This window comes from Cetorhinus maximus, chromosome 7 (assembly GCF_964194155.1).
Source record: "Cetorhinus maximus chromosome 7, sCetMax3.hap1.1, whole genome shotgun sequence".
Taxonomy (NCBI): domain Eukaryota; kingdom Metazoa; phylum Chordata; class Chondrichthyes; order Lamniformes; family Cetorhinidae; genus Cetorhinus; species Cetorhinus maximus.
The window spans coordinates 66,030,196-66,159,510 of record NC_135885.1 but is presented as its reverse complement, the minus strand read 5'-3'; the positions used below and the strand labels follow the sequence as shown (position 1 = coordinate 66,159,510).

At 43.3% G+C, this 129,315-nt stretch overlaps 1 protein-coding gene across 3 annotated transcripts; it reads right to left on the bottom strand.

The window, feature by feature from the left end:
- Nucleotides 1–33,263: 33,263 nt before the first annotated feature.
- chst10 (carbohydrate sulfotransferase 10) lies at nucleotides 33,264–120,995 on the bottom strand. Of its 3 annotated transcripts, XM_078545651.1 has the most exons (7): nucleotides 120,846–120,995; nucleotides 90,354–90,486; nucleotides 70,678–70,772; nucleotides 57,830–58,064; nucleotides 37,291–37,396; nucleotides 36,983–37,084; nucleotides 33,264–34,828 (listed from the first exon to the last, which is right to left on the bottom strand). In XM_078545651.1, exons 2-7 carry the CDS (start codon nucleotides 90,463–90,465, stop codon nucleotides 34,684–34,686), a joined length of 795 nt encoding a protein of 264 aa, XP_078401777.1. In that variant the 5' UTR covers nucleotides 90,466–90,486; nucleotides 120,846–120,995; the 3' UTR covers nucleotides 33,264–34,683. The 3 variants fall into 3 exon arrangements, with proteins under 3 accessions (XP_078401777.1, XP_078401774.1, XP_078401775.1); XM_078545648.1 differs by lacking the exon at nucleotides 33,264–34,828 and having other exon boundaries at nucleotides 35,434–37,084; XM_078545649.1 differs by lacking the exons at nucleotides 33,264–34,828; nucleotides 120,846–120,995 and adding an exon at nucleotides 66,228–66,261 and having other exon boundaries at nucleotides 35,434–37,084; nucleotides 90,354–90,374.
- Between the last annotated feature and the right edge of the window lie 8,320 nt (nucleotides 120,996–129,315).

Genomic DNA, 129,315 nt, shown 5'->3' with positions numbered 1-129,315 from the left:
CAAATGGCTAAACCCAATGAAATTAACAGAGTAACAACAATTGACTAGCAACAACAGACTTGATTCAAGATGAGGTAAGGTTAATTCAAGGGTTAAAAATGGGCGTTTTGAGAAACATCTTTACTGTCAGTCACGAGAGAGAGGGACTATAGTCATACTGGGGAAATTGCTGTCAATGAGGGAACCTGAGTTTGATTAATACTTCTACCTGGATTGTTAACCCAATCGAAGCATAAAAGTCTTTTGTGTATTTTGATAAGTATACCTTTTATAACTTTTCAAAATAAACTTTGATATTATTTGTTATTCCAAAGCGTTGTCTTTCCTTATGGTTGAGTCTTACCTGAGCTTAAGCAATTTAGGGTGTTGATTTGGAACTTAATAATGAGGTGCACACAACTAAATTAAACTAATTTACAGTTAATTTGAAATTCCCCTTTAAAACTTACAATCTCCAGCTATAATAGCCTTCTCAAGGCCCCTCCCTCTAACCAAACTTTCAGTCAACCTCTTTCTTCAACTCCCCCATCCCCATCTTCCTCTTCTGCGCCCCACATTGATTTTTCACATATGTATTGTGAAGTGCTGTTGTTTTAAAGAATATATTATTCTAGAGTTCTGATCTATTAAAATGCTAACTTCTACCTGATCCACACATATACATCTTACAAATCATTAAATTTCTGAAATTCTTCAATTTCTTAAATGAGTACAATCTTAGCTTCCTTAGTTTGATTTATGACCGTACACTAAAATCCAACAATCTAAGGCACCAACTGAGCAGCCACCTGCATTTATTAATGGAAACAGATTCTATTCATTTAACTTGTGACCACAAGAAATGAATCATGCACTTGCGAGCTCGCTATTTCATCAGCAGCCAAAATGCCTATGTGTTTTGACACTCGCAGGTGCTGTACTTGTTTGTGCCAGGGTCACAAATCAAGGGATGGATTCTAGGTGACAAGGGCTACCCTCTTCGCACATGGCTGATGATGTCCAACGGAAATCCTCGCAGTGAGGCAGAAGAGAGGTTCAATGCCAGTCACAGCACAACAAGGAACATCATAGAGCAAACCATCAGCCTGCTGAAGATTCGCTACCGCTGTCTCAATCGTTCTGCGGGTGCTCTCCAATAAAGGTGTCACAGATTGTCATTGTGTTCTGTGCACTGCATAACATTGCCAGGCAGAAAGATGGCAACATCAGCACAGAGGAAGAAGAGGAAGCGGAAGCCTCATCTGACAAGGAGGATGGGGAAGTAGAGGGTGACATGAAAGGGGTTCCAATCAGCAGGCTGCTGCTGATCTGTGAGCCATGCATGTTAATGCTTGGGAGGCAAGGGACCACCTCATACTGACCCTATTCGAACCAGCTGGTCACCATTAAGTGACATAAAATCAACAGCTTTACCTGCTTTCCATGGATGACACATATTGTTGCATATAAGACCTCACAATGTTCTTCCTTAGTCAACACACAGAGGCCCGCATCTCAATCTGTGAGTAAGCAGCCAGTGTCCCATAAACTCATGATATTAAACATCATATATCTCTGAAGGGGAAACATCATGAGGTCCTCATATGAAAGGGTACATGCTGAATAAAGTATAACAACATTTTAATGTGACACTAACGTTTCTTCCTTAACATAATAATATAAACACCAGTGCTATCCTACTGTGTGAAAATGAACTTTTTAAGACCCTCTTCAAAATCCACTTCTTTGATCGAGCATTTAGCAACCCCTCCTAATATCTGGTTCCTTGTGCCCTTTTTATTTTCCTTCTGCCTCCATGAAGCACCTTGGGATCTTTTCCGCATTAAAGGTGCTATATAAATGTATATTGCAATTGTGGTAATTGTAAAGCAATTGTAGGTAAGCCATGATAGAAAGAGCATTAAAGCCAGAGAGAAGGTATCGTGCATGTTCACCAGTATAATGCCAGGGACAGGAAACCATAGCTATGAGAAGAGAGTGCTAAAAGAAGATTTAACATAGGATTTTAAAACCACAGAGGTCTTTGATGAATTAAATGGGGAAACACATGATGTAGATTTTCACCTATATCACCTGGATGTAAAGTATCACCTGAATAGAGTGCTGGGTGAAAAAACAGGCAGCAAGGATTACATGCCCATAACAGACACAGTGACAGTTTCAAAAGCAAACATGGAAAGTAGGAGCAAGAGTAGGCCACTTGGCCCCTGAAACCTGCTCTGACATTCAATATGATTATGGCTGATCCTCTCTCTCAACGCTGTACTCCCGTGCTCTCCCCATACCACTTGATGCCTTTAAAGTCCAGAAATCTATCTATTTCCTTCTTAAATATATTCAGTGACTTGGTCTCTACAGTCTTCTGTGGTAGAGAATTCCATAGGTTCACCACCCTCTGAGTGAAGAAGTTTCTCCTCATCTTAGTCCTAAATGGCCTACCCTGTATCCTGAGACTGTGACCCCTTGTTCTAGACCCTCCTCATTGTTCACATTCCCAACAAATTTTGTGTCGTCAGCAAACTTGGAAATATTACATTTTGTTCCCTCACCCAAATCTTTGACATTTATCGTGAATAGCTAGGGCCCAAACACTGATCCCCATGGTACCCCACTAGTCACTGCCTGCCACACCGAAAAAGACCAGTTTATTCCTATCCTGTTTCCTGTCTGCTAACCAGTTCTCAATCCATGTCAATATATTATCCCCAATCCCATCTGCTTTAATTTTGCACACTAACCACTTCTGTGGGACTTTATTAACAGCTTTCTGAAAATCCAAATACACCACATTCACTGGTTCTCCCTTATCTATTCTGCCAGCTATGTCCTCAAAAAACTCTAGTAGGTTTGTCAAAAATGATGTTATGGTCACTGTTCCCTAAAGGACCCCGCACAACAAGATTATTAATTAAACCCTTCTCATTGCACAATACCAAATCTAGGATAACCTGTTCCCTAGTTGGTTCCTCAACATACTGGTCTAAAACACCATCTCTTACACACTCCAGGAGTATTATTGCTAATTTGGTTTGCCCAGTCTATATGTAGATTAAAGTCACCCATGATTATTGTAGCACCCTTGTTACATGCATCTCTAGTTTCCTGTTTAAATCCATCCCCTACCTTATCACTATTGTTTGGAGGCTTATAAACAACTCCCACTGATGTTCTCAGCCTCTTGTTGCTTCTTAGCTCCATCCGGACTGATTCTGAGCCAATATTCCCTCTCACTATCACACTGATTTCATCCTTAACTAACAACGCCTCACCACCTCCTTTTCCTTTTTGCCTGTCTGTCCTAAATATTGAGTACCCTTGGATATTCAGTTCCCAGCCTTGGTCATCCTGCAGCCATGTCTCCGTAATGGCAATCATATCGTACCCATTCACATTTATTTGGGCTGTTGATTCATCTACCTTACTGCAAATGCTTTGTGCATTCAGATACAATGCCTTTAGACTTGTCCTTTAAACATTTTTACACATTTTTTTATACTATGACCCTATTTGCTGCCAGCCCTTATTTCCTCTGCCTTCCACTTTTGCTTTCTACTTTTCAGCCTTTCATTCCTATCTTTGTTTCCCACTTGTGTCTCCCTGCTGAGGTTCCCATACCCCTGCCAACCTAGTTTAAACCTTCCCCCACAGTACTAGCAAATCACCCTGCGAGGATATTGGTCCTGGTCCTGCTGGGGTGCAACTCGTCCAGCTCGTACAGGCCCCACCTTCCCCAGAATCGGTCCCAATGCCTCAGGAACCTAAATCGCTCCCTCCTACACCATCTTTCCAGCTAAACATTCATCTGGTCTATTCTCCTATTCCTGATCTCGCTAGCACGAGGCACTGGGAGTAATCCTGAGATTACTACCTTTGAGGTCCTGCTTTTTAATTTATTCCCTAGCTCCTTATATTCTGCTTTCAGGACCTCAACCTCCCTATATTCTGCTTTCAGGACCTCTTCTTACCTATGTCATTATGGACCATGACCTCTGACTAGTCACCCTCCCCCTTCAAATGTCCTGCAGCCGCTCAGTGACATCTCTGACCCTGGCACCAGGGAGGCAACATACCAGCCTGGTCTTATGTCGGCGGCTGCCGAAATGTCTATCCATTCCTCTTATGATAGAATCCCCTTTCACTATTGCCTCCCAGTCTTTCTTTCCTCCCCTGTGCAGTTGAGCCACTTGTGGTGCCATGGACTTGGCTCTTGCTGCATTCCCCTGAGAAACCACCTCCCCCAGCAGTATCCAAAACGGAAAATCTGTTGGAGAGGAGAGGGACCTGCCTAGTGCTTTTACTCTGTCTGGCGGTCATCCATTCCCTTTCTGCCTGTGCACTCTTTACCTGCAGTGTGACCACCTCACTGTACATGCCATCCACAAAGATCTCATGCTGCAGATGCTGGAAATCTGAAATAAAAACAGAAAATGACGGAAATACTCAGTAGGTTAGGCAGTATCTGTGGAGAATGACAGAGTTAATGTTTCAGGTCAATGACCTTTCACCAGAGATCATCGACCTGAAATTTAACTCTTTTTTTCTCCACAGATGCTACTTGTCCCACCCAGTTTCAATCTAAGTTAATGGACCTTTAGGATCCGATCCTAATGGAGAGGCAGAGAGGGTACATAGAAGCCTGACCATGGGAAAATAACTCTGCAAGTCCGGAGGTATGTAGGCCTTCCCACAAGGAAAAAATAGTTTGGACCAGTACTCTTAATTCCCAGTGTTTACTGGTGTTCCATTTTAAGTTATACAAGACCAGCTCAGAGCAGTATTCTTGTTTCCATGTTTTACTGTTTTTTCCTTCTGGGTTGCCAATTTTAACAGCAGGACCTCATTTGAATAATTTTGGGCAGACGCTGCCTGACAGTCAACTAGAATGACTGCCTGGCTGCTGTGTGATAACAGAATCCAGTGGAAGGAGGCTGTAGCCTGGGCAGTCAGTAGTTAGGGATAGTTTCGTGATGCAATGGGAAACAGGGAACCAAAAGATCAGAGCCATGAACAGGACTGGGTAAGCGGCAACCAAATGATCAGGGCTATGATTGCATGATGAAGAGAAGTCAAAAGATCACGGCTGTAATAAGAGCTGAGGAGGCTGAAAGATTCCTTTTGAAGCCTGGGAGGAGGCACTTCTGCTGCTCCTAGCCCATGAGGAGTTCTGTAAGGAATTAATCTTAAATACTTACTCTAGGCAGTCGGCGCCTCTTACCTTGAATGGGCAGCTGGCAGTGCGGACCTCTCCTGATGTATAGTTAAGTTGAGTCATGGCTTAAGATGTGATCTTGTTGTGACTAATTGAATGTTAACCAGGACCCCTTCCTGCCTTTTGCAGGAGCCTAGTCAATGGCCTGATTAGGGTTCTATAAAAATTTAAATTGCTAGACAGTCAGTAGGTTAGACCTGAGACGTATAACAAGAATGGAGCATAGGTGGTGGGAAGGAGCATGCTGGTGGTTGAAGAACGCTGAAGGCTGAGGATGTGGAGACCTTGCCAATCTTAACAGCAGGGCCTCATTTAAATAAATTTGGACAGACACTGCTACCTCTATTTCCTCTGGTTGGGGAATCAGCAATGAAGGATTATCCATTTAAAATTACTAGGAGAAACTTATCAACACAGAGGAACACAGTAAGTTCTCCCATAGGAAATGTTGAGGCAGACAGCCTCCTTTTCAAGGAAAATTGGGTAAATATTTGAAGCTGAGAAAAGCCACAAAGAGAGTGATGAACAGTGGAATTTATAATATTAGCTTTTCAACCCATGTTTCAATTTTACAATGTTTTGCAAGAAAAGAAGGATTTTCACTGGCACTGGAGGTTGTCAAAATTGATCATTATGATCATTTGGAAGATGGGTTGGAACCTGACAGTACAGAACAAGAACCAACCAGATCTTAAATTCTTCCATCTCTTGTTGCTCAAAAACTTGAGGCATAAAAATTTAGAGCTGTTTGCTTCTGAGAAATCTCAGTTAAAGTTGTATTTACTTAGCGTTTGTACCGATATAAGTAATATATAACAAATAAGTTATTAGAGTGAAGCCTCTTATCAAAGTATGATACAACTCAGAAGGAAGCCATTTGACCCTTGCCGGGTTTATGTGAAGATTTTTTTTTAAACTAGATTGGCAGGGGGATGGGAACCTGAGGACAGATTCAGATAGGATAAATTCAGTGCAGGGAGCGGGAGACAGAAAATTAGCAACTGACTCTGAAAGACAGAAAGAGCAAAGGTTAAGAGGGTTACAGTACAGGAGCTTGGCAATGTTAAAAAGGTATTTATTTAAATGCAAGGAGTATAGCAAATAAAGCCAATGAGCTAGGGGCACTGATAGGCACATGGCAACAAAATATCATTGCTATAACAGAAACTTGACTTAAAGAGGGGCAAAAATGGTAGCTCAACATCCCTCGATATAGGGTTTTCAAGCAGGATAGAAAGGGGGCTAAAAAAGGTGGGGGTGTAGAATTATTGGTAAAAGAATCAATTACAGCAGTGAGAAGGGATCATATACTAAATGAATCAACAAATGAGGCTACATGGGTTGAGCTTAGAAATAAAAAGTGGGGGCAGCCACACTACTAGGAATGTACTATAGATACCCAAATAGTGAGAGGGAGATAGAAGAGCAAATATGTAGGCGCATTTATGGGTGCAAAGACAATAGGGCAATAATAGTTGGAGACTTTAATTACCCTAATATCAGCTGGAATACGCACAGTGTAATAGGCACAGAAGGCACAAGATTCTTGAACTGTATTCAAGAGAACTTTTTTAGTGTGTATGTAACAAGCCCAATAAGAGGGAGTGTGATTCTAGATTTAGTCTTAGAAAATGAAGCTGGGCAAGTGGATAAAGTAGCAGTAGGTGACCATTTTGGAGATGGTGACCGTAATGCAGTTAGATTTAACATAATTATGGAAAAGGAGAAAGATAGAAAAGGAATAAAGGTTCAAAATTGGGGAAAGACAAATTTTACGAACCTGAGAGGCTGAGAGCTGGCGAAAGTTACAGCTACTTGAAGGGAAATCAGTGACAGGCCAGTGGGAGACATTCAAAACCAAGATTCTATGGGCACAGTTTAGACATGTCTCCACAAAGAAAAAGAGCGGTGCTGCCAAATCTAGAGCCCCCTGGTTATGTAGAAGCATTCAAGGTAAGCTAAAGCAAAAAAAAAAGCTTATGACAGTTACAAAAAAATGAAAACTGTAGAAAGCCTAGAGGAGTATAGAAAGTACAGGGGTGAAGTAAAAAATGTAATTAGGAAAGCAAAGAGAGGACATGAAAAAATATTGGCAGGGAAAATCAAAGAAAACCCAACGGTGTTTTACCAATACATTAAGAGCAGGAGAATAACTAAGGAAAGGGTAGGGCCTACCAGAGATGTACATGGTAAATTGTGCACTGATGCTGAAAATGTGGGCAGGTTTCACAGTGAGTACTTGGTCTCTGTCTTCACTAAGGAGAGAGATGATGCAGACATTCTAGTTAAAGAGGAGGACTGTGAAATATTAGATACAATAATCATAGTGAGAGGGGATGTACTGGAGGGCCTGACATCTTGAAGGTGGATAAATCACCAGGGCCAGATGGATTGTATCCCAGGTTGTTAAAGGAAACCAGGGACATAATAGTGGATGCTCTGAGGATCATTTTCCAATCCTCACTAGATACAGATGAAGTGCCAGAGGATTGGAGGTCTGCAAATAGTGTACCATTATTTAAAAAGGGTGAGAGGGATAGGCCAAATAATTATAGGCCAGTCAGTCTGACTTCGGTAGTGGGCAAATTATTAGAATCAATTTTGAGGATAAACTGTCACTTAGAAAGGAATGGGTTGATCAGGGATAATCAGCATGGTTTTGTTAGGGGAAGGTTGTGTCTTACTAACTTAGTCAAATTTTTTGAGGAAGTAACAAGGGGGATTGATGAGGGTAGTGCAGTGGATGTTGTCTACATGGATTTTAGTAAGGCATTTGACAAGGTCCCACATGGCAGACTCGTCAGAAAAGTGAGATCCCGTGGGATACAGGGAAAGGTGGCAGGTTGAATCCAAAATTGGCTTAGCGACAGGAAACAAAGGGTAATGGTTGATGGGTGTTTTTGCAAATGGAAAACAGTTTCCAGTGGTGTTCCACAGGGCTCAGTGTTGGGTCCCTTGCAGTTCATTGTATAGATTAATGATTTAGACTTAAATATGGGTGGCATTTTTAGGAAATCTGCAGATGACACAGAAATTGGCCATAGAGAAAAGGATAGCTGTTGTCTCCAGGGTGATATCAATGGTTTGGTTGGGTGGGCAGAAAAGCAGCAGATGAAATTCAGTGCAGAGAAGCGTGAGGTAATGCATTTGGGGGGAGAGCAAAGAAACCTAGGGAATACACAATAAATGGGAGGTTATTGGGAGAGGTAGAGGAAGTGAGGGATCTTGGAGTGCATGTTCGCAGACCCCTGAAGATGGCAAGGTAGGTGGATAAGGTGGTAAAGAAAGCATATGGAATGCTTTCCTTTATTGACGAGGTATAGAATACAAAAACAGGGATGTAACGATGGAACTGTATAAAATGATGGGTAAGCAACAGCTGGAATTTTGTGTACAGTTCTGGTCACCACATTACAGAAAGGACATAATAGCTCTGGAGAGAGTGCAGAGAAGATTTACAAGAATGTTGCCTGGGCTTGAAAATTGCAACTATGAGGGAAGATTGGATAAGCTAGGGTTGTTTTCCTTAACACTGAGGAGGCTGAGGGGTGACTTGATTGAGGTGTACAAGATTGAGGGGCCTCGATAGAGTAGACAGGGATGCCCTGTTTCCCCTAGTGGAGAGGTCAATTACCCGGGGGCACAGATTTAAGATGATTGGTAGAAGGATAGAAGGATTAGAGGGGACATGAGGAAAAATCTCTTTACCCGGAGAGTGATGGGCATTTGGAATTCACTGTCTTGTTTGGTCGTGGAAGCCGCAGCTCATTTGAAAGGTACTTGGATCTGCACCTAAAGTGCTGTAATCGGCAAGGCTATGGACCAGGTGCTAGAAGGTGGGATTAGAATGGGCAGCTAATTTTTTATTTTTTATTTTCGGCCGGTGCAGACACAATGGGCTGAATGGCCTCTTTCTGTGTGTAACCTTTCTATGGTTCTAAGATGGATGGTCCCAGATGTGAAGCAATAACTTGTTTAACTTGATGATTCCTAATACTGTACTTGTGGAATTGCCACAGAAAACAAATAAGATAACATGTAAGGTTGGAATGATGATGTATTTTATTTAATTAAAATAATTATGCTGAGATCCACACTCAGAATTAAAAACAGCTTCAAAATCACAAATGAGATGTGAAAAATCAAAATGTTCTGGAGGGTGTATACTAGCAGACAAATGAAGCCTCATTCCATAAACATTCATACCTCCATTAAATAATTTCTAAATCACAACTGTGCTTTTGTATATTGTAATAAAAGTGGTGGACTGTCAAGTACATCTGCAGCCTAGTTTGTATATCCCATTACTCTTTCAGTGCAACTTGTCTTTTATATTTAGAATTATTTTAAGCCATCTGCTTTTAGGAGTTGGGCCAGCTTTTTTGAAGCTTACTTAGCTGTTGCGAACACATGAATTAGGAGCAGGAGTAGGCCATTCAGTCCCTTGAGCCTGCTCTGCAATTTGATGATCATGGCTGATCTGATCGTGGCCTCAACTCTACCTTCCTATCTGCCCCTATATGAACATACGAATTAGGAGCAGCAGTAGTTTTCTAGGTTGGCATGTAGATGTAAGATGTAGATGTAAGGGTTCTAGTTGGTAATTATGAGCAGTTTAAACCGAGTTCCCAATCAATTTGGGGCCTTGGGACCAAAGGAGAACACTGACACCAATTTGATACAAAAGCTGTAAATCACAAATGCCGAATGATGGACTGTGTCACACTAATAGAGAATGCTCCTCTGAAATTGGAGCAGAGCAGAAAGAGTATCACTCTGCAGCTGACAGCATTATGTTTGAGCAGGGAGTACCTGATATTGACACTAGGGGAGAGAAATGTGTTCACTTAGCACTGCTTCAAGCAGTGTTACACATTTATTCCAATTCCCTGGAGGCCAGCAGCGCTGCGGACCACATTGGTAGGGCCCGTGGTGCTGCCTGCCCCTGAGCAATCGACATAGGTCTGTGTAATGCAGCTGGAAGTGGCACTACGTGAATACATTTCTCCCCCAGATGCTTGAAATCGGAGAGCATTCACTCACCAGCATTAATATCCATTAAGCATGAACTTCATCAGAGACACTTTTTTTTCTAACTTCCAGAAGTGGAATTAAGAAAGAAAAGGTTGTATTTAAATAATGCCTTATCACATCATCAAGATATTTTGGAGTGCTTCATTCAGCCAAGTTATTTTCTATATAATTGTCATATTGGGACTAAGTTGGACTGCTGGAGCGCATATCGTGATTTCAGGCATGAAGGTCAGTGCACTCCATATGATTTTCCATTAATTTTAACAGATAGGAAATTATGTAGCGTGCACTGATGACTGCATCTGAATTCCCAATATCAGCTTCCATCACGCAAAACTCTGCTCCAGAAGCAATTATTCCCATTAAATGGATTTTAGACAAAGTTAAAACTTACCACTGTCAAATGAAATCAAACAAGACATGCTGTTATTGATCAGTGAACCACATTATAGTGATCTTTAGTTTCAGGACTAATCACACAGAGATACACTGCAAATTTCACTTTCAGAAGATTAAAACCCTTCTTTAAAATCCAACTAATTTCTTTTACTTCTACTAAAGCAAAATGCTACGGATGATTTAGACTTAAATATAAGGGTGTGGTTAAAACATTTGTAGATGATACAAAAATTGGCTGTGCAATTCGTAGTGAGGAAGAAAGCTGTAAACTGCAGGGAGATATCAATAGCCTGGGCAGGTGGGCAGAAAAGTGGGAAATGGAATTCAATATGAAGAAGTGTGAGGTGATGCATTTGGGGAAGGCAAACAAGGCAAGGGAATACACAACAAATGGTAGGATACTGAGAAGTGCCGAGGAACCAGGAGATCTTGAAGTGCTTGCCCACAGATCCCTTAATTAGCACGACAGGTAGTTAAGGTGGTTAAGAAGACATATGGGATACTTTCCTTCATTAGTCAAGCATAGAATATAAGAGCAAGGAGGTTATGCCGGAACTGTATAAAAATTAGTTAGGCCATAGCTGAGACTGCTGCATACAGTCCTGGTTTCCACATTATAGGAAGGGATATGATTGTTTTAGAGAGGGTAATGAGGAGCTTTACATAGATGTTGCCAGGAATGGAAAATTTTAGCTATGAGGGAAGATTGGATAGGTTGTGTTGTTTTCTTTGGAATAGAGGAGGCTGAGGGGTGTTTTAATTGAGGTGTATACAATTATGAGGGGTTTAGGTAGTGTGGATAGGAATGACCTATTTCACGAGCAGAGAGGTGAATAATCAGAGACATGGATTTAAAGCAATTGGTAGAAGGATTGTATGGGAGTGGAGGAGAATTTTTTTCATCAGAAGGTGTGGGTGTTGTAGTAAAAGGGTCTGGCACATAAAGGGTTAACATGGGACTGAATACAGTACTATCCACACAGTGATGTAAAATAACACATGACCCACATCTAGGGGTCAGTGTAGTGTTGGACACAGCTGTGTGTAGAAGCAAGCATGGAGACAGCTGTTAGCTTGGACCTTGACAGTACCCATGTTTATGGTTTCTTGTAGTTCATAAATACTTATTGTTGAACTACCTAAGACTACAAATACCTCAATAAGACCTATGGAACTTTGTCCAACACCTTGCAACAGGTGTCTAGAACTCACTGCCTGAAAGAGTGCTTGAGGCAGAAACCCTCATCACATTTATAAAATTTTAGCTATGCACTTGAAATGCATAATCTACAGGGCTACAGAACGAAAACTGGAAAGTGGGACTAGGCTGGATAGATATATTTTGGCTGGTTTGGCACAAGGACCGAATAACCTCCTTCTTTGCCATATATGTTCTATATGTTTCAATGGATTATGGAAATCAGAAATAAATATAGAAAATGCTAGAACTACTAGCAGGTCAGCCTTTGTTTAGAGAGAAGAGGAGTTAACATCAGGGGCAGAATTTTGCCGTTGGTGGGCGTGCGGGCCCCACTGGCTTGGCGGCGGGCGGACAGCTGATTCCCGCCGCCGAAACGGGCCCTCTGCCATTTTGAGTGGGCGGGCCAATTAAGGCCTGCCCAGCGGCCTGCCCGATGGGAAGCACTATGCGCTTCCTGTGCTGGGGGGGAGGGAATCTCCAGCTGTCAAAGTGCGCTCTTTCACATGCTGCTCTCTGAGACTAAGTGCTGTCTCAGGGAGATTAGTGATAGTGCACAAAAGTTAAAAAATAGAAAAATAAAAATATAATTAACATGTCCCCCTCATGTGACAATGTCACACGAGATGGGACATGTTAATAAAAACGACATAAACTTTATTAAACTTTTTAAAAACGGACATGAAACCTCATCCCGCTAGTGGATGAGGTTTCATGTATTATCAAGAGCCCACTGGGGCTCCTGGCCTGCCCACCAACCTTAAGGTTGGAAAGGCAGGTCTTTAATGATCTTAATTAGCCTGTCAATGGCCTTGATTGGCCATTGACAGGTCAGTGGGCGGACAGCTGATTTCGCTGTCCGCCCGCCTTCCTAAAAATTTAAAGGGACCCGGATGACATTGGGGGTTCCTCCCAATGTCATTCCACGTCATGTTCCCGTCGGCGAGCGGGCTCCACCCCCAAATTGCCAACGGGAAAATTCTGGCCCAGATCTTTTTCTGGCTTACTTTTAGTTTCTTGTGAACCTTTACTTACATAATACTTCTGTGAAGAAACAAGTTAAACAATTGTATTGATGTTTATAAGCTAGTTCAGTACTTAACATGTCCAACTTTTACAGCTCACTGCCACATGAAACCAATGAAATGCTATTAATAATAGAGAGAATAGCCAGGGCAACCACACAAATGTACGAATTAGGAGCAGGAGTAGGACACTCAGCCCCTCCAGCCCACTCTGCCGTTCAATAAGCTCATGGCTGGTCTGACTGTAACCTCAACTCTACAGTCCCATCTACCCCCAATAACCTTTCACGCCTTGCTTATCAAGAATCTATCTACCTCTGCCTTCAAAATATTCAAAAACTCTGCTTCCACCGCCTTTTGAGGAAGAGAGTTCCAAAGACCCATGACCCCAAGAGAAAAAAATTCTCCTCATCTGTCTTAAGTAGGCAATCCGTTATTTTTAAACAGTGACCTCTAGTTCAAGATTCTCCAACAAGAGGAAACTTACTCTCCATATCCACCCTGTAAAGTCACCTCTTACTCTTCTAAACTCCAGACATCTAAACCACACGTAATTTTCATCAAAATCACATCAACATAACACATTGGCATGTTTTTTTATTTCCTCAAAATGATTGGGAAACCCTTTCTGTCTTTACAAAACCTTTTTTCATTCAAAAAGTGACTTCCTGTGAATATCAAAGTAAGATTTCAAAAATGAAGAAATGGAGCCACATATATTCTTTTATATCCTATAACCCAACTTTTAAGTTACTAAAAATCATTAAAATTAGAAATTTAGTAGGAGGAATAAATGGAAATAGATAAAGTATAACCACATTTCATGAATATGGCCTATGAAAATTTGCCGCAGTATTCAATCCACCAAACAAAACATAGTGATGTGACTTGGTTGTCCAACTTGGAATTAGACTTGTAAAGCTGCAGGAAGATAGACTGATAGATTTGTATAATAGTGCAGTAATGCAAATATTTGACTACTTCTTACCTAATTCCCATGAACAGCATTTTAATCAGTAATGTAATGAGAAATCAGTTTGATAACTTAAAAAAAAAATTATACATGTATAAAGCCAAGGAACAAATAAGAAACATAAATGTCTTAGGATGATTTGGCACAACACAGTATATTATTCTGCTTTTCCTCTTAACTTCTCTGTTGTTTTCTTGTCATTACACTTCCTCTTTCAGTTATTAACTTCACCTGCAATGGAATAATGTTCACCTGTTCTGAACAAACCTTGACTACTGTGTCAGTTCACTGAGAAACAAGGAAACCACCTAAATGCTAGAAGCATTGTAGAGCAGAACCACAGGCTGATCATAAATATCAAGGGTCTACGTTTGAGAAAGACTAGCATTTAGATAGCATCTTTCATGACCACAGGACATCCCAAAGCCCTTTACAGCCAATTAAGTACTTCTGTAGTGTTGTCACTAGTAATGTAGGAAACATGGCAGCCAATTTACATATAGCAAGCTCCCACAAACAACAATATAATGATCAAATAAACTGTTTTTTGTGATGTTGATTGAGGGATAAATATTGGCTAGGACCCAGGGACAGCTCCCCTTCTGTTTTTGAAATAATGCCATGGGGTCCTTTATGTCCACCTGAGAAAACAGATGGGGATGAAAGGTCATCGACCTGAAACATTATCTTTGTAACTCTCTCCACAGATACTGCCTGACCTGATGAGTATTTCCAGCATTTTCTGTTCTTAGAATAGATGGTTCCTCAGTTTAATGTCTCAGCCAATGAATGGTGCAGCAATCCCTTGTTACTGCACTGAAGTTTCGACCTAGATTTTTGTGCACAAGTCTCTGGATTGGGGGCTGAATGGACCTTTTTGAGGGAGGTGCAGGGAGGTGTGGTGATGGCTGATCTCTCAGCGGAGTCCACAGAGTTAGCATTGGGAGGGGGGAATGAGTGCAAAAGGAAGGAGGTTGAAAAGATAAGCCCCCTGGGGGGTTGGTATAGGAGTAGGATGGGGCAGTTGTGATTGGTGGTAATAAGGAGACAGTGATGAGTGTCTCTATGGGCCATTCAGAGGATGCTAAGAAGGCATGGAGGGAACATGTTGGCTTATCTAGAGTCAAGCTTGGGATGGCAACAGGAGAATAGGAAGTGCAAGGAATGCTGAAGGGTAGGGTTAGGGATTTTGGATGGCTGAGTGCCTGAGAGGAGAGAAATTTAAAGAGACACGATGGCAGGCGAGGTGTCTAGGAGGATTAAAGAGAAAAAAAGAAAAAAAGAGGGAGTAAAAAGGGGAAATAGAAGTGATGGTCTTGAGGCCAGAATGGCAGCCAAAATCCACACACAAATTGACACAGGGAAGCTCAAGTTACATAAGCAGATACCAAGCTTTGGTTTTAAAAATTCCAATATTGTAAAAGAGAGAAAAGAGGGAGGTAAGGAGTTCCACAGATCTGAGGTTCTAGTAAACATTTTGCTCTGTCTTAAATTCAATGCAGTGGGAATGCCAGAAGAAATGAGTGCATGTTGGTCCAATCTAGACAGCCAGGCAGTGAAGGATAATAGAACTGGAGCTTAATCTTTTGCACCAGGTGAGAAGGAGTGAATCTATGGCCAGGTGAGGAACATTGAACTGGCTCCCCTCTATTCAGCCTCCTCAGTTGGTCACAACAGAAGTTTTATGTTTCTTTCTCATGAGGACATGCCTTCTCCGAATCCAAATGTATTTATGCAGTGAGAAATAGGGAGCCAATCAAACAAGGTTTTCTCGAAAAAGAGCAAATTTATTAACCACTAAACCCAAGAAAAAAATAAAAACACCACACACACACACACACACACACACACACGTACCAGAAACAAGGAAAGAAATATATAGTTAAGTGTCCTTTGGTTTTCCTTGAAGCGCAGATTTTAAACATTGTGGCCAATCTAGGTTAGTTGGTTTCTTGGCTGTGGTCAGATGTAGAGGATGTTGCGATTATTACGAAATCTAGGTTCGCTGGTAGATTGATTTTTTAATAGTTGACTTCTCGAACTGGATGACACACACACTTTTTTCCAAAAGAGAAAGAAGGGAAGGATGTAGCTTTTCAGTCTGTTTCCTCTGCTAAAAACTTTCTTGACACTACCTGTGTCACTTGCAATCTCTCTGCAGTGACAGGCAGCCTGGCCTGTTATACTCCACCCATTGTGTATTTCCAAGGGGTTTTGGGTGGGTTTGTCTGTGGCAACCTATGTTTCAATATCCAGCACTTTGCATTTTAATGTCTACTCATAGAGTCATAGAGGTCTACAGCACAGAAAAAGGCCCTACGGCCCATCAAGTCTGCTCAGTCAAACAAGTACCTTACTATTCTAATCCCATTTTCCAGCACTAGGCCCATAGCCTTGTATGCCATGGCATCGCAAGTGCACATCCAAATACTTCTTAAATGTCATGAGGGTTTCTGCCTCTACCACCCTTTCAGGCAGTGAGTTCCAGATTCTCACAACCCTCTGGGTAAAAACAAATCTTCCTCACATCCTGCCTAAACCTCCTGCCTCTTACCTTAAATCTATGCCCCCTGGTTATTGATCCCTCCACCAAGGGGAAAAGTTCCTTCTTGTCTACCCTATCTATGCCCCTCATAATTTTATACACCTCAGTCATGTCCCCCCTCAATCTCCTCTGCTCCAGGGAAAATAACCCCAGTCTATCCAACCTCTCCTCATAACTAAAACTCTCCAGCCCAGGTAACATCCTGGTAAATCTCCTCTGCACTCTCTCTAGTGCAATCACATTCTTCCTACAATGCGAATTCCAGAACTGCACGCAATACTCTAGCTGTGGCCTAACCAGCGTTTTATACAGTTCCAGCATAACTTCCCTGCTCTAATATTCTATGCCTCAGCTAATAAAGGCAAGTATCCCATATGCCTTCTTAACCACCTTATCTATCTGTCCCGCTACCTTAAGGGACCAGTGGACATGCACACCAAGGTCCCTCTGATCCTTGGTACTTCCCAGTGTCCTATCATTCATCGTGTATTCCCGTGCCTTGTTTGTCCTGCCCAAGTGCATCACACTTATCTGGATTAAATTCCACTTCCCACTGATCAGCCCATCTGACCAGCCCGTCTATATCCTCCTCACTATTTACCACCCCACCAATTTTCTTGTCAGCCACAAACTTACTGATCAACCCTGCTACATTCGAGTCTAAATCATTTATATATACCACAAACAGCAAGGGACCCAACACCGATCCCTGTGGAACCCCACTGGACACAGGCATCCAGTCACAAAAACACCCATCAACCATCACCCTCTGCTTCCTGCCACTCAGCCAATTCTGGATCCAATTTGCCAAATTGCCGTGGATCCCATGGGCTCTTACCTTTGTTAGCAGTCTCCCATGTGGGACCTTATCAAAAGCCTTGCTGGAGTCCAAGTAGACTACATCAAATGCATTGCCCTCATCTACATACTTGGTCACCTCTTCGAAAAATTCAATCAAATTGGTCAGACATGACCTCCCCTTAACAAAACTATGCTGACTGTTCTTGATTAATCCCTGCCTCTCCAAGTGTAGATTAATTCTGTCCCTCAGAATTGCTTCCAATAGTTTCCCCACCACTGAGGTTAGACTGACTGGCCTGTAGTTCCCTGGTTTATCCCTTCCTCCCTTCTTGAATAACGGTACCACATTGGCTGTCCTCCAGTCCTCTGGCACCTCTCCTGTGGCCAGAGAGGTATTGAAAATTATTGCCAGTGCCCCTGCTATCTCCTCCCTTGCCTCACTCAACATCAACAGCCTTGGATACATTTCCTCTGGGCCTGGAGATTTATTTCTTTTAAGCCTGCCAGACCACTTAGAACCGTCCCCCCAACCTTTCTATGCTAATTTCTTTAATTATATCACAGTCCTTCAGCCTGATTTCCATACCCACGTCGGCCCTCTCGCTTGTGAACATCGACACAAAGTATTCATTTAGAACCCTACCTATGTCTTCCGGCTCCACACACAAATTACCACTATGGTCCGTAATGAGCCCTACTCTTTACCTAGTTATCCTCTTACTCTTAATGTACTTGTAAAATAACTTTGGATTTTCCTTTATTTTACCTGCCAATGTTTTTTCATGCCCCCTTTTTCCTCTCCTAATTTCCTTTTTAAGATCCCCCCTACACTTTCTATACTCCTCTAGGGTTTCCGCTATTTTGAGCCCTCAGTATCTGCCATAAGCCTCCCTTTTTCTCTTTATCCAATCTTGTATATCCTTCGACATCCAGGGTTCCCTGGATTTGTTGGTTCCACCCTTTGTCTTTACTGGAATATGTTGGCCCTGTACTCTCCCTATTTCTTTCTTGCATGAGTCCCACTGCTCTGACACAGATTTACCTAAAAGTAGCTGCTCCCAGTCCACTCTGGCCAAATCATATCTGATCTTATTAAAATCGGCCTTCCCCCAATTTAGAACTCTGATTTCTAGCTCATCCTTGTCCTTTTCCATAACAACCTTGAATCTAACGGAGTTATGATCACTATCTGCAAAATGCTCCCCCACTGATACCTCTACCATTTGCCCAGCTTCATTCCCTAAAATTAAGTCCAGGACTGCCCCCTTTACTCATTAGACAGTGATGAGTTTAAATGGATCTTTGCATTATAGGAAATGTCTCTGTCTTCACATTCCCCCGAGGGTGTCTTGTTTGCTTTTACACCTTCACCTTGGAAAGTGGCCTTGCATTTGTAAGTAGTTCTGTCTCATTTCAAATTGCAAAGTTCCCAGTCAGTTGAAAAGCCATATTTCAAAAATAAAGGGGCATAACCTCGTGACACAACAAACACACACACACACAAACTACAAACATGCATCTGCTAACCCGACAACCACAGTTTCAGTCTGCTCCTATACATAGGAACACAAGAGACCCTCTGAATATGCCACCTGAATATAACTAAATACTCAATTACTGTAAAATTAACACGTGTACCTCTGGGCATTTAGAATGAACAAGAGAAAATGTTCAAAGGATTGTTGACTGTGGCAGTATAACAAGAGCAAAAAAGATCACCAATCAAACAACAAGAAGAAACTATTTAGCAAAGGGAGTGATTTTACTAGCTTTTGGATGGCACAGAACTGCATAGAACCGATTCCAAGCTGCAGAAAGACATCAGTTGGAATTTTAGTTGGATACCAACTGGAATCAATCCAATTCACTGGTAATTCATATTAACTTTCGGGTTTCGAACAAGACTTTAAACCCACTCTTCTGATAGTGAATTCAAAGAAGTGTTATTAAAAGAAAAATATAAATTAGTACATAGTTATAATGTAGAATTATGAAATTATGGAGTGAATCCTAACACCTAAAACATGCAGCTTATGTTCCAGTATGAAGGTAAAATTTTTTAAATTATGGAATTATTATACAGAATTAGTTAAAGCAAAATATATAAGAATCATACATCCATACAATTAAACCTTCTCATAAGTATCATTCTCTGTCTTCTTTCTACACTAAACTAATTTCAAGTACATCACCCAAAACATTGAGTATACTTATCTTATCCATAAGACGTCTACAACTTTGATGGGTGATCGATTCCACTAAAGTGTGCATCTTCTTCCTTCTTTTGGATAAGTAGCTTCAGTCAGAATACAGCTAGCTGACAGTGTCTCTGGAGATGGAGATAATCTTTAGAGAAGGTTTGAGACCCTCTCGCCTAATGTGTTAATGAGATCATGTCACTCATTGATTGGCTGACATATTCCTTAATTTAGTTTAATTGGTCTTGGCCATTGTGCTTAATTAATCTTGATCATAGAACAATGAACTTGTTCAATGTGCTCTTTTAATCCTATTTCAGACATGCGACTTTACATTTTGTATAACCTTTGGTCTCTAGACTTTCTTCTAATCTGATTTAAGTACATCATTTGTAGCGATTTTGTGTCTACATTTTAACTTAAAGCTTGTAAGAATACTTTATATCAAGCATACAATCTCTTTAGGAACATACTTAGGATTAACCCATGTAAGTTTAAATACCAAGTTTGTGATAAAACTGCTAACTATTTAAAGGCAGAATTTTACATCCCATGGGTGGGCGCATGTCTGACCCGATCGGGTGTAAAACAGCGCACGATGTCAGATGAGCATCCCGACATCATTGTGCACTCGTGCGATATTTCGGTCGGCGGGCGCGCTGCCGACTCTTGCGCACCCGCTGACAATTAAGAGGCCTATTAAGGCCATTAACGTAGTCATTGACATGGATTTTTCACTGCCCATTCAATGTTACAGTTGACGGTCGGGCGAATCAGCCAGGCGGCCTTTTGATTTTTGAGGAAACCTCATCCAAAGGTGGGATAAGGTTCTATATTAATTTAAAAAAGTAAAAATGTTTTGACAGGATTTTATCATTAATATGTTTAGGTAAGTGATTCTTATGGGTGGAATTTTTTTGGGGACTTCATAATGCTTATTTTTGGCTTTAAAATTCTTTGGCTTCCTGAGGCAGCTCTCTGCCTTCAGGAAGCTTTCACTGCGTGCTCCCCCGTGCCCGCGCTGACTTCAGCGCTCACCCTCTTCCTGCCCCCACCCCAGGAGCGCTAGGCCTTTCAGAACGTGTTTCACGCTGGCTGCCCATTAATTGGCCAGCCAGTGTGAAATCACAGTTGGACCCGATCATGGGCGGCGGCCCGTTTCCCAGCTGCTCCCGGCTGGGCCCGCCTGACGACCTGAAAATCCTGCCCAATAGTAATTTAGTTATAACTGATGCTCAATCTTGGTTAGTGGGTTGTGGTCCAACTATTTCATATGAGTTAATAAAGGCAAAGTACTGCAGATGCTGGAAATCTAAAACAGAAACAAAAAATGCTAGTAAAACTCAGCAGGTCTGACAGCATCTGTGGAGAGAGAGACAGAGATAACGTTTCAAGTCAGTATGTTTCTTCTTCAGAGCTAAAGGGAGGTAGAGATGTGGTGAAATATATACTGATTAAGTGGGGTGGAAACGGTGAAGCTGGATAGAAGGCCAGCGATAGGTGGAGGCAAAGGAGAGATGGCAAAAGGTGTCATAAACAAAAGGTAAAAGAGTTGTTAATGGCTGTAACTGGCTAAAGGAGGTGCTAATGGTGACGGTAAGAAAGCGAAATGTGATAATGGCCGGACCAGGGTAAGCACTCTGGAAAGTGACAGGTGGCCCTAGTGGGGGTGGGAGGGGACAGTGGTGGGAAGAAAGATTGAAAATAGGCTAAAAGCTAGGGATAAAACAATGAATGAAAATGGAAATAAATTTATTAAGAATAATAATAATGAAAATAAGTGGGGGGGGGAAATTAATAAAAATTAAAAAAATTAAAATGAATATGGAAAAAAGGGGATGAAAAAGGGGAGTGGGGATGGAGGAGATAGTTCATGGTCTGATGTTATTGAACACTGAGTAAGCACAGAGTGCTTACCCTGGTCCGGCCATTATCACATTTCACTTTCTTAATGTCATCATTAGCACCTCATTTAGCCAGTTACCACCATCATTAACAGCTCTTTGACCTTTTGTTTATGATATCTTTTACTTATGACATCTTTTGCCATCTCTCCTTTGCCTCCACCTATTGCTGGCCTTCTATCCAACTTCACCGGTTCCACTCCCCCTCAATCAGTATATATTTCACCACATCTCTACCTCCCTTTAGCTCTGAAGAAGAGCCATACTGACTCAAAACATTAACTCTTTCTCTCTCTCCACAGATGCTGTCAGACCTGCTGAGTTTTCCCAGCATTTTTTGTATTCATATGAGTTGGTAGACCAATCTCAACTGCCAGTGGTCCTCATCTGTTGTTTGCATAGATATATGCATTCTAATAATGCAGATTTATCTAGTTTGTTTTTAAAACTACAAAAGTAATTCCAGCAAGTTAATCTTAATTTAATTGTAAAGACCAAAAGTAATACAATACATCTAAGGTTACATACTTATAAAAGGTGAGCTAATAATACCAGTTCTCTTAATGATCCAGGGTTAAATCTTTGATTGTCATTAAAAGACATACTGCTTACAATTTTGATATTACTGGCATACGTTTCAATAAATAGTTATACATTATATCACTGCAAGGTACATGCAGTAATTATGTTGAACTTAACAGTTTTACAAAATTGCAGTGTCATGTATTTTGTTAAAAGACGGTTTTTCGAAAGAGTATTAATCTAGCCAAGCCTTTTAAAATATCTATTGATTCATCCAATGTCTTCAATTAAAATCAATTAAGATTCACCGCCTTAAAATCATCTGCTGTTGGCTTGCCTAATTCCTCCCCACCCCCATTCCAAGGTGTAAAAGTCATCAGGCCATTAATTGGTTTGAGGTGGGCCTATCGTTCACATCTGGGAGGAAGTCGCACTTCTGAAAGCTGTCGGCCAATCAAATGGCCGGTAGCTCTCTGGTCCCTGCTACACCATCACGAGTGGTGGCGATTGCTGGGGCTGCAGCTAGTCCCAGAGTGAAGCATGCTGTGATGGAGCTGGACCGACCAGCCCATCTGCTAAGTTCCACCTGGCGGACTGGACACTTGGTGCTCGCCTCTTCATGCTGCAGGTAAAATGCCAGCAGCGGCAAGAGAAGGGTCTTAAGTGGCCATTAATTGGCCACTTAAGGGCCTCAACTGGCCCACAGACAAGTGGGCCACCGACACCTCCCCTGCTGCTGGTAATATTCAAGTGGGGTTAGGTGGAAGCGGGTAAAGAACAAGCAAGGCACCATTGGCATGGTGTCCAACTTTACGGCTAGAACAGACTCCTCCAGTATATGTGATTCACTTTCTCTACCCTGTGAAGTGGCTTAGCAAACCATTCAGTAAAAACAATACAATAAAGGCCCATCAGCACCTTCTAAGAGCAACCAGGAATTGGTGATAAATGTAACCTGAGAGCAAATAAAAGAGTGGCTATTTCTATAATCCCTACCCTGGCCATCATAACAAGACCTGTTAGTGGAGTACCTGATGGGGAAAAATGTCATGAATAATAACTAGGCATGAAAAGATAACATTAAGCAGAACACATTATATTGATTCTCCAAATGTAGACATGGTAATGCACTTTGGGCTTGTATGACTATGACATCATAGAATCATAAAGTCATATAGTCATAGAATCATTACGGCACAGGAGGAGGCAGTTTGGTTCATTGAGTCTATGCTGTCTCTTTGTAGAGCTATCCAATCAGTCTCATTCCACGACTCCATCCCTGTAGCCCTGTAAGGTTATTTCCTTTATCTGCCCATCCAATTTGCTTTTAAAATCATTCATTATCTCCGCTTCCACCACCTTGATATCCAAGGAGTTCCAGTTAAAAATTCACCCTCACATCCCTCTGCATCTCTTGCCCAAAACCTTAAATCTGTCTCCCTTGGTCCTTGTACTATCAACTCATGGAAACAACTTTTTTTGTCTACCTTACCTAAACCTGTCAATCTTGTACACCTTTCTCAAATCTCCCATCAATCCCCTTTGCTCCAAGGGGAACAGCCCAACTTTTCCAACCTAAGCCTTGTAGTTAAAATTCTTAATCCCTGGAATCATTCTGGTTAATCCGCTCTACACCCTTCAAGGACACTCACATCCTCCCTGAAGTGTGATGATCAGAACTGATACAATACTCCAATTGTGGCCAAACCTGAGCTACATGCAGGTTCAGTATAACTTTCCTGCTTTTGTACTCAACGCCTCTACTTATGAAGCCCAAGATCCCATATGCTTTGCTAACGGCTCTCACAATATTTCCTGTCACTTTCAAAGATCTATCCACATGATCCCCAGATCCCTCTGTCCCTGTACACTCTTTAGAACTGGCCATTTAGTGTATGCTGCCTCTCCCTATCCCTTCTGCCACAATGCATCATCTCAGACTTTTCTGTATTAAATTTCACCTGCTACTTGAATGCCTATTCTGCCAGCCTATGTCCTGTTGCAGTCAGTTGGTGTCATCCTTACTGTCAAAAAAAGCAGTGGACCTAGCACTGAACCTTGGGGAACACCACTGTCCACCATCCTCCATTCTGAAAAATCAGCCATTTACTTCACTGTCCTACCATGTCCTGTACACAAAAAGCGGGACAAATCCAATCCGGTCTACTCTTAATCACCAGAAAAGTGCTGGATGGTGTCCTCAACAGTGCTATCAAGCAGCACCTACTCACCAATAACCTGCTCACTGATGCTGAGTCTGGGTTCTGCCAGGACCTCTTGGCTCCAGGCCTCATTACAGCCTTGGTTCGAACATGGACAAAAGAGCTGAAGATGAAGTAAGAGTGACTGCCCTTTATATCAAGGCACTCTAGTAAAATTGAAACCAATGGGGATCATAGAGAAATCTCCACCAGCTGGAGCCATACCTAGCACAAAGGAAGATGATTGTGGTTGCTGGAAGCCAATCCCAGCACATCGCTGCAGGAGTTGCTCAGAGCAATGTGCTGGATCAAATCATTTTCAGCTACCTCATCATTGACTTTCCTTCCATCATCAGGTCAGGAGTGAGGATATTTGCGGGTAACTGCAGTGTTCAGTTCGATTCACAATTCCTGTGATAATGAAGTAGTCCATGTCCACGTGCAGCAAGACGTGGACAATGTTCAGGCTTAGGCTGACACGTGGCAAGCAACATTAGTGCTACACAAATGACCATCTCCAGCAAAAGAGGGTTTAAGCACTTCCTCTTGAAATTCAATGACATTACCATTGCTGAATCCCACACCATCAACATCCTGAAGATCACCATTGATCAGAAACTTAACTGGCCTAGCTACATAAATACTATGGCTATAAAAGGCCAGAAGTTGCGGATTCTGTAGCTAGTGACTCCCCAAAATCTTTCAACCATCTACAAGGCACTAGTCAGTGTGATGTACTACTCTCTACTTGCCTAGTTAAGTGCTGCATTTATAACAACATTCAAAAACTTGACACCATCCAACACAAAGCAGCTGCTTGAATGGCACCCATGCAGCAACTTATGCATTTGATCCCTCCATCACCAAAGTATTGTAGCTTCAGTTTATACCATCTACTAGATGCACTGCAGCAATTCACCAAGGCTTCTTTAACAGCACCTCTCAAACCTATGACGTCTATTGTCTAGAAGGACAGGGACACCATCACCTGCAAGTTCCCCTTCAAGTCTCATACTATGCTGACTTGGTAATATATCATTATACCTTCATTGTTGCAAGGTGAAAATCCTGGAACTCACAGCACTTTGGGAGCACCTTCACAATCGAGATAAGCAGGTAAGTTGTCTCAGAGGTAGAGTCAGGTGATGTTACCAATGTGGAAATAGGCAGCCTTAGTGATGGCATAAATACATCCTCAGAAACTCATCTCAGGGTTAGATAGGACATGAAGATTGTAACCAACCTTGTTCAATCTCAAAGTTGCCAGAGGGATGGAGTCGCTGGCTAGGGAATGGAGTTTGTCATGGGACCCAAAGACAATGGCTTTGATCTTTTCAATATTTAGTTGAAGAGAACTTCTACTTTTCCAATGGATGTCAGACAAGCAGTCTGACAATTTAGAGATAGTGGAGGGGTCAAGAGAGGTGGAGGTGAGGTAGAGTTATGTGCCATCAGCATACATCTGGAAACTGATGCTGTGTTTTACAAACATATGAACATATGTGCTGGACCTAATGCTGGGGAATGAAGCTGGACAGGTGGCTGAGGTGGTGGTGGGGGAGCATTTTAGTGATAGCGACCACAACATGGTACAAATTAAGCTTGTTATGGACAAAGAAATAGACAAGTTGCAAAAAAATGTTTTGGACTGGGGTAAGAGTGGATTTTAGTAAAATAAGGCAGGATCTGGCCAATGTAGACTGGGAACAGCTACTTGTGGGGAAATCTACAGAGGAGCAGTGGGGGACGTTCAAAAAGGAAATGGGGAGTGTACAGGCTCAACATGTTCCCTCTATGGTGATAGGAAGGAGTAACACGCCCAAAGAACCATGGATGACCAGAGATATTCAGGTTACGATGAGAAGGAAAAGAGAGGCTTTTAGCAGTTACAAGGGATGCAAATCAGCGGAGGCATTAGTGGAGTACAGAAAGTGCAAGGTGGAGCTTAAGAAAGCAATTAGGAGAGCAAAGAGGGGACATGAGAAAGCTCTGGCTGGTAAAAGTAGGGTAAATCCCAAGATATTCTATAAGTATATCAATGGGGAGAGGGTAACCAGGGAAAGAGTAGGGGCCATAATGGACCAAGGGGGCAATCTATGGGTGGAGCCAGATGACATCGGTAGAGTGGTGAACAAATACTTCACATCCGTCTTCGCCCATGAGAATGAGGATGAAGGTATCAGACTTGGGGAGAGAGACTGCAAGGTTCTTGAGCAAATTGATATAGGGAGTGACAAGGTATTGGAGGTGTTGGAAGGCTTAAAAGTGGACAAATCTCCAGGTCCAGATGATTAGTGTCCCAGACTGCTGAGGGAGGCAAGGGAGGAGATCACAGGGGCTCTGACCCAAATTTTTAATTCCTCTCTGGCCACGGGGGAGGTGCCAGAGGACTGGAGAACAGCTAATGTGGTTTTGCTTTTTAAGAAGCTTTGTAGAGATAAGCCAGAGAACTACAGGCCAGTGAGTCTCACGTCAGTGGTAGGGAAACTATTGGAGAAAATTGTGAAGGTAAGAATCTATCTCCACTTGGAGAGGCAAGGTTTGACCAGGGATAGTCAGCATGGCTTTGTCAGAGGGAGGTCATGCCTAACAAATTTGGTTGAATTTTTTGAAGAGGTGACCAGGTGTGTAGATGAGGGTAGTGCAGTTGATGTAGTTTATATGGATTTCAGCAAAGCCTTTGACAAGTTCCCACATGGGAGACTTATAAAGAAGGCAAATGCACATGGGATACAGGGTAATTTGATAAGGTGGATTCAAAATTGGCTTAGTTGTAGGAGGCAGAGGGTGATGACAGAAGGATGCTTTAATGACTGGAAGCCAGTGTCCAGTGGCGTACCACAGGGATCTGTGCTGGGTACCCTATTATTCATCATTTATATAAACGACATAGATGACTATGTGGGGGGTAGGATTAGTAAGTTTGCAGATGACACAAAGATTGGCCGGGTGGTTAACAGTGAGGTTGAGTGTCTTGGGCTACAGGAAGATGGGGACGGGTTGGTCAAATGGGTAGATAAGTGGCAGATGGAATTTAACCCTGAAAAGTGTGAGGTGATACACTTTAAAAGGAGTAATTTGACAAGGAAGTATTCAATGAACAGCATGAAACTAGGAAGTTCTGAGGAACAAAGGGACCTTGGCGTGTGTGTCTGTAGATCTCTAAAGGCGGAGGGGCATGTTAGTGGGGTGGTGAAAAAGGCATTTGGGACACTTGCCTTTATCAATCGAGGGGTAGATTACAAAAGTAGGGAGATCATGTTGGAGTTGTATAGAACCTTGGTGAGGCCACAGCTGGAGTACTGTGTGCAGTTCTGGTCTCCACATTATAGGAAGGATGTGATTGCACTGGAGGAGGTGCAGAGGAGATTCACCAGGATGTTGCCTGGGATGAAACATTTAAGTTATGAAGAGAGGTTGAATAGACTTGGGTTGTTTTCGTTGGAGCAGAGAAGACTGAGGGGCGACCTGATGGAGGTGTACAAGATTATGAGGGGCATGGACAGGGTGGATAGGGAGCAGCAGTTCCCGTTAGTTGAAGGGTCAGTCACAAGGGGACATAAGTTGAAGGTGAGGGACAGGAGTTTTAGGGGGGATGTGAGGAAAAACATTTTTACCCAGAGGGTGGTGACAGTTTGGAATGTGCTGCCTGGGAGGGGGGTGGAGGCAGGTTGCCTCACATCCTTTAAAAAGTATCTGGATGAGCACTTGGTACATCATAACATTCAAGGCTATGGGCCAAGTGCTGGTAAATGGGATTAGGTAGATTGGTCAGGTGTTTCTCACAGGTCGGTGCAGACTCGATGGGCTGATGGGCCTCTTCTGCACTGTGTGATTCTGTGGAATGAAATAGGAGCAGAAGTAGGCCATAAGATCATGGCTGATCGGTTTGTGTTTCAAATTCCACATTCCACTTGATTGAAACATTCAAGGTCCTGAGAGGTCTTGACAGGGTGGATGTGGAGAGGATGCTTCCTCTTGTGAGAGAATCTAGAACTAAGGGTCATTGTTTAAAAATAAGGAGACACCCATTTTAAAACAGAGATGAGGTGAAACTTTTCACTCGGAGGATCGTGAGTCTTTGGAACTCTCTTCCTGAAAAAGTGGTGAAAGCAGAGTCTTTGAATATTTTTAAGGCAGAGGTGAATAGATCCTTGGGAAGCAAGGGGGTGATATGTTATCGGGGGCAGGTGGGATACAGATTTCAGGTTACTATCAGATCAGCCATGATCTTATTAAATGGCTGAGCAGGTTCGAGGGGCTGAATGGCCTACTCCTGTTCCTTGTTCATATTCCCATCTATCTCCAATAACCTTTGATTCCCCTGCCTAACAAGAATCTACTTGCCTAACAAGAATCTACCTCCGCCTTAAAAATATTCAAAGACCCTACTTCCACCACCTTCTGAGGCAGAGTTCCAAAGTTGTACAACCCTCTGAGAAAAAATTTCTCATCTCCGTCCTAAAGGGGCGATCCCTAATTTTATAACAGTGCCCCCTAGTTCTGGACTCACCCACAAGAGGAAATACCCTTTCCACATCCTCCTTGTCAAGACCATTCAGGATCTTATATACTTCAATCAAGTCATCCCTCATCCTTCTGAACTCCAGTGGAAACAAGCCCAGCCTGTCCAACCTATCCTAAGCAACCCGCTCAGTCCAGGTATCAATCTATAAACCTCCTCTGAACCGTCTCCAATGCATTTACATCTTTCCTTAAAAGAGACCAAAACTGCACACAGTATTTGAGATGTGGTTTTACCATTGCCCTGTGTAACTGAAGCATAAGATCCTTATTTTTATGTTCAATCCCCCTTGTAATAAAGGGTAGCATTCCATTAGCCTTCTTAATTACTTGTACCTGCATTCTAACTTTTTGTGACTCATGCACTAGAACACATAGGGTTGCTCTGCACGTCAGGATTCTGCAGTCATTCTCCATTTAAGTAATACTCTGCTTTTTTATTCTTCCTGCCAAAGTGAACAACTTCACATTTTTCCACATTATACTCCATCTGCCAGATTTTTGCCCACTCACCCAACCTATCTATATCCATCTGCAACCTCCTTATATTCTCTTTACAACCTACTTTCCTACTTATCTTTGTGTTATTTGCAAATTTAGCTACTGTGCATTTGCTCCCCTCACCTAAATCACTGATATAAATTGTAAAAAGCTGAGGACCCAGCACAGACCCCTGCGGGACTCCACTTGTCATATCCTGCCAATCAGACAAAGACCTATTTATGCCTACTCTCTGTTTTCTACCAGCCCGCCAATCTTCTATCCATGCTAATATGTTACCCCCTACACCATGAGCTTTTATTTTCCACCATTACCTTTGATATAGAACCTTGGAAATCCAAGTACAGTACATCTACAGGCGCCCCTTTATCCACAGCGCATGTTACTCCTTCAAAGAACTCCTATAAATTGGTTAAACATGATTTCCTTTTAACAAAGTTATACTGACTCTTCCCATTTACCTTGAAATTTTCTAAGAGCCCAGCTATAACCTCCTTAATGATTGACTCTAACACCTTCCCCACAACAGACATCAAGCTAACTGGCCTATAGTTTCCTGTTTTCTGCCTCCGTCTCTTCTTGAATAGAGGGGTTCTATATGCTACTTTCCAGTCTGATGGAACCTTTCCAGAATCTAGCAAATTTTGGAAAATTAACTCTAATACATCTACTACCTCACTCACCACCTCTTTTAAGACCCTAGGATGGGGTCCATCAGGACCCAGAGACTTGTCAGCCCACAGCTCCATCAAATGATGTTGCCAAGGGACACCATGGAGATCAGAGAAAGGAGTCAAGGAAAGATCCTTGGGGGACATCAGAGGTAATGGTGCAGGAGCAGAGAAATAAGCCATTGAGGTTATTCTCTATGAGTGAATAGATAAGAATGGAACCAGGCGAGTGCGGTGACCCTGTTCCAACTGGATGATGGTGGTGTGGCGTTGGAGGAGATTGTGTGGTTAGCTGTGTCAAAGGCTGCAGCTAGGACAAGAAGGATGAGGAGGGATAGTTTACCTTTGTTACTGACACATAGAATGTCGTTTTTGACCGTGGTAAGAGCCATTTTGGTACTGTGGCATGGTGGAAACAAGATTGGAGGAATTCAAACATGGAATTCCATGAAAGATAGACATTAATTTGGGAGGTGACAGCACATTCAATTACTTTGGTGAGGAAAGGAAAGTTGGAGATGAACTGGTAGTTTGCAAGGATGGAGTGATCTAGGGTCCATTTTTTTTTGAGGAGAGGGTAATAACAGAATTAAAGGATCTGATTGTAAGAAATCTCACTGCTTCTGCTGGTGTTATGTCAGGGAGAAAACAGGATGCTATTCCCCAGTTCTGTATCTATTGGCTTTCTTGTCTGTTTAAATGTGGTGAGCATTTTCTCTTTCTTCCAAACAGATTTAATCTATCAAAAGGCAAACTTTTGAAATGAGCTATGGTCAATTTTGATGTAAATAAATATGACCTCCTCAGCTAAGGAGTAATCTTAAGGGATTTCCTCCCATCGGAAATGCTGCCAGTGAGGGTCTCCTAAATCTGTCAAAAAAAATGCCTGGAAAACAGTCACTCCTGAAGAATCTAACTGGCTATGAGACACTGCTAGGAGTTAAGTAATCTAACCACCCCTAAATATACAGTATAATGTCAGATCCTTGTAAAACCAAGACTGAACCTAGAAGGCTAACTTTTTTGGTCAATTGCTAATTGTAGTTTTTGTAATACAAATGGAAGAAGATTGAATGCCATGGTGTCAGAGTTGGCTTGGTGGTAGCAATCTTGCTTCTGAGCCATAAGATCATGGATGCACATCTCATTCCAGAGAGTTGAAGCACATAATTAATACTGACATATCAGTATTGAGAGATTGCTCTACGTCAAAGGTGCAGACCTTCAGATGACACTAAACATTGAGGCCAGGCTGCCTTCTCGGGTAGGCGTAAAAGATTCCATGGCACTTTTTGCATTCAGCCAACACAACTAAAAATACAGCAGGTCTGGCAGCATCGGTGGAGAAGAGTCGACATTTCGGGTCCACACGACCCTTCAACAGAACAGTTCTGTTGAAGGGTCGTGTGGACCCGAAACGTCGACTCTTTTCTTCTCCACCGATGCTGCCAGACCTGCTGAGTTTTTCCAGGTAATTCGATTTTTGTTTTGGATTTCCAGCATCCGCAGTAGTTTTTTGTTTTTACAACTAAAAATACACTATTTGGTCATTTATCTCTGTTTTTGTGGGACTTGTTTGCAAATTGGCTGCTCTGTTTCCCTTCAGCACAACAGTGACCACACTCCAAACATACTTCATCAGATGTTGAATGCTTTGAGGTGTCCCAGGGATGGGAAACGTAATCTATAAACGCAAGTCTGTTCTTTTATGTTGAATACAAGCTGAGCAAGAACTTGAGACACAATGATTGGAACACTTTCAGGAAATAATAAATCAGATCTAACAGAATGAAAAGTACTCTAACATTATTTAAGAGAAGAAATAATTTGAAACATTACACCTCAATTATCAGACATTTTCTTTTCGGAATATGTATAACTTTACATTCTTTGCAGCACCATATAATTACATTATATTTAACAGGAGTGTTAGCAAAATAACTTTATCACACATAAATTAATGTTTAAACAACTTTCATTATTGAGCTTTATTTCAGTAGCTGTCAGCCAATTCAAGCCAACATACTAAGTAAATGAAACACAATACAGCCTATTATTTACGGTGGACTTGTGTGGTGGTGGCATTTGGACTTTGGAACAGAATTTCTAAGCAGTCTGGTTATCCAATGTAACTCCAAAGATATTTTTAATCCACACAAGGATCAATAGTAGTAGTCCCCGGGAACTTGTGCAATTTTCTTTCTTTAAATCATAATACTCTATTATGGTTGGACTAAATGGCCCATTTATGTGCTGTAAATTCATATAAATGTAACTGAATAAAAGTAGAAATTATAGCCTGCACCCACCTAAGTGAAAAAAAGGTTAAAGTTTTAGACATTCCACAGAGCTGGAAACTGGAAGATAAATGGAATGGAACAAAACAAAGGGAAGGAGTGTGGAAGGAAGAAAGATGCTGAATTGAATGTTCAAACAGGATTTTTTTGAAGACCTGAAAGGTGAAAGCTGGCAAAAGATATATGAAGGTCAAATGAAACAACAAAAGACCATTAAAAATAAAAAAGGCATGAGAATAGCTAAGTACGGCATTGAAAAGACATAGAAGGGAGAAATAAATGAATACAACTTCAAGTGCGAGAAATCTTAACCTAAAAACAGAATATGCTGCAGAGACACAATACCTGCTTACACATAAGAGAAACCAACCCCCAACCCACTACATTCCCAGCCTCTAAGAAAATCAGAGATATTGCAAGATCTGAAGTTGCTAAAGTCAATGCTCACAGGGCTGCAGGGCACCCAGGAGATGCATTTGTGTACTTGTGCATTGTGCTTGGTTTGAACAGTGTAGGAAGTCAAAGACAGAGACTTCAGTATAGGAAATGGAAATGAAATTAAAGTGGCATGCTATAGGGAACAAAAGCAAAATACTGTGGATGCTGAAAATCTGAAATAAAAACAGAAAATTCTGCAAATATTCTGGGAGTCTGGCAGCATCCGTGGAGGAGGAAACAGAATTAACAGGACAAGGACCTTTATTCTGCCATAGAGATCAAGCTTGTTTAAAGAAACACGATAAAGGGACTAAAGTCACAGTAAAAGAACAGGTGTTGATGAGACTTTTGAAGCTGGGAGAGATATAGCATGATGCAGGGGTTCAGGGCACAAGTGCAAGTATGTCATGGTTCAAAGGCTTAGTTGCTGATGATGAAATTGACAGAGAGGCAATACAAAGATCAGGAATATGAGATAGCATAATTTAGTTTAAAATTTATGGTAAGTTTTATAGGGCTTCTGAATTGCATAATCAAGGTTTATTAAATATTAAATCACAAATTCTTACCAGTCTTGTGTGGCTTGTTTCATATCTTCACACATTTTTGTCTCTTTGGGGAATAATGTGGAAGTGGTGGAAGGATTACCAGGCTGATCATCAACTTGTCATGAATGCTCCTTCTATGGTCAACAAATCCTGGAGTGGGATTTGAATCCAGACCCTCTGGCTCAAGGCAGGGTGCTACCCACTGAGGCACAAGATCTCAATTCTTATGTGGCGATGTCTATAAAACCATAAGTACTTCAGTACAAGTCACAGGACACGAGTTTCAACACCCATTTATTAGACAGGATTGCTTCCAAATCTCCAAATCCAGAATTACAAAACACAAACCAACAAAAAAAGAAAATTATTGCAAATATTCATGAAGTGAAAAATTATTGTTAATATAAGCCAACTAGGTGTCCCAAGATGTTAAATTCAGAGCCTATAAAAAATCTGCACCAGACTCAAGATAAAATGAACAAAGAATTTTACAGAAGAACAAAAATCAAATGAGAATTCTATTCTCTTAATCAGGTTTGTTTTAGAGATAGATGGATATATGAATATTGTAGCCAGACAATATTAGCTAACTCATTTCTAAAGTGGCTTTAGGCCTCTAACTGGAAATTGCATTTAAATTGTAACAAAGTTTTAATCCTTAGCTCTAATGCAATTTAAGTATTATTCATTTTTCAATTCTTCAAGAATTGTACCTGGAAATAAAACATTATTTATTGTAGAGAGTGTATTTCAAATATCATGTCTAGTGGTGGTTTACTACCTGCAATTATTTCAAGGTTAAGCACTGGAACTCCTGCAGCTTATTAACTGGGTCAGTTTATAGTTTCATAAAGCTCTTCAGTAACATGATCTATCAATATTTTCGAGAGTTAAAGTTGACTTGAGAGTCAAAAGTCAAGCTTGACTGAATATGAAGGAAAAAAATTCTACAGGCAATAAGTAGACTAAATGGGAACCACTTTATCATTGTGGGCGTGGAACTCATATCCTACTGTACGCTGTAAGCTATTTACTTTTTTAATATTTCAGAATTAGAGTTATAGTATCCATTTTCCTTTTTACAAGCTTACTCTTATTCTTATAACCTTGTGATGCTTCCATCTGTGTACAAGTAATATGCATGTTTGACTTAAAAACATTTGAGCATTTTTATGATTCGTTCTTGGGATGTGAAAGTCACTCGCTAGTATTTGTTGCTCATTCTTAAATGTGTTATCTTATTTGTCCTGCAGGTAATCATTAGATCCCTCAGAATACTTAAACAGTACAGTAATGACAGAAGTATTACAATTGGGCAACAGAGTTTTCAAAATGAAAGTTACTTTTAGCATATAATAAACTCCTGAAAAAGTAAAATTTAAAATATGTGGAAAATGCATTTCAAAGCATTGTGTAACAAAGTGTTAATAACATTGTGATGTCTCCATCTGTATACAAGTAATATGCATGTTTGGCTTAAAAACATTTCAGTATTTTTATGATTCGTTCACAGGATGTGAATGTTGCTGGCTAATATTTGTTGCTCATTCTTAATTGTCCTCGAGAGGGTGGTGTTGAGCTGCCTTCTTGAACTGCCGCAGTCCATGTGGTGTAGGTACATCCACAGTACCACCAGGAAGGGGTTTCCAGGATTTTGACCTAGCAACACTGAAGGAACAGCAATATAGTTCCAAGTCAAGTTGCCATGTGGCTTGGCGGGGAGCTTGCAGGTGGTGGTGTTCCCATGTTCCCAGGTCGGTTCTGTACACCCTTTTGAAGGTTAGTTCCTTGAAATGGAGTGCATCGATTTCTTTTAATAACACTTGCATTTATTTGGCACCTTTAACATAGAAAAAATGTCTAAGGCGCTTTATAAAGTCTTATTCAGACAAAGATCGACAAAGATATTAGGAGAGGTGAACAAAAGCTTAGTCAAATATATGGGTTTAAGGACAATCTTAAAGGACAAGAGGGAGGTGTAGAAATTTAGGGAGCGAATCCCAGAGCTTAGTGCCTAGATGGCTAAAGCCATGGTTGTTTATGGTGGGACAAAAGGAGTGAAGGATTCACAAAAAGCTGGAGTTGAAGAAATTTAGAGTTCTCAGAGCATTGCATGCGAGTTCATGGTTAAACTTGAGGGAGTGGAGCCTGGGAGCCAATGTAGGTCAGCAAGGACAGGGTGATGGGTGAATGAGACCTGATGTGGGGCAGGATATTGGCAGCAAAGATTTTGGTTGAAGTGAACTGTTTGGAGAATGGAGGGTGGAATGCCATCTGCAAGAGCATTGGAATAGTCAAGGATATGGGTTTCAGTTGCAGACAGGCTGAGGTATGATTGGAAGTTGCCAGTTTATGCCACAAGAATGATGCAGTCATGTATTACAACAATGTTTTTCCATAGATATAAGAATAATGCATTTGGGAAGAAAAGGTCCTGACACCCAAGAGGTTAAAACAGTTTCGTATGTATTTTGTGCACCAGTTTAAATATATTTACGAAGGACAGCTACTTACATGAACACGGTACACACATCAGCTAGCACAAAAATATCAGAATCATGACGCATGGAAGTTCAAATATTTATTTCTCAATGTGGTTTGTAAAATAAAACCTGTTTTTCTGTGAAATTAATTTTAATGTTATATTATCCATTTACCAGTAGATTAACCTTAAAGTTTAGAAATAACAATTGCTTGGTAGCTTAATTAGTTGGCCACTTGATATTTGAGTTCCAAGGTTTGCTACCTTTCCAACTTGTTTAGTGTATGGTTGAGCAATTTCCACCAATTCCTAGTCACCACAGGTGCTGGTTGCTGAATGAAAAAAATTACTAAATCAGATCATTTTCTTTTACTGATTTCTGAAAATCTAATTGTTTCCCACCCAACTCCCCAACCCAGCGAAAAAGGTTGTGAGAGAGATTGTGAGCAGGATAGTCGTGAGGGTGAGGAAGGGAGGGAATTGAAATCAAGTTCACCTAAAGTACCAATTGACAACCAGCTAATTAATAAAACTGACAAACAGACATCCCTGAAAATGGATACTGCAGCTTTAAATGTACAAATTTTAGTTTTATTATCTATTGTGTTAAAAGACTTTTCTAATGCTTACACCTAAATTCAACTAATTCGAATAAGTCATTTAAAAAATTTTGCCAATATCTGTGACTGTATGTGTGACAGTGACAACTCAACAAAGGGGTAAAAAGGCATATACAGAAACATATTCTAAATGATGTGTTGTTCGGCAATTAAATTGATTTTTACTGTCTTTGTTCTTGGAAATACTTTCACTACATTTTCATGGCCTGTAATGATGGTTCGATGTGCTCCATGCATGATACAACTGCTTATCTACCTTTAAAATGCATAAAATATTGTTACTCCTGGGTTCATTTATTACTGCATACATGCATGATGTTTCAAGTTTTCTTTCACTACCTGTGCCTTCACTGACCTCTGCTGGTGGTAGCATTAAAATACTCAGTGTTTAACAAAAAAACAATAAGAAATGTAAATACCCATTGTACTCCTATTAGACTTGGTACTTGGCTCAAGTCAGTTTAACAAAAACTCAGGCTCATCATAACCAAACAGTTTGAAATCTCCTTGGAAACGAGCATGAAGGCGTTTTATATCTCGTTTACCGATTCCGGAGAAATACTGCTCGACCTTGGTTCTGTTGTATGCTGTAATACCTGGTGGGATTGGGGGATAGGATACCAGATTATTTATTCCTGCTTTCCTTAAAATGTATGGAGCATCCTTTTCCAGTGTTTCATGATGTCCTATGACATTGTACTTGATTTCACAAGGTGCACAAAGCTCTACATATGTAGCCCAGTGAATAATGGGTTCTCCTATCTTAATATCAAGCCACTTATGGTTAGGATCGCCTAAATAGCGAATAAAGTCATCAAATTGGAGTCCTTTAGTCTCTGTGCGATTCCTTCTATACTTCTGAATAATTGCTGGAGCAATGTTATATCTGTACCATGGTTCAAATCGAGGATTCTTTAGAAACTTGTCTTTGAATGCAGATATAAGTCTTTCAAAGGGATCCCTAACAATGAAGAATTTGAAGTATGTATTCAATCTGAAAAAGAACAAAAATGAAAGTCATAACAATGCTAATAAGGTAATGATACTTATTTAAAAATGCTCTAAGAATAAAACAAGCCTTGCAACTGTGATCCAGTAGGCAGAGTATTAGCATTCATGTTCAATAAATAAAGCTCAAATAGATGATTTAATCAGGATATATTTTGTGTGGAAACATTGTCAAAATAAATTTATTCCAACCTTTCTGTTATTTCTGGTTCACTGTATGATGACAAGCGAGGGAGGCCATTCCTCTCATGATTATGGATCAAAGGCTCAGGAATGTCTTCAATAGATTTAAATTCTCCTGTTAAAAAAAAGATAAAACTGTTAAATACAACTGTTTCATATTCCAAAATCTAGTACTCCTAACTCCACATCACATGGTCACAAGAGATTGCATTGAGCGCTTAGAGCACAGAAATAGGCCATTTGGTCTAACAGGTCCATGCCAGTGTTTTTGCTCCCAAAAAGCCTCATGCACCATTCTTTATCTAACTGAATCAACATATCTTTCTATCCCTTTCTCCCGCAAGTGTTTATCTAACTATCTCTTAAATGTATCTTTGCTATTTGCCTCAGTGCTCCTACAGAAGTAAGTTGTAAAATAAGGCAAGGCCATGGGGGGATTCAGAAATGAATTTGGTGTAATGGTTTACAGTAAGCCAACGGAGGTAAACAAGAACAGTTGTGATGGATAAGCAGAAATTAGCATGAAGCAGGATGTGGGCATTTTAGTTTTGGGCAAGCTGGAGTTACTAAAGGGCACTGGAGAAATTGATTCTGGAGGTAATAAAATTACGAATGAGAGGTCTCAGCAGTTACGGGGAAGACGTAAATGTAGAAGTGAGTGATGATGTTAATTAATCCATGCTCACATGGTTTGAGACACATGATAATGGAAATTTGGATACCACCTTTTTTTGTTCCAGTCGTCAGAGCTATGCTTTAATTCTATGGATCTAGAAGGATGACATGAACTAGAAGAGTCCTAGTCAATTTCTTTCGTTGTGTACAATATGAGGCTATGATCCAAGTGTAAGTCTAAGCACCATTTGGTGCCCATTGTGAAAAACAGGGTGAGCCAGACCTTGACTGGTCACATATGCATCGTGAATCAGGATTCCTTAACTAATCTACACTTGTGTGAAGAAGGGTATATTAGTCTCTTGTTCTTTTTGGGGGAAGGAGGAAGCAGGGGTAGAGAATATGTAAGGGAAATGCCTTAAGAATCACCTTAGAAAGGTGCCCTTAAAATGGCATCCACCGTGAAACTAAATGCTAGGAAGGGACTAATATTAATTCAACCATGAAAGCTTAAACAAACAAATCTTTCCTTACTACGACAATGCGGCAAACCATTATGAACAGAGACACAGAAATAGCTCGTTATGGATGACATAAAGATGCCCTGCCTTATCTGAAGCTTTGTGCGACCCCTAGCTGTGGCTATGTTAACTTGCCATAACTAGTAGGTGCCAGTGCTCACTGATTTCGAGGTAATTAGGAGTACCAACATGGTAACTAGCCTCATAAGGGCTGAGAATGTGGAGCACAGAGCGATGGGAAAAAAGAGTGTTTCCTAAACGGTGTGTTAAAGTCAGGAAATTAGTGCAAGTTGGAAATGGGTGCAGAAGGGGAAGGAGGTGCTGCTTTTTTTTTCCTCCAATACACAACACACCTCCTGGTGTGTTTTTCTGTCTCTAAACTAGGAAACTAATTTGCTATTACTTTACTAAATTAGTAACTAATTATCCAAATAAATAATTAAGATTCAATGCACATGGCAGGGCAGGTGGTGTGCTGAAACTGCAACACATGGGAGAGCATTGTGATCCCCGACAATCATTTCTGCAATAAGTGTCTGCAGCTTGAGGAACTTTGAAGTTGAGGAAAAACTATCCCCAAGCTACAGACATTGCTAGGCATCAGGAGGGGGCAAGTTACCTGGACACTGTTCCATGGGGCAATCACATCCCTTAGTGGAGAACTTTAGAGTTGATTAATAGTCAGGGATAAGAGGGTGTGACTAGGAGCCAGGCAGGTATGGGGATCCAGGAAGCAGGGATGAAGGAGCCTCAGTCCTTGACTTTGGCTAAAAGTTAAGAGGTACAAGGTACTTGGTACCTGTGTGGATGAGAACAAGGATTGCAGGGTGGATGGGCAAACTGACAATAGCATCATGGCGCAGGAAGCCAGTCAAGTGGAGGTACTGAGAAGGAATATGGTAATGATAGGGGACAGTATAGTGAGGAGGACAGATACTGCTCTCTGCAGTCGTGACTGTGTGTTCCGAAGATTGTTTTGTCTGTCCAGTGCCAAGGATAAGGGTATCTCCCCACGGCTGGTTAAGGACTTGGATTGGGAGGGGCAGGATCCAATTGTCGTAGTTCATGTAGGCACCAATAATAAAGGTAGAACTAGGAATGATGTTTTGCTGAGAGAGTTTGAGGAGTTAAGAGTCCAAATTAAAATACAGAACCTCAAAGGTAATCATCTCTAGATTAAATGAGAATACCACCCTCCTAGTTCCCTTCCTAACCACAAACCTCCCTGATTTAGGATTATATTGTTGTTCCTTCGCTGTTGCTGAATCAAAAACCTGGAATTCTAACAGTCCTGTGGGTGTATCTACAGCACATAGACTAGAGCACTTCAGGAAGGTGGCTCACCACCACTTTCTCAAGGGCAATTAGGGATGGACAATAAATGCTAGCTTTGTCAGCACTGCACACATCCCATAAGTCAAAGTGTTAACAGATTAGAGAATTAAATGCATGGCTCAAAGGCTAGTATGGGAAGAAGGGATTTTGACTCATGGGACACTGGCACTGGGGAAAGAGGGAGCTGTTCTACTGGGATGGGCTCCACTTAAACCAGACTGGGATCAGCGTAAATTGTACATGTATGAGGGGAAAGCCGACAAAGGTTGAGCAAATAGGTTAAAAGGTATAATGGTAAACAAACATTATAATGGATTTGCATTTATAGAAAAATATACAGTCATATAACACCTTTCATGACCGCCGATGTCCCAGCCACTTTACGGTCAATTAAGTACTTTTGAAGAGTTGTAATGTAGAAAATGTAGCAGCTAATTCGCGCACAGCAAACTCCCATGAAAGCAATGTGATAATAACCAGACTATCCTTTTTTATGTGTTAATTGAAGGATATGGTCCAGGACAGTGAAGATAACTCCCTGCTTTTGTCAAAATAATGCAACGGGACCTTTTACTTGAGAGGGCTGATAGGGCCTCAGTTTAATGTCTCATCTGAAAAACAACATCTCTGACAGTGTATCATTCTCTTGGTACTGCACTGGAGTGTCAGCCTAGATTGTTGAGCTCAAGTTCTGCAGTGGGACTTGAATGTACAACGTTCTAACTCAGAGGCAAGTGCAACCAGCTGAGCCACAGTTTACACTAAGAACAAAGAAGCTTAAAGAAATGATTCAAAATTTTCAACGAAAATACCTTCCATTATGAAACTAGAACTCAGTGAGAGAGATCTATCCGAGGCTTACTAGGGAAGTTAAGTATAGCATTAGATTACAAGAAGAGGTTTATTATGTTGCTAAGAGTATAGTAAGCTTGAGAGTTTTATAAACCAGCAAAGGTTAGCCAAAAAGTTGATAAAAAGGGGAAAAATATAGAATGAGAGTAAACTAGCCAGGAATATATAAACAGATTGTAACAGCTTTCACAAGTATACTAAAAGGAAGAGAACAGCTAAAATAAACATTGATTCCTTAGAGGCAGAGATAAGAGAAGCTATCATGGGGAACGAGGAAATAGCAGAGATGTTGAATAGATGTTTTGTGTTTGTCTTCACAGTAGAAGATACAAATTACATACCAGAAAAAGAGGATAACCAAGGGCTAACAAGAGTGTGAAACTTATAGAAATTAGTATCAGTGGAAAAAAATAATTGAAGAAACTTAACAGCTGACAGAATCACCAGGACCTCATGGCCCACATCCTAGGGTTGTAAAAGAGGTAGCTGCAGAGATAGTGGATGCAGCGGTTATGATTTTCCAGAATTCCCTAGATTCTATAACAATTCCAGCAGATTGGAAATTAACAAATGTAACTCCGTTACAAAAGGAGGAAGGGAGAGGGAAAACAGGGAACTACAGGCCTGTTAGCCTGACAACAGGTGTCTGGAAAATGGTGGAATCTATTATTAAGGAACTTAAAGCACTTGGAAAATGATAGTATGATCAGACAGAGTCACCACGATTCTAAGGAAGGGAACTTGTGTTTGACAAATTTATTAGAGTTTTTGAGATTGTAAGCAGTAGGGATGAAGAGAAACCAGTAGATGTAGTATACTTGGATTTTCACAAAGCATTCAATAAGGTGTCAAAAGGTTAATATGCAAGGAAATGATTCCTGGTGTTTGGAGTATATATTAGCATGGAGAGAGGATTGGTTAATGGACAGGAAACAGAAAGTGTAGATAAATAGAGCATTTTCAAGTTGACAGTCTGTAATTAGTGGAGTGTCGCATCAGGGTTGGGACCTCAGATACGGAAGACTGGATTTTCGTGGAGTCAAGCCAAGTCTGAAGACCTTTAAAAATGGAAGACTGGACTTGGAGGCCCATTTCTGACAAATCCCATTGTTGCTTGCAGGAGCAAGGGGATAGAGTGTGAATCACACAGGTGGTAAATCCAAACTCAGCAGGGCCATTTGAAATTAGTGCTGAGTTCAAACAGACCCATATTTGCTGCTCCAAGAGCCTTAAACTGCAGAATGGGAGTCATGAATTGATGGTGTAGACATAAACGCTCTTGAAGGGCGGATAAGGTCTACTTAAGTGGCATGATTTGAAGTTTATTTTACAACCAAAGCTCTTTAAAAATGAAAAAATGCAGATTGAAGTTGTCAGTCAGAATTTAAAAAAGGTACCCTCTGGCTGAACTTCTTTGATTGGTGGGTCATCACTTGTAAGTTAAAAAAAAAACACAACTGTCTATTCCTGCAATTTCAATAGAGTTCTTATTGACATTTCCCAAGGGCTGTACTTGCAGCTGAGGTCATTATGAATGCATAGCTGCATTTCAAAAGCTACAAAATCACTTGTCTAAGTGGAGGGGGGTGAGTTCACATTTTGATTGACAGTTTAAATGGGCTACTAATGGATTAGTTGTCTTTGAAGTGGTTACGGAATAGAAGTATATTTGTTTTTACAAAGGGTTGAATATTTGAAGGGATTTAAAGTCTTTGAATGGGATCTTTTTTTTCCATTATCAAGTCTGCATGAGTGAGAGCTGTATTAGATTAAGTTTTTCTACATCTCCACATGGCTCCTGAGGTCTGCCATGGTGGATATTAGGTGAGTGGCTACGGAGGTGGCATGGGGTTATGAAGGGCCATGGGAGATTTTGGAGGGGCCATGGGGGTATGAGGGGCATAAGGGATAGGTGAGGGCATGAGTTGGCATGAAGGTACCACGGGGGCTGGTGTGGGGGTGGTGGTGAGGCATGTGATAGGTGAGGGCTAGAAGGCCTAACAACTTCTAAGACAACTGTGACAAAGTCCTAGAGAACCAAGGTGTGCCTTTTAACCAGTCTGCCTTGGCACTCACCTGCCTCCTTGGCTGCCTACAATCTGTTTCTGGGATCAGTGGGCCCAACTCTATCCTGCCCCTGACTCTCTGGAGCAAAAATTGGATATAATGGGGCCCTTTAAACAGAGACAGGTCTGCCAAGTTGGGAAATTTCCCCACTCGAGCTACTACCTTGGTAGCAAAAATCTGGCCCCTACAATCTATAGTGATGACTTAAACAAAGAGACCAAGAGTAATGTATCCAAGTTTGCTGACAATATATAGCGCAGTGGAAATGTAAGCTGTGAGGAGAACATAAAGAGGATGCAGAGAGATATAGACAGGTTAAGCAAGTGGACAAAAAGGTGGAGTATATGTGGAGAAGTGTGAGGTTATTCACATTGGTAGTAAGAATGAAAAGTCTGAATTTTTTTTTTAAAGGTGTGAAACTTTTAAATTTTGATGTTTAGAGAGACTTAAGGGTACTCATACAAGGATCACAAAGTTAGCGTGCAAGTACAGCAAGCAATTTGAAAGGCAAATAGCATGTTGGCCTTAATTGCAAGGGGCCTGGAGTACAAGAACAAAGGATTCTTGCTACGATTGTACAGGGCTTTGGCGAGGCCATTCCTGGGGTACTGTGCACAGTTTTAGTCTTCATATCTAAGGAAGGATACGGTTTCCTGGATGCAGTACAGAAAAGGTTCACTAGATTGAGATGAGAGGATTGTCCTATGATGAGAGGCTAAGTAAATTGGGCCTATACTCTCTGGACTTTAAAAGAATGAGAGGTGATCTCATTGAAACATCCAAGATTCTTAAGGGACTTGACAGGATAGACACAGAGCTCATTTCCCCTGGATGGGAATCCAGAACATGGGGGCACATACTTAGGATAAGGGTTCGATCATTTAGGACTGAGGTTGGGAGAAAACTCTTAACTCAAATGGTTGTGAATCTTTGGAATTCTCTACACTCAAGACTTGTGGATGCTCAACTGTTGAGTATATTCAAGGCTGGGGTAGATAGATTTTTGATCTCTTAGTGAATCAAGGTTTATGGGGAACAAGTGGGAAAGTGGAATTGACATAGATAGCGGAGCAGGCTCAAGGGACCGAATGGTGTAACCTTGTATATTCTAGCCCATAAAACACATATCACTCAGATTGGTTAACAGAATTGAGGAGGTTTCTTTGGAAGCAAAGAATATATAAAATAGTATTTACAGTCTTCAGTCTTAAATTTAGTTATAGTTCTTTTAATAGTCTTTCTTGCAGAAGGTAGAGGTATAGCCCAGATACAGTTACCACCATAGATGGTGAATTTACCCAGCAGCAGGAAATCTAGAAGCATTCTCTACAGAGGTTCATCACTCTGAATAATATAATCCTAACTGGTTGACATAAAACAGTTTGGAAAGCCAAATTTAGGTGTCATTCACTCCTGGGCACAGACTAGGTGATAAGCCCAGGACAATTCCTTGACAGCAAGTTAAGGTGAAGTGGTTAAGGATTTTCTGATGACCTTAATGAATATTCCCGTGAAGGTATTAATTCAAGTGTTTTTAACAGAATAAATTGCATGAATGGCCAAAGTCTTTTTTTATTATTCGCTCATGGCATGTGGGTTCACTGGCTAAACCAGCATTTAGGGCTCATCCCTAATTGGCCCTGACAAGGTGTGGTGAGCTGCCTTCTTGAACAGCTGCAGTCCATGTGGCGTAGGTACACCCACATTGCTTTTAGGAAGGAAGTACCAGGATTTTAACCCAGTGACAGTGACGATTCTGATTCAATCCCCAACTCCACTGAGTTTCCTACCCCTGTCATATTGCAGAAAGAGTGAAAATTTGCTGCAGAAATCTCCACGTGCCTATTTTGAAACCTTCTAGCTCTTGGGTAAAAGCAGCAATAGAGGAACCTGCCAGGATTACCTTATCTTTGCTCTCGCAGATGTAGGGTATATATGACCTTGTTTGGGGAGTGGAGTGAGGTGGCGGGGGCAAGGAGATCAGTGCAGGAAAGACAGAAACAACATACCATAAAGAAATCTTTAATGTCTCAATAAACAAAAAAAAAGATCAATTCATACACTATCAAAACAGTCTGGGGAATCATTAAGGCTTGATTTGGCAATTTGCGATCTGCTCCCGCTTGTACCTGTTGAGGCAGATAGCATGCCAATTTTGTATTGTCTCCTTATTTCCATGATTTTTGTCAGCAGCTGCACACACACCAGGTGGCTTTACAGTATGTGAGGTGAGCACGTATAACAGATAGCCTCCAGCTCTTAATGGCAGTCTGTCCCTCTTAAAGGGAAGCTGAATTAAATCAAATGTAGCTGCTGCTGACTGTCATTGCTACAAATGGAAAAACTGGAAATGAAGCACCAAGAAAGAGAAAGGGCTCGTGATTCCCAGATGTGGTGCTGGAAGCCTTAGTCATAGAGGTGGCCTGAAAGTGAGATGCCATGTGTTCTGCAGGGAGCCAGGAGACCCTCAGGGACCCACTCTGAAGGGAATAAGAGCAGTTGGTCAGTGAGGTCAACTCCCAGAGATTGGCCCCGAGGACTTGGAAGCAGTACTGGAAGTTTATTGACCTCATGGGGTGGCCAAGATTGGAGAATGCATTTTCACATGACATTTCATACTACACGCTAACCTTTCACACTGCCTAATACGCTACATCCCCACCACTCACCCAGCTGCAGTCCCTAGCTTTCAGAACTCAGGCCTAACATCCAGATATTCCACTACACTTTCCAATGACGCCAGCCTCACACCTACCTCCAGCTATTAAGCTATGGCAGGTACATGACCCAAACACAGTGCAACACAATCACTGACATTCTATCCTCTGCCTTGCAGGGCAAAGTGGCACGAAATAGAAGGGAGCAGCAGAGAACCAGCAGGGGCAGGGACGTCTTCATCCCCTAACCTAGGGGAGGAAATGGGACCCCACATCTTGAGGCCAGCTGCAATAGAGCCTGTTGCATCTGGCGAAGCCGAGTGCATTCAGGATGACTGTATGTTACTGTGTAATGTTCTTTTCAACTAACGCCTTACCCTCATCCTCCTATAGGGCATGAAGTGCAGCCTGCTGGTGTGACCACGGACCTCTAGTTTTACACCCTAGCCCTCTACCTTCCCCTCAACAATCCACTTCTAATTTTATGCTTTCAGATGCCCAAGTACTGCCACTTGGTCAGCCAAAACAGCCCGAGTAGGAAAATAGACAGCGGCATCAGCAATCCGAGGAAAATGTACCATTCCTTGAACTGACACTTGCAGCCACCAGCTCAAGTACTGGCAATGCGCAAATGACAGAGGCTTGTACAGAGTCGGGATCTGCAGCTGGACCATGAGGAAAGAATGGCTCATCTGCCAGCTCTCTGGAGGTTGAGAATGCAGATGAGTTCTGCTTCAGGGGATTCAGATGAGAACTACTATGGTGTGGCGTACAGGAGAACACTGATGACATGCATACTGAGACTCTTCTGCTTTGACATGCATACCATACAGCCTCCTGTTACCGTCAAGGCTCATGGGGGAGTCCGGTTCCAACAAGGCACAGGGCATTACACAGAACTTGAAGCCCATCCTCACAATGTGGAAGTGGGTGGCCAACTCCATGGCAGCTCTGGCAGGCCCAGCTGTGATGCAGCATCTAGTGGCAACTGTCTCAGTTTCTACTACAGCAAAGGTAGAAGGCACCCAGCAATTCAGGGCTGTAGTGTAAGATGACGAGATCCATGCTTGCTGCCACAAAGGCTTAGGCTGGTTGTGGATCTGTGTTCAAAGGGGAATACATGGTCAGTCCAGGAATCTGTCCTCCAAAAACATACTTAAACTCATCCTCACCAAATTGCCTGCCGCAGATGCATCTGTGCATGACAGTATCGGTAGGAGTGACCACTGCACGGTCCTTGTGAAGACGAAGTCCTGCCTTCACACTGAGAATACCCTCCATCGTGTTGTGTGGCACTACCACTGTGCTAAATGGGATAGATTTCGAACGGATTGAGCAACTCAACACTGGGCATCCATGAGGCACAGTGGATCATCGGCAGCAGCAGAATTGTACTCAAACACAATCTGTAACCTCATGGCCCGGCACATCCCCCACTCATTACCATCAAGCCAGGGGATCAACCTGGTTCAATGAAGAGTGCAGGAGGGCATGCAGAGAGCAGCAGCAGGCATACCTGAAAATGAGGTGTCAACCTGGTGAAGCTATAAAACAGGACTACTTGCGTGACAAACAGCATAAGCAGCAAGTGATAGACAGAGCTAAGCAATCCCACAACCAATAAATCAGATCTAAGCTTTGCAATCCTGCCACATCCAGTTATGAATGGTGGTTGACAATTAAACAACCCACTGGAAGAGGAGGCTCCACAAAAATCCCCATTCTCAATGATGAGGGAGCCCAGCACAGCAGTGCAAAAGATAAGCGGAAGCATTTGCTACAATGTTCAGCCAGAAATGCTGAGTGGATGATCCATCTTGGCCTCCTCTGGAGGTCCCCAGCATCACAGATGCCAGTATTCAGCCAATTCGATTCACTCCACATGATATCAAGAAATGACTGAAGGCGCTGGATAATGCAAAGGCTATGGGTCCTGAAAATATTCCGGCAATAGTGCTGAATACTTGTGCTGCGGAACTTGCTGCACCCCTAGCCAAGCTGTCCCAGTACAGCAACAACACTGGCATCTGCCTGGCTATGTGGAAAATTACCCAGGTATGTCCTGTACACAAAAAGCAGGACAAATCCAACCCGGCTAATTGCTGCTCCATCAGTCTACACTCGATCATCAGTAATGGAAGAAATCATCAACAGTGCTATCAAGCAGCGCTTGTTTAGCAATAACCTGCTCACTAACGTCCGGTTTGGTTTCCGCCAGGGCTACTCAGCTTTTGACGGTATTTCAGCCTTGGTTCAAACATGGACAAAAGAGCCGAACTCCCGAGTTGATGTGAGAGTGACTGCCTTGACATCAAGTTAGCATTTAACCGAGTGTGGCATCAAAGAGCCCTAGCGAAACTGGCGTCAATGGGAATTAGGGGAAAGCTCTCCACAGGCTGGAGTCATACCGAGCACAAAGGAAGATGTTTGTGGTTGTTGGAGGTCAGTCATCTCAGCTCCAAGACGTCACTGCTGGAGTTCCTCAAAGCAATGTTCTCACCCAACCATCTTCAAGCTGCTTCATCAATGACCTTCCTTCCATCATAAGGTCAGAAGTTCGCTAATGATTGCAAAATGTTCAGCACCATTTGCAACTCCTCAGATACATGTCCAAATGCAGCAAGATCTGGACAATATCCAAGCTTGGGCTGACAAGTGGCAAGTAACATTCGTACCACACAAGTGCCAGGCAATGACCATCTCCAACAAGACAGAGTCTAACCATTGCCCCTTGACGTTCAATGGCATTACCATCACTGAAACCCCATTATCAACATCCTGGGAGTTACCATTAACCAGAAACAGAACGGGACTAGACATATAAATACTATGGCTTCAAGAGCAGGTCAGAGGCTCGGAATCCTGCAGTGAGTAACTCACCTTCTGAATCCCCAAAGCCTGTCCACCATCTACAAGGCACAAGACAGGAATGTGATGGAACACTTCCCACTTGCCTAGATGAGTGCAGCTCTCAAAACACTCAAGAAGCTTGACACCATCCAGGACAAAGCAGCCCACTTGATTAGCATCACGTCCACAAATATTCACTCCCTCCACCATCGCGCACAGTAGCAGCAGTGCATACCATTTATAAGATGCACTGCAGGAACTCACCAAGGCTCCTTAGACAGCACCTTCCAAACCCACGACCACTACCATCTAGGAAGACAAGGGCAGCAGATAGATGGGAACACCACCACCTGGAAGTTCCCCTCAAAGTCACTCACCATCCTGGCTTGGAAACATATCGTTGTTCTTTCACTGTCACTGGGTCAAAATCATGGAACCCCCTTCCTAACAGCACTGTGAGTGTACCTACATCACATGGACTGCAGTGGTTCAAGAAGGCAGCTCACCACCACCTTCTCAAGGGCAACTAGGGATGGGCAATAAATGAGGCCCAGCCAATGAAGCCCACATCCTGTGATTGAATTTTTAAAAATTATTAGGTTTGTAGAGGTGCAGACCCTTAGCAGTAGCAGTGGCACTGTGAAACATGAACCTGCTGTCCTCTCTTAGGATGACAAAGTATTCATGCTCCCACCACTATCGCTCCACTAGTGACCTTGCTGTTGTCTATCAACAAGCCCAGACCACTGCTGCTGCCTTTGCCAATGTGTTGCAGTCTGAAGCTGGGCCCTCAAGCAGGTGGAAGCAGAGCCTCAGCAGGTGCTCTCGGACAGCCCAAGCGGAGTGAAGGGTCCAAGGTAAATCCTCCCTACCTGCTCCTCCTGAGATGTTCTCTGGATTCCTGGTGGCCACAGCTGTGCTCTCATGATGGTGATATTATGGAGAGTGCAGCAATCCAAGACAAACTTGGACACTGCACTGGCACCTACTGAAGGGCATGCCCCCACCTGAGGGGTCCGGGCATTGAAATGTTCCTCAAGTACATCAATGGTCTGCTCCATGATGCTCCAGGTGGCTCTCACAATACATGCGTTGTCCTCGTATGGTCCCTTACACAGGGGGTAGCCTTTCTCATCGAGAAGCCAGCCTCTGGTTCTCCATGGAGGTCTGAAGACATCAAGAATCGTAGATTGCCTCCGATGAAAGCACTGTGGCTGCTGCCAGGATAATGGGATTGTGCCATAATAATGGGGTGAGGTACTGTGTATGGTCACACACCAACTGCATGTGGATACAGTGGTAGCCTTTGCAGTTTCTATACTTCTCTCTATTGACAAGGAATCCTTCAGAGCCACGTATATGCAGCTGATGACACCCTTCACCGTTGTAGATCCCACTATCCTGGAAAAGCCATGTGCCCTCTCACCCTGTTTCTCCACGTTGAGGGAGAAAACAATATACTTGGCTTTCCTGGCATAAATTGCCTCTATCACTTTCCAGTTACATTGATGTATTGTTCTGGGATAAGGTGGAAATGTCATTGCTCCCAACTGGAAATCTCATGACACATAGAAGTTCAATGCCACTGTGACCTTTATGGCCACAGGCAGCAGACGTTGCCCTAGTGCAAACTTAGACTGGATTGAAAAAGATGGCACAGTTCTGTGATCATCTCCTTGTTGAACCTGTATTGCTTCAGGCATTGCTGCTGGGTCAGGTGCAAATAGAAGTGCCCTCAAAAAAATTATTGGTGGGTAGGGCCTGCGGTGAAGAGTCTGTCAAATCCTCCTGCTTTGCAGAACTTCTCCTCTCTGCAGCCTTCATCCCATTTGCTGGTGAGGTTGGAGGAAAAGAGGCACTGCCACCTAAGAATCCATACCATGTGCAGCGTTGGGTCACCAAATCCTGTTACCTCCCTAAACCTCTCTAGAACACCTCCAAACAAGTCACAGAGATAAAAACAAAAAACTACTGCGGATGCTGGAAATCCGAAACAAAAACAGAATTACCTGGAAAAACTCAGCAGGTCTGGCAGCATCGGTGGAGAAGAAAAGAGTTGACGTTTCGAGTCCTCATGACCCTTCAACAGAACTGAGTAAAATTAGGAGAGGGGTGAAATATAAGCTTGTTTAAGGTGGGGGTGGGGGGGGGGGGGAAGAGAAGTTGGGGGTGGGAGGTTGGTTGTAGGGACAAGCAAGCAGTGATAGGAGCAGATAATCAAAAGATGTCACAGACAAAGGAACAAAGAGGTGTTAAAGGTGGTGATATTATCTAAGAGAATGTGCTAATTAAGAATGGATGGCAGGACACTCAAGGTACAGCTCTAGTGGGAGCAATGAAGGTGAACAAGGCAGAAAAACAACCTTGAAGAAGTACTGCTCTGCTCTCCAACAGGATTTTCGTATCTCTCTTCTGCCTTGTTCACCTTCATTGCTCCCACTAGAGCTGTACCTTGAATGTCCTGCCATCCATTCTTAATTAGCACATTCTCTTAGAAAATATCACCACCTTTAACATCTCTTTGTTCCTTTGTCTGTGACATCTTTTGATTATCTGCTCCTATCACTGCTTGCTTGTCCCTACAACCAACCCCCCACCCCCAACTTCTCTCCACCCCACCCCCCACACCTACTTTAAAACAGCTTATATTTCACTCATCCCCTAATTTTACTCAGTTCTGTTGAAGAGTCATGAGGACTCGAAACGTCAACTCTTTTCTTCTCCGCCGATGCTACCAGACCTGTTGAGTTTTTCCAGGTAATTCTGTTTTTGTTTTCCAAACAAGTCACAGTACTTCTACTAACATTGCTGAAGCAAAAGTCAAAAGCACCTCACCTGCAAGCTTATGGCTGGCTCTTTAAATAATGGTACTGGCGGGGGGTGGGTTGGTGGTGGAGGGGGTCACTCAAGCTGCTGATTGCATGTTCAACTGTGACTGCTGAGCTCAGGCTTTCAATGGACCAAATTAATGAAGCAAATGTCAAATCAGTTGGAATGGGCTGTGCTGCAAATGGCTGGAAGCGCAGCTGATGCCATTTTAGGACTCCAACGCTTCCGTAGCACTGGCATCTGTGGTACCAATGAGCCCAACTTTGTGACCTCTATGTTTACATGGGCCTAAAAATTGGATTATGCCTGAAAGCAGGCAGGCAGGGAGAGCCGAGATGCACACTACACACACCTGTTCATGTGATCCAAGGCATCACACTGAGGTTATTACAGTTATTACAGAATCACAGTGCAGAAGAGGCCTTTCAGCCCATTGAGTCTGCACCAACACGTGAGAAACACCTGACCTACCTACCTAATCCCATTTATCAGCACTTGGCCCATAGCCTTGAATGTTATGATGTGCCAAGTGCTCGTCCAGGTACTTTTTAAAGGATGTGAGACAACCTGCCTCCACCATCCTCCCAGGCAGTGCATTACAGACCGTCACCACCCTCTGAGAAAAAACGTTTTTCCTCACATCCCCCCTAAACCTCTTGCCCCTCACCTTCAACTTATGTCCCCTTGTGACTGACCCTTCAACTAAGGGGAACAGCTGCTCCCTATCCACCCTGTCCATGCCCCTCATAATCTTGTATACCTCCATCAGGTCGCTCCTCAGTCTTCTCTGCTCCGACGAAAACAACCCAAGTCTATCCAACCTCGCTTCTTAACTTAAATGTTTCATCCCAGGCAACATCCCGGTGAATCTCCTCTGCACCTCCTCCAGTGCAATCACATCCTTCCTATAATGTGGCGACCAGAACTGTACACAGAACTCCAGCTGTGGCCTCACCAAGGTTCTATACAACTCCAACATGACCTCTCTACTTTTGTAATCTATGCCTCGATTGATAAAGGCAAGTGTCCCATATGCCTTTTTCACCACCCCACTAACATGCCCCCTCCGCCTTCAGGAATCTTTGGACACACACGCCAAGGTCCCTTTGTTCCTCAGAACTTCCTAGTGCCATGCCGTTCATTGAATACTTCCTTGTCAAATTACTCCTTCCAAAGTGTATCACCTCACACTTTTCAGGGTTAAATTCCATCTGCCACTTGTCTGCCCATTTGACCATCCCGTCTATATCTTCCTGTAGCCCAAGACACTCAACCTCACTGTTAACCATCTGGCTAATCTTTGTGTCATCTGCAAACTTACTAATCCTACACCCCACATAGTCATCTATGTCATTTATACAAATGATAAGTAATAGGGGACCGAGCACAGATCCCTGTGGTACGCCACTAGACACTGGCTTCCAGTCACTAAAGCATCCTTCTGTCATCACCCTCTGTCTCCTACAACTAAGCCAATTTTGAATCCACCTTATCTAATTACCCTGTATCCCATGTGCATTTGCCTTCTTTATAAGTCTCTCATGTGGGACCTTGTCAAAGGCTTTGCTGAAATCCATATAAACTACATCAACTGCACTACCCTCATCTACACACCTGGTCACCTCTTCAAAAAATTCAATCAAATTTGTTAGGCATGACCTCCCTCTGACAAAGCCATGCTGACTATCCCCGAACAAACCTTGCCTCTCCAAGTGGTGATAGATTCTCTCCTTCAGAATTTTCTCCAATAGTTTCCTTACCACTGACGTGAGACTCACTGGCCTGTAGTTCCCTGGCTTATCTCTACAGCCCTTTTTAAATAGTGGAATCACATTAGCTGTTCTCCAGTCTCTGGCACCTCCCCCTTGGCCAGAGAGGAATTAAAAATTTGGGTCAGAGCCCCTGCGATCTCCTCCCTTGCCTCCCTCAGCAGTCTGGGACACAGATCATCTGGACCTGGAGATTTGTTCACTTTTAAGCTTGCCAACACCTCCAATACCTTGTCACTCCCTATATCAATTTGCTTAAGAACCTCGCAGTCTCTCTCCCCGAGTTCGATACCTTCATCCTCATTCTCCTGGGTGAAGGCGGATGTAAAGTATTCATTCAACACTCTAGTGATGTCATCTGGCTCCACCCATAGATTGCTCCCTTGGTCCCTTATGGGCCCTACTCTTTCCCTGGTTACCCTCTTCCCATTGATATACTTATAGAATATCTTGGGATTTTCCCTACTTTTACCAGCCAGAGCTTTCTCATATCCCCTCTTTGCTCTCCTAATTGCTTTCTTAAGATCCACCCTGCACTTTCGGTATTCCGCAAATGCCTCCGCTGATTTGCTTCCCTTGTACCTGCTAAAAGCCTTTCTTTTCCTTCTCATCGTAACCTGAATATCTCTGGTCATTCATGGTTCTCTGGACTTGTTACTCCTTCCTATCACCCTAGAGGGAACATGTTGAGCCTGTACCCTCCCCATTTCCTTTTTGAACACCCCCCCACTGCTCCTCTGTAGATTTCCCCACAAGTAGCTGTTCCCAGTCTATCTTGGCCAGATCCTGCCTTATTTTACTAAAATCCACTCTCCCCAAGTCCAAAACATTTTTTTGCAACTTGTCTATTTCTTTGTCCACAACAAACTTAAACTGTACCATGTTGTGGTCGTTATCATTAGAATGCTCCCCCACCACCACCTCAGCTACCTGTCCAGCTTCATTCCCCAGAATTAGGTCCAGCACTGTGCTGTCCCTTGTTGGACCCTCCACATATTGACCTAAAAAGTTCTCCTGTACACATTTCAAGAAATTCACTCCATCCAAGCCCTTAACACTATGTCTGTACCAATTAATGTTGGGAAAGTTGAAATCACCTCATATAATTACCCTATTGTTATTGTTTTTACACACCTCCGCAAATTGTGCACATATTTGCTCCTTAATTTCCCGCTGACTATCTGGGGGTCTATAATAAACACCTAACAATGTGGCTGCCCCTTTTTTATTCCTCAGCTCTACCAACAGAGCTTCATTCGATGCCCCCTCCAAGGTATCATCTCTCCTGACTGCAGTAACTGACTCCTTAGCTAATAATGCAATGCCTCCTCCTCTTTTACCCCCTCCCCTGTCTCGCCTGAAGATTCTATATCCCGGAATGTAGAGCTGCCAATCCTGCCCCTCCCTCAACCACGTCTCAGTGATGGCCACTATATCACAATTCCATGTGTCAATCCTCGTCCTTAACTCATCCGTTTTACCTGTAATACTCCTGGCATTAAAGTAGAAGCCATCCAGCCTTGCCTTACTCCCTTGAAACTTAATGTAACTGTACTCCCTCTGACTTGATTGTTTTATGATGTGTCCCTATTCTGCTAACATTCTGTGTTCCCTCCCCCTGCTGAATTAGTTTAAACTCCTCCCAACAGCACTAGCAAACCTGCCCGCATGGATGTTAATCCCACTCTGGTTCAGATGTAGACCGTCCCGCTTGTACAGGTCCCACCTTCCCCAGAAACGGTCCCAGTGATCCAGGGATCTAAAACCCTCCCTCCTGCACCAACTCTTAAGCCACGTATTCATCTGCGCTATTCTCCTATTTCTGAGCTCGTTAGCACGTGGCACTGGGAGTAATCCAGAGATTACAACGCGAGAGGTATTGCTTTTTAGTCTACTGCCTAACTCCCTGAATTCTTGATGCAAGACCTCATCCCTCTTTCTACCTATGTCATTGGTACCAACATGTACCATGACCTCTGCCTTATCACCCTCCCCCTTCTGGATGCCCTGCAGCTGTTCAGTGACATCCCAGACCCTGGCACCAGGGAGGCAACATACCATCCTGGAGTCACGTTGACGGCCACAGTAGTGCCTATCTGTTCCCCTGACTATAGAATCCCCTATTACTATTGCTCTTCCTCTCCTCTACAGACAGGCTGCTTGTGGTGCCAGAAGCTTGGCTCTGTCTGCACTCCCTGGAGGAACCAGCACCCTCGTCAGCCTCCAAAATGGAATACCGATTTGCGAGTGGGACCCCAGAGGTCTCAGCATGAATTTAACAAGTCAGGATTGCAGCCAGCACTACCCACACTATTTATTGGCTGCACACCTTCTTGGGGGAAGACAAAGATTGGGCATCTCTGATGCCACTTAAAGGCTCCCAGCATCTCTAAAAGGCGAGGTATTCTGGCCGCAAATATGAGGGAATCTTATCTAAATAGAGGAACAGTTACAAGGCCTGCAAATTTGCCAGTAAAATCTCTGGTATTGCTTTGGAGACATTTGTCTAGTTGGTAGGCGGGAGGAAAGAGATTGCGCCGTCAACTACCTGCACCGCCCCCATCCCCTCACCCCCCAGCCTAACCAGGAGACAGAAAGCTCTTCTTCACGCAACATTTATGCGACCAATGGGAAGAGATCACAGAGGAGCTCAATGCCAGGAGCATAGCTCAAAAAATGTGGCTGCAATACTGTTCATAAAGTTCAATGGCCTCACCAAAGTTGTCAAGGTAAGAGCATTGCTCTTTTATTGCTCTCCGACCAATACACTCCATGGAAGCCCTTGCTAACTTCAAAAGCCAGCTAAACCAAATCACCTTGCCACACAGTAAGATGCTGCAGCATGCAGCTGGAGCCCCCAACCGACTGCTGCCAGTAAACAAGGCACAGACCTGTATGATGTGCTACCTGAGATTGCAATCCAGCTGGACCCAGAGAGTGGAATCCCTTTTGATTGATAAAAAAGCTTGTGGTAGGAAACATTCAAGACACTCTGGATAGTGCCTACGGTTCTTTGGACCTTGGGAAGACTGTCATGGCATGCAAGTTTAATGCTTTTTCACCCTTCTGCACTCTTCATGGGGAAAGTATGTAGCTGTTCCTCCTGGTGTAGAGAGCCATGATGACCTCTCTGGTACAGCAGTACACTGCAAACTGTAAGATGTCACTGATGTTACCTGTTGCAGCCTGTCTTTCCTCCAAAAATTCCTTCAATTAAATGTTGCAAGATGGGAACAATTGTCTTTGCTCCCCGGCAAACTCTGTTCCCGGGCCATGATTCCATCCCTCTCTCTGGCAGTGTCTGAGGCTGAATCAGATTGTTTGCAACCTTTGTGTCATATTTGATCCTCAGCTAAGCTTTCAAACACATCTCCAAACCATCAATAAAACCACCTATTTCCAAATCTGTAACACTGTCTGACTTTTCCCTTGCCTTAGCTCCTCTGTTGCTGAAACCCTCACATATATTTTTTGTTACCTCACTTGATTATTCCAATGCACTCCTGGCTGGTATACCACGTTCTACTCACTGTAAACTTGATGTCATCCAAAATTGCTCATGTCCTAACTCACACCAAATCCTGTTCACCCATCAGGCCTGGGCTCACTAACTTGGACTGCCACCAGTTAAGCAATGCCTCAATTTTAAAATTTGCATCTTTGTTTCCAAATCCTTCCATGACCTTGCCCCTCTCAATCTCTGTAATCTCCTTCAGCCCTACAAACCCGTTTGAGTATCCTGATTTTAATTGCTTCACCACTGGTGGCCATACCTTCAATTCCCTCAGCCATAAGCTCTGGATTTCTCTCCCTAAACCTCTCTGCCATTCTACCTCATTTCCTCCTTTAAGACACTCCTAAAAACCTAACTCTTTGATCAAGCTTTTGGTCATCTGCCCTATATATCTCATGTTTCTTGCTGCCATATTTTATTCTACAATGCACCTATGAAACACCTTATGGCATCTATTATGTTAAAGGCACTATTTAAATGCAAGTTGTTGTTGTATTAAAGATAAGAGACATGGTGGCCTTAACAGCCACAGGCAGTGTTGTCCATGCCATAGTGCAAGGTTCGAGTTCTGGTTGCATTAGGTGACATAGCTAGGTGACAGCCCCTTTTGTGAATCGTAGACTCCTTATACATTGCTCCTCCTAGAAGTTGAGATAAGTGAGGTGCTCCCTGAAGACCCTTTGAAATATGGCTTCCTGTGCAGTGCTCTCCTCCTGCTGCTATCCGTATCCTCAAGCCCCAAAGGCAGCCCTACCAGACCATTCATAACCTTTACCAAAGGCAGCCAAAAAGAGTGCAACACCAGCAAAAAAACATTTTCCCATCAGTCAGGATTAAGTTTTCAGAGTCAGAAAATAGACCAGAAACTTATCTAAAAGTTAATCAGCAGCCTTAAATCACAAACTGACAACCAATCTTTAAGTAGTCCTTCAGAGTCCTTCCTGCCTGTTTGTGTAACAAATTGCTAGCTGAGTTTATTGCATGGTGAGTCAGACACTGGGGGCAACCCAATATCAGGAAGTGATCCCATACCAAGGGTAGGATCCTTATCTATGTGTTTTATTTGTTATTTTAATATTTCTGGTGTGTACACTGGACACTTATAGAATTGCCCTAATCGATATGGCAGTCAATGCACTTATGATTCATAATGTGCTTCTGTGTCACCCCCACCCAATTGGATGCTTAGGCATTCCTTTTGTGCCTGTAAAATAGGTGTGTGCCATCTGATGTCACAGTGCCAAGAATGTTGGAGCTGCACCACAACATGTTACTTCTGGAACAATGTCACTGCTTTTAAATTCATGGGTCAGTAGAAGAAAACATGAAAGTCATTGAGTTAAAAAAATATTTTTATCTGAATGATTTGGTATTTTGGCACTGCAGGCCAAATGTCCTTTTAAAACTGGAAGAATAATTTACTTTGGGAAGTTACAAACTAAATTTACATATTTACTCCAGAATATGCATTTAACCCAAAGCCCTGCTGATAGCAAAATACTACGTCAGATATAATATATCACAAGTTTTCATAATTACCATTTAAAACAATAAGAACTTTCTTCCACTGTGTATTACCAACTTTTGGGGTTTGACAGAACAGGATTTTGTGCTTATCGCGCACAAATATACGGTCCAAGACAAACTTTGTGATAGGAGAATGTGTCAGATTCCTTAACGAAGTATTTCTGCAGACGTTCTTCAGAAGATTGAAGCGTTCAGCATGTACCGTATCCCAGTGAGGATCCACTTTATTCAGTGTACTTTGAGAAGGCTGAAAATGAAAATTTCTCTGATAAGATTGTTAATCAATTCCACAAAACAAAAGCTCCACCCCAAACTTTAAAATTATGTTTTTGAATGTGTTCACCATCAATAATCCACTTAAGTTAATAAATGTAGCTTTAAATGAGGTGAGAAGGCACAGAGAGGACAATAACTGCTTCCCCATAGTGCATGCTTCCTATAGATGCCATGCTTCCTTCCTGCAAAACTCTCCCTGACATAGTTCCCCCTTCATATTGAGAAGATCCCAATTATTATAAACAGCAGACCCTCTAACTCAGCATGAGCAGCACCAGACACTGCTACTGTATCAAAAAAATTACTTTACACAACCTCCTGTGCTTTCCACTCAACCGCAGCTCTATGAACAAAACTTAAAAACTAATTGAATGCAAACAATGGGATTCTCTCTCTCTCAGCTTGGAGTAAAAACAGTGAAATTAATAGCTTTTACTCAACAGCTTAGTTAAATTCACTATCCAGCTTGTATTCAAATCAGTATGAAAATTACACAAATGGAGATACTACAATTCAAGGTCAGAGTCTGAAGTTTTAAAAAACCAAATAAACTTTATTTGAGCAAAGTTTTTGAAATGTGTGTCCTAGCTATTCTTCAAATAATTCTGAAAAACAATCATGTGCATACTACAGAATAGAAAAGCCACAATTTTCAGTGAACACCGGATACTGGTCAGGCACAGAAGCTTACGTATTGCAGAAAAAAGAGACATGCTATTGAAGCTTTTCTTCTTGTACTCATCAGGACAGCCATGCAGGATAAACCAACAGTAAAGGGAACAACAATTTATACTGCATGAGAAGAGAGTGATTAGTTGGCAAGTGGACTCTGATTGGTCAAGGCACTGCCATGGGAAATGAACCTGGGAATGGCTGTTCCCCAAGCTTTTGTTTAGTTGGTAACAATGTAATGCATGAACATGCTCCTTCTGTCTGCAAAGGGCAGGGCCCTGTGTGTGAACATTTGTGGCTTTTAGCATGCATAAATGAGCAACACTGCAAGCCTGACTGATAATCTTAAATTAGTTTTCAGAGTAATTATTAGCACAATCAGGATTGTTTAGCAAGTGTTGTGCAGTTGCAGAATCACATCTAATGTTGGACACTATGTATTGAGTTTTGCAAGCCCGGGTTGGTTGGGTACAGTCAGTACTTTGCTTGTTGTGAAAGCTGAAGGGACATGCTGTTTGATACAATCCGCCAGTCGCATATTTCCTAGGTAACAATATGTCCTAGAATCAACAAGGGGGCATACCATATTAGATTTAGTAATGAATCAGATTTAGTTAACAGTCTAACAGTGTGTGAACATTTACCTGATGGGGATTATCGAGTTCAAAGTACCGTTTGATAGGAAGAAACAGAAAACAGTTAAGATTCTAGACTTAAGTAAGACTGATTTCAGTGTGATGAGACAGAGACTGACTATAGTAAACTGGGTAAAATAACAGAAGATCAGTGTGAGATGTTTAAAAATAATTTAATGTGGTACAGAACCAACTTACACTCTGAAGGGCAAGACCTTCACTTGCCAATATACAGACGTTGGCAATTATAAGAGACAATATAAAATCTGAAAGAAAAGACATGCAAAAAGATGCTGGCAAGTGGGAGGGATACAAAAAATAGCAAAGGGTGACAAAGCAGATAGTAAAAGCTAAAAAAGTGGGTATGAAAAAAATTTGCAAGGGATATCAAAATTAACACAAAAAACTTACAATTCTATTTGGAGGAAGACAGCAATAGGGGCCATTAAAAACTGATAACTGTGATACCATCAATGAAAATAAGGAAATGGCAGATATGCTGCATAATTACATAGCGTCAGTATTTACAATGGAGGAAGAGGTTACCTTGTCAGACACTCCAAGGAAACTAATATTGAATCAGGGACACAGACCTGAGCAATCTAACGTAATGAAGATAATAATGTCACTAAAGAGTGACAAATCCCCAGGACCAGATGGTTTTCATCCCAGTGTTTTAAAGAACATAGGTGAGAATTGTACAGGTGTCCTAACTATAAGCTTCCAAAGTTCTCTCAATTTAAAAACCGTTCCTTATGACTAGAAAATTATGCATGTCATCCTGCTATTTAAAAAAGTTGAGGGAGGGAGGCCAGAGAATTAAAGATCAGTTAGCCTAACATCTGTTGGTGGGAAATTACTAGAGTCTATTATCAAAGATAGGGTAACTGAACACATTGAAAATGTTCAGCGAGACAGCTGAACATTTGTAATGGGTAAAAACAAAAAGCTAAAAGCTACTGCGGATGCTGGAAATCCAAAACAAAAACAGAATTACCTGGAAAAGCTCAGCAGGTCTGGCAGCATCGGTGGAGAAGAAAAGAGTTGACGTTTCGAGTCCTAATGGGTAGGTCATGTCTGACTAGAATCATAGAATTCTATGAATGGTTACAGCACAGGCATTTGGCCTGTTCTGTCTTGGCAGTTCTCTGTGAGAGAAGCTCAGCTAGTCCCACTCCCCATCTTTTCCCCATAGCCCTGCAAATAGTTTCTCTTAAAGAGGTGACCAACATAATGGACAAGGACATGAGACTGTTAACTAAAGCTGACAATCATGGAATTGAAGGCAAATTATTGACCTAGTTGGGAAATTGGCTGAGTAACAAAAGGCAGAGAATAGGGATAATAGCAGGTACTTTAATTGGCAAGATATGACTAGTGATGACAGCAAGGATGTGTGTTGGGGTCTCAATTATTTACCGTATTAATTACTTAGATGGTAGGATAGAAAGCCACATCTCCAGGTTGGCATTGTAAACAATGTAGATTGAAGCATAAAATTACAAAGATATTGATAGATTACGTGATTGAGCAAAACTGTGATGAATGGATTTCAAAGCAGGCAAATATGAATTCAGCTGTGATTAATCATTTAGGTCCTAAGACTGATTATGAATAGTGAAAAGCTAGAAACAGTAGAGGTCTAAAGACACTTGCAGTGATCCAGGTACATGTGTGATTAAAATGTTATGAACTGGTACAGAAAATGATCAGAAAAGGTTTAGAGGAGGCTGGTCTTTATATCTAGAGGACTAGAATACAACTATGACTATAACTTAAGTCTCCATGCTACAGCTATACAAAACGCAGGTTAAGCCATCCTTGGAGAACAGCGAGCAATTATGGGCACCACACCTTATGATGGCTATACTGCTTTGGTGGGAGTGCAATGCAGATTCACCAGAATGATACTTGGATACCAAGGAGTAAATTTCAAGGAGAGATTACGCAAACTAGGGTTGTACTCTTAGAAATTTAGAAGGTTAAGGTGTGATTTGATCGAAGCTTTCAAGATATTAAGAGGAACAGATATTGAGAGAGACTATTTCTGCCTGTTGGAGTATCTTGGACCAGAGGTCATTGTTTAAAAATTAGAGACAAACTTTTCAGGAGTGAAATTAGGAACCATTTCTACACACAATGGGTGGTAGAAGTTTGGAATGCTTTTCTGCAATCTGCAATTGATGCTAAGACAATTGCTAATTTTTAATCAGAGATAAATATATTTTTGTTCAACATAATTATTAAGGGATATAGAGCAAATGCAGCTACATGGAGTTAGGTCGCAAATCGTCCATGATCTCATTGAATGGAGGAACAGGTTTGAAGGGCTAAATGACTTACAGTGTTCATATGTTTTTCCTATAATACACATGAATGAATAGAATACAGTTTACGCAGTGACATTTACCTACCTCCTATTTTGTCTTTTGTAAACATACCTTACAAGTCAGTTGCACTGGAACCGATTGGCACCAACCTTACAACACGAGATCTGTGTATGTTTCTCAGTTCTAGACCATATTCCTGTGCCATTACAAAAACTGCCTATTTTCACCTACATAACATCACCCAACTCCATCTCTACCTCAGTTCAATTGCTGCTAAAGCCCTCATCCATGTCATTGTTACCCCTAGACTTGACTATTCCAACGCACTCCTGGACTGCCTCCAACTTTCAATTCTCTGAAAAATTCAAGTGATCTAAAACTCTCCTGGCCCTTGTCTTTGCACCATGACACCAAATCCCGTTCACCAATCACCCACTGTGGCTGCTGACCTATATTGACTTTCACAGCAATGCAATTTTAAAATTTTCAACTTTGTTTTAAGGTCACCCCAGAGCCTCGCCCTTCCCTATCTCTGTAATCTCTACCAGTCCCTCAACCTTTCAAAACATCTGCACTCATCTAATTCCGAATTCTTGCGCATCCCTGATTTAAATTGCTCCACAAATGGTCACTGCGCCTTCAGCTGTGTAGACCATAATCCTTTCTGCCTCTCTTTCCTCCTTAAAGATGCTTCTTAAAATCTACCTCTTTGGCCAAGTTTTTTTGCCATCTGCCCTTATGTGGCCCAACTTATGTGGCTCAGTGTCCAATTTTGCCTCATAATGCTCAGCTTCATAACGCTCCAGGCGTTGCTGACTAGGCCAGCATTTATTGCCCAAGCCTAATTGCCCTTGAGAAGGCGGTGAGCCGCCTTATTGAACTGCTGCAATCCATGTGACGTAGGTACAGACACAGTGCTGTTAAGAAGGGATTTTGACTCAGCAACAGTGAAGGAACAGAGATATAGTTCCAACTTAGGATGGTGTATGGTTTGGAGGGGAACTTGCAGGTGGTGGTGTTCCCATGCATCTTCTGCCCATATCCTTCTCAGGGGTAGAGGTCATGGGTTTGTAAGATGGTGTTGAAGGAGCCCTGGTGAGTTGCTGCAGTGCATCTTGTAGATGGTACACACTGCTGCCACTGTGCATTGGTAGTGGAGAGAGTGAATATTTAAGGTGGTGGATAGGGTGCCAGTCTAGCAGGCTGATTTGTTCTGGATGGTGTCAAGCTTCTTCAGTGTTGTTGGAGCTGCTGTCATCCAGGCAAGGGGAGAGTATTCCATCACACTCCTGACTTGTGACTTGTAGATGCTGAATGGGCTTTGGGGAGTCAGGAAATGAGTTACTCTCGATAGAATTCCCAGCCTCTGACCTGCTCTTGTAGTCACAGTATTTATATGGCTTGTCCAGTTTAGTTTCTGGTCAACGGTAAACTCTAGGATATTGATAGTGGGGGATTCAGTGATAGTAATGCCATTGAATGTCATAGGGCGATGGTTAGATTCTCTCTTGTTAGAGAAGGTCATTGCCTGGCAGTTGTGTGGCATGAATGTTACTTGCCACTTATCAACCCAAGCCTGGATATTATCCAGGTCTTGCTGCATTTGGACATGGGCTGCTTCAGTATCTGAGGAGTTACGAATGGCGTTGAACATTGTGCAATCATCAGTGAACATGCCCACTTTTGACCTTATGATGGAGGGAAGTTAATTGATGAAACAGCTGAAGATGGTTGGGCCTAGGACACTACCCTGAGGAACTCCTGCAGCAATATCCCAGGACTGAGATGATAGACCTCCAACAACCACAGCCATCTTCCTTTGTGCTAGGCATGTCTCCAACCAGTGGAGAGTTTTCCCCCTAATTCTCATTGACCCCAGTTTTGTTAGGGCTCTCTGTTTGATGTCATAAGGATTAGTATCCCTAGGTCTATCTTAACTTGTAATAAAAACCTCTTTAAATGTCTAACAGTTTACTTGGATCTAACTTGACTCAAAGTCCACTTGGTTGAACTCGTCATATTCAGCATCCTTCTATCTGCAGAAGATGATGGAAATGCAGCAAATCGAACATGTTAGGGACAAGGTAGTTTCACTTTTGCTAATGACTGAAGAAATAAAACTGTGAGAAGTAGGCTCTCCCACAAGTGCCGCATATAAAGTGGTTATCAGGTAATGCTGTCAGTTGTTGTTTTGGTGCTGGCGCCTGTTTCCAAGCCGCTGTACCTGCTGATCATCATTATGGTGCACTTCGAACCACAGTGATGTCACCATTTTCCTCAGTCGACAGTTAGTGTCTCCCAGTGTGAGGGCTTTATGTCATGCTTGCATGAAGTGGGCTTTGGGCAATCTACCTCGGCATACACAAAATCCTTAGGTATGCGATCTTTCTGCCATCCTGCAAACATTCCTGAGCAAGCGAAGTCGCCTCTGCTTGATAAGTGCCAACATACTTGAGAGCTTTGCCTTTGAAAGGATGGCTGCATTCATGGTTTTGTCCTTCCACGAGATACTCACAATGTGCCTCAAACAGTGAAGATAGTGAAGATGATGTAAACCATACGTTTCACAGCCATACAAGGTGCTGAGAACACAGTCCTCATAAACCAGCATCTTGGTCCTAAGAGTTAGCTTGATGTTATTCCATGTATGTTTCATGAGTTGGCCAATGGTGTAGCTGCTTTCCCTATGAGTCTATCGAGCTCTGCAAAATTACCTTTTAGGAAACAGCTTTAATGGACTGTTCTTTCTGATTGTGCCTATACTCTCTTCTACAAGGCCAAAATTGTACTTTTGAATTTTGTTCCAAGATTGATTGCAGAGGGTAGGTTTTTGGCTCAGCATAAGGGTTGCTTCTAGAAAAGAGGCTGCAGGAAGCATGATTGCTTCTCAGTGTGTTTTTGAAAACACTGAGTGATAGCAAAATGAAGGGAGCTAAATAGCGAATTCCATTGGGTAGTAGTGTACCAAATGTGTGGTTCTTTGTGTAGCAGGAAAGGAGCGGTGAGGAGATGTTCAACGTTAAAGTAGTGGAGAGTGTGTACAAAGACACAGGCTGGAAGATATCATTAATGTAGGGTCAGATGAAGCCAGGGAGTGATGAAAGCAAGGACGATAATTTTGAAGTTTTTATGCTGGAGCACAGAAAGGAAGACAGACATGGAACCTTAAGAAAGTTCAAAGTTACTAACTCCACAATTAGAGAAAATGGAGTTCTGCAATACTTATTGAGCTGCATCTTTCAAATAATAGCCAAACAGTAGCCATTCAACTTCCCATCATAATATCCTTATTTACAGATTATTTTTAGACTGCATTATCATAGGGACTATGAGGGATATGAAAATATTACAGAAGCATTAGAAAAAATTCTGCATTACAAAATAAAATTTAGTTTAAGATTCATTGCTATGATCAAAATCATCAATTTACATTTCAATGATATTCCAAAAAAATCCAATAAAAGGAATAATTAGCTACTGGTATGCTCATAGTTCAAGACAGCTGTTATTTAGCTCTCTTTCAAATATTTTAACTACATAAGAGTAAATGTCAATATCAAACTTGGGTAATGAATAACTAGATAAATGCATTTTCACAATATAACCAATCTATCCCTCCCTGTTGGCTTTTCTACAAAGGTTATATTAAATATATTCCTACTTTTTTGAAAAAAAGATTAAATTCCCTAAATGTTACCAATATCTCATTAATCCATTTTCATCAATCCATGATCACAGAGGGTAGGTTTTTCAAACGAGTCTGCCAAATGTACTGTAATGGTGTATGTTTTGCAAATGAACTTACAAAAATCAAATACTCTGCAGATGTTTCCCTATAATCTAACTGCTTGCTTAATAAAATTAAATGTTTTATTTGGTTTATATGTTTGCTTTGGTTATATTTCTTCTCCACAATCCACATAATATTGAGGGTGAGCAGACAAAAGAACATGCTCCAAGGACTTTTCAATATTAATAAATTGGTCAGGAGGTGTAGCTAGCTAATCTCTCTTTCACTCTACCGTCAATCTTTCTAAATTATTCATTTCAGCTGGCACATATTCTGTAGAAGATTTTCAGATATTCCTCCCTTAGGCAATTACTTGTGAGCATGTAACAGAGTACAAAGTACATTTCTTCCCAATTTCCTTTCAGTTTAATAATATTCAGAAATATGCTTGTAATCCTCTTTTACATGGGGAGGTCACTAGATCATGGATGAGAATAAGAAGGGTCTATGGGATACAATAGAAATCCCATAAGTGGTCTCACCTGGTATGGTATAAAAAATTCAAGTTAAATTTGTCAGTTTCACGAGTGGGAAATGGATCAAATCCCAAGATTCTGTGTAATTTGTTCTTATCATGCCACACGTTAGTAAATAATTATAATTAGAATTATCAGTGTTAGGTATAACTTTTAATTTAAAATCAGAAATAAATTGGTACACTGATTGGATAATTGTCCCAATAAAGCAGTGAAACATTTTTCACTTACAGTGCAGTCCATTCTCAATTATGACATTTTCTCCCTGAAATACAAATTAATCTCAGGGTGATGGTGTTCCATATGGTAGGGCATATCCTGACAAGAACAATAAAGCATATTTACATAGCACCATTAACATAATAAAATGTCTCAAGGCACTTCACAGGAGCATTATCAAACAAAATATGAGACCAAGGCACATAAAAAAGATGTTATGTCAGATGCCCAAAAACTTGGTCCAAGAGGTTTTCAACCGCATATTCATGCACTCACTAAGACTGCCTATTTCTACCTCTGTAACATCAGCCAACTTCAGCTCATCTGCTGCTGAAACTCTCATCCATGCCTTTGTGACTTCTAGACTTAACTATTCTAATGCATCCGGCTGGTTTCCCAAATTCTATCTCTCTAAACTTGAGGTCATCCAAAACTCTGCCACCATGTCCTAACTTGCACTTAGTCCTGTTCACTTATCACACCAATGCTCTCTGACCTACATTGGCTCCCTGTCAAGCCATGTCCTGATTCTAAAATTTTCTTCCTTGTTTTCAATTTTCCCCATAGCGTTAACCCTTCCTATTCTCTGCAATCTTCCCCAGCCCCACAACCCTCTGAAATATCTGTGCTGATCTAATTCTGGCCTCTTGAGCATCTCTGATTTTAATCACACCACAGTTGGTGGCTGTGCCTTCAGCTGCCTGGGCCCTAAGTTCTGGAATTCCCTCCCTTACACCTCTCTACTTTGCCTTCCTCCTTTAAGAGACTCTTTAAAACCTACCTCTTGGACCAAGTTTTTGGGCATCTGACATAACATCTTTTTTATGTGCCTTGGTCTCATATTTTGTTTGATAATGCTCCTGTGAAGTGCCTTGAGACATTTTATTATGTTAATGGTGCTATATAAATATGCTTTATTGTTCTTGTCAGAATATTGGGGTCAAATATGCGACCAAGGTTGCAAATAGTCCAGTTTAGTCACAGACAGCTGCCGAAGAAAGGAATGGAGTTGGTAGGTAGGAAACAAGAGTTTGGAGCGGGACAGAAAGCAGTGGCTTCAGTCTTCCCAATATTTAATTTTAGTAAATTTCTGCTCATCCAATACTGCGTATTTTGGATAGGCAGTTGATAATTTAGTAAAAGTGGAGGAGATGAGAGAGGTACCAGTAAGGTAGGACTGGGTGTTGTCAGCATACACATGAAAATGAACGTGCTTTCAGATAACGTTGCCGAGGGGCAGCAAGTAGATAAGAAATAGCAGTGGCCAAGGATAGATCTTTGACAGACACCAGCAAGAGTACAAAGGGGGAAAAAAAAGAAAAAAAATGCCTTTGGATTGCATACAGTCTGATGAAGGGTCATCGACCTGAAATATTAGCTCTGTTTTTCTCCACAGATGTTATCTCACCTGCTGAGTATTTCCAGCATTTTCTGTTTTTATTTAAAGTTTTCAGCATCTGCAGTATTTTGCTTTTGTCCTAAGGCTTGCATTCTAGGTAGATCGTGAATGTAAAGAAACTGACTAATACTGATGTTTAGACCTTGTTATCACTGTATGTGGTCCAAATTAACTGGATTTGTATTGTCCTTTCCATTTTTAGCCCGCTATCCAAAGCCACATCATTACATCAGTTAGGCAATGTTCAGCTCTCTTTTCGGTTCATCCTAATGAAGTTAGTAATTTTGAGTCTAAAACCTACAAGTTGGATTCATCTTTTTCTTTACTTTTAATGTTAACTTAATTAAGTTCTGATCACCATTTCTCAAGTATTCTACTTTTAGGTTCCTTAGTAGATCAACTGTGAGTCAGTTGGTAGCACTTTTACTTTGTGTCCAAAGATTGTTACAATTATGAGATTTAGGATTGTTATGTTTTGGGACTATGTCTTTAATTTAGGGTAAAACCAAGGGGGTCATGTGACCTGTTCTAATGTCTGCCTGATAACATGACTGGGTGAGGAGCTGTTGAAGATTATAGGAAAGCCTAGATTGTCTTGCTTGGAAGAAGGTGTTTACACTTGGAGACAGTGGCAGCAGCATCTGTATGCTAACAGTGGTTAGATTATGAGTTTCCAAAGTCCTAGATGCATTGAGAATGATGGGTTGTAAACTGCTTAAAACTGTCCATTTACTTTAAGATCAAATAGAGTTGGGGTCTCAAGGATTGCTAAACAGCATGTCTACCTGGATGCAAGGCCCATATGATCCACATTACCATGGAGATGGGTTTTAAGAGGGGAAGGGTCTTAGGTATCCCTGAAAACCCACAGAAAATGTTATTCTGCCAGGATCCAGGACAGAGAGAGAGCAGCTGAGCAGAGGCCGAAAATGTCTAAAGTTCACCAGGAATGCAGGTGGAAGCTTGCGTTCAGATTGTAAAGACCAGATTTATGAGGATTTAAATGAGGCTGGACGTTTCGCAGAGCTTTAGCTAAAGGGAGGAAACTAAATGGACAAGAAACCTTCATAATGAAAGCAGGTTCTGGAGTTAAAAGTTACTAGGTTGGGAAAGTAAAAGAACAGCAGTAAACCCTCAGGAGTTAAATTAAAAACACAAAGTGTTAGAAAAGTTCAGCAGGTCTGACAGCATCTGTGGAGCGAGAAAGAGCTAACACAGCTCTTCTTAGAAACTGCATTCTTCCTTCTTCTGAATCCACCTTTTTACGCATCCTTTCTTTTGCCCTATCATCAATGGCTATGCATTCAACTGCCTAGATCCCATGCTCTGAAATTCCCTATTTGATCTGCTACTTCTCCTTTCTTAAAAACTTTCCTTTAATTCAACCTCTGACCAAGGTTTTGTTCATTCCTTTTAATGTATGCTTCTGTGACTCAGTGCCCATTTTCCTAACACTGTGAACCACATTTTATATGTTAATGATGCTATCTAAATGCAAGTTATTGCTGTTTTATTATTGGAACGAAAAATAAATTGTATAATTTTTCAACAAATGAATGATTGTGGCTCTTTTTTAGTTCAAATTCAACCTTTGACTACCTAAAGCACTAAGAAATATCCAAATCACTTAATAACGACCAATTCAATATTTTCCTAATCACATTTTAAAAAAGGGTAATCTTTTCCTTCCAGAATTACATTTATTTACATTCTAGATATCATTGCACTGCTTTTCATGCCAGATGAGTGTGTTAATTTTCATAACAATAATCTACAGATGAGAGGCTATTTACCCCAGCGTACAAATATACCCCTTTACTGCATCAGACTACTCACTGACAATATAATTATTTTGTCCCTTTAACTTCCCAGTGCTTTAACCAAATCCAGATTGATTGTTCCATAAGTTAACTTAAATTTGAAGTAGTTTATTTTCCAGTTATGTTTATGTATGATTCTTTTATTTATAATCTGGTCCTTTAGTGTCCTTCACCCCTTTTCTCAGGTGCTGACCCATCCCCTTAAAATCTGCCATCATCCTTTTCCTCAAGAAACCAACCTTTGACTTCCTCCTCTCCTGTAAACTACCACCCAATCTAACTTCCCTTTCCTCTCCAAAGATCTTGAACTTTTTGTTGCTCCTAAATCCTATTGTTAATTGTATATTAATTGTGTTTACTTGTAGACACACTTGTGCCCCTTTAAATAGTCACAGGCTTAAACTGTGGTTGTTAGTTTAGGTGGTGTTTGCTTGTAATCTGAAACTCTAAATAAGTGCTTATACAAGTCTGTAAAGATTGGCTTCAGTTATATCCTCCACCAATTGGCTTTCTGGATTAAAATATCCATCTTTCCTGGAACACCATGTTTGAATCCCTCAATAAGGTTTCTGCCCTTGCCACAATACCAAAACAGATCTCAGAGTCACAAGTGACATCCTATGTGACTATGACAAAGGTAAGCTATCCCTTCTCAACCTATCTGCAGCCTTTGACACAGTTATTTGCACCATCCTACTCCACTGCCTTTCCACTGTCATCCAGCTGGGTAGGATTGTACTCACCTGGTTTCATTCCTATATATCTAATCTATATATTCTTATATATCTAATATCTAATGGGTTCTGTTCCCAGTCCTGCACTGTGACCTCTGCTAAGGCCCTAAGCTCCTGAATTCTCTCTCTAAACCTCTCCACCTCTCATTCCTCCTTTAAGACACTCCTTAAATCCTAGTTCTTTGATCGTTTTTGGTCATCTGATCTAATATCTCTTTATGCAGCTTAATGTTAAATTAGTTCTATAGTTATTACTGGTTGTATATAAAGTTTTTGAGATATATATATATATATATCAATGGTTGGAGCTACAAATTAGAGCTTATGCAGGTTCTAAAAGAAAAATACTGAGTGTCTTTTTTTCCTGAATAATCTTAATTTGCTTTCAAATGTGCTAATTTAAATAGAAGTGATATTGTCATGCAAAGTTTTAACTTATTATAACTTGTTTAAATATAGAAATGCTACTATAATTCTCAAAAGGTTAAAAAGGAAATAACTATTCTTACCTGGTCATCTGTGTATAAAGTCTGTTCTTGAGGCTTTAATTTTTTAACATATTTGGTCACAGTCTTATCCAATATTTGTGGTTTAGTACCATATTCTGTAAAATTGAACATTCAATTCAGATATATAAGGGCAGTGCAGTCTGTCAGCAACTACCGCGCTCACCAATTACTTCAGGTGGTCTATTATCAATTCAAATGGGAATCATTCAATTATTGCTTTAACTAGTGGAAATAAGTGGTCTTTGTGTCAGGTATTGATGTATTTTATGCATTGGGTTGAAAATAAACAGTAAAAAAAAATCAGTCTTCACAGATATTGCATATTATTTCACATCTTTATCATTGGCACTGTATAACATGGGAGCAACAGCACATTTTGCTGACGCAAGCTAATTGTGAGGAAGTATATTTTTTCCTGACACTATATTTTTCTGAGTTACCACACACTGTTTCATTGGAAATTTAACAAGATCACCGCAGCGTTTATTTTTAAATGAGCTCTGCCAAGACAGTATAGTCCATTGTGCTTTTCTAAACAGTAGGACATCAGCACACACAGGTGTATTGCTGTTACATAAATAGAACTGACAGCAAGACTGTTGTACTGAATGGGCTCATTTTCATTGTAACAAGATACACGAGGGAAGTCACAAGGGAATCACTGCAGTGGTTACCAAGGTCACTCAAAGGTTAAGCAGTGCCTCAATTTAAAATCCCCTTCTTTGCTTTCAATGGCCTCGTCCACTCCCTGTCCTTGTAATCACACCCAGCCCCAAACCCTCCGAGGTATCTGCACTCATCCAATTCTGGCCTCCTGAGGCCAGAATTATTCACTCCACCACTGATGGGCATGTCGTGAGCTGCCAAGTTCCTAAAGTCTGGAATTCCCTTCCTAAAACTCTTTGTACTTCCTTAGGACATTCCTTAAAAGCTACCTCTTTGACCAAACTGCCCTAATATCACTTTACGTGTTCCAATGCGTCAAACTATAATGCTCCTATGAAGCGCCTTGGGATGTTTTATTATGTTAAAGGTGCTATATAAATACAAATTGTTGTTTTTAAGTTAGAGCAAACAAAACAACTTTGACCTTGGCAGGCAGGCTTGGCGGGGTGTGTGCATTGGCAGTCGGGAGTCCAACCGCTGCCCGTGATCGATGCCGGAAGGCGATTTCATGCTGGGTGGGCTAATTAAGGCCTGCCCAGCGTGAAAGCCGGCTGGAGAATCTCCAAGAAGGGGTGAAAGGGGGTGGGGGCCTGTTATCCACCGGGTCCAATGGCCGATTCAAAAGCAGCGTAGGCAGTCTCAGGGAGGCTGCCTGCGTCGAATTTGCAGCAGCAACATGGCTGCAACCCAGGAAGGAGAACCCGTGCGGGAGGTGTGGTCGGCAGGGCAGGTGGCCTCGTGTTTCTCCAAGTGCCTTGCTGCCCTCCTGGAGGAGGTGGCTGCCAGAAGGGACACCCTTGTCCCCAGAGGTGGGAGGAGGAAGCCACTGCACCTCCCCAAGAAGGCACGGGGGGAGGTGGCATCCCGGGTGAGCAGCCACATCATGTGCGGCATGCCCTGGGTCCAGTGCCAGAAGCACTTCAATGACCTACTGCGCTCGGTAAGGGTGAGTGCCGTGATGGCATGGGTCAGTGTGGAGAAGTGTTAAGGGCTGGCCATCCCCCCGTGGAGCTCAGGGGTGCTAGAGTGCTTAGTGCCACCTGTCAATGATGCCAGAGTTGGCCAAGGAGGTGAGCCCTGGATGCTTGGACTGAGTGCCTTGTGGCTCGAGGGCCACGGCTTGGACATGCCATGCGAGGTCTTCCTCAGGTAGGGTTGGTCAGGCTGCACTGGCGCTGCAGATTGAGAGTGGACGAATCAATGCCCCTCTATCCTTTCAGAAGAAGACATCCCATAACAGTATTGAGAGGTCACGGGCTGGCAGGGGATACCCACACCCCCTCATCCTCTCCCACTACCAGCAGGAGGCCTTGATGCTTGAGAGGTGGCATGCACCTCGGTCAACTGGCCACGGTGAGGTTGAAGTGTCAGACGAAGGTAAGAGTGCAGTGCACTGAGGTGAGAATTTCGGCTTGTGCACCAGTACTAGTGTACTCTCTTCATTGATGTGAGCCTCGAACCTGAACTCCCCATTGATAATCGAAAGACGAGAGCACTATGATGCAGATCGCCATTGTCTCATCAGGGTGGGGTGCCTGACATGAACAGTGACAGTGTGATGACTTTAACTAATGACATGTTGTTCTCCTCCCTTTTAGGTTCACCAGCAGGCAGTTACATTCAGAGCCCTGAAGGACCATCCCCGACCCCGGAGGACCATCATGCTCCCTACGCATCTGCGTCACACCCACTCTCTAAAGCAGGCACCAGCGCAGATACCAGCACCTTGGTGGGCAATAAATCACCATCTAGTCTCTTGGTGCACATTGGTGAGGGCACTTCACACTCGCTTGAGGTGCAGGTGGAGGCAGAGAGTGCCCAAGGTGCTGGCAGTCGGAGGGCTGCTGATGACCAGGAGGATGCTCAGTCAAAGGCTGATGATGGGCTTCTGGAGTCATCCATTAGGCAGCAGATGCTGGATGTCCAGCAGGGTGTGCAGGAGGATCTGGTGGAGATTCATGAGGGTGTGCATGCCATGGTCTCCATTTTCGAGGAGACCCTGCGGAGCATGACCACTGCGTTGACCCTCATGGTCGAGCACAATGCCTCCTCCATTGACAGGGTGGCGACTCTCATGGAGAGGCAGCTCCAGGGGCATAATAGGGCTCCCTGCGGAAGCGCTTGAACCTGCAAGTCCACACACAGACAATGACCTCAGCTGGTCAGTATCCGTGTGAGAGATAGATGGGCAACCAAGTGTCCCAGCTAGGTGCCCATCCATCAATGGTGAGCAGGGAGGTCCAGAGCGCCCTCATGTTGGTGCACGAGGTGCCTGTTGTCTCTGCGGGCTCTTCTCAGGGCGCTCCAGATGATGGCAGCAGCTCCTGCATCCCTCTGCCAGTAACCGTGGCATCTGATGAGGCTGCGGTGACTGGGGAGATGCCAGCCATGGCACTGGCCGCTCCCGCCCGGGGCCACCACAGGTTCCACTGGCCAGAGGATGACTGCTAAGGTCATCAAAGCCAACAAGACAGCAGAGTCAGCAGGCTATCTCCAATGCTGGTGCCAGTGAAGGAGGAGCACTTAGACATATCACCCGTAAACGTAAGTTTAAAGCAACTTAAGCACAAGACAGGCTGGTCACGGGTGATATTTTGCTCCCCCATTTTGCTTTTAGTTTTTTAATGGTGTGGTTACCAACACCGGTTAAAATTCAGTTCAGAAATCTGTAACTTCCAACATTAAATGACATTTGATTTTGTGTTATTGGCCTGAATATGCTTCGTTTGTTCTGTAGGGGCAGGGTAGGCCAAAATTTAATGATGGATGTGTGTCGCTTGAAACTTTATTGCACAGGCACTGAGTATCTTGGTGGCCAAGGAAATGCTCCTCTCTGGGATCGAGGGTGGAGGCAGCAGCCCTGGCATGAGGTGGCAGTGCTTATTTGGTAGCCTAGCTGAAAGAGCATTGCATCAATGCGTCCTGGGTGTTCCTGCCTCCCTGGAGGTTACCCAGGTCTGCCTCCATGCCCTCAGCATTCTCCTCACCGTGTGCGTCCTCAGACTCACTACTCGACTCATCATCTGTTGCCTGTGGAGCTGCGTCAATATCCTCTTCCTCCAGTGGGTCCCCCCTTGCCAGTGCCAGATTTTGGAGAGCGCAGCATGCAACCACTATTAGTGACACCCACTCTGGGGGTATTGCAGTGTGCTCCCTGAACGGTCCAGGCACTGGAAGTGCATCTTGAGAAGACCAGTGGTCCTCTCTACCACCGCCCTTGTGGAGGCGTGGCTCCTGTTGTTCCACTGCTCCGCCTCTGTTCTTGGATGGTGGAGAGGCGTCATGAGCCACCTTTTCAGGGGATAGCCCTCGTCTCACAGCAGTCATCCATCCAGTCAGGCTGGAGCACTGAAGAGCCTCGGCACCTGGGAGTGTCTTAGGATGTAAGCATCATGGGAGCTGTCAGGGTACCTTGCACAGACTTGTAGAATCAGCATCCTGTGATCACACAGTATCTGCACATTCATGGAGTGGAAGCCCTTCCTGTTGACAAAGACACACAGCTCACTCGCTGGCACCTTGATGGCCACTTGCGTGCAGTCGATTGCACCTTGGACGTGGGGGAAGCCAGCAATTGCTGCAAAGCCTCTGGCTCGCTGTGCCTGGCTGGCCTCGTCCGTGCGGAAATGAATGAAAGTCAATGCACGCCTGAGCAGAGCTTCTGTCACCAGTTTGACCAACTGTGGACAGCTGATTGGGATACTCCACATAGATCCCCCACTGAGCCCTGGAAAGAGCTGGAGGCACAGAAGACGAGGGCCGCTATGACCTTCAGAGCCACTGGCATGGGGTGTCCACCTACACAGTCGCAGCTGATCTCAGGCCCGATCATCTGACAAATGGAGTTAACAGTCTCCCTCGAGAGGCAAAACCTCCTTCGGCACTGCACCTCAGACATATTGAGGTAGCTGCATCGCTGCCTGTAAACCCTGGCAGCGGGATAGTGCCGTCTTCTGTGGCCCCTTCTGCCTTGGACTTCCTGCTGGCCCCGTGCCCCTTGTGCCTGTACCTCTCCCACAGGTCCCCCCTCTAGAAGCTGCATTGGGACACCTGGCCTCTTCTCCCTTCTGGCCCTCTCTTCCTCCTCCAAGGAGGTGCCTCCAGCAGAGACTACAATCCCCATTACCAGGGTTATAGAGGGCTGTCTGATACCTGGAAGGGCCCACACAGTCTGAATCCTCCAGGGGCCTAGAAGACAACGATGAGTCCTGAAATGAAGGCTAGAAATGCTCAGAAAGAAGCTCTGAAGCGAGATGAAGCTGTCCAGTTTAAACAAGCAACCAGCAGCAAACGATCTCCAACACTCCTCATTACTCACATTGACAATGCTGCTGACTCTTCTTATCCCACCCGTGGATGATCTTTTGCAAATTGTGGCCTGCCTACCTGCCCGTTTTGCCCATGCGGCAGCCGAGAAATCACACGGGCAATGTAAAATTGCCGACAATTGGGGTGTCATGGGCCTTAACTGGCCTCTTAATTAATGGCGAGCGTGGCTCCATCTCCCACGCGCGCCCGCCGAAATATCAACGTGCGTCGTTTCACGCTTGAGCGGGTCTGTCGCGTACCCACCCGCCGGGGTGAAAATTCTGCCCAGGTGTATTAGACGGCAGGTTTTGGTTTCTTTTTTTGTTAACAAATTCTTCTGTGGAGCAGCTTTCACTGTAAAATGTCGATTTTTTAGACAGGTTTCATAAGTCCCAGAAATGTCACTTCCAGCTTTATACCAGTTTCAAAGCCGTATAATTGAACTAAACATTAATTTGAAAAATTAAAACCAAAATTCAAAATCACACATCATTTAGAGATGCAATTACCAGTAACGAGATTGGTGCATTTAATTTAATTGTTTAGGAAGATAACCATATTAGAAATGGCAATAACACGTGGAATCTGGAAAGTGTATTTGAAATAGCATCAGTTAAAATATCTTTGACAAAATTGTGATTCTAAGGTCAGATTTTTCAGGTTCATCAAACCACTCATTTCTAAATTTCATAAACCAAGTTTCCACATCAAAAATCAGAAAACCTTGAAGTAAAAGAAAACTGTATATGAAGTAAATTAATAGAAAGTACTCTCCCAACCCCCCAACATCCAACTCATAGTGGATATCAATAGCTTTGTTAACATTTCCTCTCGTGGGGAAGATTCAATTTTGACACCTGCCGCTCTGTAAGGAGTTCCTTAGCTAACACTAATGGAACAAGCACCATCTACAGCTTCACAGCAAATCCAATACAGGAATATGCCTTGAATACTGATGTGCAGACCTCTGAGCTGGAAAAGTTCAGTAACGGCAAGTTTTTTTTTCATTCATTCATGGGATGTGGGCATGCTGGCTAGGCCAGCATTTATTACCTATCCATAATTGCTCTTGAGAAGGTGGCAGTGAGCTACCTTCTTGAACCGCTGCAGTTCATGTGGCATTAGGGAGAGAGTTCCAGAATTTTGACCCAGCAACAGTGAAGAAACGGCGATATATTTCCAAGTCGGGATACTGAGTGACTTGGAGGGGAACTTCCAGGTGGTAGTGTTCCCATGTGTCTGCTGCCCTTGTCCTTCTGGATGCTAACAATCGTGGGTTTGGAAGGTGCTGCCTAAGGAGGCTTGGTGAGTTCCTGCAGTGCAGCTTGTAGATGGTACACACTGCTGCCACTGTGCGTTGGTGGTGGAGGGAGTGAATTTGTGGGAGTGAATTGAGTTTGTGGATGGGGTACCAATCAAGCAGGCTGCTTTGTCCTGGATGTGGTCAAACTTTTTGATTGTTGTTGAAGGTGCACCCATCCGGGCAAGTGGAGGGCATTCCATCACACTCCTGACTTGTACCTTGTAGCCTTTGACCTGCTCTTGTAGCCACAGCATTTATATGGCGAGTCCAGTTCAGTTTCTGGTCATTGGTAACCCATAGGATGTTGATATTGGGGGAGATTCTCTCTTGTTGGAGATGGTCATTGCCTGGCACTTGTGTGATGCCAATGTTACTTGCCACTTGTCAGCCCAAGCCTGGATATTGTCCAGATCTTGCTGCATTTGAACTGCTTTAGAATCTGAAGAGTTGCGAATGGTTCTGAACTTTGCGCGATCATCAGCAAACATCCCCACTTCCGAACTTATGACGGAGGGAAGGTCATGGATGAAACAGCTGAAGATGGTTGGGCCTAGGACACTATCCTGAGGAACACAGGCTGGTGTTCAAGTTGGTGTCCAAATAGTCTGACATTAATCCAAACATTCAAAAGAGCTTTACAGCTAATGAAACAGTTTTGAAATGCAGTCACTGGGCAGAATTTAATGGACACAGAGGTGGTCCTGTCCACTGGTCACAAAACCAGGGCAATCTCGCTGCGGCCGTTTTTGGAAGCCCTAATCGAATTCAATGTTAATTAGACAGTTAACTGCCTGCCATCAGGTCTTTCATGCCTTTAAGGTCAGAGGTCTCACTTCCAAGTGCTGCCAGCCAATTAGAGGGCGGGAGCAGTGGCCACTGCTGGCTCTGCAACAGGTCCAGACCAGCCACCAGGGAGGAGGACCCAGAGTTAAGTTTATGAGGCTCAATGGGGCAAGTAAGGCAAGCCCCGGGGGCAGGAAGGGGGGGGTTCGTTGTGTAGGGTAAGAGTGGGACTTTCAGCGGAAGCAGCCCTTGCTAACAGGAGCACCGAACAGGCATGCTCTGCTCCATCCTCTCAAGCCCGCAGAGAGGCTGCCAGATTTAACTGAGTGGCCTCCACGTGTGGTGTACAGCTCTCCTGCCACTGTTAGAATACCAGCAGAGGCTGGATGAGGGTAAGTGTCCATTAATTGGCCACATAAGGGCCTCAATTGGCTTCCCCGTGGGACAGCCACTTTTGTCCTCCATGCCCTGACTTAATCCACCTCCCCTTCCGATTCTATGGGCCCTACCGCCCCCCCGCGCTCCTGATTCTATGGGCCCCCGCCCCTCCCTTCATGATTCTATGGGCCCCCACCCCTCCCCTCCACTCTCCTCCCGATTCTATGGGCCCCCACCCCTCCCCTCCCCTCCCGATTCTATGGGCCCTCACCCCTCCCCTCCCCTCCCGATTCTATGGGCCCCCACCCCTCCCCTCCCCTCCCCTCCCGATTCTATGGGCCCCCACCCCTCCCGATTCTATGGGCCCCCACCCCTCCCCTCCCTTCCCGATTCTATGGGCCCCCACCCCTCCCCTCCCCTCCTGATTCTATGGGCCCCCACCCCTCCCCTCCCCTCCCCTCCCGATTCTATGGGCCCCCACCCCTCCCCTCCCCTCCCCTCCCGATTCTATGGGCCCCCACCCCTCCCCTCCCCTCCCGATTCTATGGAACCCCCCCTCCCCTCCCGATTCTATGGAACCCCCCCCCTCCCCTCCTCACCCGATTCTATGGAACCCCCCTCCCCTCCCAATTCTATGGAATCCCCCTCCCCTCCCCTCCCGATTCTATGGGCCCCTGCCCTCCTTATTCTATGGGCTCCCCACCAACCCATCCCCTCCCGATTCCACTGCCCACCTCCAAGCCCACTCCCAAGAATAGAGTTAAATTCTGTGCAAGAATGCTCAATCTATCTAAATATCTAACAGCAGGGCGATGAGCTGAGATTCATCTGATACTGTTGCAGAATGAACAATGCTGAGAAACTGCTATACATACTTATCAGGACAATTCACAAGAATACAAAATTGTTAAGAGGACAACAATTTATACTGCACGAGAAGACAATGCTGATTGGTTGGCATGTGGAGTCTGATTGGTACAGGCATTGCCATGGAGAGCTTTTTGCTCTCAATTTCACCAATCTACCTGTTGCAGGTGCATCAATCCATGACACCATTGGTAGGAGTGACCAATGCAGAGTCCTTTTAGAGATGAAATTCCCTCTTCACAATGGAGATACTCTCTATTGTGTTGTGTGGCACTACCGGTTTGCTAAATATGGTAGATTTGGATCAGGTCTAGCAGCTTAAAATTAGCCGTTTAAGAGACACTGTTGGCCATCAGTAGCAGAATTGTATTCTACATGTCTAGCATTCCCTCATTCCACCATTCTGTCATGAAAATATAATAATTTCCATAACATTGTGATTTATTATAAAATATGGTTAATAGTAGGGTTTTGGATAGTTTCTCTGTGTAAGTGTGTGTGGGAGGAATTTAACTGAACTGGAGACAGCTGGTCTGGAGGCTCTGAGTTATCAAAAAGAAAGCTAGGTTTGAAATGTGAAATATGTAAACATGGCTGAAGTTTTAGAATGTGAGGTGTAAGGAAAATTTGCATTTTTAGCTAAATTAGGTTAGTTTGAATTTCAAAGAGATGGTAAGTTGTTACATCTAGCCAGAAGAAGCTAGGCTAACAGTGTGTTTATTTTTCCCAAAGGTTACTGATAAAATTAGTACTGTGAAAGATTTATATTATGAGAAAAGTAAAGTTGCAAAGGCATATTGGAACAATGGGATTTGCATTAAAAAGGGAGAAACATGTATAAAGGAGATGATGCTGTGTGTCAGAGGAGAAGGCATTCTAAGATCTAATACAAGTGCGAAAAGCCTCCAGTCTCTGTGCATCAGGTTGCTGTCTGCAGGAACTGAAGCTGAGAAAACTCACTTTTAATTCAACTGTCCAGCTTTTTGCGTGGCTTTGCCTGGGTCTGTTTAAATCTATCTGTTTTTACTGTTGCCTTTACGGAGGTGTAACTGGGAGTTAGATTAATCAGGGGTTTTAGGAGGTATTATAGTAATAATTTGTAGACTTATGTATGTGCTTGAAATCTTCTCTTTTATTAATAAATGTTTAATTTAGTTTTCTAAAAACCTCAAGTTCTGGTGGTCTTATCACTCCTGAATTCAAGGCACGCATCTCGAAATAAAATACAAATTGCAAAACAGTGGTGTCACCACTGTTTAGCTTCACCAGGTCAACACCTCACTTTTAGGTGCTGCTCCTGGCATGCCCTCCTGCACTCCTCATCGAACGTGGGTTGATTCCCTGGCTTGGTGGTAATGGTAGAGCGGGGGATATGCCGGGCCGTGAGGTTACACATTGTGGTCGAGTACAATATTGCTGCAGGTTGGTGATGATAAGGTCAAGTATGTTTTTCCCTCTTGTTGGTTCCCTTACCACCTGCTGCTGACCCAGTCTAGCAGCTATGTCTGTTAGGACTTGGCCTGCTCAGTCTGTGGTGGTGCTTCCGAGCCACTCTTGGTGATAAGCATTGAAGTTCTCCATCCAGAATACATTCTGTGCCCTTGCTACCCTCAGTGCTTCCTCCAAGTGGTGTTCATCATGGAGGAGCACTGATTCATCAGCTGAGGGGGCGTGGTGGGTTGGGGTGGCGGGGGGCGGTACGTGGTAATCAGCAGGAGGTTTCCTTGCCCATGTTTGAGCTGATGCCATCAGACTTCATGGGGTCTGGAGTCAATGCCAAGGACTCCCAGGGCAACTCGCTTCTGACTCTATACCACCGTGACACCACCTCTGCATACCCCAGGATGGTGATAGTGGCGTCTGGGACATGATCTGCAAGGTATGATTCCATGAGTATGACTATGTCAGGCTGTTGCTTGACTAGTCTGTGAGACATCTGTCCCAATTTTGGCACAAGCGCCCAGATGTTAATAAGGAGGACTTTGCAGGGTCGACAGGGCTGGTTTTGTCGTAATTTCCGGTGCCTAGGTTGATGCTGGGTGGTCCGGTTTCATTCCTTTTTATTAACTTTTTAGTGGTTTGATACAACTGAGTGGCTTGCTAGGACATTTCAGAGGGCATTTAAGAGTCAACCACATGTAGGCTAGACCAGGTGAGGACGGCAGATTTCCTTCCCTAAAGGACATTAGTGAACCAGATGATTTTTATGACAATCGACAATAGTTGAATTATCGAATTATTATTGAATTCAAATATGCAAATGGCAAATTCAAATGGCAGCTGATTCGAACCTGGGTCCCCAGGTCTTACCCTGGGTCTCTGCATTACCAGTCCAGTGATAACACCACTACACCGCACCTTCCTCATGCTAAATGGTATAATTTTAAAGTGGGTGCAAGATGATGGTGACTGCATTTATCTGAAGGTGGCATGACAGGATAACAAAACAGATAATAAAGCAATACGGGATCCTAGGCTTTTTAAATAGAAGCGTAGAGTATGAATGCCAGGACTGTTATGCTAAACCTATATAAAACACTTTTTTGACCCTAGCTGGAATAGCGTGTCCAATTCTGGGCACCACACTTCAGGAAGAATGTAATGCGTTTGGTCTCTCCAATGTAGAAGAAACAGCATTGGGAGCAGCGAATGCAGTGGACTAAATTGAGGGAAGTGCAAGTGAAATGCTGCTTCACTTGAAAGGAGTGTTTGGGCCCTTGGACGGTGAGGAGAGGGGAAGTAAAGGGGCAGGTGTTGCGCCTTCTGCGGTTGCATGGGAAGGTGCCGTGGGAAGGGGTTGAGGTGTAGGGGGTGATGGAGGAGTGGACCAGGGTGTCCCGGAGGGAACGGTCCCTGCGGAATGCCGCCGGGGGGGTGAAGGGAAGATGTGTTTGGTGGTGGCATCATGCTGGAGTTGGTGGAAATGGCGGAGGATGATCCTTTTAATGCGGAGGCTGGTGGGGTGATAAATGAGGACAAGGGGGACCCTATCATGGTTCTGGGAGGGAGAGGAAGGTGTGAGGGCGGATGCGTGGGAGATGGGCTGGACGCGGTTGAGGGCCCTGTCAACCACTGCGATAGGAACACTTCCATCCTGCATCTTGGAGTTGAATTTAGTCGAACTTTTGAGTTGCCTTGATTGTTCTGAGTGTGGTGGGGGTAATCAATTCTGAAATTGGATAGACTGCAAAAGGGATTTTCCGAACTTAATACAAATACTAACTCTTCCTGTTTGTAGAGTTTCAAGCTTTGTTACATAAAGGGCGTTGTTGTATGACTGGTGCTGAGGGACTAAGATCAATCTCAGCACACGGGTCTGTACTTTATGATCTGGGTAGTTTGCGCATGTTAGAGGCCAGGTGCCACACAGGCACAGTGCATTCAATACAGGGACGGATGTAGCCAATATAGATCATCAAACAGGTCATGGGATCTGAGGATGAACATATTTTATTTTTTAGCATACTGTCCACTAGGCTGTCCCACTTCAAGTCAGCTTGCGTGTGTATACCCAGGATTTCCAAGGCTTTCACCTTTGTCAAGGCATAGTTGCCTTAATTTACGTCAAAAGGCACGTGCTCATATCTACCGAAGTCTATGCGCATGGGGTTACATTTAGTAGCATTTAACCGCATATTGTTTTCCCTAAGCCATTCATTGAGGACGTGAGAGTTTGCTGAACCTCACTGACCACACACTGCAGCCTAGACTCCACGACCGTCATGTCGTCCGTGTATTTCCAGTATTTCCAGAAGAAGAGAGCATCAATAATGAGAATTAGCAAAAGATTTGGTCCTTGCTGAGTGCCCTGAGGCACACCTGCTGTTAATTGAACACTTTTGGTCAGACAGTCATGGTATCTGACACACTGAGTGTGGTCAGTGAAGAAGTCAGCAATCCATTGGAAAGAATCTCACATACATTTAATATTATCAACTTCATAACCACAACTGTACGATCAACCCTATCAAACACCTTTGAAAAATCTGTTTTAATAGTGGTTGAGGTTGCTCCAAGCTTGTTGGCATTTTTACAAAAGAAGTTCACAACATCGACCAAACAGTGTGTTGTCAATCTTCCAGCCCCGCTACCAAACTGATGACAGTCAAGTAGAAGATCAATGTCTGATAGTAACCACTTAGTCATGAACTGCACCACAATCTTAGAGAAGTGATCTGTCAAGGCAATGGGCATAGCTTGACCATTGTTGCTGGTTGTTGGTTTGGCACTGGAACAATAATTGCTTGCTTCTGCTGACTTGGAACTACTCCCTAGGCAAAGGAAGCATTCAAGGCATTGCATAATGGAATACAAAACTCATAGATGAAGAATCAGATAATCTTGGCCAGAACTCAGTCTGGACCAGCTGACTTCCAAGATTTAACTCTCAAGAGCACTCAGAAGACATTCCATAGTTGGATCATAGGAGGCTCTCTTGCTGGTAGAAATGTCAGTAATTGGGAAAGGTCCAGAGACATCACCAGCAATGTCTGCAAACCATCTATTAATGATGTGGCGATGGAGTGTGGCTGGAACGATGATGGATTAACCTTCTTCAACTGCATTACCTGGTCTCAATAGAAGTGTGCTTTTGCATTTGCTATAGCATGTTGGACCTTGTTACAGTACTCCTTCCACTCCTTGAGTCCCCACTATGAAAAGCAGATAAAAGATTGCACTCAAGGGGTAATTCAAACTTTGTCATTTTGATGAATTCGAACACTCCTACAAGGAAAGTATAAATTCAACACCAACAGTAAAGGAGGTGTAAAATGTGTCATATTTATTAGAAGCATTAGAGGAATGGAGAACCTCAGGCCAAGAGTTGGAAGATATCCAATGACCAAGAGCTCAAAAATAAGAGTCCCTAATCAACCTCACCGTATACTTCATTTATTCATTGTGCTGCAAATATTTAGTTTCATAATTCATTTGCTTTAGAATATAACTTTTAGTTTTAGGAATTGGAATTTTTTTAAAAGTAGATAATTGGAAAAACCTGATTAAGAAGCTAGAAATCAATCCTAAAGTGCAAACAAACAATCCTGGGTTAACTACAGTTGGACAATAACTGGTATTTTTCTGACATGTTCAGAATGGGAAGTGAGAACACAAACAATGGATAACCCATCTCTAAGTTTGTAATAGAGTGTAATAGAGCCAGGTGGTCTACATAAGAGATTTAATTATTTATGTAGTTCCCAGATGAAAGAAGCTAGAAGCAGTTGATGAACAAGGGAGTTCCTCGTTGGGACCAGCAACTCTGGGAAAGAGGGTCATAAACTCCATTAGAGATATAAATTATTCATATGGGTCACAGAATCAAAGGGTTTTTTTAAAGGTGAAAGACGATTTGTTTGCACTTCTTTTTGGAATATCCCAAAACATGCCATGTTGCCATGGAGATGGGTGCTGGGGGTTAGAAGGTTCTTCTGTTTAGTTTATCAGGGTGTATCTCACAGAAAGCAGTTTCAGATTTGGTCTCGTGTAGGTTGCAGCTCCCTTGGAGTTGATGAGGAGAAAAGAAGCTGGAAGATTTGCTTAGCTTGAAGTTAGAGGAATAAATCTACATTGACTCTCACAGTGAAAGTCAGTTAGCCTTGTGGCAGAAAGCAGTCAGCCTGAACAGTTAGCTTGGAAAAGGCTGTAAAGAAGCTGTGTACGTCCAAAGCCAGGATAAGGAGCTGAGTCGTCCATAGTCCTGAGGTCTTAAAAGAAAGTTGGAGAGTCACTTGGCCAAAAGCTAACGGAAAGATTCCCATGAAATTTTGTACTTCAAAGAATAGCTGGAACAATAAGGAGAAATCAAAGTGAATTCCAGAGGGCTGTGGCACACGTAATTGTAAACTATAACGTGTTTGCTTTCTTTAAATTTTATATATACAATAAAGTTTTTGTTTAAAACATGAAATCTTGTGACATAATTTATTTTAATTAATCACTAAATGTTCGAATTTCTCTTTAAACACTAACACTTCTTAGTGGGATCACAACAATTGGGATGATGAAGCATTGGCAATCAGGAAGCCAGAAGATAGAGTTTTGGTCACTAATACCCAGAGGGCACATGATCTCACTTTCTTTGTAGTGGAGACCCAGGTTGGTTAAGACCTTACCCAAAACTGCATCAAAGCCATGAAGTTGATGCAATCTTCCACTGAGCTCATGAATGACAAGGGCTTTATTTACAAGTGAACAGATATTCTGAAGGGTAAGCACTGGGAGAGGTGAGTAGGACAGGAAAGAGATTGGCAAAATTACTCCTCAGCCGGTGCACTGGATGGCAGGTTGGGGTTGCTGCTCGTAATGAGGCAGCAAAGGGTGGCCTCCATGGGCCCTTCAGATGATGCAAAGAGACGCACAATAGGCTTATCTAAGAAGGAGTCAAGCCTGGGACGGTAGTAGGCAAGTAGAAAGATTGAGGAATGCTGAAGAGTTGGACTGGGATTTCAGAGGACTGAGTACCTAAGTGAGGGAAAACTGATGATACAAGAGGTAACGAGAAAGGATGGAGAAAAAGATGGAAATAGAAGCGATGGGTTTGGGTCTGGAGTTGCAGCCAAATATGCATGCAAACAGACATAGGGAAAACACAAGTTACACAGCCTGGTTATATAGTAATTATGAGTAAACGATGAAGAAAGATGAGATAATCGGAGGGAGTCCAGAGTTAAAGTCAGGGATCCCGCGGTGGGATTAAGTTCACGAAGGAAGAGTGAGTTGGCATGGGTCATCTATGAATTATTGTCCAAGTTTAGGGACAGATGTGGTGGGAGTGAAGTCCAGAAGCCGAGGGTACAGGATCAGAAGACACAGTGATGGAGACCTTTCCATAGGAATGAAGAATCAGGCGTGTGCAGAGTTGGTTGTTGTGCAGAAAAATAGTGGCCAAGTTGAAGGTCACCATAAGATCCAGGAGCTGCAGAGAAATATACTTTGACCCAGGAGTATGAAACTCTATACATGAACCAGACTGTAGCTGAAGTTGGGAAACCAATAAAGCAGCCACAGGTTCAGCAAGTAACATCAGCAGGAGGAGGGAGAGCTGCAAGCTGATCAAATAAAATATAAGTAACAGAGCAGCAGAGAAGAAACACAGAAGCCAAGTCTTGTGGTGTAGTCCAGTATAGAAGTGCAGTCTTCATCTTCAGAGAAGTCTAAGAATCTGGAAGCCAAATTTAAAAGATCCAGTGCCCTCACTAAGAAAAGCCCAGGGTAGGCATGATTGGGGGATGGGCAGCAGCAGCTTAAACTAAGTTAGGGTTAAAATGCATTCACTTAGAGCCAGAAAACTTGAACAGTGGAAAAGAGGAATTTGGGGGAGATAAGTCAAAATATGGCACTGGACGGCAAAGGACAGAGGTGCACAATAAGGAGCTCCCTTAGGAACTGATCGCTTAGCAGTCATCTAGCATATGACACTGGGAATAATCTAGAGATTTCTAACTTTTGAGGGCCTGCTTTTTAAACTTCTCCTTACCTCCTGAAGCTCTGACTGCAGGACCTCAGCCTTTTTCCTTCCTCTGTCAATAGTTCCTTTCAAGACCACGATGTCTGGCTATCCCCCTTCACCCAACACCCTCCTCAAAGTGCTCTATACCCTCTCAATGATGTTCTTTATTCTGCCAGCAGGGAGGCAACACAAAAAGTGGAACACATGTAGCAGCAATGCAAACCTCATCTAAGTTAAACCTTAAAATTAATTCAGAAGCAGGTTTTCAAATCATTTGGAAAAAAAGGAATCCAGAAAGCTTAAAATTGTGTGTTAAAAAATATAGTCATGCATGCTGGGAAAGACTGTGCATTTCAAGCTGGGGCATCCAGAAGTTTACAACCACTGAGTGTTAGTTGTAGGAAAAATAATAGAGGCCGAGGTGGGAAGCTTTAATGAAAGTTAATACATGCCTTTAATCATGTTACTTTGAAATGTGGATCTTTCTTTTTTATATTATAAACCTTAATTTTACATTGGAAAGTTCAATTAGAAGAAAAATGGCTTTTTTTCTGGAGCAATTCAAGTAGTTCAGGTTCTGATTTGCATTACTTGTAATTTTTCAATTTTGTACCTACGGAATTGTGATTTCTTGAGCATGAAAGTTAAGCAATTAAAAATTGGCACATTGAAGTCATCAAGTCTGACATGCAAAATACAGCACAACAAATAGGAAATGCACAGTGCCATACTAATTTTTCAAATAAAAAGCACTTTATAATCAAAGGTTATCAGGAATAGGCGGAATGTGGAGTTGAGGCCACAATCAGATCAGCCATGATCTTATAGAATGGCGAAGGAGTTTTGAGGGGCCAAATGGCCTAGTCCTCCAAATCATATGTTCACATGTATTTTATTTCAAGAAGCCAATTATTACAGATTACAAACTGAAACAGAAAAGCTAACAAACCTTTAAAGAAAACATTGATTTAGTAATTAAGAATTCAATTTTTTTTTCAGGAAAAAAAAGTTAACATTTTCCGTTTGATATTAGAATGACAAATATTCAAGACAACATTTGCAGGGGAGTACAATCACACTAGAGCTGTCCATCTTTTTACAGTAGTTGAACATTTCAGAGTGGGGACAAACATGGATCAAGACTGGTAAAGCTGGGCAGTGGACAGCAGTGGCTATCTCACCTTTCACATGGGTGTTTTTGGTTGCATTTGCCGTCTGGGAAACACTGATAGCCTGTTTGCATTGGCATCAGCCCATCCCTCCCTCTGCAAGTGTGTGCTGTGGGGTTTGTCAGAGGAAACAAGCTAAGAAAGTTCCAGCATGAGTTCTGACTTCTGCCTGCCTAGCCCTGATTCCCTTTCTACCAGCAAAGTAATTGTTGCTTCCCAGCCCTTTTGCTTCCCTACTCCACTCCTCATCTTCCCTCCCTTAAACCACAACAGAGACTTAAGCATTACTGGTGCACAATCAACCTCATAATTGATTACCACATTTGTAGCTGCATAGATGATTTGCTAAAATGTTTGCATTTGCAGGCAAAACCAGAAGGTATAACTTGTAAGTATGGCACACTGGTCACAACCTTACTAGCATCCTATGATATGAAGATGCAGAATCTGTGAAGCTTATGTGGGTTGTTACGCTAACCTCATCAATTTGAGTATATCCTCTTGTATCTCAGCGTGAGAATTTCTTACAGATCTTTTTTCATTCTGCTCCAGTTGTATAGATGAATTTATCCTGGATACCTATAACTTCCCAAAGCAGCGGGCCTCATTAAGTCTCAGGTGCAGTTACTAAGCAGCCGGTTCAGTTTAGAATACACCCATATAGCAGAACCCGTAACTGAGTATTAAGATTAAAAACTCCCATTTAATTTGCCTTTCATACAGCTCAGCAAGAGAACAAAGGAATGAAGTAGTACTTTAGAGTTACATTAACTCCAGTGCTCTGGAAGAAAGCTTGTGCACAACCAAAAATACTGCTTGGTGCATCATCGTTCTCCTCAATCTGATGCAACACGGAGCTCTCACATGTATAAGCCACAAGTGGATCGCAAACTTTGCCCAAGAAGGGCTTCACCATAAACAATCTTAACAAAGGTTCAGTCTTGCTTTTTGCAGTTAAATAAGGACAAATTCTCACACAACAAGGTATGTTTAGGTGCATCAGCAAAAGCCAAACCCTTCACCAAAATTCATTCTCAACCTTCAAAACCCCCTAACATAGCTCAACCCTGTGCACCATCTCTATACTGGCAGAAAGTTTAAAAGGGAAAGTTTACTGACACAACGTTTAAAAGGTGCAGATCATCATACCATTTTTATAGTGTGGCACAGCTTACAGAAAATCTGGGTATGCTGTTTTACAAAGATGAGAACATTATATTGCTGTGGTATCATGAAAATCACAAAGTTTAATGATATAAGTTATTTCAACAGTTGACTTTCTTTACGCTGCTAATTACAACCATGTTTACGCTGTGACAAAGGTCAAGTAAGAGCCTCTAAACACTCTGGCTTTGGTACATTTTGTTCCTGTATACTAAAAGTTCTTACTTTTGTTATGCCATAGTTATCTTTGAAGTACGACAGTAAAATGTGTTATGTCTGAAAGGTGATGAATATGAAGTGTGCACATAAAGTTCTGAAGACATTACTAGCAGATCTGCTGTGGTGTTGTTCAAGGTTGGAAGCTTTAATAATAGGGGTGTTTCACCAATTAATATACCAGGAATATTGACTTATCGCTAAGTGACCTGTGAAAGAGGCGTGGGGTTTGCAGTCCTGGAATGAGGCTTCGCTATCTAGCAGTACTTTGAGAGAGGACATAGGTCAGGGAGCATCAGGAGACAAGTGCTGGAATTCCAGGAACACTGCAGAGGAAGGTTCCAGGAACACTGAAGTAGTTTCCAGAAAAAGAGATCACTGGGGAACAGGTGCTGAGGATAGAAAATGTTGGTTTAGGTAGTTTCAAGGTCCATGGGTTCTGGAATCTGGTAGCAAAGAGATTGAGGGGTGTTCTGGGATTGGGATAGGAGGGAGGCAGGGTGAGGGGAAAGAGTCTGGAAAGGTTTTATGGTCCAGCAGCAGCAAGTTTCAGGCATTGGTGGAATAGTTTGGCAGTACAAGGTATTGGATACTGCTAGCTTTTACCAGTACTGGGGGAGAGCATGGTCCAGCAGTCTTGTTGCGTAGGGGCCAATAGAGAATAGGATCCAAAATGTGCTTAGCAACTTTTAGGCCAACAGACTGCAATAATCCACCACGTTCTTGCCTATCAAAACCTTTCTTCCACCTTGAGAAATTCCTCTCCCTAGTGCTTTGCCTGATGTCAGGTAATTGTTATCCTCAATTTCCTCCTTTAAAGAAATTAATGATAAACATTCCACTTCTTAAAATTAATGCAAAATCAGCAGCTGGGGATGTGCAATTTCCCAATATGCGTTTCTGGTGTACGCCTGAAATGTAGATAAGTATGTTCCTGAAGTTAAGATACAAGTCAGGGTGAACTCTGAAGCAGCAATTAGATCCTTGGTTTGTAAAAAAGCTGAAAGGGCCAGTAAAGCAAAGATGAGAATGAAGGAATAGTGGTTAACACATTTCAGAGTTATTTGTTTGAGCCACTATTTGAAATATTATTCCAAACTCTTTTGAGGTAAGCTCTTTCAATAGTATTGCACTTGAGCTACTCATGTATAATTCGTAAACAGAGGCCTAGTATAGGTTAGTACCCTGTCTGCTTGAACAACTGTGGAATAGTCTTTGGAGGAGGCTCTATAATGAGGACAGCAAGGTGGTAAAACACATTTCATAATAGTACAGTTGCTACAATTAACAAATTAAGACCACACATGATAAATCCCATAGGCTGATTATTCTGAAAGCAAAAATTGATAATCATTCATGCCTGACTTACCTTCTTTATCTCTGAGAGTTAAAGTAATAAATTTACTGACAAACAGCAACATGAAAACTGCCCATCCACACACAGCCAGCAGCAAGCATCGGTGCCGCATGTTTTCAGACATAAGCCATCGCCCGCATGTGTTCTGCAAAAGAAATAGAATATTTAAAGAGTAATTACAGCATTATCTATATCCCCAACCTGCAGACTCAGAAGGAAAAACAAGCATAAAAGACACTAAGCCTACATTTACAGCATTGTGTCCATCAGTTGCCTTAAATGAACAGTTTTTCAACTTAATCAATTCAAAATGATTTCTGTAGTGAAAGAAACATTATTCATAATATGTAACAATTTAAAACTGATTTTCCCCCCAATACCATTGAGCTTTCCTTGGGACATTTTATTATATTAAAAGTGCTATATAAACACAAGTTTATTTTTTCCCATTTTGTACTTTAATTAAATGTAGTGTACCAGATTATTTATTAATTTAGAGGTTTATGTCATTATGAAACAAGAAAAAGCCATCAAACTTATTGAAGCCCATAGCTCTATAACATTTAACTTGCTCATCAAAAATGCACCTCATTGTGCTTTGAATAATATAGAATGTTTTGCCTCTAACTTGCTCAGTAGATTATTTCAAGTATTTATCACTGATAACTGATATTTGTTCTAATTTCATTAATTTCCATTGTGACTCATGTTACAATTTTTAGTGTACTTTAAAGTGGTAATTCAAGATCTTTTTGTGGTATAATGGTTTAAATCAAACACAGTATTCTTTAGTATTGTTTGATCAACACTTATGAAACTTTACCATAATTTCTGCAGATTTATTTTCTAATGATTTGGCTAGATGGTCTTGAATGCAATATTATGCTATTTAATGCTTCTTTACATAGTCTAAAATTGAAAGTGACTTGTCTATCATTATTTCCAGGTCCCTTTCCAAGTTACTTTGTACTAATACAATTCCATATACCTCAATTTTTCAACATGTGTAATACTTTATATTCATCAGTATTAACTTTAAATTGTCATGTATCTGCCTAATTGCATAATACTGTTGGTTTGAACATTCATTTTATTGAGCTGTATGAGAAACAGTCAAAGGCCAAGCAACAACCTTTGTGATCCTTCACTCAAAATTTTTCCACAGTCTAACATTACCCTTTTCATGAACACTTCTGTATTTATTAACCTGTTTGTTATTCAGTTCCATGTTCTCCCTGGATTCTTGGGGTTTTCACTTTAATTAGAAGCTTTTTTCCCCTCATTTGAAACATTGTTAAAAGCTCTCTAAACTAGATCATAGGGAATTCCTGTGTCCTTTATCTATATAATCCTCAGTTTCCAGAGTAAGACTAAAACAAATACTATTAATCTTCTGTATAAAGGAAAAACTCACAAGCACTAATAAGTTGGTTCTTAATGAAGGATCAGCTATTAAACCTGGAACTTTACTGACAGTTCAACTGGAGAAACAACCAAAATACACAATAACATTTGCCTAAATAAAAGTTTGCTAAAATGAGGTCTCACTGCATAGTGAATCTGGTTTCACCATCGCAATGGTGAGGATTAGACTGATACATAAGAAGTTTAATTCTAGGAAGGAACTCAATGACCTGCTGTGTAGAACAGTGGAGATATAATATACACATACACACAGGGAGCAAGGGAGGATGTACGGAAAATTGTGTGCAAAAGGATTGATGGTAGTGCCAGGAATTAGGAAGATATTGCTGAAGGCAAAGGATGAAAGATCCCCAGGATCAGCAAAAGCTCACTGACAACATCAAGAGAATATGATAGTTCCTTTACGATAGTTCCTTTCAAATCCTTTGAGTATTCTGAAACTGATGGAAGATTTCAAAAGAATTGTAAGGAGAATCTTATTAAGAAGTTACTCTAAGAGCTGATCAATACACACATCCTAGTGGTCTTTCAATCATTTCCTCCAGTAATTACTCCCAAATGCTGTCACTGTGCTGATATTTATAGACACAGTTATCCTTACAATCCATCACTTTTTAATCTTTCATCAGTTTGAGAATAACAGTAAAAGATTTAAAAGCAGTATTTAAAAAGACCTATGTTACAAGATTGTTTTGCTCCTCCTGAACAGCAGATCTGTATCAGCATGTGGTCAGTGGTCTGGGTTAGAGGGAGAGAATTCAAGTCAATTAATTTTAGTTGACACTTCAGTGCAGTACTGAGGAAGCGTAACATTGGCCTAGAATTTACGATGTCAATTACAGTCAGACCATCAGTACTCAGCATTATAATGGACAGAATCTATCAGCAAATTCTGGAATAACACTTGCACATTTAAACATGGAAATTTAGACGTTGGTGTCAGAGATACATTGCTCCTCCACAGGGCGTGCTGTTGAAATCCTTGCTGATAGATTTGTCATTTGGCAATGGCATGATCTTGTTGCACTTGCCCACTAGTTCCATGCTAAAAACAGCTTTAAAAAGTTAAGGCTGGTGCCTTCGCAATTTTGTGGGTTTCTAACACCGTGATAAATACAGCTGAACAACCTTTCTGGCCCTGCAAAATTAATTTTACAAGTATGGAATCTCATTTCCTTGGAAGAAAATTAGTGTGGGAGATTGTTTCTTGAATAAATTTCACTTCACTTTGTCTGTCTGTCTCTTCTATTTTTGTTTCTTAATCCCATGTGTAGTTACCAATCTTTATTGTGCTTTCTGTGCATTTTTACAACCAGGTTAACAAGGGTGAACTGACTCTTCCCTTTGTCTACTCCTGAATTGGTTATAACAGAGTTTTGAATTTAAAAAGGAAGTGATATTACCAATTTAATACAAATTTAACTGTGTATAGCTCGGTGCAAGAAATAAGCCAGCCAGGTTCCTTAAGTTAACAATAATTAGTTTTATTGCTAAAACTCACTCAGGTAAAGATGCAAAAATTAACAAAAGTTTAAAATGTACAAATATGTCCAACTACCCACTAATACAAAAAAACACATACAATCCGCAACCATCTCTACCAACGCCACCAACCACCCCCACCACCCCACCCCGAAGCATGAAAAAAAAACTCTGCAGAGTATCAGGTATTAAATAAGTAAAAGCAGAAAAAAAATATTCATGGAGTATCCTATTGCTTGTTTACTGCTGAAGGATCCTTTTCCACTATGGAGCAGTCAGTCCGTGGCTGGTTGACTCAGAATTCAGCTTTAAGAACTTTTGGTTTGCAGCAATGAGGTCTTCTGGTGGGTTTTTCAAATCACAAACAACTCAGCTTTGATAAGAGAGGTTTCAGAAGGTAGAGATGGGGTAAGATTGTTGCCTCTATGGCAGTCTCTCTGACGATACAAAATCCAGTACTTTTTCACCCAAGAACTGGATTATGTGACCTCTTTCTGAGAGCTCCATAAAGACTGTGTCCCCCTAAAAGCAGCTCATGTCCTACACAAATGCAACACAGTAGCTGCTGTGAGCCAGTGTCTTTTGCTTAGGAAAAGTATTCTTTTCAAAACAGTTCAATGCATATGTATTTCCAGCTGATGACATTATAAATTAAAATTTAATATAATACATCCTCATAACACTTCAGGGAACAAAACGTGACTTGTAGGCACGTTTCATTACAAGGTGTCAAAAAATAATAATGGAAAAAATAGGAAACACATGCACACCTAAAGTTCAAGCAATACACCTGAAATCTTTATCAATCTTGGTACCCAGGTAATTCTGACCAGAGTTAACTTCTAGACAGAGCATCAGCTATCTTATTGTTTTGCCCTGCAACGTGGGCAATCTTTAAGTGATAGGGCTGTAATAACAAATTCCACTAAGATAGCCTGGCATTCTGGTTTTGAATTTTTTCACAAAGGTTAGGTGGTTGTGGTCAGTATATACTAAGCTCGCCCATATCCGTGGCGACATATACTTCAAAGTGTTTAAGAGCCAGTAATATTCCCAGGGTTTTCTTCTCCACAGTGGAGTATCTCTTTTGGTGTAGATTTAACATTTTGGAGAAGTACCTGACTGGCCTCTCTATGCCCTTCTTGGAGCAGGACTCCAGGTCACTGGCATCAATAACTATCTTGAAGAGCTTATTGAAGTTTAAGGTGGCCAGCACTGGTTTGCTGATTAAGATAGCTTTCAGCCTCTCAAAAGCTGCTTGGCACTCCCTTGACCACAATACCCTCAATTTCCCACAACAGGTTCATCATTGGGGCCAGCTATAATGCTGAAGTTTGGGACGAATTTGCGATAGAAGCCACATATCCCTAAAAACTGCATGATTTTCTCATTTAGTCTTGGGGGTGGGCAAGTCCATCAATGCCTGCACTTTTGCTGTTCTTGGCAACACCTGTCCCTGACCCACTATATGTCCTAGGTGTGTTGCTCAGGTTTTTTCAAACTCGCTCTGTGCAAGATTTACCACTAAATCAGCTAACTATAATCTTCCAAAAAGGGCTTCCAGCTGTTGCAAGCGTCCTTCCAAGTGTCACTGTATACTACAGTGGGTCAAAAGGTACACCACACAAGTTAGGCAGCCCGGCCACTACCTGGTTCATTAACCTCTGGAAGACAGTACTTGGCATTGGAAAAGGCTGCCTGGGGTGACAGAGGCCAATATTTCTTACCCCGGGTGTCAAGGGAAACTGTCAGTATCCCTTTAGCAGATCTACTTTTGTTATAAATGGGGCACTTCCTACCCTGTCAATTGAGTCCTCCAGGTGGGGAACTGGGTAGAAGTCGCCCTGGTCACTGCATTAACCTTTCTGTAGTCAATGCAAAGTCTGGTTAATCCATTGAGCTTAGGCTGTAGCATGACCGGGGAATTTCAACAAGTTTGACTGGATTCAATCAGGTTGTTTTCCAACAAGAACTGGATTTCTGCTTTCACCTGGGCTAGGTTCTCGGTACCTAGGCCATAACGATGCTGTTTTATGGGAGAGGTCTCTCCTATATCTACATCATGTATGGTGGGGGTTGTACATCCTGGTTTGTCCCTCAGACTCATTTAAACACTGTAAGCAGCCTGTCAGGTTTCCTCTCTGCTTTGCGTTTAAATAGGAGAAATCAGCATCTAGCCTCTCTAATAGTTCAGTGTCAGTTAACCAGATACTAGGGGGTTCAATTTGGGAATTGACCAGGCCTACCTCTGCCTCATACTCACTATCCTTACTGCCTGACAGACCTGTGCTTTTTTATCCTCCTTCCGGCTGTGGTACTGTTTCAGCATGTTGATGTGACACAGCCTGGTCTTTTTTCTGCGGTCTGGGGTATCAATTAAATAATTCAATTCATCAATCCGTTTTGCTTCTCCATACGAGCCACTGAACCAGGCTTTCTACGGTTCACCCTGTAAGGGTAGTAACACTAACACATGGACCCTTGGTTGAAATGTTTGGTTCTTGACGTACTTGTCTGCTCGTTTTTTCATGACTACCGGTGAAATTTCAAGGTGCTCCTTGGCCATGTTATAGGCTCTTGTGAGCCACTTCTAGAATACAGATACGTAATCCAACATAGAAGATTTGTCCCTTTGCTTTAAGAACTTTTCCTTGATTAGTTTCAGAAGACTTCTTTCCTCATGTCCATAGACTAATTCAAAGGCACTAAAGCCAGTTGGGTGATTCCCAGATGGCAAACTGAAGAAACCCCAGTACTTTATCCCAGTCAAGGGGGTGATCATGGTAGTATGTCCTGATCATTGTCTTGAGGATCTGATGGTATCGTTCTAAAAGCCCCTTGTGACTGTTGATGGTAGGCTGATGAGGACTTTAGCCAGGTCATACCCAGATTACTCAATGACTTTCTGGAAAATTCTGGACATAAATTAGTACGCTGATCCAACTGGATCGTAGCTGGTAATCTGCATCAAGCAAAGAACTGGGTTGACTTCTCTACCACTACCTTGGCAGAAATAGTTCTCGGAGGATGACCTCTGGGATGTAGCCACATCCATAATAGTGAGGGTATACTGATGGCCCCCTTTCGTTTTCAGCAGGGGTCCCACACAATCTAACAACATCTTCTTGAATGGCTCTCCAAAAGCTAGTTTGGGAATCAGGGGTGCTGGTTTTATTACAGGTTGGGGTGTTCCCACAGTTTTACAGAACTGCATCATGTCCTTGTGGAGGCATGGCCTGTAAAAATGCTGGTTTATGCGGGCCTGGGTCTTCCAAATATCCACATGCCCAGCCATGAGGATTCCATGGGCTATCCTCAATATCTCCCTGGGATATCTGGGTGACACTATTATCTGGTGGACCACTGTCCACTCTTCACACTCAGGTCTGTGAGAGGGTCTCCACTTTCTCATTAGCACCCCATTTTTTAAATAATAGCATTGTGTAACTCCCTCTGCTTCAGCTTGGGCAGTTTGTCCTAATTTTTTTAACTCTTGGTTAGCTGGCTGGGCCTGGACCATGGAAAGCCTGCTTATCACTTCCTTTGAGTCATCCAAATCTTCAAAAAAAGTTTTGGAAAGCCAGACCGCAGAGTAATCCATCTCTGGTGCCAATTTAGCTTCTGATTACGGGTCTTGTTTGGCCATCCACTGGGTCACTACAGACGCTGGGAAAATACCAGGAACCTTTTCCTTTAACTGCTCTTATTTCCTTGACTTCACATGGTTTCTTTGAGACTACTGGGGAAGCCACTACCTTCGCCCCTACCAAGTCATTTCCAAGGAGCAAGTCAACCCTGTCCACATGTAAACCATGGACAACCCCCACGGTTACCAGCCCAGGCATTATGTTGCACTCTAGGTGCACCCGATACAAGGTATGGGTATATACTCGCCACCGAGGCCATTAACTAAAACCTTGGCATTCAATGCACTCTCAGGTGGAAAGGTCTTGTCTTTCCTCAGGAAAAGGGTTTGGTGGCCCCTGTATTCCTAAGTATGACTGCAGGTTTGCCTGTTTCACCTGAGGGGTATGGAGTCACTTTTCCTTTAGATAAGAAATCTTGATAACTCTCAGGGATCTTGTTCACTTCACCCGCACCCACAGTAGTGTTTTTACCAGGACTTACTGGTCACAGTCATAGTTTTGTCTGCTGTGCTCTTGGTCAGGGCCTGCGTTGACCTGGTGTAACCCCAACAAATTGTACAGGCTTTTCCCGTAACTTCTAGCAATCAACATGAAGGTGCCCTATCTTACTGTAGTGGGAGCACATAGACTTCTGGGCATCATTTCTACTCTCAGCACTTTCCTTTTTGGCCTGAGGAAGGGTTCACCTTGCTTTCCCAGTTTTCCCTTCTTGCCCCTAGCTGTTTGCCTTCCTACCTGCTATTTATCTTCGGCTTGTGGGGTTGAAGAAAAAAGGGATTCCCTTGGGGTAAGGGATTGTGGACAAGCCATAATCATCAGGCACCTCAGTTGCTTGTATCGCTTTCGAAACCTTTTGGTTCTCCACATGTGTCTGCAGAGGTAGGGGGTGAGTTTTCAAATTCTTCAAGAACCACCTCTCTGAGGCTTTCGTATGTGGCCTCTAATTTAAGTGCCAACATCCAGCCGTCAAAGGGAAGTTGCTCAACCTTCTCAAGCTCTATGTAAATTTGATCGGGCAGTTTTCGGAGGTTTCAAAATTTCTATCTGTAAGCTTCAGGCACTAACTCAAAAACCTTCAGGATAGCCTTTTTGGCCATCTCATAATCTGCGGAGATCTCCTCAGAAAGAATGTCATAAACCCTGTGGGCTTTGTCTGTTAACTGGCTTTGCATTTCAGCATCCAACCTTCTACAGGCCATTTCGTACGTTTTGCAATTTTCACAAATGAAATGAAAACTGCCTCTACATTCCTATCATCTGGTTTTGGGGTTACTTGGGCAAATTTAAACAGCTCTGCACTTGGCTCTAAGTTGGGAGCAGGTCTCTCCCTATTGGTAATTTCCCTGGGTTCAGAGAAAGTCTCCTCTCTTGGTTCAAGTTGTTTTAATTGAAATTCTTTTTCTTCCCTTCATTCCTGCCCCTCTCTTTCCTTCTCCCCTCTCCTGCCCCTCTCTTTCCTTCTCCCCTCTCCTGCTCCTCTCTTTCCTTTCTCCCTCTCCTGCCCTTCTCTTTCCTTTTTCCCCTCTCCTAAAATTCTACCATTAGCCTCTTCTGTTCCAAATATATTTTTGCTAAAACTAGCTTGTCTGTTTCTGGTTCTACGCCTTTCTCTAGCTCTTCCAATTCAATTTCACGATTGCTGGCCATTAGTTTTTGAATTTCTTGTTTCCTTGCTTTCAGTCGAAATTCTAACTCCAATCACCTAGCCACACTTTTCAATTTGTCAATGGACAATGCCTTTAATCTATTCCAGGTTATTTCACTCTGTTCTAAAAACACACTAGCCTCAAAAATGGGCATTTTGGTTAGTATGGGCTCATTCTAGTACACAAGACGACAGTACTGGTGTTTTTAAATTATGTCTAGGAATTAATTAATTTCCACATCCAATTACACTCATTTGCCTATGGGTTCAAATGCCAGGCATAAGCGCCCAAACATTTGCTATAACCAGGTTAGCAGGGGTAAAATGACTCCTTTCTTTGTCCTACTCCTGAGTTGGTTATAACAGAGTTTGAATTTAAAAGGGAGATAATATTGCAAATTTAATGTATATTTAACAGTGTGTGGTTCAGTGCAAGAAACAAGCCAGTCAGGTTCCTTAAGTTAACGAATAAAGATTTAGTTTTATTGCTAAAACTTACTAAGGTAAAGGTGCAGAAATTATTTTAAAAAGTTTAAAATGTACTACGATGATCCCAGCTGAGGTTACCCTTGGACAAGCTTGATCCCAGAGTAGAACCCAGCTTGATAGATCCCAACTTTTATTTGTTTGTGTAGATACGTGGAGAGTAGCTGCTGAGTAAAGTCACAGGAGTCAGCTAATGAACTTTTAACAAAAGAATAAAACATTTATTCAACAAGAAAAGATGAACTATATTACAATACTCCTTCACCCACAACTATACCTTTACAGATATATACAGATTTGTAAGGATAGCACAAGTTACAAAAGCTATATTATGCTTTAATGTTCAGTTAGTATACAGTCCACATACCATTAAGCAGCCTGTGGTCAGACACACCACATTCCGAAACCAAGTGACAGGTGCCACCTCAAGCAGATGCTATGGATCTCTCCTCAACTCCCCCAAGATACTTGTCACACCGTGAGCCAATCAGTCTCACTGAACTCTGTCTTTCACATGAGGGTTTCCAATTTCCACTCTCCAAGAACTTGCTTTGGAATCTTCTCCCAAACTGACACTTTCTCTCAGACGCCTTCCACAAGGGTTCACCTCCAGGGTTTCTAACTCTCCTTCTGATGTTCCTCTTCCCTGGGTCACCACATGCATTTGAGCTGTCTTCCACGCACTGTCTCTCACCGACTCAGCTGTCAACAACAGTACCACTGCTTCACATGCCCACAGCAAGAGCTACAGACCTTCAGTTGTCTCTTTGGACCTTCTTGCCTATTGTAAGTTATTCTCACTTTAAATCTGCTATCTGCAGCTTTTGTCTCTATAAATCTGAAGCTTGGAGCCTTCCTCCCTGCCCCAGGACCTTTTCGAGGTTTCTGTCCTCCCTTTGACTATAGGTTTGTCTTGGGGCTGTCCCCTGTTCCACTCCCCTGGATTCTTGGGGTTTTTCTTTAGCTTGGGACTCGGTATCTGCCCCCTTTGCTCCAGTCTTTCCTGGTAGTTACTTTCAACCAACTTTAGCTTGGGATGGGCTATCTGCCCCTTCTAGGTTGCTTCTGCTTGACAGCTGTCTTCAAACCAACCAAATTCGAACAACTCCCAAAACAAACTGCTGTTTCTAGTTTGTGTGTGTGTGTCTGTGGCAGGGACCAGCCTCCCTGGACCCTTGTTGCTAGGCAACAGCCCAATTCTTCCACCCTTGTTTGTTTACCTAAGCTGCAACAGTCCTAAGAGCCTCATTAGAAATGCAGGCACCTTTTAAAAGTGAAACTAAAACTCAATTTGACCTTTTCTTAACACAGATACAGGAATACAAATTAAACTTAAAAATTACAGCTAAAACTCATTCCTAACATTCAAAAATACAAATATAACTTACATAAACTATCTCCATTGCCTAACATGTACAAATATGTCCAACTACCCACTAATGCAAAAACACACAATCTTCCCACCCCACCCCTCTCACAAGCATGCAAAAAAGTAAAATTTTGCAGAGTTTCAGGTATTTCATATTGGCAAAATACAAGTAAAGTCAGAAACAAAAATATTCATGGAGCGTCCAGATGCTTGTTTACAGCTGAAGGGTCCCTTTCCATAGTGGAGCAGGCGGTCTGCAGTCATAGCCGGTTGATTTGGAATTCTGCTTTAAGAACTTTTTAAGAAGGTTTGCAGCAATGAGGTGGGTTTTTCAAATCAAAACTCAGCTTTGATAACAGAGGTTTCAGAAGAGAGATGGGGTATTGCCCCTGTGGCAGTCTCTCTGACAATACAAAATCCAGTATCTTTTCACCCAAGAGCTAGATCACATGACCTCTCTCTGACAGCTCTGTAGAGACTGTCTCCATAAAAGCACCTTGTGCCCTTTGCAAATATAACATAGTAGCTGCTTTAAGCCAGTGTCCTTTGCTGAGGAAAAGTGTTCTTTTCAAAAAAGTTCAATATATATGTGTGTTCCACCGATAACATTATAACTTAATATTTTATATAGCACATCTTCAGAACAACATCATTTAAATCTAATTTATATTTCTTGTTTTATACTTCTGGTTTGGACTCTGTGTCCCAGTGAGGATATTTCAATCTGATTGGTTGAAGAGTATTGCTGCTGCTTGCCCTGCATACCACACTCATAGATCCCCAGTAGAAGGCGTTGTGCTGGCAAAGACACCAAACTAGAAGAAATTTTGTGGGTAGCTGTTAGCAAGGCGAACAGTCAATGTTGCTTGCTCCTTTGCTGCTGAGAGCAAAATCTGGGCTATTGTTGGAGGTAGTGCCTTTCAGGTGTGGCGTTCCTGTGATGTAAAAGATCCTATTCAACAAAGAGCAGGGGAATTTTCTTGGTGTCTTGGCCAAAATTATCCCTCAACCATTGCCATCAAAATAAATATCTGGCTATTTATCTCACTGCTTCTTACAAACTCTTGCTGTGCACAAATTGATTGCTGGATTGGCCTATAAAGCTCAACGGCTGCACTTTAAAAGTAATTAATTGGCTGCAAAGTGCTTTGGCACATGCTGAGAACATGATAATGCTATATATAAGTTCTTTCTTCCCCCCCTCTCATGTAGTTTTCCCACCTTGTGCCAAATGACTTACTTGATTGTATCTAACTTTTCATAATGTGATCATGGTTTCATTGCTTTCAAAGCTAGATAACAATGCTTTCCCAAGAGAAAAGTATATGGATTTATTACTTGCTTTTGAGGCAACTGGATGACTTTGTCTCAATGACTCTAATGTATAACACCACCTATTCATGTGAAAGGACTAATGAAAGAATGAGCAGTGTGTGCCCTCATGGTCCTACTAAAATGGAAAGTATGGACTCAAAGTTTAGCTTTGAGATATGGTTAAATTGTGTAGCCAAAAACATTAGAAACATTTAGCAGTTTGATAATGGAGGGGAGCAATTAAGCAACCAATGGCAAGAAGAACTTTCATGAACATTGCCATTATCAATGATGGTGGAGTTTAGCAGTTGAGTGCAGGAGAAAGCCTGAAGCATTTGCAGCCATCTTCACCCAGAAGTGAAAAAAAAGCTTGTATTTATATAGCACCTTTCATGGTGTCCCAAAGTGCTTTACAAAAAATGAAGTTCTTTCAAAGTGTAGTTATTTGTAATATAGGATGCAGGGTAGCCAATTTGCACAAAGCAAGGTCCTACAAATAACAATGTGATTATGACCAGGTGTTTTAGGGATGTTGGTTGATAGATAAGTATTATTCAGGCTATTTAAAGAACTCCCAATAGTACCATGAGATTTTTTTTACTTCCACCTGAGAGGTCAGATGAGGCCATGGTTTAGCATTTAATCTGAAAGCTGATACCTCTGAGAGTGCAGTGATCCCTCAATACTGCACAGGTGAACCAATGTATCAAGTCTCCATTGAACCCACTCCTCCTCAGAAGCTAGAGTGCTACCACTGAGCTGAGTGGATGGTCTATCTTGACTTCTTTCTAAAGTCTCCACAGTCACATATACCAGTTACCAATTCGATTCACTCCACTGACATCAGTGCTGAGTGCTCTGAACATAACAACGGCTAAGGGCCCAGATAACGTGTTATAGTCATGTCTGCTCCAGAAGTAACTGCGCTCCTACGCAAGCTATGCAAATATAACCACAACATTGGCATCCACCCGAAAATGCAGGAAATTCAGGCATGCTCTGTCCTGAAAAAGGACAAATGCAACCTGACCAATTATCAGCCTATCAACTTAATTCCAATTATCAGCCAAATGATGAAAATAGTCATTAAAAGTGCAATCAAACAACACCTAAGCACCAATTGTATGTCAGCTGGGGCACTGTTGGTAGCAGTCTTATCTTTAAATCAGAAGGTTCTGGGTTCAAGTCTCGTTCCAGGACTTGAGCACATCAAGGCTGACACTCCAATGCAGCACTGAGGGAGTGCTGCACTGTCGGAGGTGTCGTCTTTCGGATGTGACATTAAACCAAAGCCACATATGCCCTCTCAGATGGATGTAAAAGTTCCCGTGGCACTATTTTGAAGAAGAGTAGGGGAATTATCCCCAGTGTTTTGGCCAACATTTATTCCTCAATCAGCACCACAAAAACAGATTATATGGTCATTACCACACTGCTGCTTGCAAAAGCTTACTGTGCACAAATTGGCTGTCGTGTTTCATGGATTACAACAGTTACTCCACTTCAAAAGTACTTCATTGGTTTTAAGCACTTTGAGATGTCTGGATGTCACGAAAGGCACTATATAAATGCAAGTCTTTCTTCCTTTCGTTTCAATAATCTGCTCACTGATGTTAATACATCAGCTACAAATTCCATCATCAGTCGAATATAGACAATATCAGTGACAATCTGAAATACCTCTAGCCTTCTGAATGCTGAAAGATTTGCTTTAGAAGGCAATTAGACTTTGTCCAAATGACTCAAATATTGTATGGCACATACTTATTCAAAGAGAGTATTGTAAGAATGAGCAGAGTGTTGCAAGAACAATGTTTGGTGCAAACATGGGGACGAGCTGGATTTCAGAGGTGAGGTACAAAACTGTCCTTTACATCAGTGCAGTAGTAAAGTTGAAGTCAATGGTGATTTGGCGGAACACACTCCAGTGGCTGGGGTCATTTTGTAGGTTGTTGAAGACCAATCATTTAAGCCCTAGGCGATCACTGCAGAAGCTTCTCAGCACAGCATCAGAGGCTTCATCATAAGGTCAGGGGAGGGGGCTAGTTGATTATCATTGCACACTGCTCAGCTCCATTTGTAATTCCTCAGATAATGAAGCACCAGACTTGGGCAAAGAAACAATTGTGCCACACAAATGCCAAGAAATGACTTTCTCCAAGGAGAGAGTCTAACCACTTTCTCATGACATTCAAGGGCATTATTATCTCTTAGTCCCCCATCAACAACATTGTGGCACACACCATCGACCAGAAGTTCACTTAAACGCCATCGCTGCTAGAGCGCATCAGGACAGAGGCTGCATATCCTGAGAAAAATGGCTCACTTCCCGACTCCCCAAAGTCTCTCTGCCACCTAGAAAGCACAAGTCACCAGTGTGATGGAAGCTCCCCCCTTGCTCAGATAGATAGATTCAAAAAGGGAAGGGGATAAAAAACAGGTAACTATAGGCCAGTTAGCTTAACATCCATCATTGGGAAAATGTTAGAGTCTATTATAAAGAATGTAATAGCAGAGCATTTAGAATTGCACAATATAATCAAACAGAGTCAGCATGGCTTCATGAAGGGGAAATCATGCCTAACAAATCTATTAAAATTCTTTGAGGAGGTAACAAGCAGGATCGATAAAGGGGAAGCAGATGTGATATTTTTGGATTTCCAAAAGGCATTCGATAAGGTACTGCACATAAGACTACTTAAAAAGATAAGAGCCCATGGTGTTGTGGGTAGTACATTAGCACGGATAGAGGATTGGCTAATTAATAGAAGACAAAGATTTGGGATAAGGGGGGCATTTTCGGGATGGCAACCTGTAACTAGTGGAGTGCCACAGGGATCAGTGCTAGGGCCACAATTATTTACAATACATATTAATGACTTGGATAAGGGAAGTGAATGTACTATTGCCAAGTTTAGTTTTAGTCCCCTTTTCTAAGGAAAGATATACTGGCATTGGAGGCAGTCCAGAGAAGGTTCACTAGGTTGATCCTGGGTATGGAGGGATTTTCTTATGAGGAGTTTAGAAGAGTGGGAGGCGACCTTATTGAAACATATAAGATTCTTAGGGGGCTTGACAAGGTGGATGCTGAGCGGCTGGGAGAGCCTAGGAACAGAGGGCATAATCTCAGAATAAGGGGTTGCCCATTTAAGACAGAGATGAGGAGAAATTTCTTCTCTCAGAGGGTGATGAATCTGTGGAATTCTTTACCGTAGAGGCTGGGTTGTTAAGTATATTCAAGGCTGAGATAGACAGATTTTTAATCAGTCAGGGAATCAAGGGCTATGGGGAAAAGGCAGGAAAGTGGAGTTGAGGATTATCAAATCAGCCATGATCTCACTGAATGGCATGGCAGACTCAATGGGCCGAATGGCCTACTTCTGCTTCTACGTCTTACGTTCTTATGATACATCTGCAAAAAGATGCAAAAAACCTTCAGGCATTCAGGACCAAAGCAGTCCAATTAAATGGCACCTCATCCACTTGTTTAGACTCCTCCAATGTTGGCAGACTGTGGCTACAAGGCTTTTTCAGTAGCTACTTCACAACCTACAACAATTTGTACTTGTATTGCACCTTTAACAGAATAAAACGTCCTAAGGCATTACACAGGAGCATTATATGGCAGGATTTAACACTGATCCACATAAGGAGATATTAAGAACATAAGCAATAGGAGCAGGAGCAAACCATACTGCCCTTGAGTCTGTTTTGTCATTCAGTATGATCATGGTTATTCTGCCTCAACTCCATTTTTCTGCCCAGTCCCACATCCCTTGATTCACTGAGACTCCAAAAATTTGTCTATCGCAGCCTTAAATATACTCAACAATGGAATATCCACACCCTCTGGATACAGAATTCCAAAGATTCAAAACCGAGTGAAGAAGTTGCTCATCTCAGTCCTAACCAATCAAATCCACTAGTTATAGCCTGCCAAGTTGAAAATGCCCCATTTATCTCTATTCTCTGCTTCCTGTGCTTTACCCAATCCTCTATCTGTACTATTACCTCCAACTCCATGCGCCATTATCTTGCGTATTAGTGTTATGTGCGGTACCTTATTGGATGCCTTTTAGAAATCCAAAAATACAACATCTTCTGGTTCCTACCCTCCCCACCCCTTAACCACCCTACTAGTCACGTCCTCAAAAAAACTTTAATAAATTTGTCAAACACCCTTCCCTTTCATAAAACCATGTTGACTTTCCAAGTGCATTGCTAAGACTTTCCTAATAATAGCTTCCGGTATTTTCATGACAACTGCCATCAGGCTATCTGGCCTGTAGTTTCCTGTTTTCTCTCCTTCTTCCTTCTTAACTAGCAGAGTTATATTTGCTAACTTCCAATCTGTTGGGACCAATTGTAGAATCAAGGGAATTTTGGGAGATTATAACCAGTGCATCCACTATCTCTGCAATTAACTCTTTTCGAACCATAGGACATATACCATCAGATCCTGCGGATTTGTTGGCTTTTAGTTCTTTAGGTTTCTCTAATACTTTCCCTCTGCTGATATTAATTACCTAAAGCTTTTCACTCCTATTTGTCCCTAGGTTATCCTCTTTTTCTGGTATGCAATTTGTATCTTCTACTGTGAAGAGAGACATAAAATATCTAGTCAACATCTCTGCCATTTCCTTGTTCCTTGTGATAACTTCTCTCTCTGCCTCTAAGAGATCAATGTCTATTTTAGCTACTCTCCTTTTTTATTAGGCAGATGATCGAAAGCTTGGTTAAAGAGATAATTTTTAAGGGGCATCTTTAAGCAAGATAGGGAGGCAAGAATTTTGGGGAGGATACTCCAGAGGCAGTAAAGGCTCGGACACCAATAGTGGAGCAATTAAAATCGGAAATGCTTGAGTCCAGAATTAGAGGAGCGAAGCAATTTACAGGGTTGTGAGGCTGGAGGAGATCACAGAGACAGGTAGGCCTGAGGCCATGGAGGAATTTGAAAATTAGGATAAGAATTTTAAAATTATGCATTGCTTGACCAGGAGCCAATGCAGGTCAGCAAGCACAGGGCTGGTGGGTGTAGTCTTGATGTGACTAAGGACACAGGCAGTAGTGCTTGGACGACCTCAAGTTTATGATGGGTCGAGTATAAGAGGCTGGCCAGGAGTGTATTGTAATAGTCAAGTCTAGAAGCATGGATGAAGGCTTTAGCAGCTGATAGGCAGAGTCAGAAAAAGGTGGTCTTAAGAAATGGCACAGATGTGTGGTCAGAAGCTCATCTCAGGGTCACATATGATACCAAGGTTGCCAGCAATCTGGTTCAGGCTCAGGCAGTTGCAAGGGAGAGGTATGGAGTCGGTAGCTAGGGAACAGAGTTTTATGGCCTCCAACACCTAGGAAAAGGGTAGAAGTGTGGTACAGTGTTAGAATAGCAGGTAAAAGGCACAATTGACCACTTATTGTTGCAGCACATTTCTAGAATCATTTATAAATTGAAAATGTGAAGAGATAGGTATTTCCTTACAGGCAGTAACAATAAGAAAGTTGAAATAATGTTATTTTATTATGGAACAGAAAGCTGAATTTTGAAAGCGAAGTATATGCTTTTTTCCATTTGTGGGATGGCCATACCACCTTCATATCATATCACCTTCCCTTGAAATTTATAAGGGTGGGGAGTTGGGAGTTCATACTACAATCATGATGTATGAATGCTTTACTAATTTCTTCTATGAACAGTGACTTTTTCAACCTATTACTGCATCTGGTGAACCAGGGCTTAATTTTTCACTCACGTCCTGGACTGCACACATATCTATTAAATGATATAATGGTTTTCCTTGTTTAACTAAAATGATTCATATTAAAACTTTGAGTTTTTACATAAAGATATATTTTAGTAAACCTGATAATCTGTACTAAATCACAGATTGAAAATCTTTGAATACACATAATTGTGAATTTTGTGATCTGTCAATAATTTTTAAACTTTCCAATTGGAAACCAATATAAAACTGGTTACATTTTAATGAAAAAACTAAATTTGCTACATTTACTATGACAAGAGGGAACAAAATAAACCCAAAGTATAGCCTATGCAACCTAATCACAATAAATACACATATTTCTTAAACTCTCAGGTTTTCAATATTGCTCGCTTATATCCACAGCAGTGTAGAGAACAGATTATCGTTTTAAAAACTCATATCACTCATGAGTTTGTGCTGCTCGTCCAGTATTGATTTATACAATATAAGACTTCTTAAGGTAAATTTTAACCTTGGTTCATGGGAAACATTTTCCCTCTGGTTTGGAAGGTTATGGGCTCAAGTCTCACCCCAGGGACCCGGGTGTATAATGCTAGGCTGACACACAGAGTGCAGCAGTGAGGAAGTGCTGCACTGTTGGAGGTAATGGCTTTCAGATAAGACATTAAAACAAGATGAATATAAAAGATCCCAACAACAACTATTATTTATATAGCATCTCTAACACAGTAAAAAGTTCCAAGATACTTCACAGGTACATTATAAAGCAAAAATTTGAAACTGAGCCATATAAGGATATTCGAGCAGATGATCCAAAGCTTGGTCAAAGAGGTAGGTTTTAAAGAGCATTCTAAAGGAAGAGAGAGGTAGAAAGTTAGAGAAGTTTAGGAAGGGAATTCCAGAGTTTGAGCCAAGGCAGTTGAAGGCACAGTCACCAACGGTGGAACAATTAAAATCAGGGATGCTACTGATGTCAGAATTATAGAAATGTGGATATCTTGGAGGGTTGTGAAACTGGAGGTGTTTATAGAGCTGGGGGGAACTAAGACCATGGAAGGATTTGAAAATAAGGCTGACAATTTTAAAAGCAAGGCATTGCCTAATTGGCAGCCAATGTAGGTCAGCAACCACAGGGGTGATAGATGAATGGGACTTGGCGCGAATTAGAACATAAGCAACAGAGCTTTGGATGGCTTCAAGTTTATGGAGAGTAGAATATGAAAGGCCAGTCAGGAGTGCTTTGGAATTGTCAAGTGTGGAGATAACAAATGCATGGATGAGGGTATCAGCAGCAGATGAGCCAAGACAGGGAGAGAGTCGGTGATGCTACCGCGGTGAAAATAGGAGGCCTGAGTGATCACGTGGACATGATTGGAAGCTCATTTCGGGATTAAATATGACACCAAAGTTGTAAACAGTCTGGCTCAATCTCAAACACTTGCCAGGGACAGGGTTCAAGTTGGTAGCTAGCAAACAGAGTTTGTCGCTGCGACTGAAGATAATGGCTTTGGTTTTCGCAATATTTAAATGGAGGAATTTTCTGTTGCACCATTACAGCAGTCTGACAATGTAGAGGTAGCGATTAACAAAGGTGGTAGTGAGGTAGAACTCAGTGTTGTCAGCATATGTAGGAAATGATATTGTGTTTACAGATGAGTTCACCAAGGAGCAGCATGTAGATGAGAAATAGGAGGGGGCTAAGGATAGATCCGCATATTGGAGTGGGTGAGGAAGGGGTGTGAAAGGGGTCCTGAGCTAATGGTGCAGGAGTGAGAAGAGAAGCCATTGCAGGTGATTCTCTGGCTACAATTAGATGGATAAACTGAGCTGTGTGTGGCTCCTCACTTGACTAGTTTTTCAGCTGCGGTCAGTTTCTAGTCAGAATATCAGAAGAGCAACACTCTGCTGATTTTGCATTTTATGGTGTCCTCCAACTTGGCCTTCATCTTCCTGTTCTGCAACTGGGTCTATACATCTCCTGAATCTTCATTCCTACAAACATACTTCCATCAGTGCGTCCTCCCATACTCTATACTCAAAATGCTACTGGACTTCACTCGCTTCACCTGTCTCCAAACTCGAACAACACCTCGTTGATGCTTCATGCTGATCCACCCTTCCTAAGTTGTCTTTATTCCACTACGGGACTCCTGATTGTAACTCTGGACCAATGTTCCCTCTAATTTTTTTCCATCCATGTGTTGAATGAATTTTGTTACGTGCACCAATATCAAGATACTGCATGGATGTGCACCACCAGTAGAAATAAAAACAAATATATACAATATATAATTTTAGAAAGTTATCATAGGTGTGGGAGTAAAAGAAAGAATACAACTCCCAGCCATTGACACAGTAACATGCTAGTCCACAAATTACCAGATTTACTGAATTTAAATGTTACATGGTGGCATTTGAACTCACAACCTCTAGGTTTTAAGTTTAGGACTATAACCACTACATTACCATGCATGAGAGATATTTGTTAGTTTTTATATTGTAGCTTCTATTTTAATTATTTGACAGATAAGGATCTTTTGTTTCAATTTGACAGGCTGAAACAGCCAAGGAGGCTTGCCTTTTAAATTGATAGAAAATATAGAAAAGGCAACTTTTATTTTTTCAGCATAATGAGTATTTACTTAAAACTGCTATGAATAGTGAGGAAAATAGCTCAGTTATTTCTTCAAATCAAAAAATATAATCAGGCTGAGGTAAAGTGTCTCTGAATTTAGAAAGAGGTTGGCTCTTGTGAACTAGAAGGTGAAGGGTAGAGAGACACTGTCCTGTAAATTAAATGGATACTGTCATGACCATGGATCCTATACCTGAATGACTTATGGACATATTGAACTTTTAAGTAAGGCATGTTTTTTTTTAAAAAAGGACATACAAGCAAAAGCTGGCTGAGACTGTAAGGTATCCACTTTCTGGAAAATTCCTATGTGGATTACTTGACCAACTAGTTCAGAGAGAACGGAATGTCACACATAAAAGGTGTGACACAGCCTCCTTCAGACAGAGGCACTTCAAAGGAAAAGATTCAATGCAAACTGAACTGTAATCGCCTGTGGTTGCAGAGATTATGGAAAATGATTACCATCTCAGCCAAAACCACCTCCTGTTGAGTTATAGCCCAGGCTGGGAACATGAACTAAGTTGAAAAGAAAACAGATCTGGGCGAAAGACATGTTTGTTCTTTCCCTTCCAGGAATACACAAGGGGTTTAAAAAAAGCCAACTGCAACCCTAGTTTGGTGTGCTAGTCTGGTGTTCTATTCTGGTGTGTTATGTGCTGTGAAGGTCACAGTTGAAGAACGCCAGCTGGGCATCCCTGAGCTTGGAGGTGAAAAAAAACTCTTTCCCTCTGATTGGCAGAAGCAAGTCATAAGTCAGCAAAGCCACAGTTGAAAAGGAAACAGGACAACTCCTTTCAGCTAGCCTGCAGACCAATAATTTCCAACCCAAATGCGCAACCACCAAAGTCAGCGCTACCAGACTCACCCCAATTTAACTGCCGCAGTGTTTCACCATCTACTCCCCACAGACAAGCCAAAGGACTGATTTATATATCTTTTTAACTTTTATTTTTTGACTCAATTTCTCAATTCTAATCTATGTGTGGGGTGGCCTAGGAAACTGCAGGGACCCCATTTGGTGCTGGAAGGGTTAATGAGAAGTTGATCGTACGCCTAGGCCTAAGAGAAAAATACTACAACCTTGAGAAGAATACAATCTTGTCTGACCACAGTTGTAGGATGAGCCCTGAGACATTCCATTTTGTTCTTTCTCAGGCCGAATGTAATCAGGGTTGTGATAAGCTACTGCGTAACCAAACATCTGTTGTGAGGAAAATGGAAATTTACTGGAACATGGATTGGTCAGTTAACTTATGCAAATAAATGGATAGGTTTGTTGCAAAACTTACTGATTGGCTGTAAAAATGCTTTTAACAAATCTGCGTGTATTCTGCTACAAGACTGTACAGTAGCTCTCATTGTGCTATCTCCCTTGTGCACAAGTAATAAATGGGGTTTCTTACGTACGAAATGATGCCTCGGTGTGATTAATCTCCGACAGTTTCTTGGAGGTCCCACCGAGATGACTAACCCCTAGGGTTGGGCCACGGAGCGCCAGCGTTAGGACCTCGCGGTTCAAGGACTCTTCAGTCTGCGGCAGCCCGATTTGGGCTTCTGGGGTTCATTGACCCGCGAACTGTCTTCGCCTGCCTGTGGCTGACTCTTAGGGTAAGTCATCTATTTAAGTATTTAGGAGATTAATTTGTTGCAGTCCGGGACCACTCTGGCTAGGATATACTCGGGGTCGGTAGCCCCTAGAGTTGGTACTGAGTGTGTGTGTGCGTGATTGCGGCTCGGGGTCCGGGAACCCTCGAGCGTGAGTGGGCTGATTGATGAAAGTGGTTTGCGGGTCGGGGACCCGCCAAGGACTGGCCTTTCTTAGTTATTAGATAGAGAATGGGTAATATGGCATCAAAGAAACCCCAGGTTCCCCCTTCAAAGGGAACCCCAAATGCTTATATTATTATGGACCTGAAAGTGTCCAACATGTTTCTGAATGGGTTAAGTGGACCCAAGGTAAGGGAGAGAGCTTTTAATCGGGATAGAATTGAGCTCTTAGCATATGTTTTAAGGGAGGTAGAGAAGTCGGGTCAGGAGACACAACTCTGGCAGCGCATTTGTGTGGCCTTGCGGAAGGCTTTCCCTGACATAGTTGATTGGCACCGGCCCCTATATTTTACGCAGCCCCTCAATTGCCCAACTTTTACAATTGCCAGCCCCAATCTGTTATGTGGCCTCAGAATATGTGGCAGCCTAATTGGCAACAGGGCACCCAGGGGAATCGACGACGAGGGAGAGGAAGAGGCTGCAAGGCGGGACCAAAAGGGGGTGGCCGCTCAAATTGTTTCAACTGTGGCCAGGGGGGTCATTGGGCCCGAGACTGCCCTCGGTCCCCTGCAGCTCCCCCACAAGCGGCACCTCAGCAGGAACCAGCCCCTGCCTCTCAGCCGATCCCCTACTCGGTAGCTAATCCATTTGGGGGTACGACACAATAGAGTTGCCACACCCTTTTACCTCTTATTACCGTTGAGGAATCCACTATCCCTTTGTCTGTTAATGGCCATCTCTTGAATTTCCTTATCGAAACTGGAGCGACTAATTCTACCCTTCAGCCTGTCGAGGCTCCTGATGTCATCCCCTCTAGGGATTTGATTTCCATTGTTGGGGTCTCGGGACAACCGCTTTCGCTGCCAGTTTCTGAACAAGTGCCCTTTGACCTGAATGGAAGAAAAGGATTCCATCGATTCCTCCTTGGGGCTGACGTCCCGGTCAATCTTTTGGGTCGTGATCTCCTCTGCAAACTTGGTTGCACTTTAGACTGCTCTAATAATTCTATCACTCTTCAAGTTCCCGAGTCTACTTACTCCACAGTCATCGGCCTTCCACAGGAAGATGCTTCGCGTCATCTTCATGTTTGGTGGTGTAATTTTGGACTTTGTGATTTATCCGATAAACGAGGCTACTCCGGCTTCTGACCAACCACTGTGTTTCCGCCATGATAGCCATCCACCCGGCCCTGCAACACTGGCTTCGGGATCTTCACTGTACAGCTCGCTACTCTGCCTGCTCGGATCACCAGTATGCCCGTGAGGTAACAGGCCATTTGGGTGAGTGCTATGTTCTTTCTATATCTTCCCTTTGCGTCGGACCTGAAGGGGTTGCTGGTTCCATGTCCCTTCCTCCAGCTGCCCAACCACTTTTTCATGCCCGGGATGTTGCGCCTCATGTTACCCTCTGTGTCTCCGCTGGATATCAGGCCAGGGACCTTGGTCCTATGGTGTACCGCCTTCAGTGCACGGATCCCCAATCATCTGTGGAATTGATGGGCGGCTACCTGAATATCTATGATCAGGCCATCCAATTTTTTCCCTCTATACCCCTTGAGTATCCTGCCTATTTTCAGCACCATGCTCTAGGCAGTGTAACCACTGGTTACCTTGATAACTATCCCCGATACCTTGTGGGCAAAGGGTCCTAATGATGTTGGTCGAGTATTATCAGCAGAACCCTTTCAGGTGCGTTTGGATCCCTCTAAACCCCTCCCTCGGAAAGCTCAATACCCTCTTAATCCCGAAGCGATGGAAGGCATAAAGCCTGTCCTCCAAGACCTTCTGAACTGCGGTGTTGTTGTTCCCACCGTTAGCCCCTGCAACACTCCTATACTCCCTACGCAGAAGCCAGGCAAGGATACCTGGTGTTTTGTCCAGGACTTGCGGGCGGTAAACGCTTGTGTGATCCTGGCCTATCCAGTGGTGGCCAACCCGGCTACCATACTTACCTGTGTTCCTCCTAACTCCACTTGTTATACTGTTGTTGACCTCTGTGGAGTCTTTTTCTCCATACCCATACACCATGACTCTCAGTTTCTCTTTGCTTTCACCTTTTACGGTACTCAGTATACATGGACCCGGTTGCCCCAGGGGTATACGGAGAGCCCGACCATTTTCTCCTGTGCCCTTCAGGCTGATCTTGCCAATGTCTCCTTTCCCAGGGGTTCTATTCTCCTCCAGTACGTCAATGACTTGCTTCTTTGCTCTCCGTCTGAGCAGACTTGTCTCGACAACTCCCTCACCCTCTTGAAAGCCTTAGCCCGTAAGGGCCATAAGGCTTCCCGTGAAAAGTTACAATTTTGCCGATCCCATGCTGAGTACTTGGGCCACGTTCTTGACGGCCCCACTCGCCTCCTATCCAAACGCCGTGTCGACAGCATTATCTCCCTCACCCACGCCAAAATTGGATCTGACTCATTTTCTTGGCATGTCAGGGTATTGTCGGCAGTGGTTCCCTAATTATGCGGAACTCACTACGCCCTTGCAGGATCTTGCCCTCCCTTCTGCCCCTGAGGACCTCGCTTGGGAGTCGGACTCCCAAGCCGCTTTTGTGGCTCTCAAGACAGCCCTTATTTCAGCCCCCGCCCTCGGCCTTCCAGATTATACTAAACCTTTTCACCCTTATGTTCACGAACGTTGCGGCTTTTCACAGGGGGTACTTACCCAGTCCCATGGAGATGCCCAGCGACCGGTTGCTTACTACAGTACTCACTTAGATCCTGTTGCGCGCAGTTATCCCTCCTGTATTCGATCCATTGCGGTCCTTGCTGTCGTCGCCGCCCAGTCCCTTACCCTTGGGTACCCTGTTGTTCTGCATGTTCCCCACACAGTCGCGGATCTCCTTAACCGTTCGGCTACCCAACACCTTACTGCTGCCCGCGTCACCCACTATGAGACAGCTCTTTTAGGGGATCCCTCATTGACTATTGTACGATGCACTACTCTCAACCCTGCTACCCTGTTACCCGCAGAGGAAGACAGCGAGTCTCATGATTGCTCCACTATTGTCCAGCACTCCACCCTACCTCGTCCAGATCTGCAGGATCATCCTCTCTTAAATCCCGACCTCATTCTTTTTGTCGATGGCTCCTCTACTCGATCACCAAGCAGCGATTTACTTACCGGCTATGCTATTTGTGACTCTTACTCTGTTATTGAAGCATCTCGTCTCCCGCCGTCCTGCTCTGCCCAGGCCGCTGAACTTTTCGCTCTTATACGAGCCTGCATATTTGCTGCCAAACAATCGGCCAATATCTATACCGACTCTTGATACACTTTCGGCGTGACACATGACTTTGGGCAACCTTGGAAACTCCGGGGATTCCTCACATCAGCAGGAACCCCCATCCGCCATGGGCAGCTCATCACTAATCTTTTAACGGCTATCCAGCTCCTCTCCTCCCTTGTTGTTATTAAATGCTCTGCCCATACACAGGGCAATGATTTTGTTTTTCAAGGTAATGATGGGGCTGACCGTGCCGCCCGTGGTCGGTCTCAGTGGGTCTGTGGTTCCCCTTTGTTATCAGGCTGCAACCCCTTCTCCTATAGCTAGTCTAACTGATCTTATTCACTTGCAGTCGCAGGCATCTACCCATGAACAACACAGTTGGACTCAAGCATCATGCGCAAAACGCTCTGATGGACTCTGGATTTCTTCTGATGGCCGTGCAGTTGCCCCAGCTTCACTCCTGCCTTGGATTGCCCGCTTGTTACATTCATTTACCCATGCGGGCAAAAGGGGGATGAACAGAATGGCACAGCATATGTGGTTTGCGCCTGAATTTTTCGCCATGGCAGCTAAAATAGCTTCACAATGTCTGCTTTGTCAACAACATAACCCAGGCAAGGCGCCCACAGTGACTGCTGGTACAGGACCCCGGCCATGGGGCTCGTTTGTACACCTACAAATGGACTTTATACAAATGCCTAAATGTATGGGATATAATTATGTTTTGGTTATAGTATTTCGCGATGGGTGGAGGCGTATCCCACGCGATGAAATGATGCTATTATTGTTGCAAAATTGTTGTTGCATGAATACATATCCAGGTTTTGGATACCAGAGATTTTATCAGGTGATAATGGGCCTCATTTTATCGCTAAAGTGATAAAGGAACTGCTGAAGGCCTTACAATGCAAACATCACCTTTCCTGCCCATACCACACCCAGTCTACTGGGGTGGTGGAAAGACAAACTAGCTAAATTATGTGAAGAAACCGGTTTGAAATGGTCTGAAATTCTACCCTTGGCGCTCATGACTATGCGCTCTCACCCTAACCGTACCACCTCCCTTTCCCCTTATGAAGTTGTAATGGGACGTCCCATGCGCCTTCCGGTGGCCCCACCTTTGTCTGCTAGGGAAATGGACATCCACGCTATGAATGAGGGAATGATTACATACTGTATAGCGCTTACTAATTCTCTCAAAAGCTTGCATATACAGGTAGTAGAAGCTCAGAAAAAGCCCACTATTGAAGACTGCCATCAATACCAGCCCAGGGACCTAGTCCTGGTTAAGACCTTCAGGAGAAAGAACTGTTTGGAACCTCGATGGGAAGGACCTTTCCAAGTCCTGCTCACCACCCATACGGCCGTGAAGGTGGGAGGTCGGCCTTTGTGGATCCACGTCTCGCACATCAAGCGGACGCTGACCTCGGACGGAAGTGCTTGAGCAGGAACCTTGACTGAGCCGTCAGAATGTGGACTCTGATCTCGATCCTGTCCTGCACGGTCCTTGCGGGGGCATGGACTACCAATTCTGTGGTTCAACGAATGCAGGCCGTCGCCTTGCAAGTCAATCAACTAAATGTTGGATTTGTATTCATTTTCCCATTAACCTCTTCTCCTCAGAGATGCATTTTTTGGCTTTCCCCTCAGATTCCACATGGTCCCTAGGTAATACAGGGGCCCTCATTCATTGAACGCCCATTTGGAGACGGGAGCCCACCTTTGTGGTTGTTAAGGGGCCGGCCTGGCTATGCATCAGGAGAAATTATACCAAGGGTAGTACTCGGGTGGGTGAGTTGCCAGTGGGTTCTGTGCCTACCTTGCTGATTATGACTACTGGGAGGGTCGACTTCAGTTCCACAGCCAGTCTGGTCCTATGACCGCCTTCTGGGAGTTCAAGGTAAATGAGACGGTATGTCTTTTGCAGGTCCCGAGATCTGTGGCTAATCTCACATACTTTAACGTGAGTAGGTGTGATTGCCAATGATCGTACAATCTCACCTCAAAAAATTCCACCTCCACTTGGACCTCTAATGGCTACTACACTGAAGAATCTGGGCCTTGCAATTACAGAAATCAGTCCGGTTGCACGGGCTTGCTGGCCCTGCGAGCGTTGCAGCTCAGTCAGACCTGCCACATCCACTGGTATGCCCAGACGAATTCTTCTCTCGTCTGGAAGTGGCTTAACTTTTGCCAAAATTCCACTTATTGGTACCCTACCCTTGTCCGCAATGGCTCATTTTGGCTTTGCGGAAACAAGGCATACAAAACCCACCCTGTCGATTGGGCAGGCACCTGCACCATTGGCTATATTGTCCCTGAGGCCGTTGGGGTCGAGCGCCTTACCATCAACTCTCTCCACAACCATCTAGGGCCTGTGAGGCATCATAAACAATCGACCTGGAACCTACTTGTTACCCGTAACACCAGATTCCACAAGTTGGTCTGGGCCCTCATCCCCGGTCTAGGGGCCTCAGAGCTGGAAAAGGCCACTATTAATATCTCCGCTACAATGGAACTTATTGAGAATAAGACTGTTGACGCCATTCAGAGTCTGCAGTTGGAAACTAAGTCCCTTTCCAAGGTTGTCCTCCAGAACCGTATGGCCCTAGACTTCCTGCTAGCAGCGCAGGGGGGAGTCTGTACGGCTATTAATGAAACAGGACCAGAGGATTGAGACTGATGTACATTTCATTCAGGACCAGGTGCGCCTCCTCCATGCAGTTGCCCAGGAAAAATCCTTTGACTGGTAGGGGTGGCTCCCTAATATCAGCGGGTGGTATGGGGGCTTTTTTAAAACCCTCCTCAAATACCTTGTCATAGGTCTTGCCGTACTCATTGTTCTGTATGTTGTTGTCCAGCTCGTCCTCTGTTGCATCCGCTCTGTCTGCCGACTACAGAACCTCCAGAGTCCTGGTGGCAAGCCAGCTATCTATTCCCTCCCACTCCTCAGGAATCAGGACCCCACTGAGGGTGAAGCCCGGCGACTAGGATACATAGAACTTGGCTAAGGGCATTGGATTGTCCTTTTAGGACAAAAGGCGGGGGGGGGAAGTGTGGTGGCCTAGGCAACTGCAGGGAGCCCATTTGGTGCTGGAAGGGTTAATGAGAAGTTGATTGTATGCCTAGGCCTAAGAGTAAAATACTACAACCTTGAGAAGAATACAATCTTGTCTGACCACAGTTGTAGGATGAGCCCTGAGACATTCCATTTTGTTCTTTCTCAGGCCGAATGTAATCAGGGTTGTGATAAGCAACTGCGTAACCAAACATCTGTTGTGAGGAAAATGGAAATTTACTGGAACATGGATTGGTCAGTTAACTTATGCAAATAAATGGATAGGTTTGTTGCAAAACTTACTGATTGGCTGTAAAAATGCTTTTAACAAATCTGCGTGTATTCTGCTACAAGACTGTACAGTAGCTCTCATTGTGCTATCTCCCTTATGCACAAGTAATAAATGGGGTTTCTACGTACGAAATGATGCCTCGGTGTGATTAATCTCCGACATGTGTTATATTGTTATTACTTTTTTTTCTTACGTTTAGTAACTAATAAACTTACGCTTTCTTACTCTTTCATCTGAAAACAGAAGAGAACATTGTGAAGAGAGAATTCTTCCTAGGAGATGACTTTTATTATTCATTCATGGGATGTGGGCATTGCAGGCTAGGCCAGCATTTATTACCCGTTCCTAATTGCCCTTGTTCAGAGGGCATTTAAAAGTCAACCACATTGTTGAGAGTCTGGAATCACATGTTTTATGGTAGTTTTTGGGAAGTAGTGCGATTCATTCCACCAACAGCGTTTTTTAGATTTAAAAAAATCTATGAATTGTGAAGTAATAATCCAGTTGACCCTTTTAAAAATAAACTGTGTCTAGCATGCAAACATATGTAACCTGGGGACTATGCATGGTTTAGTGTCACATGAGTTAACCTCACAAGACCCTCTGCATTATTAATCGGATATCTGGGCTACGAATCCAACTTTTCACAAACTCGTTAGAGATGTCCTTGAGTTTTTAAATGTGTCAACTGTCTTCGGGATCAATCTTCCTTTAATAATTCTACAAAACCCAACTGCAACAGAATGACTAGATCAGTGATATTAACTAGCCCAGAAATCCTCTTACTAACTCTTCATAATTCTTTCTTTCAACTTACCTCCTTCCTGCCACTGAATCACCCCAGCTCACCCCCTCTCTCGACTTGCAGCTTCCCTCCTCGACCCTCCCGCTTGCCGCCTCCAACTCACACTCTGCTTCCCTCTCCCGAACCTCGCTGTGAACGAGAACTTGAGGGAAGGGAAACGACTGATGCAGCAAGAGGGGCTGCGAGTGGGAGGTTCGGGGGGAAAGCGGCCATCAGGGGGTAGGGAAGCAGCAAGCAGGAGGGAGAAGCGGCAAACGGGAGGGTCAAGGAGAAGCGGCAAGTGGTGGGGTCGAGGAGGGGAAGGGTTGGCAAGCGAGAAAGCCGCAGGAAAACCAAGTGCTGACAGAGCTTCAGGCTCAAGGAACTGACATGAATGAATTTCTGAATTGCGGATGTTCATTCCACCTAATTAATCATGTCAGGTTTGGCTCCCGTCCCTTAATTTCTTGCCGTGGGGAATTCCACCAGTTCTTTGCTCATGGGCTAGAATGGCAGTAAACCTCATTAAACCTCAGGATGGCGCGGCTATAATAACTGAGCACACAACATTTGACCGATTCAAAAACAGAAAATGCTGGAAAAACGCAATAGTTTTCAGAAGAGTCAGAAAGCTCTAAAGAGTCATTAAGTCTCGAAACGTTAACTGTTTTTTTTCTCCCCGCAGATGCTGTTAGACCTGCTGAGTTTTTCCAGCATTTTCTGTTTTTGCTTCAGATTTCCAGCATCCGCAGTATTTAGCTTTTATTTACATTTGACGGATTGTTGTGCAGCCGCACAGGCACCGAGCTCAGAGGGAACACTGCTGGGGACTATTTCCTCTTATCACCATCTACTGCATATTGCCGATTTACTATCACGTTCCTGTAAATAGACCTATGTAACTTGCACTCTCCTTATGTCTATTTGTGTGGGGAATTTGGCAATTCTTCCGGACCCAAGCCTATCAAACTAATTCCACTTTTACTCTTTATTTTAACTTGTTTTCTCTTTACCCCTCTTAGATTCTCTTCTATGGCCATGCCTCCTTTCACTTCTCCACTCTCAGGCACTCTGCTTCCCAATTGCCATCAACACATCTTCCTGCACTCCTGCTGCCAACCCCGGGCTCAATTCCACGAGATAAGAAAGGCTCTGCCTTGCCTGGATGCTAAGTCCTTCCATCAAGTGGTATTGAAAATAAAAAATTTAAAGTATCAACAACTGAGATGGAGGTTTTGTAAATCTTAAATCTTGCTCACAATATCCAGCTGATACTCTGTGTGTGAAATCACGTAAACATCTTTGATTAAATGACTGGGTTGTAATCGCTCCCACTTTCACTCCTGTTCACTTATCGCCAGAAACATGTGAGGAGGCCAAATCCATCGCTCAGCTCCCCGCCCATTTAATTAAATGATGCCGGTCCGTTTACTTGGAGGGGGGGCCACGGGGCAGCCCTGGCGCCCTCACTCTCCGCTCCCAGCCCGAAACAAGGTGGCAGCCGGAGTGAGAGCCCGAGGATGCTGATCAACAGCAGCAAACCCCCGGCTCCTCCCTCAGTCAGACCCAGGCCCGGACCTTAACCACACCTCACAGTCCGGCACTGCTCAGCGCCACCAGTCACAAAGCCGCCTTTCACCCACCTGCTCAACTCCCGGGTCTAAAGAAGCTGCGTCAACCCGTCTACTCCAACACCACAAAACCGAGCCGAGTACCGCTTTCCAGCCGGCCGTCCATGACAACCACCACCACAACAACTTCACCGCCAACTGCCCAGCACTGCAGCGCCAAGGTCCTCCTAGTGGACACAACCCAGCACTGCAGCGCCAAGGCCCTCCTGCTGGATACAATCCAGCACTGCAGCGCCAAGGTCCTCCTAGTGGACACAACCCGGAACTGCAGCGCCAAGGTCCTCCTGCAGGACACATCCAGCACTGCAGCGCCAAGGTCCTCCTAGTGGACACAACCCAGCACTGCAGCGCCAAGGCCCTCCTGCTGGACACAATCCAGCACTGCAGCGCCAAGGTCCTCCTGGTGGACGTAATCCAGCACTGCAGCGCCAAGATCCTCCTGGTTGACAGTCCGGCACTGCAGTGCCAAGGTCCTCCAGCTAGACACAGTCTATTACTGCAGCGCCAAGGTCCCCTGGTGGACACAATCCAGCACTGCAGCGCCAAGGTCCTCCTGCTGGACACAGTCCGGCACTGCAGCGCCAAGGTCCACCTGGTGGACAGAGTTCGGCACTGCAGTGCCAAGGTCCTTCTGGTGGACGCAGTCCGGCACTGCAGCGCCAAGGTCCTCCTAGTGGACACAACCCAGCACTGCAGTGCCAAGGCCCTCCTGCTGGACACAATCCAGCAATGCAGTGCCAAGGTCCTCCAGGTAGACACAGTCTAGCACTGCAGCGCCAAGGTCCCCCTGGTAGACACAATCCAGCACTGCAGCACCAAGGTCCTCTTGCTGGACACAATCCAGCACTGCAGCGCCAAGGTCCTCCTGGTGGACATAATCCAGCACTGCAGCGCCAAGGCCCTCCTGGTGGACACAGTCCGGCACTGCAGTGCCAAGGTCCTTCTGGTGGACACAGTCCAGCACTGCAGTGCCAAGGTCCTCCTAGTGGACACAGACCAGCACTGCAGCGCCAAGGTCCTCCAGGTGGCCACAGTCTGGCACTGCAGTGCCAAGGTCCTCCTAGTGGACACAGACCAGCACTGCAGCGCCAAGGTCCTCCAGGTGGCCACAGTCTGGCACTGCAGCGCCAAGGTCCTCTTCATGGACACAGTCTGGCATTGCAGCGCCAAGGTCCTCCTGATGGACACTGTCTGGTACTGCAGTGCCAAGGTCATCCTGGTGGACACAGTCCTTCACTGCAGCGCCAAGGTCCTCCTGATGGAACAAAAACAGATAATGCTGGAAAAACTCAGGTCTAACAGCATCTGTGGAGGAAAAAAAGAGTTTTTAACAGGTTCAGGTTCAGAGTTCTAGCATCTGCGGTATTTTGCTTTTATCCTGCTGGTGGACACAGTCTGGCAATACAGCATCAGGACCCTCCAGGTGGACTGCAAAAGACTGAAAATGGCACTCATTATGTTTGCTATTGATATGCTCAGTGTATCCATCAGTTGGAAAATTATAGGGAAATTTGGAGAAGTAGTCGACAACAAGTAAGAAGCCATCACCTCTAACATTGAATAAGTCAATCATTATTCTTGACCATGGATGTGATGGAACATCATGAGGATGGTGTGGCTCTTTATGTTGCAACTCGGCTGATGACCCTACATAAAATCATAGAATGTTTTTGTCTCAGAAAGAAGCCACTTGGCCCATCATGTTTGCACTGGCCGAAAAATGAGCCATCCAGCCTAATCCCACTTTCCAGTATTTAGTCCGTAAACCCTGCAAGTTATGGCACGTAGGTACATATCCAGAGACTTTTTAAATGAGTTGAGGGTTCCTGCCTCTAATGCCTTTTCAGTCAGTGAGTTCCAGACCCCCAGAAACCTATGGATGATAACTGTTTTCCTCATCTCCCCTCTAATCTTTCTACCAATCACTTTAAATCTTTGTCCCCGAATCACTGACCTCTCTGCTAAAGTAAATAGGCCCTTCCCACCCACTCTCTCCAGGCCCCTCACAATTTTGTACATCTCAATCAAATCTACCCATAGCCTCCTCTGCACCAAGGAGAACAACCCCAGCCTATCCAATCTTTCCTCATAGCTGCAATTTTCCAATCCTGGCAACATCCTTGTACCCTCTCTAATGCAATTACATCCTTCCTGTAATGAGGTGACCAGAACTTCACACAGTACTCAAGCTGTGGCCTAACTAATGTTTTATATAGTGTTAGGAAGGTATAATATTTTTCATAATGTTATCAGAATTTATTGTAAGGTAGAGTAATAGTGGGGTCTGTGTCTATGTGTGTGTGTGTGTGTGTGTGTGTGTGACTTAATTGAATTAAAGGCTGCTGGTCTGAAGTCTTTGATGTAACAGAAGATAAGCTAGGTTTGAAATGTTCAGTAGGTAAACATAGGTGTGAAGGGAACATTTGTATTTTTAAATAAACCAGAACAGATTGAATTCAAAAGAGGGAGTGAAATTTTTCACCTAGCCAAGAGAAGTTAAGAAATAGTGTGTTTATTTTTCCCAAAGATTACTGGTAAAACTGGTACTATGAGAGATTTTTATTATTAGAGAGGGAAAGTCCAAAGACATAGTGAAACAATGGGAATTTGCATTCAAAGGAGAAAATATGTACAAAGGAGAGAAGGTTGCATGTAAGGGTAGGCATTCTAAGATCTAAAACAAGTGTGAAAAAGCCTCCAGTATCTAAGCCTCAAGCTGCTGCCTACAAAGAACTGAAGCTAAGAAAACTCACTTTGAATTGGATTGTTCAGGGTATCGTGTTTCTCTGCCTGGGTCTTTTAAAATCTATATGTCTTACTGTTGCCTTAATGAAAGTGTAACTGGGAGTTAGATTAACTAGGGGATTTAGAAGTTATCATAGCAGTAATTTGTAGATCTATGTGTGTGCTTAAAATCATTTCTTCTATTAATAAATGTTTAATTTAGTTTTGCAAGAAATCTATAAGACTCAGTGGTCTTATTACTACTGAATTCAAGGCAGCAGCAGTGTGTACCATCTACAATATGCACTGCAGCAACACAACAAAGCTCCTACAACAGCACTTTCCAAACCCACGATTTCTACCATCTAGAAGGACAAGAACGACAGATGCATGGGAACATGACCACCTGCAAGTTCCCCATCCTGACTTGGAAATATATCGCCATTCCTTCACTGTCACTGGGTCAAAATCCTGGAACTCCCTTCCCAATACCACCTTGGATGTCCAAGAAAGCAACTCACCACCACTTTCTCAAGGACAATTAGGAATGGGCAATAAATGCTGGCCTAGCCAGTGACACCCACATCCCATGAAAGAATAAAATTTAAAAAGTACCTATCTTCAATCTTATTTTGCGCTTGCCACTTTTGTTAGGACACATGGGCCCACAACATCCGATCTCTAGATGGTTATACCACAGAGGTAACCCCCAAGATGAGCTACAGGACCCCTCAGAAATCAGAATAATGAGGGAATTGCTAGAAAGTTTGGACTTCCAATGGGAAATTTCCCTGCATTTGGAACCCTCTGAAAAAGTCTCCAATTATGGGAGAAATTGTTCCAGGTTTGCATTAAGTGTGGTAGCAGGGGGGCGAAAAAGAACGTTTTACCTGCCGGCCGCAATGGCGGCTTTTCACGCCGTATCATCCCAATCCCACCTCATTAATCATGCATTCCCGGGAAACATACTGTTTCGATGGCGGGCGGCCTCCAATTCGCCCGCCACGCTGTCACCTCGCCACTTCCTCATGCTGGGCACCATATTTAAAGCGCAGCCACACACACCTCTCAGTGCTTCCAGCCCAGAATTGCTGCAAAGAAGACATGGCCCCGAAAGGCAAGGAGTCAGCAGTGCCCCGGTTTAGTGGCGCATTCCTTGAGTGCCTTTTGGATGCCATGGAGGCCCGCCGTGATGTCCTCTACCCCCACTCTGGCTGCAGGAGGGGCAGCAACATCACCAATCCGGAAAAAGAGGACAGACACCCAGCGCGAAAAGAGGATGAATGATCTCTTCCGTTCCACCAGGGTAAGTCACTCTTCTCATCACTCTCAACTCTCTCACTCACAAACCCATCACACATCCACAGGGCCCTCACTCACTGCCAGTTCAAGGGACATCACCTCTCACTCTCTGACCACACCTTCATTGTCCTCATCCCATCCATGGGATCACTCACCACCCACACATGCCAGGCAGACTTATCATCTGGCCTGGCAGATGTTCTGCTTATACTCTCTCCATCTGTATTCATGCAGGACAAGCTGGCACACAACAAAAGGTAGAGGTCACAGATTGCTGGAGGAATGCCTGAAATCAAGGTCCTCACGGACTTTGGAAATAGTCATCCAACTGGCCGTCGATGTTCTGGACCGGTCCTGTGCTGAGGGTGAGGTCGGCGCTGCTCTACCAGGTGAGAATCCAGCAGTGCAACATCTATCAGGCAACCATGCCGTGAGTGGTGTGTCCTGTTTCACAGGCCACTGCCAGGCACTAATTATCTCCCCTTGCTTTTGCAGGCACGTCTGGGAAACAGCTGACGGAGCCCATGACCCAGGGCCTCCAATCAATCGCCAAAAGAAACATCAGAAGAAGAATCTGAAGGCAGCCCCGCTGAAGTCCTGTCCCAGCTCACCCACACCCTCCCCCAGTGCAGAGACACACACCTCGGTGGGACCTGGCTTTAGAATAGCCTCAGGATCACAACCTGGTGAGCACATTGCACCATCTGATCCACAGCAGGCGGCAGCAGGGACTTCCCAGGCCCCCGGCACTTGGAGGACTGCTGGAGACCAGAAATCTGCTGTGTACGAGTCAGGTGATGAGCCTCTGGACTCGGTCGTGTCTCAGTTGCAGGAGCTGCAAAGGCAAGCTCAGGAACATCAGGAAGGGATGTATGCTGCACTCCTCAGATTGCAAAGCATGATGGAGGAGTCCGTCTGCCTTTAGGAAGAGGCAATAGCGCCGGCATGCCAACGCACCAGGGTCAACACTGGTAGGCTAGCGGTCGCCTTGGAGACCTTGGTCCAGGACATCAGTCCTGCACTGCTGTGTGGGCTGAACTCCATTGTTGACACCATAGTTGGCCTCCAGCAGAATCAATGTGAGAGGGGTGCGGGGCAGCTCGATCCCACTCTAGCTCCCCCTTCTCCTCAATGAGTCAGCCAAGGGCCCTTGGCCGCCCATAGGGAGGAGGATCAGCAGTTGCATACCCCAGGGCCATCCACCCAGGTGACTCCGGGAGTGTTCAGCCCATCCGAATCCCCTCTTCCTGTGACCTCAGCAGCTCCAGCTCCACAGGCCAAGGAGGGTGCCACCGCCACACAGCAGGGCCCTGAAAGCAGGCTGGGGGCTCCAGGTCTCAACCCTCCAGGGGACGCCCACCAAGGTCATCACAGACAGGGTGTAGCAGTCATCAGGCTGCCTCCACCTCCACTGTGGATGTCAGGAGAGCACCAAGATGTAGGGGCAGGGTTAGGAAGGTGAAGAAGATGTAGTTGCACAGCCTGGGCACGGGTGTTAATCACTTGTACATAATGTTCACTATTGTAAATAAACTCCCAAGAATGTCTCCTTAACTATGGCCCCTTGTTATGATGAGCAGTGTTCCTGTCACTCAGATGTGAAACCTCGGTTCCTGCACAAGATAAAGACAGGTGTCTAGTCTAGGGTCTCTTCCCTGCGCAGTGTGTAACTTTCAGACCAAAGTGGTTGTCCAGCTTCATACTCACCAGACACATCAGTGAATCCTGCACCTCGATGGTGCATGTCGTTGCTGCCAGAATGTCGTGGGCAGGTGTCACAGAGTTCCGTCATTCTCTCTGTGTGCTGTCAGCACCTTTGAGGTGGGGCTGACCCCCACCTCTTCAGCATCTGTGACCAGTGACTCTGTGCTCCTGAAGGGCTCAGGTGCTGAAGGCTGACAAAGGATTGGGTTCATTTAAGGTTTCACAGCTGCGTCTCTATGATGTGACCCTGATCACAGAGCGCAAGAGAACTGCCCTCGGCCAGACGGGAGCCAGACATTCATAGAGGCAATGTGAAGATCCACAGAGTGTCCTCACTACATGTCATCATCATCCTCCTGGAATTGAGCAATTATTAGGGCCACCACTTGTCTACATGACAAGAGCGTTAGTACAGGGGATATGTGCGCTGCCATCAGCCAGACCAAAGTCAAAGATTCACAGATGCAAGGTGAGGAGCTATGATGTCTCCTCACTGCATGTTGACATCATCCTCCACAAATCTAGCAGCTATGAGGACCTCCTGAACACGCCTTCCTTGCCTGGCCAGTGCTTTGGCCTCATCGCCGTCATCCTCACCTTCAAGGACCTTCTTGCCCTCATCCCCATTAGCGTTGTCCTCATTGGAGGAGACATCCAGCTCCTCCATCTCTTCCTCAGCCAGTTTCTTGCCCCATTGCAGCACCAGGTTGTAAAGGGTGCAGCAGGCAACAATGATGCATGACACCCTCTGTGGACTGTATTGCAGGGCTCTGCCAGACCGGTCTAGGTACCAGAACCTCATTTTCAGCATCCCGATGGTTTGTTCCACCAAGTTGCCACACGGGTGTCATCAGCCACGGCCTCTGCAGGTAGCCCTTGTCCTCGAGAAGCCATCCCTGCAGCCTCTGTGGACTCTGGAAGACTCCAGGTACCTGTGACTGACTGAGGATGTAGGCATTGTGCACACTTTCTGGAAACCGTGCACGTACCTGCAGGATGCACTTCTGGTGGTCGCACACCAGCTGCACATTCAGCGAATGGAAGCCCTTGCATTTGATGTAGTCCACTGAGTGTTGCGATGGAGATCTGAGCGCCACATGAGTGCAGCTAATGACACCCTGCACCTGTGGGAATCCAGAGATCTGGGCGAATCCAATCGCTCTTGCACCCTGGCTTTCCTGGTCCCAGGTGAAATGCACAAAGTTGTGTGCCTTCACGAAGATGACGTCCGTAATGTCATGGATGCATTTGTGGGTGGAGGCTTGCGATATCCCACAGAGGTCACATGTGGAGCCCTGAAAGGAGCCACTGGCATAATAATTGAGTGCCACGGTCACTTTTACTGCCACGGGCAGTGGATGCCCTCCATGTCCCCATGGCGCCAGATCCTGCAGTAGCTGGCAGATATGACCGACCAGTTCCCTAGGCATGTGCAGTCTTCAGTGACACTGGTTCTCGGTCATCTGCAGGAATGAAAGACAGTGTCTTTGGCCCTGGGTCCAGTGAGGCGCCGACCAGTGACGGCTCACTATGGCTCTTCACCAGTGTGTGCGGGAGCCCCAGCTGCCCCTTCTTCCTGAGGGTGCTACTCCTTCCTCTGCTCAGCCAGGCATCTCCATTGCTCTCTTCTCCTTTGTCCCTGCTCTCTGTAAGCCGTGATGTCACCAGGCTCCATGATCCTGATGCACTCCTCCTGCAGGATGAAAGAGAGGGATGCATGAGTTAGTATGGGTGTGCTAAGAACCTGCCTTGGTTAAGTCTGAAGGCCCCTTAATGCATCCCAGAGAGTGCTGGCCACCACTTGGAGTTTAGTGCACTGCATGGCTGCCTGAGACTCCACCCAACTCCGTCCCACTCCACCTGACTGATTGGCTGCAGCTTCGCCCATTGGACTGCATGCTGTGCTCTCAGCTCAGGCACAGGCATTCTCCTAACCCGCGCTGCAAGGCTGCTCTGTTGGCTCCCCCCAAGGGAAAGACTGGTCCAAACTGGGATAATGACATTGCAAGGGGCTGTGAGTGTCTCCACCAGTGACTGCTCCATGGTCAGCGTTAGGAAGAAGATTGTACAACGTGCCCTGTGATCCAACTGTTCTGCAGTCCACTAAAATGCTTATTACTTTGCAGTCTTTGCCCAAGGGGTGAAAAGCTTTGGAGCACTTGGTGGCACTTTGATATCTCTGTGTTGCTTGAGTGGGCAGATAAGCTAGAGGCCCAAGCATGTCGATGTGACTGTGTCTGAACTGTCTGAGCTGTGGAGGAATGGTCACTTTATGCAAGTTTTCCCTAATGCGTGGCCATTTCCTTCCCCGCAACCACACACGAGCTTTTGCACTGCCTTCAACCGCAGTGCAGCCCTGCCCCCACCCAAGTCACCTCAACTGCAGGGCAGCTCTTGCCCCCCCCACAAGTCGCCTGGACCGCAGGGCAGCCCTTCCTTCCCACCCCCCAAGTCACCTAAACCGCAGGGCAGCCCTTGCGGAAGGCAAGTGCTACACTGCGGTGTGTGTGTGTGAATGAGGTAAGTGGGTAGAGTGAGCAGGGTGGGTAGGATGGCAGATGGCAGGGTGGCAGGGTGATAGGGTGGCAGGGTGATAGGGTGAGTAGGGTGCAGGCTAGGTAGGGTGGCAGGGTGATAGGCCCTGACTTCCCCCCCAAGTTGCCTCAACTGCAGGGCAGCCCTTGCACCCCACCCCCACCCCCCAAGTTGACTCAACCATAGGGCTGCCTTTGCCCATCCCAACTCACCACAA

What these genes read in the sequence shown, in the direction of transcription:
- chst10 (XM_078545648.1), bottom strand. Translation starts at nt 90,465, where the DNA reads ATGTCTGAAAACATGCGGCACCGATGCTTGCTGCTGGCTGTGTGTGGA. An exon ending in AGTTCTTATTGTTTTAAATG is followed by an intron (nt 37,397 to 57,829) that starts GTAATTATGAAA and finishes TTTTTTTAACAG; the next exon opens with GAGAATTTAAATCTATTGAA. An exon ending in GAACCAGAAATAACAGAAAG is followed by an intron (nt 37,085 to 37,290) that starts GTTGGAATAAAT and finishes GTTCTTTTTCAG; the next exon opens with ATTGAATACATACTTCAAAT.